Genomic DNA, 117610 nt, shown 5'->3' with positions numbered 1-117610 from the left:
GTGTGGTGTGTGTGTGTGTGTGTGTGTGCGCGCAACGCCTTCCTATCCCAGCCTCTCGGGTTCAGAAGTGACCCCACTCTCACTCGGAGCTGCATTTGCGGGGAGTCCGGCCGCCTTTACCAGGCCGTTCTTCCTGGGGGAAGTTCTCATTAAGCCTTGCTAATTAGCATTATTCCCGGAGAAAGGTTAAGGTTAGACCGTCCTTTTCCATATCGAGAGCCCCCTCCCTGCCAGTCCCTTCTCCCTCCCTTCTCCCTCAGAGCACAAAAGCACAAAAAGAAAGTGTGAAGAGGCGCAGATCAATGGAGAAGCCACAAACCCATTAATTCAAATGGAACCCTTTCCCCTCTAAAACATTGATTTTTCTTTCTGTCTGCTCTGAGGGGAGATGAATAACCTCCTGATTTTACCTGAAATGGTGTTTGGACTCTGTGATTTCCCCCTCTTTCTGAGGATTGTGGCCTGAAATAGATTCTCCCTTGAGATAAAGCCCTACTTATCCCAGAATCAGCTGGAAACCCCCTCCCCCCACCGCACACACCAGCGTTGGGGCCTGGGGAGAGTTGGTGCTGTCTTTACTCCTGTGGGCAGAGAGCCTGTGATGGTGGAGCCAGGTCCCTTGACCTCTGAAATATGCCTGCTTCTGAGCTGTGGGTTGGTGTGGGGGGAAAGGGCCCATTGATGGCCCAGGCCCCAGTGGGTAGCTTAACCCCAGGTTGTAAATTACCCTTTCATTGGAAAGCCATTTGAGCCCAAATGTCTTTGAATGCACTCCAGGCTCCTCTGCTGGGCTGTCCTTTAGAGCAGTCTCAAGGCAGCACCTCCTCCTGCTTGCTCTCTCTGCCTTAACTCAGCACCTTCCTGCCAACCAGTGGCAAGCAGCACCCCAGCCTACCTCTCTGCAAAGGCGAACTTTGAGGAACTTCTTCCCCAAGGTGCCAGCCACCCTGGGGCAATGGGGAGCCGGTTCATCCCCTAGTTGCTCAAGAACTTTTTAGTCTAGCCTGAGTCCTTTTCTTGGAAGGATACTCCTGGAAGGTAAGCGAGTGGTTCCCTCTGGCCATCCTTTTGGCTGGAAGAACCCTGCTTGCTCAAGAAACTCAGATCCCTATTGATGGCAGGAGCTGGTGGTCTCATAGTGAGGAATGCTGGGAAAACAGTCAGTTGCCTTTGCTTTGGAACAAAAGCCCATACACTAGTGGGAAGGTGTGGGAAATGCTCAGTCCAGCATCCAGGCATTCACTGTGGCAAGGACAGTAGAGCATGTACATGGTATGTGAGCAGGCGCAGCGCAGTGTGAGAGTGTGCATGTGAGGGGAGAGTACTCAAGAGTAGTGATTGGCTGGGTGGAAGCAAGCCTCCCTCCATTCCTTTTCCCTAGAAGAGTGTTTGTGTGGTTAGTAATCAGAGGAGGTCTGTTAGTAAGGAGTGGAATTGTGTGGGCTGGGTCTCAGGAGTCCCCCTCTGGTGGCTAGGTGGACATTGATGGGCACAGCATTAAACAGCAACCTTGGAAGCCCCAAGTGCCCAGGAGCTGACTCAGATCACTCTCCTGTTTCTTTCATGTAACACCATCAAAACAGGGACAGGAACCTTGGCTTGCTCTGGGTGCTGAGAGATTTCAGTTTCATTAATAAGTGCCTGATGAGCTGAGGTAGTTAAGTTAGGGTCACATATGCCTCAGCACTTTCTTGGTATAATCAGAGTGATGTGCATAATGCTCACCCCAAGCAGCTCGGGGGCTGAACGTTCCCTGGCCTGGCTGGGCTCACAGTGACCCAGAAGCCACATCCTAGTACATAATGCTAGCTCGAGAACTGGGGTTGGAGCAACTGTCCACACTGGTGTTCCTTCTAGCTGCCCAAAAACCTGGGGGCAGTGCAGAATGGGAGGGGGTGGGCTGTCTGTCTATCTGGGAGGATCTGTTTCCTGTCTGGCCTAAGAGCATCCTTGTACATTCCCACCCCCACCATGGACTGAAACCCACACCCGTGGCTCCAGATCAGGCCTTATGGCCTTCACTGGCACTGGATTCTCGGTAAATCCTCCTCCCTTTCTTTCTCAAGTGAGTGGTAGAGATAGAGTTACAGCTCTTAGGAAAGGCCTGGAAAATATTGTAGGAGGCACGCCCCAGAATTCCAAGTCCTGTAAGATGCAAATGGCTCAGCTTCAGAGGCACTAGGAACCCAGTTCCAGAGAAGTTGACCCCAGTTGTAAAATAATCAGGTTACTGATAGCACCTGCCCATAGTTACAGCCATGGATACAGGCCTGCTTCCACTTCCCTCAGTATGGCTCCCGGATTCCCGTCCTCTGGGCTGCAGAGTGTTTGGTGCTGCAGAGGGCTGGAGAGGAGGAAAGGCCTAGGCTAGCTGGGGGTGGGGATGGGAATGGTGGGGATGGTGGGGGTCGGGGCCAGAAGGGGCTAGAAACTGGCTCCTGAATTTTGGACTGAAGATAAGAAGCTCAAGGGTTTGGTTAACTCCTCTCTGTCTGCCCAGAGTGAAGACTCCCAGGTTGGGGGTGTGTCCTAAAGGCTGCCTGGGTACTACTCACCCTGCCCGGCCTAGACAAGAAGTCCCTTTTTAGGAAGGCTGGCCCTACTGCTCTGTGACCCATGATGGCACACACTCTATGGTGCATGGTCTGATGAACCTTTACTGCCAAGTGGTCAAGGCAACAGGCTTCAGGATGTAAAGGGCAAAGGCAAGGTAGGGGGACCTAGCCATAGCTGCCTGCTCAGTCACGCAGCATCTCAGGAGAGGGATTTTAGAAGCGTGGCTTGCACATTTTCATTTTCAAATGAATATCCCATTGAAGTTATTTAACATAGAAGGAAAAGTTAGTAGTCCAGATTCCCTTGAGATTTAAGAAGGGAGCCAGAAGTGACCCACTGTGACCTTGGAGAAGCAGGGGAGTACCTGGGGTCTTCGGTAGGCCTCAGCCGTTACCATTCCTGACTTGGGTTGGCTGCCTCCCTTTCTTCCTCCCTCCCTCTTCCAGGTCCCTGTGGACTTGGGTGATGGGTCTGAACTGTGTGCTCTGGTAATTGTCTGTGTAATTAGCCTGCCTTGCCAGCCTCAGCTCTGGAGATAGGAGAGAGTTTGAATCTGCCTCTCTGCAGTGGCAGGTTCTGCTGGCAGCATCTTGCAGAAGACTCTCTCTAGGTCAGGCTCTCTCTCCGCAGGTGTGGGTGTTAAAGGTAGTGTGTCAGTCTGGCTACCTCCACAGCTACAGCTTTCTCAGCTCTTTGTTTTCTGAAAAGTTTAGGTTTAATAGGGTTGATTTCCCACTTAAAAAAGACAAAAAAGGGGGGGGGCATAGTAGTCAGGGTCTGGGTTCTCAGAGTTCCCAGAACCACCTTTCACAAAGCAGCAGTAATCCTGGGTCTCTGGACAAGTCTCCAGAGAGAGAGGCATTGGTATTCAGTAACTGTGTGTGTGTGTGTGTGTGTGTGTGTGTGTTTGGGGGAGGGTGTGCTTTCCTATACCTACAAATGGGCCAGAAGTTTTAGCTGAGTCCTCTCCCTAGATAAAGTCTGAAGATAGAAGCCCTCCTTAGCCCTGAGGCAACTCATCACAAGAGGATGTTCAATAACTTACATCAACTCTGCTCATGTGTGTGCGTGTGCACATGCCCTTAAGCACACGTAGCCCCACTGCCTATGCGTTGCCTTTGGGTATTGTCTTAAGGCACTTGGTCATTAAGGAATCAGGTACTTTTGATCAAATGTTGTAAAGTGTAATTTTATGGCTCTGGGTATAGACTGTCTGGATTCAAATCCTGGTTCTGCCCTTGGTTCTGTTGCTCTGGGCAGTTTGGGCAAGCCTTTGTGGGAGCATGTGTGACTAGACTTGGAGAGAGGCCTACCTTGTGGGGGGCCTTATGGGGCCAATGTAAGGAAATCTTATGAAACCCTTGTCTCAGAGCCTGGGAGCCTGTAGATACTGGATGCTTTTTTCCTTTCAGGTAATTTTGTTGTCAGTGTGAAATGTGGTCCATCTATTGGGCAGGGTGAGGTAGAGTCCATCTTCCTGAACAGTTCAGCCATCTGAGCCAAGCAGCTTTAGGCCATTTGCAGGATGGCTAGCAGCTGTAACTAAGGGAAGCATGCAGCCTCTGGCCAGCCAGCCAGGGTCCCAGGTTTCATATGATCCCCCTTCAAAAACTGTACAGTAGAACCAGAACTCTTAATTGTCAAATTAATGCAGCATCCTCATTAAATACCATATCTTGCCAGGGAGTTTAGACAATTCAACAAGTCTTGGTAGTCTCGTGGGGAATTGAGAGGACTGTCAGCCTCATCCTTATAGCTCATGGAAGGACCCAGAGTCCTGGGATGAAACAGGAGAGAGCCCCACAGTAGGTTTGTGCTATGAATCCGCTGATGGCACAGACAGATCGGAAGGTTATTTATTTAAGAAGAGGTGGTGGCACACACCTTTAGTCCCAGCACTTGGGAGGCAGAGGCAGGTGGATTTCTGAGTTTGAGGCCAGCCTGGTCTACAGAGTGAGTTCCAGGACAGCCAGGGCTACACAGGGAAAGCCTGTCTTGAAAAGCTAGGAAAAAGGAAGGAGGGAAGGGAGGAAGGAAGGAAAGATGGAAGAAGGAAGGGAGGGAGGCAGGAAGGAGGAAGGAAAGAGCGAGCTGTGGATCACAAGCAACAACTGATGTGAAGGCACTTCTGCTCCATGGATGATTTCTGCTCCTCCATAGCAGGAGGGCCAGAAATAGGATCTGCTCCACAGCTTGATTCCCAGCACTTAGCAAGACACTTGGCCCATAGTTGGTGTCCAGGGAATTTCCAGGTAAATGAATGAATGGGTTTGAGTAAATGATTGCAACACTCTGGAGGCTGAGACAGGAGGATTATAAAGTGGAGGCCAGCCTAGGCTCCACAGGCAGCCCCTGTTTCTTTCCTTTTCTCTTTGGGTTGTTTGTCTTTGTTCTTGGAGACTAGGTTGCTCTCTGTAGTCCTGGAATTCACTCTGAAGACCAGGGGGCTGCAAACTCAGAGGTCTTCCTGACTGTCTCCTGAGTGCTGGGTCAAAGGTGTGTATCACTGTGGCTTGGCTCAAGGAGCTTCAGTTTCAAAAGTCAAAACAATGCTACTAGGACACAGTCGCTTAATTTGTGGATCCCCATAGTGCTGTGGGTGAGTTCTGCTTCTGCCGGTGCAAGGGGCCCGGGAAGCAACCCTGATTCTGTGTCTCAAGAGCCTACTGAAGGGGCCGGCCAGGGAGGAATACAGAGCCTCCACCCTGTAGCCCTGCTCCAGGCCTCCACGAGACCCTTCCCTAGTGTACTCTTTGTGCAGAGAGAACCTGTTGAGCATGCATGCCCCTGTAGATGTGAGCACACGTGTTGTCATGAAGGCAGGCTGTAGGAAGATGAGCTTGTATGTGTAGTAGGTGTCCCAGCGGACAACTATATATGAGTAGTGCTTGTTTAGGGAGCTCACACTGGGCTCGGGGTCCCTAGGGTTCCAAGGGTGTTCATGCACACTGGCAGTGTTGCGGTTCGGCTTCTGTCCTCTGGACTCAGCACAGAGGGTCGGTCCACACTGCTGCCTAGAAGCTGTGAATTCCAGGAAACTGCCTGCCAGCAGGCTTGGTTGGGGGAGGGAGGGAGGCTCAACCTCCGGCTCCCTAGCACTTGGAACAGATGTGTCTGCCTCAGGGACAACAGCAGAAGAAAGTTCAAACCAAAGTGTGTTTGCTCACCATAAAAGAGATGTCTGTGAGAGGGCCCTGTAGGGGCGGCTCTGAGGGTGCTCTGCCATGGGCCCACAGAGGCTATTGTATCTGGCTTGGGCCAGGAGCACAGGGTCAGGACTCCACATGTGGCGCTACTGGGTCTTCTTCCCTGTGTGTTACAACTGGAGCCCCAACACAGTTGCTTGCTGCTCTTGAAAGGAGGTGGGGTTCCCTCCTGCAGGAAGGCTGGATTAAAAGGTGGGCCCCCCCCCATCCCAGGGGTTCTGAGATGACTGGCCAAGGGCACACTGAAGCTAGCAGTCAGGGGAGAAAGAGCAGGCTCAGTCCTCTCCAGCAGGCTAGCCTGTTTGGAAGGCCTTAGCACCCTCTCTCCTCGTCTCTTCTTGGTTTGATCGGAGCCCTGGCCTGCCCCACCCCCTTCCTTCTCCACACTTATGGGTTTGGCCTGCTCAACTCTGGAAGCCGCCCAAGAGCATATCTTTGAAGCACAGCAAAGGTTAGGAAGGAGGAAGACAGAAATGTCCTCTGGGCTGGGGGAGTGGGAGAAAGGAATTCCATGTATGCTCCGCAGGAGTTGGCTGCAGGCCTGATGGGGACTGCCACCTTGGCCTCCTTGGTGCCCTGGGTCTCACTCTGGAGACTGTGCAGAGTGAGCCTTCTTCCTCGGGCTGCAGTGGGGGTGGGGTGGGGAATGGTGGCTCTTGTTTACCACGCTCACTTCAACCTTGGCTCACAAGGTAAGTAAGAGCCATGCTCTGCTATCTGCCCCACAGGATGTGAGACTGCTTAATTGTCTTCAATTACAGACAGCACCGGCCCTTAGCCCTGGCTTCTGACAGGAACTAGAGCCTGAGCCACTTCAGGAGGTCAAGGAGAATGCCATCCAGCCCTCACTGCACATTCTTAGGGGCTCGGCTCCTTGTGCCCTCTGGGACCCTTCCTTGTCTGCCCAAAAGGCCGCCCAAGCCCAGGCCATTGTATGCCTGCTCCTGTTGAACACTTGCCTTCTTTGTCCCTGCTCAGGATGAAACTTCTGTGAGTAGTGAAGATTTTGATATGAATGACTCCACATGGATGTCAGCTGATCCCCACCTGGCCTCCAGCCTGAGCCCCAACCAAGAGGAAAGGATGCGGAGCCCACAGACCCTCCATAGCCAGGAGGATGGTGAGTGCCCCTCACTCGGCAGCTGGCAGGGCGGGCCCTCATTGTCCTGTGAGTGGGACCCAGGTGACACTTGGGGTGTACTTGAAAGCTGGTGTTGTCAGCATCCCTGCGGTCCCCACTGCCCCAGAGAGAGCAGGCTGTTGTTCTCTCATGTCAAGCCCCCAGGCTGGGAGGGGGTTAGCTCTCTTATCTGTTTGCTCTTATCTATGCTTATGATGAGGCTTTCAGAATTACCAAGGTTCTGGTCTGGGAAGACCAAGAATGTCTGTGACCCAGAGCTGTGTTCTTATGGCCTGGGTGAGCTGGCTTTGGGACAGGGTTACCTGGTCAGTGGCCAGGCAGTTTGTACTTGACCAGGATCTCTGGATTATTTCTTGGGGTTGGAGAGACAAAATCAGATATCAAGAGGTCCACTCCAAGGTTCCATGTAGAACCTGGGTATGGGCTTTCGGCCCTGTGTCAGCTTGGCCTGAGCAGGCTGCAAGAGTAGGATAGTGCCTGTAGGCAGAGCTCCCTGGTAGGGCTCTTGTCTCCAGGAAGGAGGCCACTAGGATTAAGGGATGAGCCCAAAGCTGGGCCTCAGAGAACTGGGGTGTAGGAGCTCTCAATTAGGGGGGTCAAAGGTCAGGGCTTGGAATGTGGGAGGGAGGTACAGGATTGAAAAGGGGTGTAATGTTAACTCTGAAAAAAAAAAGGGTGAGTCTTAAAGAGTAAATAAGGGGTAGGAGCCTTGTGGTTTGGGTCAAAGTTCATCTCCATGGCAGAACCCACACGCTGGTCCTCCCTCCTGGCCTGAGTCTGGCTTTGTCTGGGAGGAGTCTAGCATGCAGGCAGCTGGAAGTGTCTGGGCCTGGGGCTGGGTAGTCTGGGGGTGGCTACGTGAGGAGTGGGCTGTGAGGCTGGCTGCTGGAAAAGAAAAGGCTTTTTGTGCCTTGACATCTCGAGGTCAGCAGGACCCCCTCGTGCTGGGAGCCTCGGACTACTTTTGCCTTCTGGCGTTCCCATAGGGTGGAGCCCAATGGGGGCCACCAGTTGGGGGCTCTGGGGCTGGGACAACCCAGCAGCTGACCTCCAGCCTCATCTGGGCTGACTGAGAGCCACACCCAACAGCCTACTAAGAGCTGTGCTAGCAGTGCTTAGCAGGCACCCTTGGGTATGCCTTTCCAAGAAAGATCTAGAACTTGTTTTTAAGCCTTGAGTAGTAAGGCTGTCTCAGTCTTTCAAAGGTCTGTTCTTGTGCTGTACCCTTTGGAACTGTGGCCACTGCCTGAGAACACTAGCGTGGTATCTTAGGGGACTGAGACCCTTCCTCAGGCTAGTCAGCAAACCCACTGGGGGTTTCTCTAAGGCTCTGTCGTCCTGGTTGTCCCGTGATGTGACCTAGAACTTGGTGATGATGCAGTGCAGATGAAACAGACTGCTGGGGTTAAGTTGTCTGCAGCCACCTGCTGCAGGGTAGGGCCACATATACCTCAGGCTCCTAGCTATGGCCCTGGACATGACGCTCATCTGCTTATGAGGGAGGGCAAGCAGGAGGAGGAGGAACAGGGAGGATGGTGTTGACCATGATCCACCAATGTAATGAATCAGTGGCTGATCTGGAGGCTGATGTGGTAGCCAGAGACCAGCTTAAATCCAATACAGAGCATCAGCCAGCTGGTCTAGTTTCTTGTGACCAAGATGTAAAAGGATTTCCCACGGGGTTTTGGTTGGTCATGAACATAGCCTGAAGTCGTGGTACAGCCTTCCAGCTGTGTCTCAGAATGTGTGGATAGTGTAGATGTGAGCTGAAATCTGGCCCCCATGAGTGAGCCCTGGTGAGACCATGTCTCTTACTGTTCTTGAAGGACGAGGGGTGGGAACAAACCCAGCAGGTGCCTTTGGTAATACCCAGCCATAATTCTGCTTGTGTGTCTATCCCAGAACCCTCCTGTAACCCAGCCTGGTTCTTGGTCCTCTGGAGCACATTGGATGGATAGGCATCTGAATGTCTCCCTTCCTCCCCTAGTTCTTTCAGGTACATTGTTCTTTGTATTAGTGCTGGCCTCTGCTCTGCCCTGTGTTCCTCCAGCTGCATGTCCGCTCCATTACTAGGGCCTGCTCAATGTTTGTGGCCCAAATGAAAAGGCAAGCTGACATTTATAGAGACTGCCCCCGAGCTTGGCAGCCAGGGAAATGGAGGCCTCTCCTTGTTAGGGGCAAGTTGGGTTCTTTGTTCCTGAGACAGCACCCTAGTCTTCCAGGACTGTGGGGCTCCTGGGCACATCCACCCTTGTGGACCTGACCCATGATATAATCAGGAGCGATGGCAAGAAGCCAGGCTGTTTGTATAGGTTATACCTCTGGGGATTAGTTAGGGCCCTTCTTTCTCGAAATTACATTTCTGTTTGTTTTTGAGACAGGGTCTTGCTGTATGGCCCAGACTCTGCTTAAACTAGCATCAGTCCTATCCCTTCAGCCCTGAGTGTTGGGGTCACAGACCTATGCACCACTCCTGGCTTCTCTCTTTAAGTTTTAACAAAGGCAGGAGAAGGCTGGGCCTTGGTAGGGCTGGTCCTGAGAGCAGAGCACACAGCTTTCACCTCTAGACCTGTGTCTATCTATCTCATACTTGCCCGTCCTCCTAGCCCCCATCTCCAGCCCTCTTTATCCGGGCTTTCTTATGGTAGTTGCCCCACTCTCTTTGCTGAGGTCCCGTTCTTGGGTCCCTGTCACCATGGGTGGTGGCAGCAAGCCTCGTTCCATAGGACTTTCTCAGTTGGGGCTGTAGCCCCCAGTGTGAGGATGTTAATCCTGTCCTTTCTCACATGGCAGTCTGGTCAGGACCAGGAGAGGTTCCCTCCTCCTCTGCTTTGGCAGGCATTTTGTATGAGATACAAGAGTCCTCATATACTATACATAACACATGCTTCCTCCTGTCTCCTACCCATGCGTACCACAAGACCTGTTCTTGGCTTTGAACTCTGACTTGGGTCTGCCAAGGTTCTGTGTGTGCTGAAAGCTGAGGGGAAAGGACTGATGCCAGAGACACTTGAGACTGGTATTGCCTTGGAGCTGAAGAGCCCATCATCCTATCAGGACACATTTGTGGCATTCTTTGTGTAATGCCTGTGTCTTCTCTTCATGCTGTTAGCACCGCAGGGACCATAACCCAGGACTGAGCCCAAGGCAGTGTTGGGGAAGCACTGGTAAGCAAATGAGTGGCTGGAGGTGTGAGTGTGTGCACATCAGGAGGTAAAGCTAGCGGGTCCTGAAGGGCAGTGCTACAGGGCCAGGGTCCCAACCCTGTCTGCAGCTCCTCCTTCCTTTCCCCTGTCACGGTTCTACTAGGCCTCTCACAGTGCCCCTTCCTGAATGGAAAATTTGAAGCCTGCCCTCCAGAAGGGATGCATGGGGGCAGGGAACGGACATTACTCATCCCCACCTCCACCGTCAGACAGGAAGCTCATGCCAGGGGACAGTGGAGGGTCCTGCTTCCGCCTTTTTGCACACAGGCTGTTGGGGGTTGCCTGGGAAGAATTATACAGAGCACTGGAGCCTTTCAGGGCTAATGTGTGCCCTTCTCAGATGAGGCCCTCCTACAGCCTGTCCCTGGGGACCTGCTGGACATGGGAACTTCCCTCAGTTAGGTTGGGACTCCCTCTTCCTGCAGGCCAGTGCCACCTCCTGGTGCCCAGCACTGTCCAGGGTGGCGTCAGGAAAGGGTTTTCAGCAGTCTGATTAAGTGACCCATAAGGTTATTAGTCTCTCCCGTGTCTCCAGAGAGTCTTGGCTGTGGCTGGAGAGCATCAAGCACAGGGGAGTGGGGACCCTGTGGGCCTTCACCTTCCCGGTGGCAGCTATGGATGTACAAATAGATCTTTCTGTTTCCCTTACTGCACTAGTTTGTGCATTGCAGAGAATTTGAGGCAGGGACAAAAGAAAGGAAAAATGCCACCAGACTTGGGGGTCTTTCCTCAGGCTTCTCCCGCCACTTGCCATTCACTGCTTTGATGGGAGGGTCATACTGTGCTACCCTTCTTAAATAATGGCTTTCCCCTCTTTCCTGTCACTGATTGGTTCTGCTGTAGTAAAGGTTGTCCAGTCTACCAGGTGATCCAAGCCCACCGTGGCTCCAGCCCCCAGTCCTATGCACCAAATTCCTCCAGAGAGGTCTCGAACATGGAAATAGCTTGTCTAGGTCACAGGAAGCAACCAGCTAGAGTCATTTGTCCCTATGCTTTGTCTCAGCCCCTGCCGTGTGTAGATACTCAGTGAATAACTATTGTGTGGCCATGGACTAATGGGAGTCAGAGAAGGGCTTCCAGAGGAGACAGCAGGCAGCAGCCTGTCAGGAAGCGGAGTGAGCCTGTGATCCCAAGCGGCAGCCAAGAAAGGCAAGGAGGGAGGCCACAGCCAGACTGACGCTTAGGAAGGTTCAGGGCTACTTTTGAGGGCCCAAGAACTTCCCTGGACCTGGCTTCCTGTAGGTGGGTCCTGCCCTCTGCTGTGGCCTTATATCTCTTTGTCTAAAGACCAAGGCTTCAGGCCTTCTAGTTCCTGCTGCTTTGAGTGGGGCCTTCTGCCAGCTGGGCATCAGCTGTAAACAGGTGGGGCCTAGAGGCCCTGGCTCACACTTTACAGTGGTCCAGCCCTCTTCTCCTGGCTAGATCCATCTCTTTAGGATGCTGTCCTCCGAGCTTCTCCTCTCCCCCACTTCTCTCCCTCCCTGGGCTCTGGGAAGATATGGGGAAAGAAGGACTCAGGCACTAGCCTTCGTATCTGATACAGGCTCAGGTCCTGCCTCTGTCCCTTCCTCCTGTGTGATTGTGAGCAAGTGACTTGGATAAGATCCCTGTGCCCACCTTACTGAACTGTGAGGACCACATGATTTGTGGACACTGGGAAGGGTTACAGGCCAGGTTGGAAGTGAGCCTCTTGGCCCACTGGTGCATTCAGGCTAAAACCATGTGGTGTCAGTGATCACTGTGGATCAAAAGGCCCTCCACCTCTCCCAGATTCTCTGAGCCTTTCACCAGGCTCAGTCCTGATTCTTCGGCCTCCTCAGGCCCCATGGCCTCTTCCCACAGCATTCTTCCTAAACGTAGAGTGGTGCCCCCTACCCTTCAGATCTTGGTACTTTAGAAAGGGAGCCAGAGCGAGTCATGGCTGTTCACTCCTGTAACTTCAGTGCTGAGGCAAGAGGATGGTGAGTTGGAGGTAAACTTGGCTACATAGCAAGTTTGAGGATAACTTAAGCTCCATAGCAAAGTTCCTGTCTTGAAACCAAAGCCGGCCAAGCAGCTGGGCCTGGGCTCTCACAGCTTTCCCCATGCCCACCCATAGGTCCAGGGCCTGCTTGGGACTCCTGAGTTCACGAAGACCCTGCCTGTTGACTCACAGCTGCTGTGTGTTTGCAGTGGTTCTCCAGGGAGTTGGTAGTGAATAGGGGAAGCAATGGAATGAAGAAAAGACAGATGGACAACAGACAGAAAGCTGGATGGTCTGAGCTCTGGGATAGAAAACCTTTAGCAAGTTTATAATATATAGAGTTGAACAAAGAGGCGGGCTTACTGCATACAGCGGAACAAGGAGGCAGGGTTTGTGGTACACAGCTTGATCAAGGACAGGGTTAGCTAATGTTGGGAGTATCAGTCTGTGTAGGGGAGCAGTCTTCAGGTGTAAACATCCAGTAGGGGAGAAAGTGGTGGACATTTCCTACATACACTGTCAATATTCACACTCAAACCCGGGAGGAAGGCAGGCAGGCTCTGCTACTTCCCTGAACCATGCCTGGAGAAGGCTTTCCAGCTTTTGCATGCGTCTGAGACTTTGGGAGTCTTTGACATGGCCAGGTCCATATCAACAGTGCACATTCATCCAGGGCTTCCTCTGCTCCCTGCACATGGGCAGAGGAGACAGCTGAGAGGTAGTGTTGCTGTCTGGGGAGGCGCAGCCAGGTGACAGTGTGCCTCCTGTGTGCTGCCGCCCAGAGCACTCCTAGCAAGTGACAACTCAGGCCAGCGGCTGCATGACTAGCAGAGAAGAGGATGAAGGGGTGTGGGGCCAACTTGGGTCTGCCCACTGCTGGGGCAGCACTATCTGGAGTGTGGAGCTCTTGGCCCTTACAGCTTAGTCACTGTGGACTCAGTCCTCATGATTGGACAATGCTCTGGTTACTATCACACGGAGGAAGGAGTGGCACCCACTACAGCCTCCTGGGATGGCCTTAGATACTCTTTGATTGATATAGGGGTCTCAGTTCAAGCAGGTCTTAAACCTTCAGTCCTTCTCGTGGCCTCCTGAGTGCTGGGACTACAGGCCTGCTCCACCATGGAGACCTGGCCTGCAAAGACAAGAGGAACTAGGAGACATCTCTAAGGAACTCCTTTATCACAGGATCAGGCAGAGCTTGGTCTTGCCCTGAGCCTGTCTATGTTACTGGGACCCCTCAATGCTTGGTAAGGACACTAGGACAAAAGAAGTTCTGGGGCCCATCAGGGTGAAGGTTACTGCTAAGCAAAGGAGGACGGAGACCCTGCTCTCCCTCCCTCCCTCCCTCCCTCCCTCCCTCCCTCCCCAACCTGAGAGATTAGCCCTGGCCTTGGGGCCATCTGTCACCTAGGCCTGCTCCCAGCAGACTCCCTTTATCTAGCAATATCTAGATTCCCCTCTCTGCTGGGGTAGCCCTGCTGGGCTGAAGAGGGGCTGGGTAGGGCCATCCAGGCAGGTACCACCCTGGCCTGGGTTGTTTGAGGATGACTCTCCCAGGAACCAGGAAGTAGCTGGGCCACATTGTCATTGTCGTCATCACCCTGACCTAAGGACTAGGATGCACCAACCCTAGACCAGCTTCCGGGAAGACAGGAAGGGTTGCCAGGGGCCTGCCAACTCCACACACAAGCTCCCCGGCAAGGCCCTGCCCGGTGAATCACTCACACACAGTAGCCTGAAGTAGCACTGCTTGCTTGCTCTCAGAACAAATGATTTGTGGGGGTTGGGGATAGCAAGCTGTAGGGAGCCTAGCTTAGAGCTTTGCACTTCAAGTTGGTCTTTCTCATTACTTGTGCTTGGCCTGCAGCAAGAAGAGAAAGTGGTGGGCCCAGGAAGACAGACCAACAAGGGTTCCATACCGGGAGTGTTTCCTCTGGACATAACTTGCCAGTGTGTATTGGGGGAATCCATGGTGGGGTGGGCTGAGGCATTCATTGTGAAGCCATCTGGGTGCTGCTGCTCACTCTGGGAGACTGGAGATTACCACGGAGTCTCTGGCCCTTCACTGAGCAGGCTCCTGTAAAGGGACATTTGTGCTCTCAGAGCCTGACACTCAGATCTGGTGCATCCTTGATGTCCATGCCCATCAGCAAAAGTGGTTTCAGCACCTTGGTCACCTGCCCTAATACCTTGTTATCTGCAGCTTGGAACTTCTCCAGGGGCCTGGACTCTGGGGTCCCTGCAGATCTACAGATCTGGGCTGTGTGAGACTGTTTGCTCACAGCTGCTGAACATTGAGAGGGTTGGTGCAGAGATGTGTGACACTCGTGGAGACACACCTGCTTTACTGGCTTTATCATGAGAACAGAACCATGTTACTACTGACCACCTATTGAAATGTGTTGGGTTTATTAGGTAAAAGAAACTTGGTCTCCTCTTTTGAGACAGGGCCCTGCTCCATAACCCAGGCTAGACTTGAACTTCCTATGTGTCGCCAGAGCTGCTCCTCCTGCCTCAGCCTTGTATAATAGTGGGTTATAGGATTGTACCACTGCAGTTGACTTTACAATACATTGTTAAAATTAATGTTTTTGCCTAGCATACACGAATCTCTGGGTTCCATTTCTTTACAAAAAGCCAACACCAAACTCCAAACAACCACCACCCTTCTTTGAAAATATGAGCACTTGCATGGTTAGAATCACTAAGAGCCTAGGCATGGGTGCCTGAGACAAGGACAGAGGTACTGAGACTGCTGGTGTGCTGTGGAGGCGTGTGCTGTGGGTCCAGCTATCAGTATTATGGGCTGTGTTAAGAAACCCGAGTGGATCAATGATGTAGCTCAGTTGGTGAGTCCTTGCCTCGATTCATAAAAGCCTGGGTCCCTTCATCAGCACTGCATAAGCTGGGCCCTGGGAGTGCACATCTCTAGTCACTCGGAAGGTGAAGGAAAGACGATCAGAAATTCAAGGTCAGCCTCAATACTAGTTTAAGGACAGCCTGGGATTTATGAGACCCTCCCCCAATCCCCCTACCCCCCCAAAAAAAACCAAGTAGAGTCTAAGAAGGGGGACATGGTCTCTCTGATCCTAAGATTTGGCCTACTGGGCTGATTAACCACAAGGAAAGGAACAGGGAGCTTAAGAGAGACAGCTTGGTGACAGCAGGGCCTGATGGTCAGGTGGAGAATATGGGCCTCACGTGCTTGGTCACGTGCCCAGCGTATCCTTACCACCCAGGGCAGTTGGATCCCTTGGCCCCCATTTGACCCCTGGTCCCTCTGTCTGCCTTCAGGGAACACAGATGGGCTCCAGGAGCTTGGTGCTTCTTGGAACTATGCATTGTGTAAACACTACCCAGGCCACTGGCCTGGTCAAAGCAGACAGGGGTGAGGAATGGGGTGGAAAGCCCTAGTGAGGTGTACACCCCAAATTCAGAGGAGCGAGTGTGTCAGCCTGCAGCCCAGAGCTTCCTTCCAGACCTTCAGCAACTCCTGCCTGGCATGAACAGCTCCCTGGGTAGGGAGTGTTGTGTGTGTGTGTGGGGGGGGGGGGTGCTGCCAACACTAGCACTTCACCTTCCCTACCTCCTTCCTGGCTTCCAGCTTTTGTGTGTGAATTATTGATGTTCGTCCTCAGCCCTGCCTGGCTGCTGCTTTGACCAGAGCCTCACCAAGGGGCCCATGCTTCCTCCAGCCCTCCACCGCTGCTACAGCAAGCAGCTTGCCTGTGCACCAAGCATGTAGGCTCTTGTGGCCTTGCCACCTTCTCCAGCTTTGCTTAGGGGCTGGTGTGGGTTGCCCACTGAGGAAGGGTACCCGCTGGCTGTGGCCCCAGAGCCCAGAGTGGTGATTGGCGGTTTGCACAGAGCTGGGCCTGTGCAGGCTGCAGGGCGCTGGCGCCCACATAAGGGCATTGTTTGCTGAGGTAAAAGGAGTTTTTGTCTCCTTCTGGAGACGGGACAGAAGGAGGAACAATTTCCCCCATTCATCACTAATTCTCCCATTTGAATAGCAGCACATCGCCCTGTTACAGTGGATGGGCATGGCAGGCCTCCCTGCCCTTGGGCTCTCCAGGCACAGGTGGTGGGCTCTGGGTCCTCTCAGCCTGGGGAGTCAGTCACCCTTTGCCAAGATGTGGATGCCCATTTTTGAAGAAATGGACAGAAGGGATACATTCCTTGTGCTTCACGAGAGGCTCCAGGGCAGCTCTCTAGGCTATTCACGCAGTCACAGGTGGGGCAGCTGAACCCTGCTAGTGTTGTTTTGGATTCAGATAGGTGCATGCCCTAGAGGAGGACCAGGTAGGGACAAGAGGGTCACTTGAACACCTTGTGTTTCCTCTTCCAGTTCCAGGTCTAAGTAGGTCCTAAAGAATACCCCAGAGGAGAGGCCATAGTCTCAAAAGGGCCAGGGCACCAGGCCTTTAGTGCTGTGGGGCCAGCTGGTTATTTCATGGTGTCATAAAACACTGGAGCCTAAGAGGGCGTCAGCGGCAACTCCCTGGGTTGCAGATAAGAGGAGCCCAGGAGGTGGTTGTGCCCAAGGTCAGGCTGAAAGTGAGGCAAGCTGAAACTATTGGCCTGGCCCAGCCCACCATATGCCATTCAGGCAAAGGGTGTTGGGTGCCTCTTAAGTCATGTTTCTTGAGAGTGAGTAAGAATTTGCAATGGATCAGATCCTAGCTGCTGGATCTCTGTCCCCTCTTTCTGAATCATGTGGGGTAGGAGATGAGACTGGCTCATTCCTGGGGCAGTACCAGCAGCCCCAGGATAGATGGAAAGCATAAAGTCCAGCTCCCAGGGCCTCGCTCCTAGCCCCGTTTACTCAGAGACCAAAGCAGCCCCACATGATAAAAAGTGGCCTTCAGCTAGCTTTGACAATAAGGAAGTTGTTGCTCTCATAACTGAATAGTCCTTTGGTTTAAGGTATAGCTGGATTTTGGAAGTTTGTGTCAGCCTATCTCTAGATTGCCCCAGGATGGTCCCCTGCCTAGCAGGTAGAAAAAGATCAAGTCTGACTTTTGTGGGAACAGCTTAGTTAAATGGCTTTTTACTAGTGACTATAATGGGTCATGTTGACTGGCCAGGCCTGGGGTACATGCTTACCCTGAGGAACCATAGAAAACTCAGGAGCCCTTGCCAGAAGCAGGGGTGTGACTACAGGGAAGCAAGAGTGATCCAGGCCTAACTACCAGAGCTCTGCCAAGGCCCAGGGGCAACTTACTTGCTGGATACAGACACAATCAATGAACAGTGTGAGGAGGACGTAAGTGTGCTGGAAAACTAGGTAAAGAGGTTAGCATGCCAGTGTGGGGGCTGGGGAGGGGAGAGCTTCCTGACACAGTAACCTTTTAGCAAAGACCCGGAAGTAAAGGAACAGGAAGTGAAGGACTAGGTCTGGAGAACCCGGGACAGTGTAGCAGCAAGAGGTGACGGAAGTACGAAAGGCCAAGGCCACAGCTAGATGCCAGGTTGAGCTGCAAGGGAGAGCATGGCGGTAGGCCCTGTGGCCCAATGGGAGAAAGGGGCCACGGCTACACTCCTGTAGCTATAGGGCCAACTTCCTTGGGAGGAGTCATTCAGAAGAGCAGCTAGAGCTTGTGCCAGGATGAGATGGGATAGGCTTGGTCAGAGCCTTCCCCAGGGAGATGATGTTCACAGAAGTTCTGAAGAAGGGCAGAGCAGTGGATGGACCGCTCCCAGCTCGTGATGTGCTCATCTCCCCTTAGGGCTCACTTCTGATGTCATAGTGTGGGGCCCCACATGTCCATGCTGCAGTCTGGGGACACAGCATAGGAAGCAGGTGAGGAAGAAGGAAGGAGGTTTGGGTAAAAGAAGGCAGCCTTCACTTCTGAGTGCCATAATTGCCGTGTTACTGATGTAAGGGTCATTTGAAAGAGAAGTTGAGGCACAAGGAGAGGTGGCCTCCTTTGAGATCACATAGGTGATACCCACCCTGTTCTTAGCTCCTCTGCATTATGCTAAAACTCGCCAGCCTCTCTAGTTGGGAAACTCAGGCCTCCTGTTAGGTGGCACTGGATCAAGCTGTATTAAAAACAGGAGCTTTGGGGAGGACTGCAATGCAGAATGTGGGCTTTTGCAATTGTTTTTCCACCTCAGATGTGGGCTGTGTCCTGCCCCAGGTGCAGCTTGGGTAACATGAGGACCCACTGGCTTGGAGTTTTTTGTAAGATAAATACAAGCCCTCTGGGCTATATACTTCAAACTACAATCAGCACCGTTATTTCCCAAACTTCTCATGGTGCCAGACAGCAGCTCTGCGTCCCCCTCCTCGGGCATGGGGGAGCCCTACTTCACTCTCTGTCTCTGTGAATGCCTCTATTCTAGCCTGTGCAGTTAAGTGGAATCATTCACTATTTATCCTTTCGTGTCTGTCTTATTTCACATAGCATAATGTCCTTACGATTCCTCCATGTCTCAGCAACATGTATCTAAGTTTCATTCATTTTAAGGCCGAGTTTTCTATTGTATGGCTAGATCATACTTTACCTGTTTGCGTCTAGAGGCTTTTAAAAATCCTAATAGTGTTCACTGGTCCCTGAGATTTTTAATTCTGGGTATTTACATAATGGTTTGGGTTTCCAGTTTCTTCTGTATGTTTGCAGTCCATGGTCACAGCAGTTACCAACTCTGGTATCCTGGGGGCCTCATCCACTCACCACTTTCCGTGCCAGATAGGGATGGTATCTGACAATAGACAGATGGGTGTCCCGGTTGCAGCCAGCGCCTATTCTTTCTAGAAAGTCAGGCAGCGTGAACCTGGGCCTGCAGCTGAGGCGGTAGTGTTGGCAGCTTCTCAACCCAGCTGACTTGGACCTTGGTTGGGACCCCAAGATTGCCCTGTGTCCTGGGCAGCTCCATAGCCACGCACATGCTGCTTGCTCCAGGCAGGCAGACAAGGCGGTCCTTCTCTGTCCCCATGCAGGGTATGAATGACACTGTAGCTGGCCTTGGTGCCTGTGGTAAATGCAGTGACTACTGACATGGTGTCTGATGAAGAGCAGCCTATCCTTCCAGAGGAGGCATCTAGTGACCTTCCAGGTTGATCCAGTGGCCTGTGGGTGATGGTACCAGAGTAGAAGGCATATCTTGGAAGTGGCTAAGAACAGACAGAAGCTAATTAGCCAAGGTGGGTTTTCAGCTTTGTTCCCAGACTTCAGGTGCTGGAGCCCTACCAGTGGTTGTGTGCGTGGTCCTCAGGACAGTGGGGAGCACCTCCTTCCGAGGCGAGCCAGCAGGGCAGTCAGGCCAGGAAAGCCCTCTGAAATGGGCCCAACGGGAAGGAGCAGGGCAGACAACGCCCTAACCCACCCGAGAGACCCGGGTGCTAAGGGGTTAGGGTGGGAGCTGGCAGGGCAGGCTGCAAGGTCATGAGGCTAGAGCAAGAAGTCCAGGAAAGGGTTAGCAGTGGCAAAGGGAAGCCCTGAGATGAGAAGGCCTGGGCTGGGAGAGGGGCCGAGGGCAGCAGAAGCGCTGCAGTGGTGGCAGTGGTGGGGATGGGTAGTTGCTGAACCGGTGGCCTCTGTCACAGCTCAGTTTCCCTGTTACTGGCAAACTTCCTTAAGATGTAGCTGGCCCCCATCCTGATTTTAGTCATCACTGCTCCTGCACCACCAGTACACAGTACACAAGTTGTCAGGCAATTTGTTTTTCCCTTTAACCTTTTAGACTAGACTGCCAGAGGAAAATCTCAGCCTGTCTTTGAGGGCAGAGGGCTAAGGCAGGGAGGTCCCAGATACAGGGCTTGGAATCACGCCCACAGGATAAAGGGAAGGTGGAGCAGTGTTGCCTAAAGGTGGCCTGGGTGGTGCAGCCTTGCCCAGGTGACCTGCAGCAGCTGAGGGGGAGGAATGCCACCGCACCACACGTTCCCCATCCCCCTCTACTCAGCCCTGGCTGCTTGATGGACAGACGGGCCCCGCCCTCAGGCAGCTGAAAGGCAAGTGATTGGTTGAAGTACTAGAGGTGCTCAGTCACCATGGGGACGCTCGGCGGCGGTGCGCGCGCGTGCCCAGTGCTCAACACTGGGGACTAAATCTTCATAATCTGTTGGCTACAGGGAGGGGGTGGTGCCAGTGCTACCCCACCCTGGAGAAAATGGTGCCCTTTGCCACCCTTCCCCTCCCCTCCGACCCCTCCCCTCCCCGGGTTTAGCTGCAGAGCCTCCAGGATACCTAAGCACCATTGGTATCCACATGGGTGCTCACCTGACCACGACCCCAGGAGGTCTAGAGTAGCTGCTGTGGCCCCAGCTAATGAAGCAGGAGGCTGGGACCTGTAGAGAGAGAAGTCTGGGATTTATTTAAAAATGTGTATTCCCTTGGAGCTGAAGTTTAGCCCCAGGATCCTGCAATGTTGTGCTTTGCACAGCAGGGGGCTCACGCATCAAGAATGCAGAAAGAAAGACCAGCTGAAAACACAGGAGATACAGCCTCCAGACTCAGCAGTTGGCTTTGGGCTATCTTGAAGCCATTTGACCAGGCACAGAGGGCAGAGTCTACAGATCTGTAGACTGTATATAGGAAGGCAGGTATGATGAATAGGGAGCTTGGCAGTGGGGCTGTCAGGCAGAGGAAGGAGAAATTCAGGGCCCCTGTGCAGAAGGACATGAAGGTGGAAGAGCTGGGAGGCAGTTTTGAGCAGCAAGATAAGGCTAGTTCTGCAGCCCTGGAAGTGTCTGAGGACTGTGGTAGGCTGCCTGAAGTGGAACTTGCCTCTGGCATTTGTAAGGTTGGAGGTGAAGAGAAACCTCTAGCTCTGCAAATGCTGATCACTCCACTTAGCTCCTAGTGGCCTTACTTCCCCACTCTTGCCTCAGCCCAGGTGGTAAGCCTGAGTCTCACTTCAGATCCCAGAGCATCAGGTATGGAGAGCAGAGCACATTTCCGCTTTGCAAGGATAACATAACAGTGCTGGCACTCTGGGGGAGGTGCTGAGGCCACTACATCCATCCGGGCCTCTGGAGGCAGTGGTTGAAGGGACAGGGCCTCACACCCAGGGCTCTTTTTCCAGATGACTCCTCCTCTGAGAGCGGAAGCGGCAATGGCTCTTCTACCCTGAACCCATCCACTTCGAGCAGTACACAGGGGGATCCCGCCTTCCCTGAGATGAATGGCAACGGAGCTGCTGCCCCCATGGACTTCACTGCCACTGCTGAGGATCAGCCCATTAACCTGTGTGAGAAGCTTCCGCCTGGCACAGCTCTGGGCACACCATCCTACCCCTCAGATGGCTGCGGCACTGATGGGCTGCGGAGCCGCGTCAAGTATGGGGTAAAGAGCACCCCTGAGGTGTGTGGGCCTGCAAGCTGTGTGCCTCTGGGTGGTTGGGAGGCTGGAGGTCATACTGTAGTGGAGCTGGAACTGAGCCGGCCGGGGTGTGACATCAAGCCAGGGCAGGAGTGTGGTCCCTTTACCATGATTTCTTAGAGCCGCACTAGAACGCAGATGGCTGAGGGTGCCTGCCCCAAATAGGTGTCACTTCACTGGCAAGTGTTTATCTGTGAAATGGGTTTGATGGTTCCTGCCTTGACGGAGAAGTGGCAGGTAATGTGTGTCTCTGCGGTTTGTTCCCTTCCCCAGAACACAGGCTGCTGTAAGGAACAGCAGTAAGTGGCACATTTGTGACAGTAGTATACGACACTGCTGAGCATGGTGGTCATGCCTGTAACTCCACTACTCAGAATTTGCCTGAAGCAGTAGTGTGGTTAGAAGCCATCCTGGGCTACACAGAGAATTTCAGGTCAGGACAGCCCAAGCTACCATAAGAAGACCTAAGTAATAAAAGCATAAAAGCCTTACAAAGAGTTCAGTTGTTAGAGGTGATCTGAGTGTGACCTCCAAGCTTGCATAGAGGTGGCAGGAGAGAAGCGACGCCATGGGCACCATGGTGTGGATACCCCTTCCCCACCACACACACCACTCCACGGGCACCATGGCGTGGATACCCCTTCCCCACCACACACACCACTCCATGGGCACCATGGCGTGGATACCCCTTCCCCACCACACACACCACTCCATGGGCACCATTGGTGTGGATACCCCACCACCACCACTACCACCACTACCACCACTCCACGGGCACCATGGCACGGATACCCCTTCCCCACCACACACACCACTCCATGGGCACCATGGCGTGGATACCCCCCCACCACCACCACCACTCCAGGGCACCATGGTGTGGATACCCCACCACCACCACCACCACCACCACTCCAGGGCACCATGGTGTGGATACCCCACCACCACCACTACCACCACTACCACCACTCCATGGGCACCATGGCACGGATACCCCTTCCCCACCACACACACCTTGAGAAAAGGCAGCACAGGCCTCAGACCTTGTGGCTAATCTGCCTGCCTGACCCCGTCTTTTCAGATGATGCAGAAAAGGCGTGTGGAATTTCTCTCCTGATCAAGCTGATATATGGGTATAGGGGTGGGCAAGGTGGGTCCCCTGCCATGGCTCATAATTCCACACACTATGCTGGGCCATTAAGGTTTCCTGACAGGTGCCAGCTTTCCTGCCAGCTCTCTTCAACTCTGCCCCTCTGAAGCCACCTGCTTACTCTCCACAAACTCTTCTGCCTGTCTCTTTTTCAGGGGTGGCATGGGACACAGGCTCAGGGCACGATGTAAAGGAACATGCCGGGGTTGGTGCCATGTGTATAGCACAGCCCGTGGGGATCAGCTTGGAAGTAGGTGCAGGGACCAGACGGAGTAGCTGCCCCAGGGTGGAGGCAAATTGGCTCAGTAGAGCCCTCAACCCACTTGCCACCATGGCCATACCATGGCAGAGGGGTAGGCACTGAGGGCTCCTGGCAGTTTTCTTATTCTGCTCTGACCCTGGCAGAGGATTCAGCAAAAGAATCATTTGCAGATTTGACTAGTCCAGAGCCAGCTAGTATCTGGCCCTGTGCCCTGTAGATATTTTGACCCCAGATTGTTACTCTGGAGGGCTGGAATTCTGCCCCTTAAGTCTGTGTGTGGTCGTGGTGAGAGGGGCCCGAGGGCCCGAGGCACCAGGCCACTTGTCTTTGCTGAGTTGTTGCTCCTCAGGAAGCACCAGGTCCTTCTAGGCCAGGCTGTGGCCACACCACTGTGCCTGAACAACTGGGTTTTCTCCTGGGTCCAGCTTACCCACTACATGCCAATGTCCTTGAGAGAAGAGATGCTGAAGTCAGGGCATGCCACAAACTTTAAAAAGCAGATGACAGCAGCTCAGAGCCAGGGTGCTAAGGGTAGGAAGGTATTCTGGAGCTGGGTCACAAGGGGCAAGCTAGTACCTGGGAAGCAGAAGAACGCAGAAGCCATAGTTCAAGGAAAAGCAGGCAGTTGAAGGCTGAGAAAACCCAGAAGCCCAAACAGATCATGGCACACAGAAGGGGCTGGCTCATGGGAATCTTTTTGTGTGTGTGTGTCCTTTCCATAATCTGAACCAGTCCTAGAATGGGAACGGCTGCCACCTTTGCCTGTAGTGTGACGGAGGGAAGGATCTGTGTAGGAGCAGAATGCTGAAGTCCTTCCCCAGTCCAAGCTGGGCTGCGGCAGGCAGGCAGGCTCTGCTCTCTCCTTTCTGGAACACCTGTTTTCCCAGGCTTCAGAGCAGTCTCTTGGGAGATCAGCAGAAACAGCCTGGCCCGGGAGCTGGGGACTGCACCCTGCTTTGTGGCCCTACTGCCTTGGCTGGCTCCCTTTCCCAGCCCATCTGCTCCTCCCCCTGATAGACTGCACATTTACTGCTCTGGTGACAGCTCACTTGTCAACTCTAGGCTGCAGTCCCCTGGGGATCCAGGAGGAACCCTGGAAGCCCAAACAGATGCTGGCACACAGTCCTGGCTGGGGAATTGCAATGTTTTCTGGTGTCCTTCCCTCAACATGGCAGGTCTTGATGTGGGCACTGCCACCAAGAAAGCGGCTCCTACACTTTCCCCCTTGCCTGCTATTTCAGTCGACCTCCCTACAGTAGCCCAGGGACACTGAGGCTCGGAGACCTGTTGCTCTCAGCTCACAGTGGAAGTAGAGTTCACTTGCTGAGGATCTTGCAGCCAGGACTCTATGTGGTGAGGACCTGGGTGAGCTCACCTACCTGGTCCCCAAGCTTACTATGGGAGACCAAGTAGGCAGCCACCTGATTTGTCTCTGCTTTGCCTGGTTTCAGTCGCCCCCCTACAGCTCCGGGAGCTATGATTCCATCAAGACTGAAGTCAGTGGCTGTCCTGAGGACCTGACAGTGGGCCGGGCCCCCGCAGCAGATGATGACGACGATGACCATGATGACCATGAGGACAATGACAAGATGAATGACTCAGAGGGCATGGACCCCGAGCGGCTCAAGGCCTTCAATGTGAGCACCAGGCAAGGCTGGTGGGACATGGATGGGTCTAAGGCAGGGCCAGCCCCTCCCATGGCCTGTCTCTCCCCAGATGTTTGTGCGGCTGTTCGTGGATGAGAACCTGGACCGCATGGTGCCCATTTCCAAGCAGCCCAAGGAGAAGATCCAGGCCATCATTGAGTCATGCAGCCGGCAATTTCCTGAGTTCCAGGAGCGGGCCCGCAAGCGCATTCGCACATACCTCAAGTCCTGCCGCCGCATGAAGAAGAACGGCATGGAGATGGTGAGCGCCTCCTCCCGGCCACCCTGGCTTGTGGTACCATCAGTGCCCTCCAGACGCCTTACCCCAACTTCCCAGTAGGCCTGTTTCACAAATGAGGAAAACAGGCTGTTAGTCAGGTGCTGGAGCCCAGACCCCTGCTTTGCCATCCCCTGAGCAGCACTGTCTCTTCTGCCTCCAGACCAGACCTACTCCTCCACACCTGACCTCAGCCATGGCAGAGAACATCCTAGCAGCTGCCTGTGAGAGTGAGACGCGAAAGGCAGCCAAGAGGATGCGCCTGGAGATCTACCAGTCCTCCCAAGTATGTGCTCATGCTGGCTGCATGCAAAGGGGTCTCACCCCCAGGGAGAGGTCACTGGCTATCCCATCGACACCTGCAGGCAGGGTGGACAGGGAGGTGGGAGGGCAGCCATCATGCAGCCTACAGTTACAGCACTATGGTGGGCAGAGAGGATGGAGAAAGGAGGGTGCCAAGAGGTGGGTGGGGAGTGCTAGAGGACCTTGTCACTAAGGATCGCAGACCTGTTGAAAGGAAGACTGTGGGTATGGAAGTGCTCGCCTATAATCCCAGCACTAAAGAGACCGATGCGAGGAGATCACAGGTTCTAGGCCCATACAGAAAATCTTTTACACTGAGTAGAGACAACCCAGTATGTTCATAGAGAGAGGTAATCAGGGATGATCCCTGAGACAAAGTGCCCAGGGAGAGAGAAACAATAGATAGCCCAGACAAAATCACATCAGTGAGTCCCAGGAAACAGCCTCTTCCTACCTCATGACAGGGACAGTGACCAGGCTTGCTGTCCCCAGGGTTCCCCAGTACTGTCATTCCTCCTTTGCAGGAAGAACCCATAGCCCTAGATAAACAGCACTCTCGGGACTCTACAGCCATCACCCACTCCACCTACTCACTGCCGGCCTCTGCCTACTCCCAGGACCCTGTGTACGTCAATGGTGGCCTCAATTACAGCTACCGTGGCTATGGGTCCTTGAGCAGCAACCTGCAGCCCTCCGCTTCCCTCCAGACAGGAAATCACAGTAATGGTAAGTAGGAGTCGGGCCTGGATTTTTCCAGCGTAGCGTCTAGCTTGTTCTACATACTAGTCCTTGGAGCCGGGCGGTGGTGGCGCACACCTTTAATCCCAGCACTTGGGAGGCAGAGGCAGGAGGATTTCTGAGTTCGAGGCCAGCCTGGTCTACAGAGTGAGTTCCAGGACAGCCAGGGCTATACAGGGAAACCCTGTCTTGGGGGGAAAAAAAAAAAGCATAGAAGGGCTGTGACCTGTGCCTGGCCTCCATCATCCTGTTCTGTCCAACCTTGTGATGAGAATGTTTTCAGGGACAGGGCAGGAGGCAGAGGCAGCATGTCACCTTTGTGTTATTCAGGGGCCAAGGAGTGAAGGAAAGTGAAGACATCAAGCTGCTGCCTTAAGGGGGCAGGTAAAAGAAAAAGCACTTGCTGGCAGGCGAGTTCTGGGATTAGGTGACCCCTGACTGTCCCTGAGTAGCAAAGGAAAAGGCCGGTCCCTAGCCCTCCTAGAAAGGCCAGGCCCACTCCACCCAACCCTTGCTCCATCTTGCATGCTTACTGTGCCCCACAACTGGGAAGGAAGTGCTGGTGTCTGGAAGGTCCCTGCCTGGGCTTAGCCTCTCATCCTTTCTAATGCCTCTTAACCTAAAATAAGAGGCTGTCTGGCCTAATCCCTAGAGCCAGGCCAGCATGGTCCACACCAGGGGTAGAACGGCTGGTCCAGAGCTGCTCACCTTCCAATCCCTTTGCTAGAGTTAAGAGTGTCTGATGTGGGTTTCAGGATCAGGAAGGTTAGAATACTCTGGAACACTAGTACTAAGTGGCTATAGAGGAAGGTATGACCGGGTGCCAGGTCATGCCCGGGGAATGCACATGGTAAGCCTTCACCTGGTACATGCAGCATGGCCTGTGTTAGGACTGCAGCTGTGGTGGCTCCCTGGCCCCGCATGAGTTTATGGGTCCTGAAAGACATAAGCAACAGCCAGAACTGAGATCAGGAGGCAGCTGTCTGCCCCATGAATCCCATCTCTGAGCATGCTGGTTCCTTAGAGACGGGCAGGACTGAGATCTGACCATCTGCCTCCTTGCTAGAGCAGCCTTTTTCCGTGAGCACTAGTGCCTCCAGCAGCTGGGGGAGAATAAGCAGTAGCTCCTGGGTCACAGAGCCATCCCTCCCACTGTCCTGCCCAGTTACAGCCTTTCAGGTGATTGTTTGCTCCAGCTAAAGGCTCATCCTCCCTGCTCTGCTCATATTGTCACTAGGAGATAGAAATGAGCTCAGAGAAAATCAGACCCGGCCTCTCTGGCCTGCGATGCTAGGTAGCTTGTGCCCACACTAGTCCACTAGGGGCCACTAGCAACTCGAGAGTCCAGCTGTAAGTGGAGCCTGCAGAGAGATCAGATCAGGGACTGGAGGGATGGAGAGCTCTCTAAGCAGCAGTGAACAGTGAGCTGAGATTTGGAGATAGAGGGAAAAAAAGAAACTTGGGGCCACCTCTGACAATGGTAAGTGACCTCTGTTACCCCCAGGCATTGCATAGATCAAGAGCAACCAGGGAGAATCAAATCTCTTTTATCCCCTCTGAGGCTTGCAATTGGGATATCCAGAAAGAAGCTAGTGGGAGCTACCACCATGGATGCCACTTAGCTGCTGGGATGTTTTTGTCATAGACATCTCTTCTTCCTCCCACATTAGACTGTAGTAGACTTCACTGTTTTGTATCTTAGTTCCAAGATCATTGTTATATATTTTTGTGGTGCTAGAAATTGAACGCAGGTGGGTACTTTAGCCACTGAACTACACCCCTGGCCCCAAGGAAACTTTTTAGCAAACTATCTACATTCTCTGGTCAGAGGGGAAAAAAATAACTGTGTTTACAAACTGTAAACAGTAGGGGGCTAGAGAGATGGCTCAGCAGTTTTAAGAGCACTGGGATGCTCTTCCAGAGGATCTGGATGAATTCCTAGCACCTACATGGCAGCTCACAACTGTCTGCAACTCCAGTTCCAGGATATCTGACGCCCTCACACAGACACACATGCAGGGAAAACACCAATGCACATAAAAATTTAAAAAATTAAAAACCAACAACAAACTGTACAACTACAGAGGCCAACTGCTTTTCCCAATAAGGAGCTGTGCTGACTTTCTTTAGCAACAGTTGTTCCCACAATTTATCCTTAGATGTTACTTCTAGTGTAGATGTCTCCAAAGACAAGGTTTGTCCATCTCTAATACAGCCGTGTAAATGCAGCAACGAACAAGCCTGGCCATCAAAACCCACAGGGAAGTAGGCCCGGACCAACATATACTCCTGTAAATAGCCTCCAGGTTGAAGGATGCGGGTAGTGGGCTCAGAGGAAAAATGGGCAATAGCCAGGAAAGTGAACTATCTACTGTGGCAAGGGTCACCAAGGACACGGCCTCTCATTCCCCAGCTCTCTTCATTGCTTGTTTCCTTAAGAAATACTTACAAGGCCTTTCAAGCTCCCATCACTTCCGTGTCTAGTGGAAGTCTATTTCAAAAGCCCCAAGCCAGCTGAGCAGTCTCTCCTGGTAGGCCCTGCAGCTAGCTCCCGAAGGCTGAAAGCCTGTCTGCTGGGCTCTGTGCTTCTTCAAGCTTTATGGAAGCTCCTGTTCCCAAAAGGTGGCTCCTTGTTTTTGCTTTGGAATTGGAAGCCCGAAGAGGTTCAGAAATTGCCCATGAGGTGGTAGAGAAAGACTTGAGCATGGACCTGCTGAATCCCAGTGCTGGCAGCCTACTCCATGGAGTTCCTAACGGGGAGGTGGCTTATAGTCCCCTTCTCCCCAGCGGTTTTAAGAGCTTGGGTTTTGTTGTTTTGTTTTTTTTTCTGCCATGGTCAGCCAGTAGAGGACAGAGAGCAGACTGTTCTGTTCCAGGAGCCTGAGCCTCCTCACTTGGGACAGTGAAACTCCTCAGAGGAAGAAGAGCTGAGGTGCTGAGGCAAAGCAAGCCTCGCCTCTCTTCCATCCACCAGCACCTGTAAACCCTCTAGGCAGGGGCAGGGTGTTCACTGCCTCTCCCCTTCTCAGCCATCCTCTGGAGAAAAGGCACATCCACACTACTGCCCCCAAAACATGCCAACAGCTCTCTCTCACAGCGCCTGTAGCACAGGTCCTTCCTGGGACAGTTATTCCTCTTCCAACCTTGGCCTACCTCCTGGAGAGCGGCAGGGCTCAGGAGTTAATGGAAGGCATTACAGTGTCTCAAGCTGCCTCTTCCTTACCTAGAGCCAGAGCTGGGATGTCTGCCTGGTGGGAGTCTTCAGAGAGTAGTGAAAGGCACAGGTAGAGGCAGGAAGCTAGGTTGAAAACCTGCTGTGCCTGATACCAAAGCCTGGGTTCTTGATGCATGCCTCCTTATCCCATTGTTCCTTTGCCATGTGGTTTTTGGTAGAACTCTTCACCGCCCTTTTGCCTGTCATAAACCCTTGTCCAAACCCTTGTCATGTCAAAGCCCCATTCTAAATACTGGGAATATAGCCATTGGGGAAATAGACCAGGGCTTCCAATTCTATGCCCAGATGCAGGCAGGGGCTTCAGCTTCCTCTAAACTTTAGACTCTAAGTCATCTTTCCCTCTCTACAGGGCCCACAGACCTCAGCATGAAAGGCGGGGCCTCTACCCCCACTCCTCCCACGCCTACCCCTTCCAGCAACAGCACCAGCAGGACCATGCCCACAGCCCAGCTTAGCCCCACGGAGATCAGTGCTGTGCGGCAGCTCATCGCAGGCTATCGAGAGTCTGCAGCCTTCCTGCTGCGTTCTGCAGATGAACTGGAAAACCTCATTTTACAGCAGAACTGACCCCGCTGGCCCCCAGAGTGCACGACGCCAGGGAAGGAGGCTGTCCCAGCCTGGCCCCAGCTTCCAGCCTCACCAGTTGGTACACTGTTTTCTGAAAGAGGTGGGATCCAGAAGAGCTGTTTCTAGCTGCACTCCGAGCATCCGAGACTTTGGGCACAAGGACACTTTTTTTTTTTTTTTTTTTTTAAAATTTCACCACATGGGTGCTCTGACCTGCTTGGAAAGAGGCCAGTGGGGCAGCTCTAAAAGGGTTGAGGCTCCCCTGAAAAAGGCACAGGGCTCAGCTCTATTTAGAATCACCTTTGTGGACCCTGATGTTAGAACCTCCCCGCCCCCTCCCCCAATAATTACCTTTCAAGTCTTAGGTGAGCAGAATTGCATATTTATTGAGAAGAGCAAAAGTGGACCCTTTCTCTCCCCTTAGTAATTTATTTTTCTGAAATGGATTCTTTTGTGTTTGTACAGATTGCCAGTTTGTGTCTGTCTAATCAGAAGGATGTATCCCTGTACCTAACATTCCGTATCACTACACTGATGTGAGCTGGGGCCAGCAGAGTTGGGTGCCAGCTCACTGTCCTGAGTGCCCAGCATACCCTTGGGAAGGCCACCACACTCCACTAGGCTGTCTTGTTGCAGATCCCAGTGCTGCCACAGGGACACTGCCAAACAGAGGGACCTCATCCACACTCACTACAAACAAAAGCAGCCACCCATCAGACAGAGTCCCAGTCACATGGTCACCTGTACTCTACCTCACACTCCAGCGTGGGCTTTTCCAGGATGTGCTCCAAGTGTGTTCTAAATGGTCGTCTCCCCAACTCCCACACAATGGATCTTTCTGCTGGGAGGTAAATGAAACCCAGTGTCCAAGAACCAGAGCCCAGAGGGGCTTGGCCCTTAAAACCAGCAGCTTGCCATTGCTTGGGCTCTTGGCGATGCTTGACAGGATAGAGTATCCGGAGCTGATCAAGGACCCAGGTCTTAGGAACACAGGCCCCACCCAGCCCCCAGATAACCTGCTTGAGGGGCCACTTCTGGCCAAGCATCTGTGTGCCCAAGGGTGAATTAGTTTCCACTCCTCCCCTCACGATGGGAGTAAAGGGATCAGATCGTCAGTGGAAATGGAGAACTACTTGCATTCTCCTAGGATCAAACTTCTTCTGGAAAGGCCTATCCTGTAAGAAACCTAGTCCCTGGAGTGTGACAAGGGACAAGAAAAAGCTGACCTGGTTTCCTTCCTCCCTGACAGGCACTTCCTCTTGCTCTGTGCAATACCTACCAGTGCTGCTAAAACCAGGGATTCACCCAGACCTCAGCAGGCCAGGGGGCCTCTCCCTCAACACTCCGTAGCCATGGCAGCAGCACTCTGCTGCCTGCCCCTGCCCAGAGTGGCAGAAGCCCTGTTGCCTTTCTTCCCTCAGAGCAAGGAGGCCTCAAGGGAGCCAGGGCTGAGTGGACACTAAGATAACCACAAAGAGCCACTCTTGGTCCTAAAGCAAGTGCCCCTCCCCAAACTGGTCTATGGCAGGGACTGCTTGTGGCAGCCTGACAGACTACCCTTCAAGCGGGTAGGCAGGCAATGCCGGTGCAGAGACCCTGCCTGTTCAGATTCAGGGCTGTAAGGCAGGGCTCCCCACCCTGCACACTTCCACACTGGGGTTAAATGTGGTCTTTCACATGGCCTACGATGCCTACCCAGCCACACCACCTCTGCCTTCATGTGCCCGCTCACCAGGCCTCTGGACTGGGCCAGGACACCTGAGCCCCTTCGTACAGCACAAACTCCAGTGCCCAGGCCTTCCCACAGCTGGCCAAACATGTGCCCAGTTCCCCACCTGCTCAGTAGGACTCCTGGATGTTTGAATTTGTGTAAATATTTATTTTTGTGTGTGAATACTACAAAGTAATCAGTAAAACTTTTGCAAAATGTTACCCCAGGCAATTTGTGAAAATGTTGAAAATTGGCAGAGACAATCGCCGCCCTAGAATTTCTGTTATCAATTGCTTACCACGTGGTGGCTGCTCCCAGAGGCAGTGCTCAAGCTAGACACAAATGGCTTGCATTTTTGGAAGAAGGAGAGAAGAGACTAGGCAGGGGCTCCACATCTGTAAGAACGAGCATAATCTATATCTAAGTGGTGTTTTCTAGCTGCAAGCAGTTTTGACCAGCCACTAGCAGCCTGCTCCTAGAGTATGGTGTGAGCATAGGTTCCATGTGTTTTACTTTCAAGAGAAACAGAACCAATGCCAGTGCTGATGGTTTCCAGAGGGGCTGCAGGACAGTGAATGCTGGCATGGTAACCTGGGCTGCTTCTCAGAGAAGTGGTCCCCCAGAGCCTCAGAGCAGCCATGCCAGGAGCAAGTCAGTGTGGACACAGGATTCTATTACCTAGTTCAGTCAGGGAACTTGTCCTGTTTTCCTTTTGTTTTAAAAGATGCAGCTTCAAGCCTCCCTCCCTGACTGTGGCCTGCCTTTTGCCCGGTGGAGCTTCCCAAAGCCTTGTCCTGCAACCACTTCAGTGTGACAGAAGCCACAGGCACACAGTAGTCATTGGTGATCTCAAGTCACAATGGACATGCCAGTGCAGGATACTCTGATCCCAGAGTCCTTGCCAGGCAGGTCCCTGAAGGTTATCCAGAGAAGTGGTGGCTGATTTGTTAGACTAGGGACAGTGTACATGGCCCATCTGAAAGGATTTTTTTTTCTCTCACCACTCAACAAATGGACAGTTTATTCCCAAGGATGGTGTTGGAGAGGGGCAGGCAGGGCCAGGAGGGTCTTAGAGGACTTTGAACAGGTGGAACCCATCTGTCCCTCCCTATTTCTCAAGGGCCACAAATGACTCCACAGGTGGTTATAGGATTAACTACCAGTTCATTCTCAAAATGCTGCTTTGAACTCAGAGGGTTGATACTTTTAATTTGTAATTTTTTGTAAAACTTTTTACAAGATAGTAAAGTATTTCACCAGAATACAGTTTCAATCCGTCCGTGGTCTGATTTTTCTATAATTTAGTGGTGCTTTAGAGACTTTGCTTTGTTGTTTCTGAGCGCAACAGCTCAATCCTCTCTTGCCTGTATCTACCTAAGACCAATGTGAACCTTTGTATTTTGCTCCTAATTTTGGACTCAGTGGAAGTGTACTGTTTACATGTACAGACGCCCCCCATCCCTGTGTTTTCTGCAAGACGCGCTCGAGGAGGGAGACTGCACCTCACTAGCTCATCTGCTTAGCAAAGCCACAAACCAAAACCTCTCACTTTGTACCCGTTTCCACCTAAAAACAAAAACCATTACCACCTGGAACTCAGATTGGCCAACACATTCTGCCTGGTAGGTGCCCAGTGCCTCTATCATGTGTTCCCTTAGGAATCAAGGCAGCAACCTCCTGCCAGCTGGGTGGGGGATAGCACACAGAGGAGACATTAATGCAGGACCTTACTGCCCGGCTACGGGAGGAAGTGCTTCTCTGGGCAGGAGGCAATACAAAGGCTAAGAGGACTCAATGGGCCTCCAGGAGCAAGCCAGGTAGGATTTAGGGACAACACGTGAGGGCATCAATCTGCTGGCATGACTGAGACACACTTTGGAAGAGCATGAGTTCCATGTAAGGTGAGACTGTGACTTTGAGTACAGATGACGCAAGCACTTCAGGGGAGGGTCAGGGGCTCCAGACAGTAAGCATAAGGCACTTACCGCAAGCAGTGGATGGCACCAACTTTTAAAGGTGACTTTATTAATCAATAGTTTCACCGCTAAATTATATTTTTACAGATATGCACCTATGCAACTTAATGTGGCTCTTCTAAGCAGGTGAGGACCTCCTCCTCAATGCTCTATAAAGTGTTTGTGTTCTGTATAGCGAGTTTCCCAGTAAATGTGGCTTAATTCTTTAATTCTTAGGATGTGTCTTTCTACGTGATGCAGCTACTAAATTCTGTTTTGTTTGTGGAATGACTAGCACAGGCCGACGCCCTCTTTCCCTCACTTACCAGAAGACCAATGAGCTGTTAATGAGCGGTTATCTCCATGGTATTACTGCTAAATGCACTGATGTCATAAGTATGTGGAATCCTTTTCCTTTTGAGACTGTATATCATATACCAGACTGAATCTACTTAATAAACACTGAACAACAAACCTAACACTGAGCTTCGACTGTGTCCCACCAGCAGTAGCAGCAGCAGCAGCAGCGCTGCCACCCAGTCCTGGTTCTTCTGAATCTAGTTTGGAAACACCTTACAAATAGAGTTCACCTTTCCCTAGCAAATAACTGGTTCACAGACACCCTCAATAGGTTTTCTCAGACAAATCAGCCTGCAGTTTCATTTGGGCACCTAGCATGTTAGAAGGAGAGGAAAAGGTACTCTTCCATGGTGCCCGCCAGGTGCCCAGCACTGGTGGCAGGTCTCTTGTGACACAATCAACCACCTCACAACCCTCTAGAGATTGTGCTGCAGAGGTGTACCAGGTGTCACACCTTGCCTAAATTCAGTCATCGACCAATCAAGATTTAGTCTGCAGCTGTGTGACAATGGAACCTGCGCCCCATCCTGTTGGCCTGGTGCCTGGCCAACTGACCAAACCTAAGCCCCTACAGCAGCTGCTAAGAGCCTGGGACACTCCTAGTTCTAAACATTCAGTAACTCACATCCAAGTCTAGGCAAAACTTGAGTTCTACCTTGAAAGAAAACAAAAGGCCACTTTCCCTAGCACTGATTTGCACCCTACCCGTCATTTGGCCATTTAGGTTAAGCTTTTAGGAAACATCACAGGAAGATGGCTGGGAATAAGTTGATTATCGTGAGTTTGGAAAAAAAAAAATACAAACTGAATTCAAACTATACATGCAGATACTTAAAATACCAGGGGTTTGGTTTTTTTGTTTTTGTTTTTAAAGACAGGGTCTCTACAGAACCCTGACTGTCCTGGAACTTATTATGTAGATGAGGCTGAACTCTAATTTACAGAGATCTGCCTGCCTCTGCCTTCTGAGTGCTGGGATTCAAGCTGATGACCCATCATGCCTGGTTACATTACCAGTTATTATAACCTCAAACAAAAATTCTATAAAGCAGCCAAATGCTCATATCAAAGGCTGCGAATGAACAGTCTGCAGCCCTCACTGTGCACCTGAGCTTTCTCTGAGAGGTAATGGGGGTCAAGGGCCAGCAAGTCCTCAGTTAATGCCAAGTGCCTATCCTGCCAAAACCATTGCTTGAGATTCACCAAGGGACCATAAAAGCCGTCACAGAAGAGTCGTGTGGACCCTAGCAGCCTTTCAAACCATCAGAGAACACTCACCTCTCCAGTGAGGCTGCTACAGAACACTGGAACTCCAGGGAGCCGCTGGAGGACAGAATCATGGGTTGTTCCTCTTGCTTAAGGTGATGCTTTCAGACCATTGCTGTTTAACAGTTGACACAAGACACCATCAACTGGGAAATGTCATCTTAAAGCACTGACAAGTTCACTCAACAAAACTAGCAAACCTCCCCTTTATCCAGAGGCATGAGATGTGACTCACTAAAGGGCTAAAAGCCTTGGGTTGAATCCTCAGTACCACAAAAAAAAAAAAAAAAAAAAAAAAAAAAAAAAAAAAAAACAAACAAACAGGTTCATGCCTAGCATCTGGAAAGTAGAGGCAGTGTACACACACACACACACACACACACACACACACACACACACACACACACACCCCACTAGGCAGGGCATGCCTTTAACTCTAGCACTCAGAAGACAGAGGAATCTCCGAGTTCATGGGTAACCTGATCTACATAGGGAATTCCCCAGTCACACAGAGGGTCTTTATATAAGACCCTATCTTAAAAATAAAAAGCCAGTGCTCCCCAGCCCCCCCCCCCAAAAAAAACCACCACCATACTGGGAGAACCTAGTACCAAATCTAAACCAATTGTAACAATAATCTAAGCCAATCTTTGTGAAGGTCTATCTCCCTCCATCTTTTTTATGAATTCAGATTTCATTAGGCTTACCTTCTAGGAAATATTACACGAAGCACTTGGTTCTGTCAGCAGCTTGTGTGCATCCTGACAGTTACGCAGCAGATGCACCTCTTTGGAGTGCCTTTAGAATCCTATCCACCTATTGAAGCAAGGCAGCACCCCAATAGTACTGTGCCAGGAAATCTTGTGCCAGGCTTTCAAACTGATGTAATGGAGTACAAGTAGCAATCTCTAGGTCACAAAGCCCCACCTTCTCTATAGCTTTACAATAGCACCCTAACCTGAGGGAAACTGATATTACCAATGTGTACACAGGCCCCACCCCTTTCAAACAAGGTCCTATTTCATCAAGAGCATGTTTGATGTCAAACTGACTTTGTGCTTCCCTTGTTCCTTCCTTATTGGTCTTCTCATCTTAGCATTGTAGAGTGAGGCTGAAAACTAAGTGTCACCTCACAGACTGCCTGGCATCCCCACCTCAGCACAGCCCACAGACCTGCATCCTGAGCTCCCTCTGAGGCAAGGGTGACACAAGGCAGCAGCTACTCCCAAGTTAAAGTCTTAAGTCCGTGGAGCTATTAGTCCTGGCCTAGCTGAAGTATGTGCTAGGGGGCAAGTGCAGCAAGCACTCCATGTCAATGCAGCTAGCACCTATGGACAAGACAGTGGCAGGCAGTGCCCAAGCCAAGAGTGGCACAAGATGTGGCCTGTACTCTAGCTACTGCCTCATTCTGACTTAGAAACAATTCAAGTACCAAGATGCCGTCCCCGGCCAAGGCTCTAAGCTTATGAAGACATGATGACAGTTTGATGTGGCACCATGGAGGAAATGAAACTTCCCCAGCAGGAGCCTGTACCATCCAACACAAATACTCAACAGCAGCCCTTCAAAACCTGCGCAAGTGCCCACAAGGCACTCTCCCACTTACGGGTGCTATGCTTAGGTTCACTTTCATCACATCCATTCTGCTTAGTTATGTTCAAATGCAATCATAAAACTGTACACTTAGAACTCCTGAAGTAGTTGTCCCTGAAGTACTAGGCATCCATTCAAGCTTGTTCAAACAGTAGTGACCCTAAATCTGCCTCACACCATTAACAAGGCCAGAACTAGTCATTGCCTGGAGGTCACCACCTCTGTGAATACATGAGTGGTGTGGATGAGTTCCCGCAAAGGAGGAAGCTTGACCATTACAATTCCCATTACTCCCATTAGCTTTGTGGCTCTACTACACCCAGTAAATCCACCAAATCAAGAGTCCAAAGACCAGTGGAGCTGCCAATTCATAGCACACAGGAGCCCCAAAGTCAAGAGGACCTGTTTGGCTCTGCACTTAACTCCACCTCCCCAGACCACAGGCAGCCACAGATGACAAGGAGACAAGTGCAGGGTGTACAGGTTTATTTTTCCAATACCAATGAGACATACAAGAGCAGCGCTTTTCTGAGTAGCCCATGGACCAGACCACTGTCAAGTTTCTCTTCTGAGACCTCAGAGGTCTCAGCAGAGGACTGGACATGCTTGGCTCCTGCTCCTGGTCTTTGGTAAAGAGACTTCTGAGCACACAACATGGACTTGGCCAATACTGAATTCACTACCGGCTCCTCACTCATACCTGATGGAGATTCCCCAACCCCCTCCCCACCAAAAAGACAGCAACCTCAGATGAAATGGTGGGAGAGGCAGCTTACAAAGAAAATGAGACTTGCTCAAGGCACACAAATTTTTATACTTCATACAGAAACACTCACACAAGACAACAGACCTAAATTAAACAAGGACTCCCAACTTTCAAGTAAAGATACAGAAACAGGGCAGGAACTGGGACGAGGTCAGACAAATACAAAGGATGTCTACTTGATGGAACCATGTTAGGAGAGAGGCAGGCAGCAGGCATGGCTTTGTTCCCCTGAAACCTACTGTCAAAAGTAAGTCGAAAGGAGCCTAGCGATCCCCAATATTGCTTTGACAGGTGATGACCCTGGAGCCAGATCCAGAAGCCTGTCTGGGGGTTGTCCAAGGAACTCACCCATGAATCCAGAAGCACTTAATACTGGTGAGGACCATTGTCATATATGGCAGCAGCGCAGCCACTCAAGGCTGGAAGAGAAGAGATACAAGGAACAAGACACGTTTGCTCAACTGTGTGTGAGCAGCTATCTGTGGCGCGCAGACTGTGGTAGATTCCCTGGTGACAGGTGACAAGGCACAGGGCCAACCACAGGTCACAAGTCAGTAACTTCCTTCTCACATCAGGCAGCACAGCACTCAGTGGTTTTGACAATTGGTGCACAGAAGTAAATGACACCATTTTAATCAAGGGTGCTGAAGACGTAAAATAAGAGACGTTCATGTTCTTTGTACAATACATCCATTTACAGAATTGGCCAGTACTGTGTACAACATATAAATACAGGATAAAACGTTAGAGGTGCATAGAGCATAATTACAGAAGCGAAAAAGTTCACTTTATACATCCAAGAATAGAGTTAAAATATAAAAATAAGAAACAGACTGCTTGGAAATGTAAAATGACTTTCACATACACAGGTGCATAGGTGCCCACTCCCACAGAATCAAATGTGATGGGTGGGTGGCAAGTAGGAGTCACCTGCAAACATCTGTACAGTTGACTCTCAAGGTCTACAGATAGCATTTCCATAGCAGACAGCCCTATTTCCAGACCCCATTGTCCAAGAAGGGCTATTCAAGCTTCCAAGAAATCTGTGGATCCATGGGTTACAGATTAAAGTTCCAAACTGGGTGAAGCACCGGAACCAAAGGTCAACTGGCAAATGACAGAAATATGACATCAAGGTCAGCAGGGGTTTGATCCCCTGGTGGGCAAAGACCCAAGTTACTTTAACCCCTTGTGGCTTCTGCAACCATCAACTCCCAAGCTAAGTAGCAGAAGATGGCAGGGAGGGGCAGTGGAAGACTTGACATTCCTGCTCAGTTCAGGCAGGTGAGTTCCATCCATGGAGAACCCAACCGTCCTGCTTCAATTTCAAGTCCATTTGGTGTCAGACAGGTTGCCCTGCCACACTATACTGCCTGACTACAAGAGGGTTTAGGCTGGATGGTCTTGGGCAACCATAGTGCCCCCATCTCCCTGAAAACCCTTCCAGCAAGGCTAGAAAGGTGTCAAGTGACAGAGGGCTTCAGCACTATAAATTTCATGGGGAGGCAAGATTTACCTTGTCTAGAGATAGAGTTCATTATTGTATCAGTGATATTTTGTATACATATTTGAGATCAACCATTATTAAAATACACACACTAAATGTACAATGTTTCCAATGGCCATAATTTATTATCTCACCACAAGGCACAATACACAGAGCTTTGAAGGTCCAATGCAGTCGTCATGGCAGAACGCTCCGCAGCCTTGACACATGATCATGGCTTTCAGGCTGCATGCACACTGGAGAGAAATGCTTTCTACTGCACTGCTGTCAGTGAACATTTGTAGGGACAGTGATGCAGTGTGACCTGTACCAAAGCTGGCTTTGTGGCTCAGCTGCACTACCCCGCCAGCAAGGCCTTTGGGAAAGGCGGCAGAGCTGGAGGAGTAATTAAAGCTGGTGGGACTCAGCTGGAGTTTAGAAAACTTCCCATACAAAGCCTGCTTGATGTTGAGTTGGGAAGGGATGGACGAAGGCTCCAGGGGTTGACTGAATCCTTTTCCTGGCTCTCTGGGTAATTTCCAGAAAGGCAGGTCCACAACAAAAGGCATCCCTTGCAAGTGACCCACTAGTTCCAGAGAACTGTACCCTGCAGCTTTCCTGTTCTCTACATCTGCCTTAATGGGATCCCTCAAAAATGTCTGCTCGGTCTTGATGCTGCCAGCAGAGACAGGCGGTGGTTTGGGCGTCCTGTTTTCCCTTGTAGTCTGCACACCACCAGACACAGAGTTTTTGTTTGGTTCTATCTTCCTACTGGGAAACACTGGAGGGACCTCAGCAGGTAGTGGTGTCTGCTCTTCAGACTTGGGGCACTCAAGGGTGGCAACTGTATTCCTGGGACCAAATAGTTTCTTCTCGTGACCACCAGCAATGTTCTGATCACTCAGGGTCCCATCTGTCTGCTCAGATCCAAAGGAGAGGCTCACATTTGTAGAGGAGAAACATGGCACTTTGGAGGTAGTGTGATCTCCTAGACATGGGCCTGGGGCAGCACCTGGATCACTGCCTTGAGACAGGGAATGGGTTTCTTTCTGCTCTTCACAAAGGAAGGGAGGGAGATGCTCTTTGGAATCTATTTCTTCCAGGTTGCCAGAGGAAGGTGTCAGTTCTGTCACTAGATGCTGGGAGTCTAAACTTGGAACCACCTTGGCAATCTTCTGGGACACTCCAGGAGTCCTGGACGCCTTTGCCCTGACAAGACCAGTGCTTGCTCCATAGCTCTGGGCCAGAACAGCCTCTTTCAATGTCTGTGCAGAACCAGGGTTGCTTCTGGCAATGAGGTGATTGTCTTCCCCTGTACCTTGTCGAGTGCCTCTGTCCTGGCTCTGTTCTCTAAGTGGCAGCTGTGGGGATTCTGGTTGGCTGCTTCTGTGACCTGGAGGGAGAACCTTCTCCAGGGGCAAATTCCCGTGCAGTAGGTGCATCACAAGTGGATTGGTAACCTCCACTGAAGAACCAGGCCTCGGTGGGCACACAGACCTGGGATGGCACTCAGTACTGGACAGCAGAAGGGAGTCTGGGATCTTATGAGGGACTGAACATACTCTAGACACCCAGCTCTGAGAAGCAGTCACCCCTCCTGTTCTTGTAAGCACACTTAGGTCATTGCTCACCTTGGACAGTGAGGCAGATGGGTCCCAGTCTCGCTTTTCACCCCCATCTAATGACCCCTTTACCACTGTGACTTCACTTGCATCAACCTCACTGCTGTCCTCAGAGAGGTGGCCCTCAGAGTCAGAGGCTGTATCTGTGGATTCGCTGTGAGGACTCTGTGCTTCAGAGGTGCCATTCATTTCCAGTCTTTCAAGATCCACTTGCTCACTGTCACTGCCACTGCTGCCCATGGCTCCTGGAGGAGGTGCTGTCCAGTGTGAAACGCAGCTCTCAGGGTGGTACACACCTTCTGCGGCTGCCAACTCTCCAGGCATGGCAGCCATGAGGGGAGCAGCTCTCTCCCACTCTCTTTCATCCTGGGGCTCCAGACATGCTACGTTCTCTCTGGATTCTGGATCAGACTTTTTTATTACCTCATAATTTGACAGAACAGGTACCCAGGAGGTAGGACTGCCAGGTGCAAAAGCCTCAGTCAAAGTTTCTTGTCTATTACTTTCCCTTCTGAGTGTGCCTGTGGCACAAAGCCCTAATTCATCATCAGCAGGCCTATCCTGTAGGTAGTTAGCTAATGACAATTCAGATATAAAAGCAGGTACCATATTTACAGGCTCCTTCATATTATCAAAGGCCTGGTCATTTCCTCCTCCTAATAGATCTCCTAATGGAGACTGTCCAGAACTACTCTCTGAGGGGATGGTGGGCCCCTGATTTTCACTACCCTTCTCCCGGGAAGCAGTACTAGACACACACTCAGTTCTATCATCTAGAAGCAACTTAGGCTGCTCTGCTAACATCTCAGCCACTGGAGTTTGGGAGGACAAAGGGGGCAAAGCCTGACATGGCTGGTCTCCAGTGGGAGCAATAGGGGGTTGAGAGGCATCTTCCATCCCACTTGTAAGCACACCTGGGACCCTCTTCAACAGGCAGCTCTTTTCCTTTCTGACAGAAGCCGAGTCCTCTCTCCTGGCTCTGGGCATGGCGGCTTCAGCCAGAGTGTGCTCTCCATTCAGAGGACAAGGCGGCAGTAGTTGTGTTCGCTGTAGATCTGACGAACTCTCTCCAGGGGTGCTTGGGGCTCCCCTGGGCTCAGAGTGGCCACAGGCCTCACTACCATCACCACTGCTGCTGTCTCTGCCACCTCCCTCATCGATGGCCCCACTGCCACCTCCACCCGGGCCACCCCCCCCTCCGATGGCAGTGGCGGCCGCCTCTCGATTGCAGTGGTAGCCTCTCGCCCCTCGGGCCTGCAAAGCACGGGCTTTAATGTCTGCGAGGGTCCTGGCACCAGTCCAACCCCGGCAGGAGGACTCCGAGATGGGGACAATCCGGGGGCATATCTGGTAAGTGGGCCGACCTTTAGCCACCCAGGGTGGTTTGATACGTGAAAGTTGAATCTGCAAGAAAAGCATTAATAAAAACTTTAACAGGTGACTTGACTTAGGCTGAAATATAAGTCATCTTAGAGGTGATGGCCTAGAAAACTCATTTTCTTAACAATTAATTATAAAGCCGGACAGTGGTGGCACATGCCTTTAATCCTAGCACTTGGGAGGCAGCAGGTGGATTTCTGAGTTCAAGGCCAGCCTGGTCTACAGAGTGAGTTCTAGGACAGCCAGGGCTATAGAGAGAAATCTTGTCTCAAAAAACCAAAAAACAAACAAACAAAACAAAACAAAAATTTATAGTAAAAAAACGGCTGCCTATAACATCAAGACTCATTTTATGCTGCATGAAAACCTCTCCACTTTTTAAGATTGTTTTTAGATTCATTATTGTGTATTTGCATGCACAAGTCACAACACACGTATTGATGGATGTCAGAGACCAACTTATGGGAGTCAGTTCTCTCTGTTCATCAAGGGAGTCCCATCAGACTTGGCAGTAAACTCCTTTATCAACTGATACAAGGTTTTCATTGTTAACCCAAGCTGGCTTTGAACTGATGGCAATCCTCCTCTGACCTTAGGCCCCCAAATGCTGGGGTTGTATAGACAGGCCACCAAACCCACCTTTCAAACTTAATTTCTTTCTTTCTTTTTTCTTTTTTGTTTTTACGAGACAGGGTTTCTCTATGTAGCCTTGGCTGTCCTGGAACTCACTCTGTAGACCAGGCTGGCCTCAAACTCAGAAATCCATCTGCCTCTGCCTCCCAAGTGCTGGGATTAAAGGCTCAAACTTAATCTCTAATTGGATCTCGTGGGTCATGAAACAAATAATGTAACACTTAAAAAGTAAAACCCCAGGATTTTGACCTTGAGATAATTTTAACAAAAACGTGATTGTCTGCTGAGTGGTGGCAGTGCACACCTTTAGTACCAGAGCTCGGGAGGCAGACAGATCTCTTGAGTTCAAGGCCAGCCTGGTCTACAGAGTGAGTTCTAGGACAGTCAGGGATACACAGGAAAACCTGTCTCAGACAAAACAAAACAAAAAGGAGTGTATTTTCCTAAGTTAGTCAAGAAAAGCTTTCTTATAGAAAGTTTTCTACCTCATATAATTCATACCAGGGCCAAAGAGCCTCTGCCTTATGCGTGCCCCTTCCCAAAAGCTCCTCAGAAAGAAATCTGACACCTGAGACAGTAAGTACCAAGTCTCTTACCCGGATGGGCGGGACTTTGGGCTCCTCTTTAGTGGGCTGTGGCTTCTCGGTGTGAACACTTTCAATTGTGTTACGAAAGGACTGACGATCTTCAAGCCGGGGCTTCTTTTCGGGAAAGGATGCGGAGGCTTCCTGCTCAAAGGATTTCCTCTTCTGATCCTTTGTCTCTTGATCCACAGTGTCCTGAGGTAAGGTAGGGACTCTGTCTGAAGATGCAGAGGCACATGCCAAGTTGTCTGTTTCAGTTTGGATCTGAGAAGCCACAGGTTCACTGGGACCCTTGGGACCCTCCTGTCCAGATGCTGCAGAAGACACATCTGGCCCAGGGGGACTGTTCACCCCTGCTGAGTCGGTCTTAGTATCTTTAGAGACATCTGGCACAGCATTTGCGTCTTTAGCAACCCCTGCTTGGTCTGGCTCCTGTTTTTTGTACAGATTCCTTCTGGATCTGGTTCGGAGATCTGGCCGAGAACGTTTCTTAAAATGTCCATCCCGTTGACGGGTGTTGGGCCCACGCTGCGGCCGTACTGACTCTCCAGAGACACACAACCCACTCTTGATTTTGGCCTCCTCCTGGTCCTCTTTCTGCTGTACTGATTCTTCTTTGGTTAAACCCAATCTGCAAATCAAGTTCACATCATCATCTACAGGCCAGAGAGTACATGTCTCTTATTTCTGTGAACAATATACACCCAGATAACTTAGCGAGATGAAACAAATCTACATACTGCATAGCTCTAAGCATGGATATCCACAATAGCTTCACTGTCAAGCTGCAGTCAGTTCTATGCTTTTATGTGTCCCTTGGTATACAGGGCACCCTGCAGATGTCTAGTTCCTTAGACAAAACAGCATGTTTATAATATAACCTGTCTATATGCTCCTGGATACTTCATTATTTTTTGTTTAGTGTCACTAGAATTCCAATCTGTGGCCTCACACATGCCAAACAAATATTCAACACTATCATCTTCTCCCCAGAAGCTTTAAAACAAAAAAACCAAAACCGAAACCAAACTTTCTTTGTATCATCCAGGCTTGTCTCAGACACTTGGGTCTAAGTCCATCCCAGCGCTGGATAGATGGGTCCCTTAGGTCTCTAAAGGCCTAGTCTCACTGAGTGAGACATCCAGCACTTAGTCTATGCTCATCAATGCACACAGAGCTGCAGTTTCCTCCTTAAACAATCCTCAGTTAGTTTGTTCAATGTATGCCTACAGAACTTCAGATATGAATGGACACTATGAACTGTAGATATCTGGACACCAACTGCCTTTGTCCCCACAAAAAGCCAGAGCAGAACTCATAGTACTGAATGCCTTACTTCTGTCCGTAGTAATCTTCAAAGAACCTTTCCTTCCATTGTTCCACCTTCTTCTCCTTTTCCATTTCCTGTCTTAGCCTGACTTGCATCTCATGAGTGAATTCACCTAAAGAGAAAAATGACTTCCAGTTAATAAATTCTGGATACTAAAGTATCTGTCCTACAGGACATTTAAGTCTTCTGGTTCCATAACAAGCATTTAATTGTTTTGTGTGTGCGCATACATGCATGTGTACCTACCACCTATGTGCCCATGCATGCATGTGGAGGGCAGAGGATAACCTTAGGAACAACCAAAGTTGGTTTGTTTTAAAGATTTGTTTTATGCACGTGTCTGTGAGTGTGCCATGTGGGTACGTACATAGATGTCGCTGAGACTGGGAGGGCAGAAACCCCACTGAGGATATTCAACATGGGCGTACCACACCAAGAGCTGGGTGGACTCTTACCTGCTGAGCCCTCTATACCCAAATGTGCATATTTTGTTTGAAATAAGATCTTTCCTGGCCCAGGACTCACTACTTAGCCCAGGCTATCTGGGTAGTGAACCCCACCCCAATAACCTGCCTATTCCTACCTACTCAGTGCTGGACTTATTACTGTGGTTGAGTGTGTGCCTGCATGTGTGTGAGGGTCCCGGGGCCAAAATCTTCATGCTTGCACACTAAGCACCTTACCAATGGGACCATCTCCTCCGGCTCCTACCAGGCAATTTTGAGAAGAGCATGACTCCTACACCTATATCAGTGGACTTCTCAGAGCATGTTCCTAACCCAGGACAGAACTAATGCTTCAGCTACAAGAGAGATTTACTCATCTATAATCAGTCACAAGCAAGCAACACATTGATCAAGACAATGAAAAAGAAGAAGAAAAAAAAGACCATTCTAGCATACCTGAAAGTTTATCTTTGAGGTTGGCCATTTGGTGGCATCTGGGAAACAGGATTTAAAGTACTCCCATCACCCTAAGCCACGAGTGGCTCACTGTGCTGCTCTCAATGAATAATAATATTTTTCATGCTAAAGACACCTGCTTTCTTTTTAGGAACCAATGACTTACATTAATACCTCTTGATAAAGAAGATGGTGAAAACTAAACACTGGGTTTCCTTTTAGGATTAGCAATGGCTTCCAACAGAATCCCAATAAAACCCTAGGTACCAGGGCTCAGTGGTTAAGAGTTTGGTTCCACTGTTCATTGAGACAGTTAATGAATGACTTCATGGATAGTCCATCTTAATACACACATCATTTCTTAAATGAATGTAACCTGTTCCTTGTGAGCTGGGAATGAACACCATCACTCCAAACAAATAGCTTTGACCATAGAAGGAAATCCAAATAACCATGCCTACAATTCATTCCTTAGTGCAGCAAAACTGTCAACTCTTAGCTTAGCTACTATGGAAGTAAAAATCTTTGGTGATGTGAGGGACATTGAAGTACAGCCTTATTATAATGAACTCCAATGTCTAAAAATTGTTCTTATTTTGGGTTTGTACAACAGTAAGAGCCAAGATTTTAAAGCTCTATTAAAAACAAACAAAAAGACTTTACCTATTTATGTTCATTTAATAACATGCCCACCAATTTTATGATTGGAATAAAAATATATGTTGTGGCCAGACGGTGGTGGTATGGTGGTGGCACATGCCTTTAATCCCCACACTTGAGAGGCAGGCGGATTTCTGAGTTCGAGGCCAGCCTGGTCTACAGGGTGAGTTCCAGGACAGCCAGGGCTATACAAAACAAAATCCTGAGTGCTAGTAAGTCTACCAAACTTCTCTGATAGACATTTTAAAAAAATATTTATTTATTATATACATAGCGTTCTGCCTGTATGTATGCCTACGGATCAGAAGAGGCCACCAGACTATATTATAGATGGTTATGAGCCACTGTGCAGTTGCTGGGAATTGAACTCAGGACCTATGGAAGAGAAGCCAGTGCTCTTAACCCCTGAGCCTTCTCTCTAGCCCTCTGGTAGACATTTTTCACACCATTGTAATTTATTTCTGAAGTATTCATTTATGTCCTACTTGAATCCACAGAAAAGACTTGAGAAACCTGTGCCTGATTGTCCCTATATCTTACCTGTGTGCCTTTTTCCATTGCCAATTTACTTTATGTTGTTTTGCTGTAATAAACCCCAACACTGTACATAAACTACCAATATTAACAAAACTCAAGGGTAGTCTTGGATCTCTCCACACATGAAGCTACTACAAAAAACTAAATTCAGACATTAGGATTTACTCTAAGTGATTCTGACAGAAAGAGAGTGTGGTGTTAGTGAATATGTCATCCTGGGGTGCTTTTTTTCACACACGCACACAATACCACTACTGAAAGGTACAGGCACATACAGTCTTAGTGATAAAAGGAGATGTAGAATGGGCATCTCTAATATGTTGTTTTCAGGGCAATGTGTCCTACTAAAAACCACCATGCACTTGCACTATGAGCAAAGGCCTACCTTACATTAATATCCTCTGAGCAAGTGGTAAAAATAAGCCCTTGGATTTTATACTTGACCTTAGCAAAAGTCCGAAGTAGGAAGTGCTTAAGTTACTTTTTTCTTGATGTGCATGGGTGTCTGATGCATGTAGGTCCATGCACCATGTACATGACTGGTGCCCTAGGAGGCCAGAAGAGGGCATTCATCTCCTAGACTTAGAGTAATAAGACAATTCTGAATTTCTACAAAGGTGCCGAGAATCGATCCTGGGTCTGCTGGAAAAGCAGGCAATGTTCTTAACCTCAGAGCTGTAAAGTCACCACACACAACAGGTATCTGCTCTCAAGCCATGTGCGATGAAGGCTACTCACCATCAGCCAGGCGTTCTCGCCAGCTCTGAGCTGCATGGGTGAAAAACTCATTATTGAGTGCACTGCCACTGAGGCGCAGCAGGCCATCTGTCCCCACCTAGGAGGACAAAGATAAATAGACACAATAAGGTGACTTGAGAGAGCAGGAGCCCGCCTAGGCAGAGACCAAGAGGAGCTGTGCACAGGCACCTGTCTATCCACTTCGGGCAGGAGGAGGAGGAGTTGCTGCTGGAAGTGTGGTGGCAGGGCATGGAAGGTCCGAGAGTTTATCAGGGCACGGAGGTTGGTATTAACAAGAATGGACCCAGGCGTCTCAAAATCTACCTCTTCCCCTCTGTTGCGCTTCATTTGCCCTGCAGTTTTTGGAAGCAAGAAGAAGTAAGGATTTTCAGTTTAAAGGGGGAAAAAAGTCCTGAGAAGACATCTTCAGTCCTACAGGGAGCCCCTTTTCAGGAAGGAAAATATATGCCCCTCCTACTTACCTGTGGCTGGCTTCCGGAAGCCTCTCAAGAGGGGGGCAGGGTCCCGAGTGACCTCAGGCTGGCCTCGAATAGCACTGTTGCTCAAGGCCAGTGAACCACTGCTACTGCTGGATGGACTGCCACTCTCACCATCTGCATGGCGGCCTGAGAACCCTGAAGGCACAGCACTTCATTGTCAAAAGCATCATCGGCTGTCCCCCATGGCTCTCAGACAAGCTTAACTCTCCCAGCTCTCCCTGACATGCTGCTATCAACAGAGGGATGCCTCTGGCTCCCAGCCCTGAGTTGGCAGAAACCATTACCTCACAGTCTAGCTTAAAATATCACTAAAGAATGCCAAACCACACCTTTTACAAAGCACTGGCAGAGTCATCCATCATCACATGTTCACGGCCAACCCTGGAGTCAAGAAGAGGGTTCATGGCAGAATCCAACACAAAGCCCTAATCACAATATACTACACTACACTACACTGGGCTTCGAGGCTTTTCTTGGACTCAATAACTCTACTGGCCTCACACTGCTAAGTCAAAAGCTGCTGACAGAGCCAGATCCCCAGGACCCTAGGAAAAGTACCAGAACCACTGAGACTATACATACCTGATGCAGGTTCCACGTGGGCCCCGTTTACCTTCAGAGGAGTCAGGACAACACGAGGCAGCATGACCCCAGTCCTTTTCTTCTGTTTGGTTGCCTGTATTCCCAAAAGGGATTTAAAAGAAGGAGTCATCTGCAGGGCACTACAGCACTCCTTTAGCTCTGCCCTATTTCTATTCACTCATGTCCAGGGCTAGTGATGTGGCCCAATGTCTAGAGGCACTTCCTACACAAACCTGGTGTCCTTTCTTCAATCCCAAAACCCAATAAGGGAAGAAGAGAACTGACTTTCCAAAGCTATCCTTTGATCTCCACAACTGTTTCAAGTGAACACACATATACACACACACAATATTTAACAGTTCATACAGGGTCTGGAAAGATGGTTCAGTCCTTAAGAACACTGCCTACCCTTCCAAAGCATGTGGGTTTGAGTCTCTGAACTCACAACCATCTGTAGCTCTAGTTCCAAGGGATTTGATTCCTTTTCAGGTCCTACTCCAGAATGACTGACTGACTGACTATCACACATAGAGCTCTCAGGCAATGCTAGTATATGGACCAGTATCAACGCACTAACCATTCCCCTCAGCTGGGGGGAAAAAAAAGAATCACACACTGTTGTCCCCATCCTAGAGATAAGGAACTTGTCACAGACGGAGGTGACAGGGGGCTGAGAATATAGCTCAGTGGTAGCGTTCACCTAGCCTGCAAAGTCCTGGATTCAGTTCCTAGCACTGTAAAAGAGGTAACAATGAATTTTACTCTCTCCATTCTTCAAACACATCCCCTCACAATCTGCTGAGGATGAATAAACCCTGTCCCATGTCTGCTTTCATCCACTCAACTCTTCTGTCACTAGTAAGCCTCATTACCTGTGAGGAAGCCCTGTGGCTGTCCCTGGGATTGGAGAGGGGCCGGCTCTGAGACTCTGTAGAGCAGGATGCATTTGAAGATGTTTCATCCAGAGATACTAGAAGACAAGAAAGCCAAAGTTTAGTCCTTCGGAACTGCCTGGTTTCCTCCTGGCTCTGGCTCTTAGCACTTACCATCATTTTCGCCACTCACAGTGCTGGCTTCATTAGACCCACAGCTTTCCACATCAGCGGAGTCCTCTGGCTCTTCTCCATCCATTGTAGCTGCATTTCTAGACCACTGCACAGCATCTTTCTGTGACAGAAAGTTAAAACTCAGGTGAACAAAACCTTTCAAATCAACAAGCATAAGTAAACATTCCTAAATACATGCTTTTTGTTAGTTTGTTTCTTTGGTTTTTGAAAAGCCAAGAGGATTCTCATGCTTATTTCCTTGGATCTTTCTCAGCATTTGCCATCATTATAGGATGCAAAGGGAAAGGGACAGAATGACCAGAAATTTCTCCATAGGCTTAGAGAGATAGGTCCTATTGTCAATCTAATGCTGGAACCTGTTCAGGCTGAGGGCTACCAGTTCTTTTCCATTACTGTTGAACAGTGGATTATACTGCTCCTTGATGCAGCCATCTCTGGGACACTGAGAAAACAAAGTATGGTAAAAGGCTGGTTGGTATAGCTACCCAAAGCTAGCCAGATAACTAGACAGTCTTCACAGTAGGCTCTGCAGATAAAGGTAGCCAGGTGAACCAAGGTGCTGCCACGTGAGAACCTGTCTATCCCCCTGCACAAATCAGCTCAAAGGCCCCTGGAGCTCAGAGAAACACCACCAAAAGTTGGTGTCCAGACTTCCTCCATGACTGTTCCACTGATCCTAAGGTTTAAAATATTATTTTCTTTTTGTTTTGAGAGAGTATAGTTCAAACTTAAATTCCTGATTATCTTGCCTCTGGTTTCACCTCCCAAATGCTGGGATTATAGGCATGCACCATCATCACTCACTCACTCACACAGCCCAAACACCAAAACCAAAGTTTACTAGCTATCCTAAACACTTCAACAGTACTCACTGGATGAGAGCTCTAGTCCCCCCATAGTCACTAATATTTGGTATTGCCATCCTATAGACTGGGCAATGGGACTGACTTCACAGTTTTAATTTTGATCTCCATGTAAACTGAAGATGTACCAACCTCCCAACTGTGCTGCAGATGAAACCTAGGATCTACCACTAGCCAACATCTCAGCCTTGCTGGGCATTAAAAAAAAAAAAAAAAAGTTGTCATTAGTTATTCCAGCTTCCTATTTAGGAGTAAGACCAAATCAGCAGAGAGCCTGTTACAGACACCACGAGCACCCCATGCAGTGTGTTTTTGCTCACATTTATCTATTAGTTATCTGTATCATTTTATAAAAATCCTTTATTTTTTCTACTGGGGGGGGCAAACACAGAAGAGTTAAGGTTACCCCCTTTCAAGGTTAGCCCTTTTCTTCCATTGTGTGGTCCCTGGAATCAAACTCAGGTTCAGGTCTGGCAACAAGTGCCTTTGACCAGGCCCAACATATGCTTAAATATTTAAGTATCAACTAAGTTAGGAGGATTGCAGTTTCACGGCCTGCCTGGGCTACATAACCAACTCCAGGCTAGGCAATGAGATCCTGCTAATTAATAACTATAGCAAAGCAAAGAAAGATAAGGAACCATTGGTAACATCCGTAACTATTCTCTCAGAGGTGGAATGTTTAAAATATAAATGGTGCTGTGAACACATTAGGACTAAACTTTAAGCTCGTGAAGCTTAAACAGCCCATTTTGAGTTATCTAATAAGAAAAGACAAGCAAGGTCCAGGGAAATGGCTCAGCAGTCAAGAGCCTGTGCAGGTTCTTCCAGAGGATCCCCATCCAATCCCCAGCACATGCACTGCCTCGAAGCTGCCTGAGTCTCCATGATACCTGTAGCCTCTGTGGGTATCTGCACATAATTTTAAGAGAATAAAAATCCCAGTTAGGATTTTCCTTCTTTTCATGATCTGATAAAACTTTCCTTGGCAAGGAGCAAATACTTTTCTTAGAAGGCTAATCAAAGGCAGTTCATTACAAATAACTAAACTCTAAGGAGATCCAGACCCTTAAACAGTACACCATAGTTCCTTATCTATGCATGATAAGAAAAAACAAGATTAGAAGACAGGCTCGGCAGTTTCCAGAACAATGTATAATATATCCACAACTAAGATCCTAGAGATTCGGGGCTGGTGAGATGGCTCAGTGGGTAAGAGCACTGACTGCTCTTCCAAAGGTCCTGAGTTCAAATCCCAGCAATCACATGGTGGCTCATAACCACCCGTAATGAGATCTGATGCCTTCTTCTGGTATCTCTGAAGACAACTACAGTGTACTTATTTATAATAAATAAATAAATCTTTGGGCCAGAGCGAGCAGGGACTGAGCAAGCAGGGTCTGCCAGAGTGAGTGGGAGAGAGTGAGGCTGACCAGAGTGCGCAGAGGTCCTAAAAGTCAATTCCCAACAACTAGATGAAGGCTTACAAACATCTGTACAGCTACATACAGTATGTACTCATATACATAAAATAAGTAAGGCTTTAAAAATGTTTAAAAAAAAAAAAGATTCGAGAGATTCAGATGAGACTGTTAAGGGTTCTTGACCCTTAGAAAGGGTCAAAGTCAAGCCACATAACTGGGAATACAGCTCAGTTGGTAAGTGCCTGCCCAACATCCATAAATCCCTGCAACCTGAACAGTTGGAAAGTAGGAGGACCAGGTGTTTAAGGCCATTCTCGATTAAAGTATGAGTCTCAGGATAGCCTAGAGTAGTTGTATGAGATCATTTCTTTTAAATTTGATATAGAAATAGTTCTTTTAAATTTGAAACCTGCCGGGCAGTGGTGGCGCACACCTTTAATCCCAGCACTTGAGAGGCAGAGGCAGGCAGATTTCTGAGTTCGAGGCCAGCCTGGTTTACAGAATGAGGTCCAGGACAGCCAAAGCTATAAAGAGAATCCCTGTCTGGAAGAACAATAAACAAACAAACAAACAAACAAATAAATCTGAAACTTACTTCAACATTGAGCTGTCAAAGAAAAAAGGAAATACTGTTATTTTAAAAATGAGCACACTCTTGTAACAGTTAAAATTAAGAGAAATTTTGTGAATTCTCATTAGTGACAAAAAGGAGTGTCTATCAACCAAGAGTAAAATTCTCCTCTGTGATTTGCAACCAACACCTGCAGGACAAGTCTGTACTTAATGGTAGCTAACCATGGCTCATTATTCCCCCTTTAACCCTGAAGTCTAGATGTGTTTTAGAATTCATAATTTCTTTCTTTCTTTCTTTCTTTTTTTTTTTTTTTTGGTTTTTTTCGAGACAGGGTTTCTCTGTGTAGCCCTAGCTGTCCTGGAACTCGCTCTGTAGATCAGGCTGGCCTCAAACTCAGAAATCCGCCTGCCCCTGCCTCCCAAGTGCTGGGATATTAAAGACATGCGCTACCACCGCCCAGCTCATAATTTCTTGAACTTTAAAATGGGAACAGAGTAACATTATTAGCACTATATTAGCAACACCTGCAACATACCATCAAATACATTTTAATGTTTTTAAAACAAAACCTGTATACATACCAAGTAAAACAACAGGCGAAAAAAACTGGACCAGAGAGATGACTCAGCATTTTCTGCCAATCTTAATGATCAAGTTCAAGTCTCAGGACCTGTCTTAGTCAGGATTTCTATTCTTGCACAAACATCACAACCAAGAAGCAAGTTGGGGAGGAAAGGGTTTATTCGGCTTACATTTATGTCCACATTGCTGTTTATCACCAAAGGAAGTCAGGACTGGAACTCAAGCAGGTCAGGAAGCAGGAGCTGATGCAGAGGCCATGGAGGAATGTTCCTTACTGGCTTGCTTCCCCTGGCTTGCTCAGCTTGCTTTCTTATAGAACCCAAGACTACCAGCCCAGGGATGGCACCACCCACAATGGACAGGACCCTCCCACCCTTAATCACTAAAAAATGTCTTACATTTGGATGTCATGTAGGCATTTCCTCAAGGGAGGCTCCTTTCTCTGTGATAAATCCAGTTTGTCAAGTTGACACACAAAGCCAGTACAGGACCCATCAGAACAATGTTACCTTCTGAGACAGAGAGAGAGACACACAGACAGACAGACAGACAGACACACACACACACACACACTCTCTGTCTCACTCACTCTTCTCAATAAAGAGGATGGGCAAAGCAGCACACACATACAATCCCAGCACTTGGAAGGCTGAGGTAGAATAACTGTGAGCTGTAGGTCATCCTGAGCTACACCAAGAATGCCAAGGCAATCAACAATAACAAAAAATGTTAAAAGACTGAGGTTTTCTCATACATTATAAAATGTAAAGAAAATTTAATGAACTATTTCATCAAAGCTCAGATTCCACATGTTTGAACATGCCACAATGTGGAAAAAATAAGGCAGTATTTCAGTAGAGAAACTCATATATAAAGAATGTACTAAAAAGAATTTCTGTGCAAAAACAATTGTTTTCATAAGAAATATATTTTTAAAAATTTAAAAACCATTTATTTTTACTTCATATATATCAGTGTTTTTGATACCTTGTGTATCTGTGTATCATGTACTTACAATGCCCTCAAAAGACAGAAAAGGGCATCAGATCACCTGAAACTGGAGTTAAAGGGGGTTGCTGCAAAGTGGGTGCTGGGAATCCAACCTGGGTCCCTCTTCAAGAGCAGTCAGTGCTCTTCACTGCTGAGCCTCTCCCCAGCCCCAAACAGGTTTTAGTCATGAAAAACTAGAAGCACCCTGAAAAGCCTTACTATCTGTAAGAAACAAAATGAAGACTGATATAGTACAATATTAAACAACACCTCTAGTACACATTTTTATGGCCATGTACAGAAAGAAACCTTGCTGAGGGGGTGGAAACAGGAAAGAGGTATGGAAGTCAAGGCTACTCCCTACCTTCTCTGCAGGAAGACTTGAACTCCTGTTTAAATATCGCAACCAAACCATACTTCTTTTCATCCCCCGGAGCATCAGCAGAAATAATAAAGATGTAAGTGCACAAAGAGAAGGGGAGGTAAAATACAGCAGAGTGAATATACAAATAGAATCTAGAAGATGCTGGCAGAGGAAAAGAGATTCAGTGGGGGAAGAAAAGTCAAAATCTAATGCAACAGAGGAAAAACCAGTAAGAGTAAGTGCAAAACCCCAAGGGCACAGGGGTCAGGAAATATCATGAACCACTGTAGACAGAAGTAAAACACAAGGCCGCCAAAAATGAGAACTTGCAATTATTTTGGACAAGCAGATTCCTCAGGTCACCTCCCTGTCACTCAAGCAATACTCTTTCAACTCTGGAAGAATTTATTTATTCATGTTCTAGTTAGTATGAATCCAAGAAATTCTGAAAGACAAAACGCATAACCCAAGGGAAGTAAGGTACCACATTCTGAATAGGAACAAAGGCGATGTACACAATGGCTATGCTTCCAGGGTAGCTTCCAGAGACCCCCAAATCACCTCACCTGTTCTTGGCTGAGTGTGGTCTAAGCCTGTATTCCCAGCTACTACAGAGGCTGAGGCAGGAGAGCAGAGAACAGGGTTAAGGGTATGCAAGGTTCTAGGTTCAATCCCCAGTACCAGAAACAGAAATGGAGACGGAGACAAACGGCAGGAAAGTACCAAATTGTTCCTCCTCTTGAAAAAATTAACTTAACAGGCACATCTTTAATCACAAATAATCAAGGAGCCCCCCCAAAGCATGTAGGTTTCTATCTATTCTGGTCACTCAGCGCTCACAGTACAGAACCCATCAGTTTTCTCAGTATGAAGGACTCACCAAGGACTAGCAGACATCCAAGCACAGCTGTTAGAGGAAAGATGTCCAAAATTAAACAAACAGAAGTAGAAACTGAAAGGAAGAAGATAAATCATCACAGTAAACATTCTCTAAGAGCCCCAACAAGCACAGGATGCTTTCAAAAAATCATGAAGCAGCATAAATATACACACTGCTGGGATCTAAAAGCAGGTATCAGAAATAATATATTATCTCTCAGAGAACTGACTATAAAGATGATGCAATGATTAAAAGCACTTGTTCTTGTAGAGGACCCTGGTTCAATCCTAGCATCCACATGGCAGGTCATAACTGTGCTAAACTTCAGATTCAGGATGTATATGATACATAGACATACATGTGAGCAAAGCACATAAAATAAGTAAACCTAAAAACATATAATTAAGAATAAATGACTAAGAAGAAAAACAGACACTGGTTATGGAAGATGTGTGTTAAACAAACAGAAGGCCCAGAAAGAAAAAACAAAAAAACAAAAACCCAACTAAAACAACAACAACAACTACAACAACAACAAAGCCACGAGAAATTGTACTCAAAGGCCAAAGGCAGCTTAGTGGGTAGGACCTACAAGGTAGGAGAGAACTGACTCCCACATAAAACAAAACAACCGAAAACTGTATCCAAACGAAAAGATCCAAGTTTCCAGGTTTTATAATTATGGCAAGAGGCCCACTCTAAAGAATAAAAGATCTGTTTCATATTATATTATGCAATTTCAAAAGACAGAGGACCCATCATACACAGGCACCTTTCAAAAGCAGTTTTGGAGAATGAAATATAAGTAAACTCAAGGCTTGCAGAGATGGCTCATTGGTAAGGGAACAGTGCTTTTAGTAGAGAACCAGCGTTCTGATCCTAGCATTCTAGTCAGGTGCCTCACAACTCCAGCTGCAGGGGATCTGAAGCCTTTAGCTTCTCCTGGAATGCACGTTCATGTGCACAAGCCCATAAGTAAAAATAAAATACACCGTTTAAAAATTAAACAAAGGTAAAATTTCAGGCCTCCATATCAAACTCCTAACACAGTGTAGAACACAGAATAAAAAGGTGTGAAATCACAGCTCACCGCCCACATGTTTTTCTCAAAAAGCAATTCTATTCACATGTGCTCTGCATAAATGAATTACACAGAGAATGTGCACATAAACCACAACAAACTGAATCTTATGAGATCTAGGAAAGAAAAGGAGAAAAGTGAAGAGAATTTCCAAGATGCAGATAAAGGAAGCCCTGTTATATGAAGGCTGGAGAAGGCTCAATGGTGAGAAGCACTGACTACTTCCAGAGAACACAGATTTGATTGCCAGCACCCATATGCTGGTTCACAACCATCTGTAACTCTAGTTCCAGGTGATTTGTTGCCATCTTTCAGCATCTACAGGCAGCAAACATGAAAGCAGTACAGAGATGTGTGTACAGGCAAAAGATTCATAAACATAAAATAATAAAAATTTAATACTTAGAAAACAGCTGACCCCAATTTGCCTAGGTCAGCAATGAAAGTCCTGCCTCAGGGAAACCAAGCCCCTCAGTCTGGGAACACAGGGAGAGCTGGCATCCCTACAAGAGCTTCATGCCAGAAACAAGAGGAATGACAGACAGCCTGAGGCCTAAATCTCAAGAAGAAAAGAGAAGAGAAGAGAACAGAAGAGAAGAGAGAGGAAGGGGAGGGGGGAAAAGGAAAGGCAAGGAAGGGGAAGGAAGGGAAGGAAGAAAATTAAAGGACTGGCAAGATGGCTTAGTAGGTAAGACTGCTCATTCGAAGGTCCTGAGTTCAAATCTCAGCAACAACATGGTGGCTCACAACCATCCATAATGAGATCAGACGCCCTCTTCTGGTGCATCTGAAGACAGCTACAGTGTACTTATTTATAATAAATCTTTGGGGCTAACCAGAGTGAGCAGAGGTCCTAAATTCAATTCCCAACAACCACATGAAGGCTCACAACCATCTGTACAGCTACAGTGTGCTCATATACATAAAATAAATAAATAAATCTTTAAAAAAAAAAAGAAAGAAAGAAAATTAAAGAAGAGAAAAGGAAAAGAAAAAGGAGGAGGAGGAATAGGAAGAAAATCAGTATGATGGCTATACAGCCAAAGAAATCCAGAGGTACTGGGAACACTGGGCTTCAGCTCTTCTCCATGGAACTTATTTTATAGGTTTTTTTATTCCCCATCTTTGATCTTTCTTTCTTGTTTTTTTTTTTTTGTAACAGGGTTTCTCCGTGTAGCCCTGGGTGACCTGGAACTCAGCTGGCCTCAAACTCCTGCCTGCCCCTACCCCCCGATAGTTGGGATTAAAGAAATGCAACGATAGCAACTGGTATTTTATTTTTAAACAGAACACCAGATCATCACAAGAGTCTAAACCATAACCCAGGCTATATTTAGAGTATTTAGAAAAGTGTCACTGGTCCTTTCCCTCCTTGACCATCTCATTCCATGTCTTCATTCGACTCATCCAGGGCCTATTGCATTGCTTTCTTTTCCTTGTACGTTTTTTGTGCATAGATGATAATATACCCATCTATTTTATTCTGTCTCCATTTCTAGTCATACACTCCCTGAAATGCCTACTATAGATAATACTCTGCATTTTTCTTTTAAAAAATATATTCTGGGAAGTCACATTATGATTTCATTGGCAGCTTCGTAATTTTCTTCTCAGTTGCAAAAATATTCCACGATATGAATGGTAATGCAAGTTTATGTAACAGCTACATAGGACAATGGCACTTAGATGATCATTAATCTTCTGCAAAATAGGCCTTGGGTGGGCTGGAGACAGCTCAGTGAGTAAGAGCACTTGGGTAAGCAGGGCAGAGAATAGATTGCTAGAGCTTACTGGCCTCCAGCCCAGCTCCCAGCACAGTGAGAAAGCCTGGGTTAGGCAGAGAGTAAGAGGCCATCTGACTTCTTCCTAAGAACCACAGACAGAACACAATCTCAGTCTGCACAACACAGCACACAGTGTACGAGTGTGTATACATTTCAATTCCACAAACAAAAATCAAAAGGATAAATCAAATTTTAAACTGAGAACCCTTGCAATTTTCTTCCCTAATCTAGTTTTCACTTCTACTAGGTGGCTCAGAGCAAGGGTCTGTGTAAGTGTGACATCATGCAGAAGTCAGAACCAAAAAAGGATGAAACACCTAAACATGTGTCCCAGGGAGGTCATTTATAGAGGACAGAATTTAAATAGATGAAATGACCATCCATGGGAGAAGAGGAGCACCCATCCAGTTTAGGAGGCTAATACAGAGGGATGTTTGATCCAGCAACATGGCTACTCTGGCTGGAATACAGACACACACTTAGCACACACCTTTAATCTTCAATCCCAAACAGTGAAGTTAGTTTGTAGAAGGAAGCACCATGTCCAAAAGTGATCTCTAACTAAGAGTCAGACAAAGTGATGAACCAAAGAAAGACTTGACAGAATAGTATATGCTCAACTCTCATGAGAACAGATAGAAAAGAGAGGCTACTTAAGAGCGAGCATGGACAAGAGAGAAGAAAGAGACAGTTTTACTGGGACAGTTGGACAGAGACAGGTTGCAGAGAGAGAACAAGCTAGACATAGGTGAAGACAGAATGAGCCAGAGAATGAGAAAGAGCCAGAAGATTAGAACAGATTGCCCCGGCCGGTGGTGGCGCACGCCTTTAATCCCAGCACTTGGGAGGCAGAGGCAGGCAGATTTCTAAGTTCGAGGCCAGCCTGGTCTACAAAGTGAGTTCCAGGACAGCCAGAGCTGTACAGAGAAACCCTGTCTCAAAAGAAAAAAAAAAGAGTTTGCTTGGTCTAACTCTACCAAAACAAAACAAAACAAAAGAACAGATTGCTAGTTAGTTTGAGGCCAAGCAGAGCAATTCAGCCAAAAGCTGAGGGAGAAGTCAGACTGAATCAGTCAGCTTGAAGAGGAATATGAGCCAGAATAGCCACCAAGTTGAACCAGGCAATAAGAAATTAGAAGGAGCCGGGCAGTGGTGGCGAACGCCTATAATCCCAGCACTTGGGAGGCAGAGGCAGGCGGATTTCTGATTTCCAGGCCAGCCTGGTCTACAGAGTGAGTTCCAGGACAGCCAGGACCAAACAGAGAATTCCTGTCTCGAAAAACAAAACAAAACAAACACCACCACCACCACTACCACCACCACAAAATCAGAAGGAGCTCAGAAAGGATGAGTGGATTCAGCAGTAAGTCTCAGAGGCTGAAAACACTCTAGACCTAAATTAGATAATATTGAGACTGGAAGCTGCTAGGACTAGGCCTAGGTTAGCAGGTGGAAGCAGTCAGCGTCCAGATGACAATTACTACAGAAGAGTAAAGGTTACACTTACAGTCCAAGAGGGCCAAAAAGAGGGCACTGAAGGAAGTTGGGATAGTGGGAATAATTACAGAAGGTGGAAGGACGGACTAAACAATAAACATACTAATGTGTTTGTCTTTTAGCTTATGTTTATGTGCACAGGAGGATGCCAGAGTTGCTCTTCACTGTTTTAATTTTCCTCTCCTTCCCCTCAGCCAACCCTGCACCTATGCATGTGTGTGTGTGCGAGAGTGTGTACATACCTATGCCATGGCAGACATAGAAGTCAGAGGACATTCGGAAGTTTGTTCTCTCATTCTGCCTTTATGTGGGTTCCAGTGATAAAACTCAAGTCACGGGTTTATGTAGCAAGTACTTTTATACCCCAACCTGACTAAGCCCATCACTGGCTCCTCCACCAAGAATGTCCCTTTCACCAAATCTAGAGCATACCAATTTGGTTAGGCTGGCTAGGTAGTCAGCAAGCTCAGAGGACTCATCAGTCTCAGCCTCCCTAGTACTCGCATTACAAGCAGGCATTGCCACACCCAGTTTTTTATGTAGGTTAAATTCCTTTTTTGTTGTTTGTTTTATTTTTTTTGAGACAGGATTTCTCTGTATAGCCCTGGCTGTCTTTCTTGGAACTCACTTTGTAGACCAGGCTGGCCTTGAACTCAGAAATCCGCCTGCCTCTCTGCCTCCCAAGTGCTGGGATTAAAGGCGTGCACCACCACCACCTGGCCTTAATTTTTTATACCAGGTAACATTACCATAACTTACAGGCAAAGTACCAAATGTAATAACATTATAATAGGTTTTTAAAAGAGGCAGGCGGATCTCTGAGTTCGAGGCCAGCCTGGACTACAGAGTGAGTTCCAGGACAGCCAGGGCTACACAGAGAAACCCTGTCTTGAAAAACCAAAAAAAAAAAAAAAAAAAAATCCTAGCACTTGGGAGGTGGAGGCAGGCAGATTTCTGAGTTCGAGGCCAGCCTGGTCTACAGAGTGAGTTCTAGGACAGCCAGGGATACACAGAGAAACCCTGTCTCAAAAAATCAAAAGGAAGGAAGGAAGGAAGGAAGATAGGTAGGTTGGTTGATTTGGCCACGCGATATAATCAGCATATTTTCCAAAGATGGATCTTAGCTTGGCATGAGTTCATAACTGTCAATTATTGTCTGGAAAGACTTTCAAAGACACTATGCAGAAGGGTGTTGGATGCCTTAACTGGAAGAAAAACAGCTGGGATAGCAGAAAGACTCAGGTAGCCAGTGTTTGCAGGACAGGATACCACAGGAGAGAGCTGCAGAAAGTTACAGAGGAAAACTCTCAAATGTGTTCTACTCACAAGTATAGTGGAACTACCCAAGATTACATTTAAGCCAAAAGAAGTACAGAACAGTGGCTGGCCCTTATACAACACCTCACACAGTGGTCCATTACTCAGACCAGAAATGTCAAAAACAGTTTCAAGATTCACAAAAGGAACTAATCTTGGAAACAAAGAAAATCCTGACCTTAACTGAGCATCAAGCACACTGCTTCTTAGCCAGAGATCTTATAAAATCTGCAGCAGTTTTCATATAACTTAACAAATCTTTTAATTTTTGTTTTTGAAAATTTAGAAGTTTAATGAATGTTTTGCTTGTATGTATATTTTGTATACTGTGTGCATATCTGCTGCCTGTGGAGGCCAGAAGAGGGAATTCAACTCTACAGCAGTGAAATTAAAGGCGGTTGGGAGCCATCATATGGGCTCTGAGAACTGACCCTGAGTACCCTCCAAGACTGAGCAACAAGTGAGCCATCTTTCCAACTTCCCAATAACAAAGATGGGGTTTTTCCTTAAATTTTAGAAATATTAACATATAACACCCAAAAGGTAAATTTGCTCTGACACCCAATAAAAAAATCATCAGGCATACAAAAACATATATGTATATTTAAAAAAATTATTCTTATAGAATAATTGAAACCAACCCAGAAATGACACAAGTGTTAGGAAGAGCAGGAAACAAATTTATATAGTCACACCTGTATTTCCCTATATTCAGAAACAATGTTCCTATAGTGTCCAAGGTAGAGGGCATCAGATCCTTTGGAATTAGGAGTTAAAGAGGATTTACCCTGTGGATGCTGGGATATGAACCCTCCTGCAGAAGTAACAAGTGCGCTTAACTGCTAAAGCCATTTCTCTAACCTTGGTTTTTGTTTTTGAGACAGGGTCTCCCTATATAACCCAAGCTAGTTTTGAACTTACAACCTTCTTTCTGCCTCAGACTCCTTTTCAGTTGGGATTAAGCATGTACTACACAGGCTTTAGACATTATTTTCTAAGGGCCAAATATTCAACATTCTAAGAAAAAGCTGGGCTGGTGGCACATGCCATTGATCCCAGCACTTGGGAGGCAGAGGAAGGGGGATCAATGAGTTTAAAGCAGTCCTGGTCTACAGAGTGAATTCCAGGACAGCCAGGACTAGACAGAGAAACCCTGTCTCAAAAAAATCCACAAAACACCACCACCACCAGGTTATTTTTATTTTCAGTTACATGTGTATGTCTTCCTGTCAGTACGGGTGCCCATGGAAGAGGCAAGAGGAAGGTGTCAGATCCCTTGGAGCTATACTTATAGTCAATGAGTACTGGGGACCTAACTCAGGTCCTCTGCAATAATAGAATGTATTCTTAACTTTCTCTCTAGTCTCAACCTCTACTTACCTTCCTATCTACCTATCACTTACCTAATTTATTTATTTTAAGGAGCAAAAATCATTCATATAACAACATGACTACATTTGTTTCCATGTTAAGTCAGGGTGGATCTCACTATGTATACCAGGCTAGCTTCAGCCTCTGAAGAATTGGGATTACAGGAGTGCACCTTCACTCTCAGCTTACAAGTGAATCAGAATATTATTGTAAGTAAAAAATCAGACACAAAGCCTAACATTAGTAAATTTAAAGGATAGTTTTTTGAGAGATGGTGAGATAACTCAGTAAGTAGAGGCACTTTCCAACCAAACCTAGCAACTTGAGTTTAATTCCCAGGTCCCATACAATAGAGACTCAACTCCTTCAAGTTGTCTCCTGACTCCCACAAACACACCAGGATACTCTGAAGTGCCTCACAATAAAATAATAACCTGAAAGTTTTGATTGTTACAAGGCTTCAAATAAAAGAACATATAACTAATAAATTATGAATATGAATGACTCATAGGCAAGATCTCTTAGATAAGGAAACAAGACAAATGAACGCAGCATTGCATCCAACGCTGTGTTCTTAACAAGAACAAACAGATGGACTGACTCCATAAGCCTCTGCTGGCAGTAGCAGTTCTGTAACAGGGTGAATTTCTTAGTTTTAAATGTACTGCAATTATGTAAGACTGAGGTGTCCAACCCATGACACTGTAAGAAGACACTGTGGTCTACAAATGCCTTAGCCATCATTAATAGCTATCTTGAGATATGTATACTCTTTGGGCCACATTTATATTGGAGAGAGCTATGTAGAGAATACACAGGAATACTGATATCTTTCTGATTCCCCTACAAGAAATAAAGTTTTACTGGAGAGATGGTTCAATAAGTAAACATTTGCTTTTGCAGGTATGAGTACCTAAGGTTGGATCCTCAGCACCTGTATGAAAATAGAACAACAAAATGCAGGTCTGAATCCCATGGCTTGGGAGGCAGAAGAAACAGGTCGATTCCTGGAGCTCATTAACCAACCAGTCTACATAAAGCAGCGAGTTCCAGACTTGGGTAGAAAGCCATAGCTAAAGGAACCTGACACTGACCTCTGGCTGCACACACATATACAGATGCTTATACTTGTTTGCATATGTGCACACAAAGAAACATACAGCCATATACATCGTGTATATACACACACCAAAGTTAGATGTATCCCTACCATAGAACTTGGCCATTTAATACTCTTTGTTCTTGGAAAAACAAAAGGATATTTCCATACAAGACTGGTAAAAAGATAGTCATAGAATCTTACTTGTGATAATCCAAAGGTATAAAACCCAAATGGATATGAGTGAGTGGATCAATACCCCCTATCAAGTCATTATAACAGAATCCTACTAAACAGTAACAGTGAACTATTATATCCAACAGCAATAGATAAATCTCACATTCAGCACACTGAATGACAAAAGCCACATGGTAGGTTATAAGAATGGTTCTGAAATGTTCTATTCTACTATATGACCGCAATTCCTCTCAGTAAGTAAGAGAAATGTCTTGCTGCTCTGCTCACTCTTGCCAGTTTTTGGTTTTGGACCAGATAACTAATTCCTTGCTGCAGAGACACTACACACTAAGGATGCTCTAGTATAGCTGGCCTATCCCTATTCCATGGCAAAGACCTCTCTACTCTCCACCATAGTGAAAACTGTCAGATATGGGGAATCAAAACCATCCTTGGCTGTAAACTACGCTGTTTGACACAGAGGCTTAAGATGTACTTATATCTGGGGGTTTGTTCTCATGCTGATATTAGGAACCTTTTAGTGACTCATGTGGCATCTCCCAGTAGCTCCAGCCAACAGCATACAAGGGAAGAGGGCTATTATATACTGCTACCTGACATGACACATTACCACAGTACCTAAACATACATTTTTATTATCTCAGTTTTCTTTTTTCTTTGGTTTTCGTTTCTCTGTATAGCCCTGGCTGTCCTGGAACTCACTCTGTAGACCAGGCTGGCCTCAAATTCAGAAATCTGCTTGACTCTGCCTCCTGAGTGCTGGGATTAAAGGTGTGCACTCAATTAAAGGCATTATCTCAGTTTTCTAGGGGATGAGAATTTTGGGCACAAGCATGGCTGGGTCTCCTGCTGAGGGGTGCACAAAGTTCAAGTCAGGCATCAGTAGGGCTCACCTCCTTCCTGAAGCTCAGGAACTCTCGAAATGTATGTACACAGTTACTGTAGAGAATTTTCTATGGTAGGACTAAGGTCACTCCCAAGACTGTCGGTGTGGACTTGACTTTCTGCTCCCAGTGTTACAGTCCTTGCCACTTGGCCTCTCACATGCCAACACACATCTTCAAAGCCAGCAGACTTGCTCAAATCTTCCATCTCTGAACATCAGACCCATATCTAACTGATTCAGGCCTACCCAGAAAAACATCTTTGGGTTACAGTCAACCAAATGTGAAGTCTCTTCACCTTTGTTTATCCTACTGCTGAACACAAATTACAACCACCACCCCCCCACTCCCATAGGAAAGAGAATACACAAAGACAAGGGTTATCAGAGATCATTTGAGAGATCTGACTCATCTAGCTTCCAGACCATCTGTGCTGATAGAGAACCAGACCATGCAACCAAAGTTAAATAACAGGTTGTTCTACACATTAAGTTGTGGGATGGCTTGCTGCACAGCTAACACTAGAGTGACGTGTGGAAGCATGTACCTATACTGTACTCCATCACTAGAGAAGTGGAGGCAGGAGGACCTTTAATCCTGTACTAATTTGAACTATATAGCTAAAATTGTCTCAAAACACATACCAAAAAAACAAATAACCCCCCACCCCAAACAAGAGGGTAGAGGGCTAAGAAGCTAATAGCAAACACACAACTTTTAACATATACAGAATCAATGAACTCAAGCGTCAGGCCAGATAACTCTACCAGTGGACCAACAATTCCAACCGCATATTTTAAGTCTAAAGATAAAACACGAAACTTCAATTAGCAAATGCACTTTTTCAATAACTACATCAATCCTACAGCACAGCCAACATTCTGAGGTCATTTTTCCTTGTACAGGATGTTTCACAAAATTAAACTGATGAACAGACTTTATGTAGTTTTAGCCAGACAATGTGGTTTCACTTCAGAGAAGCAAATGCAAAGAGCACCAAGGAATCAGCAGAGCCAACAATTTTAAACTGACTGTGAAATTCCTCATCAAACAAACTGCAAAAAGTATGCAATACAATCTTAGGGCTGGAATGTAGTTCAGCTGGCAAAGTTGCCTAGCACACAAAGCCCGGGTTTACTTATCAGCACCACATAAACTAGCCACATGTTTAAAATTCCAGTACTCTTAAGAGGTAGGGAAATCTGAAGTTCAAGGTCACTCTCAATTACATGACTTAGAGGCCAGCCTGGGAAGTCCCACCCTACCTACCTATACCACCACAGGTGCCGCAGAAAATAAGGTCAGAGAAGAGGAGGAAACAGTGCAGCCATAATTGTATTTCAGGTGTTCATCACTGTCCCATTAAACAGAGATAGGCAAACAAACGGAATTTCTAGGGAAAAAAAATGGTTTTTTTTGTTTTGTTTTTTTAAATTGGGGATTCGTGGACAGTACAGTCAGTAAAGGCCTGAATTCTATTACAGGAACACAAGTTAAAAGAGACAAAACACCCAACCATGCTTCCAGGACACACCTTTAAACTCTGAAGCTAAAAGGTCTCTGTGAGTTAGAATGTCAGCCTGATTTATCTACATGCAGACTTCCAGGCCAGCAAAATATGCATAGTGAGACCTCGTCTCAAAACCGAACAAACATTAAACCCAAGCAAGGTGGCAGGCACTTAAGACTTCAGTTCTGGGGACATGAAAAGAGGTAGACTCCTGGAACTCACTGACAGCCAGGCAAGTTTCACTTGAGGAGCTCCAGGGCCAGGGTGTGGTTTGAGGCAGGGGTAGGGATGGCACCAGAGGAAGGAAACCCAGAATGCTTCTTTGGCCTCTACAGGCATGCAAATGTACTTGAATACCTACCTTTGGGCAAAGTAGCAAAGTATGTGTGGATGGAATTAGCAAATTTAACACTACTAGTAAAAATGTATCTGTAGGAACATCCCACAATAGGAAAAAAAAAGTTTAAAACAAAATTATAGCAGATCAAGAAGTTGTGGGCGGCGGGGGGTGGGGGGGTTGGTGAGATGGCTCAGTGGTTAAGAGCACTGACTGCTCTTCCGAAGGTCCTGAGTTCAAATCCCAGCAACCACATGGTGGCTCACAACCATTCGTAATGAGGTCTGACGCCCTCTTCTGGTGTGTCTGAAAACAGGTACAGTGTACTTACATATAACAATAAATAAATAACTCTTAAAAAAAAAAAAAAAGTTGTGGGCCAATTTCAAACAGCCAACATATATGTCATTAAGTCCCAAATGGAGCAGGAGTGGATACAGAATCTTAAGGATTAACCAATGTCATTCAAGGAGGGAAACAAAATCTAGACCAAGAAATAGGAAGCAGTCTATGGCCATACCACCCTGAACGCACCTGATCTTGCCTGATCTCGGAAGCTAAGCTTTAGGGTCGGGCCTGGTTAGTACTTGGATGGGAGACAGCCTGGGAATAGGAAGCAAACTATGCTAAGCTGCATTACAATCAGATTGTAAAAAAATTAAGGATATCTTGTGGGGTGGAGCAAAATAGCTGAGCCTCCATAAAAAGGTATCTGCCACTGAGCACCACAGCTTGAGTTCCATTCTGGAATTCTTAAGATGGAGAGAACCAAATCCCTCAAGCTGTCTCTAACTTACAATATGTAAAGTGGCATACAGGTACCAGCACCAAGCAATCTGCCCACACAAAAATGTGCACGTACATTTTATGGTTATGAACCACCATGTAGGTACTGGAACTGAACCCGAGTCTTCTACAAAAGCAGCAAGTACTCTTTAATGCTGAGCCAATTTTTTTATCTTAAAATTAATCAGGAAGGCCAAAAAGGTATGTTACGCATTGAGAACGATTAAAACAAGATTTCTCATCAGAGATCCCCGAAACCATGGTGCAAAGTTAAAAAAAAAAAATCCACATAAAAATTCTCTATCAATCAAAGACAGCCTATAGGGGAAAACATGTTTTCAAATATCCAAAGCTTAAAAATATACCATAGATCCCTCTATGCTATAACAAAACAAAAAGTCCTCTGGCAGAAGAAAAGGATAGCAGAAAGCTACATACAGGCAAAAAAAGAACATCATGATGTTCTTCTTGGGCAAACATAAAAGACTTTGCCAGCTGTTAGGAACACTTGCTGTCCTCTAGAGGTTCTTGAGTACAGTTCCAGCGCCAGCACCTGCACACATGTGGCATATACACAGACACACAAACATCAACATAAATTTCTTTTTTTTTTTTTAATAATTTTTTTTTTCAGGATAGGGTTTCTCTGTGTAGTCCAGGCTGTCCTCGAACTCAGAAATCCACCTGCTTCTGCCTCCCAAGTGCTGGGATTAAAGAAGTGCGCCACCACTGCATGGCCAACATAAATTTCTTTTAAAAAAAGAAAAGATTGTCAGTCTCTGTACTTGGGAGGCAGAAGGCCATTCTCAACTACACAGCAAGTTTGAAATCAGCCTGCGTTACATGAGACCTCATCTTGTAAAAAAACAAAACTGTCAAAAAAAAAAAAAGAATAAAACAAATTCTAATACATCATATCTGTAAATCCACTCATTTTAAATACAGAGTAAAAGGATAGAAAAATATATCCTAGGTAAACACTTAAAAAGCAGGAGTGCTGGTTATGTGCTTCTGGGTAGTCAGAGGAGATGGCTCAGTTAGTAAACTGCTGCACAAGCATGAAAACTTGAGCTTGGTTCCCCATCTCCATGAAAAAGCCTGGCATAACCACATGCATCTGCAGTAACTAGAACCCAGTGTGGCTGGCAACAGGCAGATCCTAGGAACTAGCTGGTGAGCCATCTAACCAGTCTGTGAGCAGTAGGTTCAAATGGGAAATACTGTTTCTAAAAGCTAATGTGGACAGTAATCATGTAATTGGGAACTATCGCATAGAAGACAGTTTAGCTTATTTGTCTATGCACACCCTCCTCTTAACAATAATGTACTTGGCAGCCTAGTTCCTTCACCCCCACACACCCTTCAGCCCCCCATCTTCACTGGGCTACCCCTACTTCCACCTCAAGCAATACTGAGTTTCCCTACACACCCCCTAACAATCACATTTGGACAGTTTCTAATTAAGCACATTCCTCCAACACTGGAGGGAGTATGAAGAGTAAAAATGCCAATCTGAGCCAGGCAGTGGTGGCACACGCCTTTAATCCCAGCACTTGGAAGTCAGAGGCAGGTAGATTTCTGAGTTCAAGGCCAGCCTGGTCTACAGAGTTTTTTCTGGTCAACAGAGTTCCAGGACAGCCAGGGCTATACGGAGAAACCCTGTCTCAAAAACAACAACAACAACAACAACAAAAGAAATGCCAATCTGACCTTAACTACTTTTTGGTGTGCGTACAGTAAGGCAAAATCATGTTCTTTAGTAACCTTTCACGGAGAATCTCTAAGTACACTATCTTACAACCATGCATAACTGGGTGTGCATGTGATTAAAGTCGTATGATTACAGGAAGGGGTGTGCAGAGTAAAGAAATGATTATATAATTTCTCATTAAAAAAAAAAATTCTCCATACTTGACTCCTTAGTAATGTCCTCCTTCTTTTCTTGAGCCCCAAACAGTCACCTAAGCCCCTGCTGCTTCTTTCCACTCATGGTCTGCTGCCAATACTGATAACGTCTTTAATCTGTGCTACAATTTTGCTCCCAATAAAACTATCTTACTTCTTTTGCAAATCTGTGTGAGCCTTTCATTTTAATTTCTTGGGTAAGAGGCCAAAAACCTAGAAACACCCATCCTGGAACTCCACCACTACTTACATTTAAGATACCCACAACATCGACCTCTGACAGTGCTCATAAATATGAGTGCACACATATACACTATACACATTTTAGATCAAACACCACTGCCAGATACAAAAGCAGTCATTTCAAAATGGCAAATTTGTCAAAAAGTATTTATGTGTATTATAAGCAAATTTCAAAAGCACCTCCTCCCCCAAAACAAACAAACAAACAAACAAAATGCTACAAACTCATTCACTATGTAGTTCAGGCAGATCTTGAACTCAACACTTTCTGGCTTCAACCTTAGGAGTAGCTAGGCTTGTATTATTATTATTATTATTATTATTATTCCCCACTACATAATTCAAATTATCAATGCCCTCTATAAATTTATACAATCTGTGACAATAAAAACCCAGACAATACTGTTAACCACAAAGTTGTAAACACTTACAATGTTTTATAAGACATAACAGTGGCACATACATACAGGTGCCTATGAGGCACTTATGAGAACACACATATCAGCCATAAACAAGCCTCAAGCCGGGCAGTGGTAGGAGGATTTCTGAGTTTGACGCCAGTCTGGTCTACAGAGTGATTTCTAGGACAGCCAGGGTTATACACAGAAACCCTGTCTTGAAAAAACAAAAAACAAACAAAACCAAACAAACAAACGTCTCAAAAAATTGAGAAGATTCAAAACATACATGACATGCTCTCTCTCTTTTTTTCTTTTTTTGGTTTTGGTTTTTGGGACAGGGTTTCCCTATACAGCCCTGGCTGTCCTGGAACGCCTCTGTAGACCAGGCTGGCCTCGAACTCAGAAATCCACCTGCCTCTGCCTCCCAAGTGCTGGGATTAAAGGCGTGCGCCACCACTGCCGACAAGCTCTACATATCCCCATCAAAAGATCTCTAGATGGTCATCAAATATTAGGAAACTAAATGCCACATTTCTAAGTAACTTAAATGAAATAAAAGAAACTTAGAAAGATGCTGTCTAATAAGTAACCCAACTCCCATCATAAAACACTGGAAAGGGGAACAGGCTAAATTCAAATCAAGCCTAAGAACAAAGAAATAAAAATGATGTAAGTTGGGCTGGAGAGATGGCTCAGCAGGTAAGAGCACCGACTTCTCTTCTAAAAGTCATGAGTTCAAATCCCAGCAAGCACATGGTGACTCATAACCATCCATAATGAGATTTGATGCCCTCTTCTGGAGATAGTGTGGTGATATGTGCCTATAAACTCAGTGCTCAGATGGGCCAGCATTGGTTATTCCCATACTTTGGGCCTATGATGAGACATATCTTTGCATTTTGGCATTAGGATAGCTCTCCACCACCTGAATCCCCTGGCTTTAACAGCTCTTTTAGATATTTGTCTTTGGGTAGCTTCTCTGTTTTTAGCATCATATCTTATATACAAAAGAAATACAATGTGGCTTCCACAGTCTCCAGGGCTTGCATCCAGTGTTCTCAAACCTCTTACTAGAACTTATTTTTGTTTCCTTCCCAATAGCACCAACACAAGGGATCCTTTAACCCTTTAACACCGCTATTAGAGGGAGTCTTAAGTTCTCAACTGTGGTATGTAACAATCCTGACTCTCTAATGTTTCCATGACAATATCAGAGTGATAAATTGCAGATCAAAATCTGTTTATACGCCGGGCGGTGGTGGCGCACGCCTTTAATCCCAGCACTTGGGAGGCAGAGACAGGCGGATTTCTTAGTTCGAGGCCAGCCTGGTCTACAGAGTGAGTTCCAGGACAGCCAAGGCTACACAGAGAAACCCTGTCTCGAAAAACAAAAAACAAACAAACAAACAAAAAATCTGTCTATACTATTTCTCTTACATGTATATGTCAGTTTTGTCTACTTGGTTCAAACTACATCACTTGTCAGTAAGATACAAAGACCTCCTATTTCCCACCCCACTTTCTTTTCAGGGTCTTGCTCAGGTTGGTCTTAACTTGTGGTTCCTCTTTTTCAGCCTTCTAAATGTTGAGATTACTATGCCCACTTTCACCCTAAATTTTTGGTGAAAACTCACAAATTATATTGTTTTTGAGTTTTTAAAGGTTGTATCTACTTACTTACTAGTATTATCACGTGTGGTAATCAGGACAATCTACGGAAATCAGTTTTTTCCTTCTGGAGGCTTGGAGAAGAGTTCTGACAAAGAGGTGTCTGGGAGCGGTTAAACAAATGACTTGACATCAAGTCGTGAGTCCAAAGTGGGCCTGTATACTGCTGGAGGTAGCTCCCAGCCTGCTTTCTCTCTGTTTTGCTCTCTGGAGAGCTCTAGACAGCTCTCTCTGTATTTTCTGCTTGAAAATACAGTTCTCCAAGCAGTCCTCTCTTGCTGTTCTATAAACTTTCCCTCAATAGCTCATCTTCTGCAAATTATAAGATTAATCTTTTATTTTACATATCAATACAGTCATTTACATCAGATTTCTTTTTTATTATCCTACGAATCAACATCCTGTGACTCCAGCCCCTTAATTCTTAGGCGAGAGCAAGCACACATTAACTTTCAACACTGCAAAAGAATTCTGAGATCTGCTTGCCTCAAGCTAGTGAATTGGGACCCTGTCCTGAAATTACCACATCCACCACACCTGGGCCTATCCTTGCTCTGTCTCAGTTTGAGCCTGAAACTCAGGAATCTACCTGCCTTTGTATCTGTCTGTCTTTGTATCTTTCTGACAAGCTGACTCATTAATGTGGCTGCCTTTATTCCTTTATATTTATGAATTCCCTCATAATTCATATTACATAGTTGAGAAATTATATATATTTCTGAACTCATGTATTTAGAGTTCTTTTCCATAGCCTTAAGGGCTATCCTGAGCACCCCACATTTATCATTTTGCTGAGACATCAGTCATACCTCGCCTCCCAGACTCATGCTATCTCAGATTATCAAGGAGTCATTAACAGGGAGGGCATTCCTCAGAGGAATGTGAAAATATGTACATTACACAAATAAGCCTTATGGCCATGGTCGCCATCAACACTCATGGAGGTCCATGTTTGCTGTCAATCTGTCCCCACCAAGGCCTTGCTGGACCCAGTAAGAAACTTTCCTGTCTCAGTGAGTTACACCAGTTTTATGCAACATGAACAAATATGGAACAGACCATCCACTGAATATAGCAGACAGGTCCAACATAAAGTTTCCCATATCCCAAACACAGAAAACAAGGGCAGGCCCAAAAGCAAGGAAGAAAATTCCTAGATGCTAAAAACAAAGAAGCTACCCAAAGACAAATATTTCAAAGAGCTGTTAAAGCCAGAGGATTCAAGTGCTAGAGAGCGATCCTAATGCCAACAGAGAATGAGACAGACTGAAATGTATTAGATGTATATAATAGCAGACAGAAATCACTGGGGCTCAGTAGTTCAAGAGCATTGGCTACACCTCCAGAACCCACATTCAAGTCCCAGCACCCACACAGTGGCTCACAACTGTCTGTAACTCTGGTCTGAAAAAGTCTGAAACTCTTCTGGGTACCAAGCACACATGCAGTATAAACAAACATACTAGTAAATCAATCCCCCCCCCCCACACACACACCAAAAAACTAACAGCCCCATAACTACACAGGAAAAAAGAAGAGAGAATGCTAATCTATAGTTTGCAAAATAGTTGTTAAAAGTCAGGGTTCAAAGAATCACCTCAAAAATTGAACTTCCATTTCAAAAGTATGGATTCTAACTAAGGCCACTCTCCCCAAGTAATTCAGGAAGATGACCTAAGAGCCTAGCTGAAAGACAGCTAGAGGACAAACAAATCAGATAGGCTCAATAGAAAATTAAACCACTATCCTAGTGAAAAACTTTCACTCAGAAAAACAAACCCCAAGGCTACAGATACAATTCAACTGATAAGTGTTTGCTTAAAATGCACAGTACCCTGGGTGTGAACCCCAGCATCATATAAAATGGGAAATGGTAGTATAGACCTGTAATCCCAACACTCTGAAGGTATGGGGAACTCAGAGTTTGAGGGCAGCCAATTAACATAAAACAAACCAGGGGAACAATGAGACACTGTCACAAACATACAAATAAACAAACAATTCTCTCACACACAAAAATCTCACAGACTGTAGTACAAAAAGAACAGGTTGCACATGGAAGTGCCCTGCCTGTAAATCCCAGCACCTGAAAAGTAGAAGCTCAAGGTCATTCTTGGCTACAAAGCAAGTTTAAACCAACTAGAGCTACCTAAAGCTCTGTCGAAAAACACCAAGTCAAAATAAAATGATTAAAAATAATAAAATAAAAAGGCTAATAAGCATAGTGATCTCTGCCAGTAATAACACTCTGGATGAAGATATAGGAAGATCAAGAGTTCAGTACCATCCTGAAGGAGAGAGGAAGACAGAGAACAAGGGTAGGAGACACAGAGAACAAGGGTAAGAAGACACAGTAGGAAAAAGAAGTGTTAGCATGCCTGACATGAAATTTAAAATGTATTCTGGCTCCTGTTTTCAGAGTCTATTCTCATGATGGAGAAGAGCAACAGTGTGGGCTAGAAAACACTTGGGTAGATCAGGGAGCAGAAAGAACATAATGATGATGCTCAACTGATCTTTCTCTTCCTTTCCTACTCAGTCCAGGACCCCAGCCTAAGCATGGTGCCATGCACATCACATGCAGTGCCATCTTCTCTCTACTCAGCATAGCCAGAGGTGTGTCTCCTAGATGACGATAATCCAGTCAAGTTGACAATGAAGATTAACCATCACTAAGTATGGAAGATAGAATGGGAAGGTCTGACATGGTGAAATATGATCCTTAGAATAAGTAGCTACAATTCAAAGGTGTGAGTCTCCCAAGAGTAATTTATTCAAACACACACAACAGACTTCACAGCACTAAAACCAAAAATGTTTAAAGTAAACATTAAAACCACTCTAAGCCAGGCATGATGTGCATGTCTTTACTAGCACTTGGGAGGCAGAATTTGTGAGTTTGAGGACAGCCTGGTCATCTTGATGCACATAATTCCAGGACAGTCAGAGGGCTATATAATAAGACCCTGTCTCAAAAAACAAAAAGCCAAAACAAAATAATTAGACAACTTTTATCGTCAACTATAAATCACTGCACACTCAGATGTTAGAGGGCTTGTTGCTCTTCTAGAGGATCTGAGTTGGCCCCTAGCACCAACATGGTAGCTCAAAACCATCTGAAGTCCATGAGATGTTATACCTCCATGGTGCACAAACAAAATACTTATATCTAAAACACCTAAGAGACAACAACCAAAACCAAATCATTAAGACACTGAAATACCATCAAGGGGAAGAAGCCGCCCATGAGAAATCAATCCAAAACAGGGGCCTTAAGATACACCAAGTAGTTTGTTGTATCTACAAGAGATCTCTAAAGGATGCTCACAAAAACAAAGTCAACAGAGGAGCAAATGGACTATGATCAGCAGTGGGAATCTAATGAGATTGGCAGTGTTTCAACTCAAGTACCAACAATTTGCCCCTCAGTGGTAGAGATTAAAGCAAGGATTTGGTACTTGCTAATACTATCACTGAGTTAAGAGAAATTTCTTATTTTCTTGTGATTCTGGGGACCAAACCTAGGGTTTGGCTGATAAATACACATATAGAATATTATACTACAGAAAATAGCCACAGTATTAAAAAAGTCATGAACACATTCAAAGCATCTGATTCAAAACACAGAAGTTGTCATCTGGCATCCATATGTGTAATGGTACATCCACCCACCCACATACACACACCCTTCCTTTTTCATATACATAGTAGTAATGATTACATTTTTTTAAATGGAAGTATTTTTGAAGATTTATTTATTTATTATATGTAAGTACACTGTAGCTATCTTCAGATACTCCAGAAAAGGGCATCAGATCTCATTACAGATGGCTGTGAGCCACCATGTGGTTGCTGGGAATTGAACTCAGAACCTTCAGAAGAGCAGTCAGATGGCTCTTAACTGCTGAGCCATCTCTTCAGCCCCAAAGTGAAAAAAATTTTAGCAGTGTAATAGAAACTATAATATTCACCACAGATTTCTATCAGAAACCATGTGAATCAGGAGACAAGGAATTAATAGTTTTGAATGCTCAAAGGAAAAAAATATTCAACTTAGAATTTTCTTATTTAGTTAAAATAGTCTTGGCTGGGGAGATGGCTCAGCAGATTAAAGTACTTGCCATCTAGCTTATGAACCTGAGTTCCCTAAGACCTATGTGGTAGAAGAAGAGAATCAAATTCTGCAAGTTGTTCACTAGCCTAAATGTGCATGCTATAGAAGCTTGTATATATGAAAACACACACACACACACACACACACACACACCCCTATAAAGGGGTTAAATGGAAGAATATTACATAGATCTTGCATTTTACATGAAATGACATAAGGTATATTTTTTGTTTGATAACTTCATAGTTATAAAATATCATATAAGCTCTGAGAAATATAGAACTACAATTAATAAGCTAACTATAACAAAAGAACAGATTACCTACGAAACAGATAAATAGGGTAGATTTAAACTAAATCATAACAATTACATTAAAGTCCAGAGGCAATGCTCAATGGGTAAGAGTACCGGTTCTCTTCTAGAGGACCCATGCTCAATTCCAAGAACTTGCATGGCAACTGACAACCCATTTGTAACTTTGGGTTGGCGGTTGGGGGATGGTAGTATTAATTCCAACACCCTCTCTTCTGGCTTCTAAAGTTACTGCATGTAAAATAACACAGGCAAAACAGCCATACTCATGAAATAAATATAAAGGTGAAAAAAGATCAAGCGTTCAAGAGCTAGAGAGATGGCTCAGTGGTTAAACCTGCTTTCTGTTCTCCCAGAGAGCTTGGTTCTATTCCCAGCACCCATGTTGGGGAGCTCATAACCACCTCTATTTCCAACTCCAGGGGGATTCAATGCCTCTATCCTCCAAGTGTATACAAAGACACACATGCATACACATAACTTAAAAGGGAAGGAGTGTCTGGAGAGATGGTAGCATATACCTTTAATCCCAGAACTTGGAAGACAAAGGTGAACTGGCCAGCCTAGTCTATGTAACTAGTTCTAGAACAGCCAAGGATATACAAAAAAAACCTGATTCAAAAAGGGGGAAAATTAAATTTGTTAACCCAGGTTCAGCTCCTTGCAGCTACATGGTGGCTTAAAACCATCTGTAACCAGGGGATCAAAAGATTATAGAACGCATGATTCCATTTATATATTCTAAAAAAGCAGCAATACATGGGCAATCTATGAACTGGTAGTTGCTATAGGATAAGAAACTGCTCTATAAACTTAACTAAGGTAGTAATTACATGGCTGCATTTGCTTGTGACAGCATAAGGTTCTACACTGAATGGGGTAAACTTTACAATAACAACTTTAAAGGGGGAGAGACAAGTATGAAGCAACAATTCTCATTAGAGCAACTCTACTGAGCCCTCTAATAGCATACATTTAAACTGTACTAAAATACAAAGATAATCAAATGAACTTTAAAAACACACCTCAGATCTGAATACCTGCACACTAAGAAGGGTTAATTTCACTGTACACTAATCACATAAATATAAGAATGGAAGGAAAACCAGTGATTTCAAATCCACAGTACTCCAGCTACAGAGCAAGAGGCATTCTTACCCACTGCTAGGGAGAGTGCATTCATACAGCTGCACTACTTAGCTTCCATAGTCAAGAACGACCGTGACCACTCACTTTGGAAACACATACACCATGGAGAAGCCAATTCACACATGTATGAAGAGACATGCATTCAGTGCAACAGTTTGCCAAAACAGCCAAAAAAAAGTGTACAATAGGCCAACCATCAGTCACACAAGACAGCATACACTATAAAGTGTTCCAACTAAACGTGTCAGCACAGATCAAGCTCAGAAATGACAAAAACAAGTCAGAAAAAAAAAACAGTGACAGTATGACAGAAAAAAAAAAATTTTTTTTTTTGGCTTTTTTTTTTTTTTTTTTTTTTTTTTTTTTTTTTTGGAGACAGGGTTTCTCTGTATAACCCTGGCTGCCTGGAACTCACTCTGTTGACCAGGCTGTCCTTGAACTCAGAAATCCTCCTGCCTCTGGCTCCTCCCAAGTGCTGGGATTAAAGCCGTACGTCAACTGCCTGGCCAGAAATAATTTTAAAATCAAGAAACCCAGGCTGGAGAGATGGCTCAGTGCTTAAGAGCACTGACTGCTCTTACGGGTCCTGAGTTCAATTCCTTGCAACCACATGGTGGCTCACAGCCATCTGTAATGGGATCTGATAACCTCTTCTGGTGTGTCTGAAGACAATGACAGTGTACTCTCATTAAAAAAAAAAAAAAAGCAAGGAACCCTCAAGAACATACTTAGGTTTAAGCGTCAGTAATGCACAAATGTGAGTGGACCTATAAATAAAAACAAAGGAAACTTAGTTGGCAGAAAGCTTGCCTACCTGCCTCCAGTACATTAAGTCCTAGGTTCAATTCTTATCCCACATCTATAATCCTACAATCAGGATGGTCTGGAGGACAAGGTCATCCTTAGCCACACAGCAGTATTAAGGCCAGCCTGAGATATATGACAGCAGGTCTTGTTATAAAAGGAATCTGAACAGTAATAATCTCAATCAGGGAGGGGAAGGAGTGGACTCCAAGGACTCAATGCTTGGGCTACCTGTCAGGCATGAGTAGACTCTTAGACTCGAAGGTGCTTCCCCCATCTGCTATTTCTTTTTAAAGAAACAAGTTTTGTATATACTTTAAGTTACATACCTTGCAAGAAAAGTAAAAGTAACATTCCCACAATAAAAGCACACAGTGTACTACTACTGTTCATCATGGTTTCTACCTCAAATCCCAACAGTGGACACTGAGCTAGAAGGATACGTGTTCAAACCAGCCTGGGCTATGATATATTTCAAGACTCCGCTGTAAATAAAACACTAGGTCCAGTAGGTCCTACAAACATTCTATCATAAAGAATATCTTAAAGACACTGGCCAGGCAGTGGTGGTGCACACCTTTAATCACAGCACTTGCGAGGCAGAGGCAGATAGATTTCTGAGTTCAAGTTTCTGAGAACAAGTTCTAGGACAGTCAGGGCTACACAGAGAAATTCTCTCTCAAAAAAGAAAAGAAAAGAAAAAGAGCCGGGCAGTGGTGGTGCACGCCTTTAATCCCAGCACTTGTGAGGCAGAGGCAGGTGGATTTCTGAGTTGAAGGCCAGCCTAGTCTACAGAGTGAGTTCCAGGACAGCCAGGGCTATACAGAGAAACTGTGTCTTGAAAATAAATAAATAAATAAATAAATAAATAAATAAATAACAAAAATACTGCTGCACAAAGTCAAGAAGGGAATACAACCAAAACTGTACAAAGTTTCAAATCAGTATCATATCTATAAGAAATTTATAATTTCAGATATAAAATCATAATAAATTATAAACCTAGCCACAGATTCATGAAAAGAAAACCACATTGAAGTTAGTCTAGGAAAGCAAGGATGCTTCAGCATTCAGTTATTACCAAATTAAAGAAAAATTGTGATTCATTTACTCACAAATAATTCTCAAGTGTCTACTTTTCCCTAGAGTCTAGAAGAATACAATAGACTAAATTACAAATCCTTCCCTGTGCTGGTTTGAGTTATAACAGTCCCCATAAGCTCATCTATTTGAATTCAGTCACCAGGAACAGTTTGAAAAGGATTAGAAGGACTAGGAAGAATGGCCTTGTTGAAGTAGGTGTGTATATAATATACAGTCAGATTGTGATAATGCCTAGGGGGAAAAAATGCAGGCAGGATGTTGGTGGATATCCCTGGGGAGGGGGGACAAGGAGGAGAGGAAACTGAAGTCGGGATATAATATATGAAAGAAAAATAAGTCAAGAGGTAAGACAATGATGTCTTGAGATAAAAGAGCAGAGGAAAAGGCCCTGAAAGGAAGAATGCCAGCATGTTCAAGGATCTCCATGAAGCCCAGGGCATTTAGGGAACAGTGAGTAAGTGAGTGAGCTGATGAAATTAGGGTACTGTGAGCCATATTAGGGAATCTGACCTTTACTATGAGTGAAAACAGAAAATAGGACAGGAAGAGTTTGAATAGAGGAATGGTGTAATCTGACCAACAGTGTTGTAAAATCTCTTTAGATTTTAGGTTTAGATTTGGCTCAAAACAACAAAAATTCCCCCCTATAGAGTTGCACCCATGCAAGAAACAAACAACAACAAAAACCAAAACAGCTCTTATCTGAAAGGGAAGAAGACAGTTCACTTTTGAGATTAAGTATGAATGACTATGCCCTGAAATACAGATTCAAGTTTCCCTGGAGGACATGTTCCACTGTGAAAATGGTTACGTGAGACTGTGTTAGTTATGTAGTTGTATGAGCCAAAGCTACTGGCAGGTACCTCAGATAGATAAATTACAGCAAACGGGGGACTCAGTTAAGGAATTAGATGTTATCTGATGATGTCCTAGTTTTTGGACTGAAAGAATCTAGTAATCTGATAATTTAGCTTCCAAAAGTTTAGAGCAGTGGTTCTCAATCTTCCTAATGCTGTAACCCTTTAATACAGTTCATGTTATGGTGATTTCAACTATAAAATTATTTTTCTTGCTACTTTATAATTTTACACTGTAATGAATCATAATGTAAGTATCTTTGTTTTCCAATGGCCTTTGGGGGGCCCAAAGCCTACAGGTTGAGAACTGCTGATTTAGATAGTCACAAGGACGCTGATCACACAGGAGGTGGTGATCACTGAGTTACAAAGGGACTACTAAGTAGTCCAAGACATTTTTTGCTGTGGTCTGTAGCAACATTTTAATTGTCCATAATCACAGAATTCAACTATCTGGCCTTAAAGAATCTTTAATATAGGTGTCTTAGTGTTCAATGGCTGTGAGGAGACACCATGACCAAGGCAACTCTTGTGAAAGAAAGCGTTTAATTAGGGGCTTATGTTTGAGAGGGTTGTTAGTCCATGACCATCAGTCAGCAGACAGGCTGGAGCAGTAGCTGAGCTTTACTGATCTGCAGGTAGCAGGAAGCAAGAGAGACTGGGCTTTGTGGAGGATTTTTAAACCTCAAAGCTAACTCCCAGTGGTATATCTCCTGCAATGAGATCCTCACCTCCTAATATCCTTCCCAAACAGTTCCACTCTCTGGTGACTAAGCACTCCAGCATATGAGCCTATGCGGGCCATTACCAGGGTCGTGGCAGCCAGAATGCTGAATGCTATGTCTTCTGAAGGTAGATGCAGCAAGAATTGCTGATTACATGGACAAGCGGTGAAAAGTTACTCCAAAGCAAGGTTTCTATCTGAGCAACTTCAAACATGGGGTTCTGGAGTCTCATGCCTTTTGCATGTACTATTCTGTGTGCTCCTATTTAAAAAAAAAAAAAAAGACACCTCTTTGCCTAACCTTTCTCTTTCACTATCTGCCATGAAGTGCACAAAAGGGAACACGCAGACAACTAGAGAATAGAGAGTGCAACTACATGGCTCCTCAGAGGGAGAATCTGTGCATCATTTCAGGCCTCAAATCCTCATGGTTAGTTTCATAACTGGCCACTTAAAAAACAAAATTCTGCTTGGCAGTTGTGGCACACTCCTTTAATCCCAGCATTTGGGAGGCAGAGGCAGGCAGATTTCTGAGTTCAAGGCCAGCTTGGTCTACAGAGGGAGTTCCAGGACAGCCAGGGTGCTACAAAGAGAAACCCTGTCTCAAAAAACCAAACCAAATTCCATTAATGCAGAGCCAAGACAGGGGTGGAAACAGCTGTGGGAAAAATAACCATGACATTAGTTTTGTACATAGCAATTCTGACATGCTATCACATGTACAAATAGACACAGAATATGTACCTGAATATACAGAGAACATACAGAATATACAGAGGAGACATATACTCCCACTCTAGCACCAAGTAGAAAGGTAGGAACCACTTCCCTGCTTCTGCAAGAGACAAGTGAGATTAAAAAACACAAAGCGATGAATTCTCCACCAAAGCCTCAACCAAGAGCCACTGACTGTTGAGTCAGATTGTGATGTCAAAGGAGCAGCGCAAGGGCAGAAGAGGTGCGAGCTAAAGCAGGTTGAGTGAGGAAGACTTCTGCATTATGACATTTTTCTTATGGAAATTTTGTGTGTATCAAACCAAATATCTAGGTACCTACCCACCAGAACACCATAAACTAATTCCCAGACCTGAGAATGCTTAGCCCAACAGCAAAGGAGAGGAAAAACTACATAGCAATGTATATATCACTCACACACACACACACACACACACACACACACACACACACACACACACACAAAAAGAGAGAGACTGTAAAAGCTTTGTTGGAGAATAAAAGATAAGAGAAGAAGGCATAAAAAATTAGGAATGAACATGACAGTTTTCTTTTGAGATTAAAGAGTGCATACATACAGTGGCTATTTCAGTACACCATTTCATGAAGACTCTGCTGGAAATTCCCTCCCTGGAATTTCCCTTTGACACTAAAACTCTCTATCCTGAATCAATTAATCTTGAGAGCTGTTATCGTATTATTATTAATTAGGGATAATGTTGAGTAACTATACTTACTCCTCTTGAGATGTTAAGGCAGAAGGATTAAGAGTCTGGGGTCAGCCTGGTTTACAGTGATTTCCAGGCCATCCTAGGCTGCACATTGGGACCTTGTCTCAAAAAGCAAACACTTATCACAACAGTTCCTTATTTTTCTCCTGTGGTTCTGGACATCATCTCTGGGTTTTGTGTTAGTCAAGTTTTCTACCAATGAGCTACATCCTCAGCCCCGAAAGCAAGGTAAAGACAATCTCCTTCATGCATTTTTCACTACATTTCAATGATTTTCCTTTTGAGAAAGGGTCTCACATAGCCTCAAATTCCCAAGTAACCAAGCACAGTTTTGAACTCCTGATTCTCCTGCTTCCCCATCCTGAGTGTTGTTGGGGTTTCAAGTATCTTTCACCACATCCAGCTCAACAGATAAACTTTTACTGTAACAACTATGAGATAGAGCCAAAAGCAAAATAATATACCATCTTTGCATCTAAGGCATAATCAGGACAGATTTAAGGATAATCAGGAGAGGTACTCAAATTACACACAGACAGAAATTGTGTACTTGTGATAAAAAGTTTAGGCCAGGGGACTGAAGAAATGATTCAGAGGTTAAGGCTACTTGCTGCTCTTGCACAGGACCAGCATTAATTCCTCACACAAACATGGTAGTTCACATCCACCCATAATTCCAGTTCCAGGGAATGTGATGCCCACTTCAGATCTCTGAGGGCACCAAGCATATATGTAGTGCACACACGAACATTCAGATAAAAGGTTTATACATTAAATAAAAAGAGCTTAGACCCTAGAAGAGAAATCCAATTTAGAGGCCAGAGAAAGGACTGAGAAATAACTTGTATTGTCAGATCTTAAACTATATAGTCAGGCAAAATGAAAAGTCTGAAATAGGAAAGCCTAAAACTAGAAGTTTGAGACATCCAGAGATGAAAGAAAGCCAGGAGGTGCCGAGTGGGGTTTGGATCTTTAAATGCTATGGGAACCACTGACAAGTGTCAAACAAAAACAAATCATGATCACAAGGTGTTTTTGGGGAAAAAAAAAAAAAAAAACCACTTTGTCATGTGGATTAAAAAGAAACAAAGCAGTTGTTTCTCAGAGGGTAAAGTGAAAGCAGTAGCCTGGACAGGAGCTACTTTATACTTTAGTCTCCAGTATGTGGTAAGTTTTAGTTTTTGGAGGGCTTTTTTTGTTAGTTGTTGGTTTGTTTTTTGAGACAGAGTTTCACCATGTAGCTTTGGCAGGCCTCGAACTCATTATGTAGACTAGGTTGGTATTGAATGTAGAGATCCTCCTGCCTCTGCATCTGATTATAGGTATACAACAGCATACCTGTTTTTAAAAAAAAAAAAAAAATTTATTTTATATATATGAGTACACTGTAGCTGTACAGATGGTTGTGAGCCATCATGTGGTTGCTGAGAATTAAACTCGGAACCTCTGCTTGCTCTGGCCCCACTCATTCTGGGCACTCGCTCCGGCCCAAAGATTTATTTATTTTATATTTAAGTACACTGTAGCTGTCTTCAGACGACGGCATCCAAACTCATTACAGATGGTTGTGAGCCACCATTTGGTTGCTGGGATTTGAACTCAGGACCTTTGGAGGAGCAGTGAGTGCTCTTAGCCATCTCTCCAGTCTCTGGCTAAGTTTTTAAAACAGCACTTTTTTCAGGTCATACCTTCATGAGAAAAATAGCATATAGATAAAAGAGAAGGTTAAAATAAACAGTCAGCTGATATTAAGGGATACATTTCTAAATTCACAAGACAGTATCTGTCTAAATTTAAGGGATACATTTCTAAAATTCTACAAGACAGTATCTAAGTTCACAAGACAGTATCTGTCTAAACAACATATCCTTTAACATCTTAGCTAAAGCTTCACACTTCACTCTCAGGAGTATGCCCATGTATGCTGATACATTATCGCCCTCCCTCTGAAATCTCACTGGAAGCCTCCATGACTCTATAACTCTTGCATCTGCAAGTCTACAAAGCCAGCATCCTGTGAAAATGTAAAAGTCTATTGCCAGTTCAGTTAGCATCTGGGCCCCTTCAAACTCTGAATGCCTGGATAGCTGATCCTTCCAACGAACTTATAATTTTATACTCTGGAGCACGTCAAAGGTAAGATCTGTTCAAATCCTGAGTTTCCCCTCAGAGGTATCTTCCCTCCTGTCCCAGTATAAACTACTGGTCTTTTCTCTTAAAACAAAACAAAATAAACAACAACAACAAAAAAAATCATGCAACATGTCTGAGCATGCTTGCATGCCACACTGTATGCATGCATGCATGAGGATGAATCGTAGGATGACTTGCTCTCCTTCTACTGTGGTGCTGGGAATCAAGCAGGTTGAGGGGCTTGGCAGCAACCTTGCTAAGCCATTTCCCATCTACTTAGCATCTTTTTAATGCCACTAATTTCTCTAATAATTTCTTTTTGTCTATAGCTTTAAATATGTGCACTTTTCTGTCTACAGTTTCTCAAATCTTTCTACTAATTTTCACTATAAATCTGGCTAAAAACTGCTAACAAGAACCATATCAATTCCTGAACACTTGAAAATTCCTTTACAAATTAACCAGATCATTACTTTTAAGCTAAATGTCAAAGTCTCAGGACACTACAAAACATACAATATATTCTTTACCTGCTTTAAGTAAGAGAGAAGGACCACAAAAGCCCTGAGAATATAAAAGGGGCAGTGGAATTCCTGGAGAAGGAAGGATACAACAGAGTAAAAGGCGGTTGCATTTGCACTGAATGTAGTGGCATTTTCCTTCCTTCTTCCTTCTTTTTTTTTCTTAAGATTTACTCTTATTTTGGCTCACAGTTGATCATGGCAGTGGAATATAAAGCACATGTATAAAGTAGCTGGCCAAATTACATCCAGTCATAAGAAAACAAAGAATGTTAGTACTCAGCTAGCTTTCTCTCTCCCTTTTTCCTTCTCACTCATCTCCTTCAAAAGGATCTGGTTCTCACCTTACCTTCTACCACAAACGTTTCAGGGGAGCAAACAAGGGTCTTTACTCACAGAGCCTCTGTGCTGGCAGACCCAGGAAATGGTAGGATCTACTTTTAAAGTGACACTTCCCACCTCAATTAACCCAATAAATGGAATCTCTCATAAGCATGCTCAGATGCTAAATAACCTTTCACAGATGTGCCTAGAAACTTGTCCCTGAGAAGTTTCAGATCCTATCAAACTAACAACACTAACCACCATACCTTAGTTCTCTGGTACCAATTTTCTATGAGTTAGCTTTTCATCATTGTGACCAGTTTCTGACACAAACAACTTAAGGAAAGATTTTGGTTCAAGTTTCAGAGGGCTCAATGTATGGTTGCATGGCCCACGTATTTGGGCAGAGCAGTAAGTGCTGAAAGCACGTGGTAGAGAAAAGCTGTTCACTTCATGTCAGTAGCTGAGAGAGGAGGCACAGGAAGAGGCCAGGGCAAGACACAACCCCACAAAGGAGACACCCCACTAACTGATTTTCCCCAATTATTTCCCTATGTCTACCACTAACCATATTCTAATAATGTCACCATATTATGAATACATCAAATGATTAATTTGGTTAAGTTCTCATGATCTAACTACCTCCAGAAATTCCGTAACAGAGACCTCCCCAAAGTGTCCTTTACTGAAATCCTTCCTCAACATTTCTCAAAGCTATCAAGTTGGCAACATTAACTATCACTGTTAAAACAAATCCTTTGAATTAACAGAAAAATGTGATTGTGGTCCTCAAAGCTTCTCAGATTGGCTGCTCAATCTGACTACTTGTATGTCAAAGAACCACTCTTAAGAAAATGATACTTGTCGGGCAGTGGTGGCGCACGCCTTTAATCCCAGCACCTGGGAGGCAGAAGCAGGCGAATTTCTGAGTTCCAGGCCAGCCTGGTCTACAGAGTGAGTTCCAAGATAGCCAGGGCTACACAGAGAAACCCTGTCTGGAATATGGTTGACACTCACACACCAGTCACTATCCCTCCTTCCAGATTTAGCTAAGTAAAAAGCAGCAATTTTCTCAGAATAAACAAATCCTCTACCTAATGTCTGATCTGAAGAGACACTGAATCTAGTGTCTATGCTGGCTGACCTCAGCCCAAACACAATCTTACGGAATATACAGAATCTTCTTTCCAGAACCTGGTGCTTTAAAAGATAATAATCACAAGAAAAATATAGTCTTTTATGTTTTACAAATAAACATCACTTTATCAACTTGGACACTACCAATTCATTTCTACCCCAAGCTAACACAAAGCACTCTATGGTCAGCGCTTTCCTCACCACTGTTTTTACTATAACCTTATCATCTCATGTTCCAACAAAACTCAGTTCTTTTCTGGGTTGAGGGTGTAGTTCAGTATACACAGTGCTTGCTTGGCATGAATGGGGTCCTGGGTTCTACCCCGAGGATAGTAGAAACATGATATGGCAGTGTATGTCTATAATCTCAGCATTAGGACTGAAGGAGGTGAAGGCAGGACTACACACTATACGGGACTCAACATAAAAACTTAAGATTAAGGGCTGGAGAGATGGTTCAGTGGTTAAGAGCATTGACTGCTCTTCTGAAGGTCCTGAGTTCAAACCCCAGCAACCATATGGTGGATCACAACCATCCGTAATGATATATGATGCCCTCTTCTAATGTGTCTGAAGACAGCTACAGTGTACTTACATATAATAAATAAGTCTTTAAAAAAAAAAAACAAAACAAATAAAAACCTTACGATTAAAAAAAGAAAAGAAAAAAAAGGAAGAAACGAACCAATTCCCTCTAAGTTATCCTCTGACATCCACACATGTGCCCTGTGCATACACCAGTAAGTAAGTAAATAAATGTTATGCCGATAGGTAGGTAGGTAAGGTAGGTAGACTCAGGGGCTGCAGTGATGGCCCAGTCATTAAAGAGCTCAAACTATTATTGCAGAGGACCCAACTGAGTTCCCAGCACCCACACTGATCAGCTCATAGCTACTTGAAAATCTATTTTCACAGAACCTAACAATTCTGGCCTCATGGGCACCTGAATCCCTAAGGTATATGCATACACACACGCAGAATTAAAATATAACAATAAAATCTTATATTTTAAAAAAGTAGTTCATCTTACTAAAGCATAAAACAGATTCTGAGTAAGGCTCTGAAAACAGTCAACTTCGCTCTTGCTGGATGGAAATCCAGACAACTGTACACACCCCAAATGGTTTACCAACTGAGGAGAGGTCAAGACCTCCATCAAGACTGAGCTGTTACTTCAGCTAACCAGAGCAAATGTACCAATCTAAACAGCATTCTAAACAGACCGCCTACAGCAGAGTATTGTGATCACAAGTGTCAGGAGCGCCAGTGAGATGGCTGAGCAAGGCAAGTGTGTGCTGTACAAGTCTAACTGTGGCAGTCTGAATGAGAATGATCCCACAGGCTCAGATATCTGAATGCTTGGCCCAGAGTTGGTAGATCTATTTGGCAAGGATTAGGAGCTAGCTATGGCCTTGCTCGAGGTGGTGAATCACTGGAGGTAGGCTCTGAGTTTCAAAAGATCAGAATGTCTCTGTCTCCCTTACTTGTGAATAAAGATGTGAGCTGTAGCTACTGTTCCAACACCATGCCTGCCTGCCTACCTGCTGCAATGCTCACTGCCAATGATGGTAATGGACTCTAACCTTCTGAAACTGAAAGCCCCAAGTAGTCTTTCTTTTATAAGTTGTTTTGGTCGTGGTGACTTATCATAACAATAGAAAATTAACTAAGATACCAACTGCCTAGGTTTGATCCCCAGAACGCACATAAAAGTAAAAAGAGAAAAACAACTTCACATAATTTTCTCTTACCTCAAGTGTGTCTGTCTGTCTGTCTGTCTCTCTGTCTCTGTCTCTGTCTCTCTCTCTCTCTCTCAAACAATAATAGTAATAACAAAAACAACTGAAAGAAGTAGTCAGTAGCCAATAAGGGAAACACATCATAAAGAGCAGGAAAGAAAATACCCATAGCTAGCTTACTTTTCATACGCAAAGATGCTTATTGATGTTTAACCCAGAAAGCACTCAAAAGAGATCTAAGGTTCTCAGAAGATGGCTTAGATGCTTAAGCCACTGCTTAAGTGATGATGATGATAACCACAGAGGGGACACACTTGAGCCCTTAGTCAATGTTTCAATTCACAGCAATTGAAATCTCCACTTATATACCCATTTTATGACATAAAAGGGCTTTCCATATTTTTATGCTTTCAATATGAACTTTGCGGTGTTACACCACAAGTAACACACAGAGTGCCTGGCTAAAACCCTGACCTTGATGGACTTCTCATCCAATTCTCTAGCTTTGTTTTTGAGACAGGGTCTTGAGAGCCACAGACCTTCTGTAGCCAAGGATGACCTTGAGCTCTCCATCCTGCCACCTCCACACTCTAGGTCTAAGATTACAAGGCATATACGTCAATCACCATGTCCTGCTTCCAGGGCGGTAGCACTGATACATACTAACCACTCTTCTAACTTAAACAAAAGCAAACAGTAAGAATGTCAGTAAAATTTAAAGACAATCTAAAAATGCAAACCAACCAGGCATAACAAAAGTACTCATCTCAGGATCTGAAAATTGTTAAGATAATGTTACCACACTCGAGTCAGCTGATTTGTGTATTTTCTCTTGCTTATTTCCATTCCTGTTATAAACAGAATGTGCAGCTTTTAGGTTATTTTTTTCTTCCTGTCCAGCAAGTTAATTTTTTTTTCTTGCCCCCCCATTGGAGCAGTTCTACCTAAAGCTATGAAAGAATCTGCTGACATTGGAAACCAATCTTGAAGCTGGAGAGAGATGGCTCAGCAGTTATAAGCACTTACTGATCTTGGAGAGGACTCCAGTTCAATTCCCAGCACCTACATGGCAACTCCTAAGAGACTTTCATTCTAGTTCTCTTCTGGCCTCTGCATCAGGTAGGTATACGCATGATACACAGATATTCATGCACATAAAACACTATACACATAAAGTAAAAGAAAATACAAACTAAGTCTTTCTTGGAGCTAAGGAAATGGCTCAGTAGTTAAGATCACGCTTGCTCTTGCAGAGGACCCAGGCTTGGTTCTCAGGGATTACATGAAAGCTAGCTTACAACCATCTGTAACTCTAGTTCTTGGGGATCCTGTCCTCTTCTAACTCCTGTAAGCTCTAGGTATACAAGTGGTGTCCTTACAAACATATAGGCAAACACTAATACAATAAAACCAAAGCTTAAAAAAAGAAAAGTCAGCAGGGCTATTTTGGCTCCCAGCACTCTGCTGGCAGAAGCAAGCAGATTCTTTGAGTTCCTGGTCTACAGAATAAGTGTCAGAACAGCCAGGGCTATACATAATAAATCCTGTCTATAAATAAATAAATAAGAAAAGAAACAGAATGACCTTTGCATCTTAAATAAAATTGACATTTTGAGTTCAAAAGATATTTTTAAAGACAAAGTGGCTCCAAAACTGAAGAAAAACTTTCTTTTAAACTAGCATAATGAGACCTGGATTCTAGTTTTTAACTCAGCTCTAAGTATTGTCATACAGAGAAATGAATATAGATCCAGCATTATATGTGCTGGAGCTCCATTTTCAATCTGTAAAGTGAAAATAGACTGGATGACCTAACAGTTCCTCCTTCATTAAAAACTTTAGGATTTTCAGCATTAGAAAGAATGGCTTCTTTTCCCCATAAGGGTTACAGAACTAGAAAAGGTATTGTCTAAATATGTCAATGCATTATTTTAAATGAGTTTTTTACACCCCAACAATCAAAATGATAACAGTTCAAACTCTACAAAAGAGCAATATTATTTTTAAAAATACTTAAAATGGGGCTGGAGAGATGGTTCAGCGGTTAAGAGCACTGACTGCTCTTCTGCAGGTACTGAGTTCAAATCCCAGCAACCACATGGTGGCTCACAACCATCTGTAATAAGATATAATGCCCTCTTCTGGAGTGTCTGAAGACAGCTACAGTATACTCACATATAATAAATAAATAAATCTTTAAAAAAAATACTTAAAATGTTTAAGCTCTTTATTACTATACTTTCAGAATATGTATTTCCTGGAGGAGAGGGTGTGCACATGGTGCCACATCTATGGAGCACCACTGTGGAAGTGAGAGTACAACCTGCAGGAGTCAGCTCTCTCCTTCCACCATGGTGGAAAGAGATAAGGACCTTCCACCATGGTGGAAAGAGATAAGGAAAGGTGGCAAGCATCTTTTACTTGCTTAGCTGGCTTAATATTACACCTTTCTTTAGCAATTAAAAGAAACCAGATGTGGCTGTAGCCTGAGAAAGACTGACTTCTAATGTCAGCAGATTCTTAAAACAGATTTTGGTAGAACTGCTCCTAAGAGGGCAAGAAAAATAAAATTAAGATACTAACTTGCTGAACAGAAAAAAAAAAGGCATAAACAAATATGCTGTGTAACGGGGGTGTTGGGTAGGGGGAGTGGTGGGAATATACGAAGTAGCTAAGACTGTGTCAGTTAAGACACCATCAGATTAGACCCCAAGCAGCAAGATGCGACCAGGTTTCCAGGCAGTGGCATTGGCAAGTGTAACGCCAGGTTTGAGGTGGTTAAGAAGCAAACTTGAGACATGACTATCTAAAGGACAGTTAGGAACCAAGCTGAAGTGCTAGGAGAGCCAACTAGGAGCCATGTCATCTAATCTGCATTTTAAAAGAGACCACTGCTTGCCATGTATCTACTAAAATTCAATGGACTCTGATATTGCCTTTCAAATAGCAGTGGTTATGATTTTTTCCTATCCAAAATCTAGACTTATTTTATATTCATTCTTTCCTTTGTATTAATGTTACATCCATAATTCTGAACCACTAATATAGAGCTTGATTATGTAAATTTCTATTGTAGTTATAATATTGTAAGGATGCCACAATTAAGCCAGTACTTAGGCTGAGGCAGGGATCTACATCCCTGAATTCCAGACCAGCCTAATTTAGATAGTTTGAGGGCCACCAGGGATACAAAGAGAAATCCTGTCTAAAAAAAACAAACACAAAAACAAAACAAAAAAACAATAAAAACCCAAATCCAAAAGGAATGCAACAATTATTTCTTTCAATTTATCCTCCTTTGTTTTCCTCTAATAAAAATTGCAAGGGGATTGATATACCACCTCAGACATCTTCTACAATTAACTGCATCTCCACCCTAAATTGCTCATTGTGCTATGCTTGTATACAACTATAAGCACACATGTTCAGGTGTGCCCTTGGAGAGGGCAAAGAAGAGCAACACTGCTCTGCTTCACCACTTTCCATGTCACTCCCTCCCTGAGATCTAGGCTCTCACTGACATTGTAGCAACAGCCCCAACCATCTCCCTGTCTCTAACCCAACAAAATGTTAGGCTTATAGACAGGCATTTTAGTCATGCCTAGGTTTTTGGGTTTTTTTTTTTTTTTAAAGATTTATTTTACATGTATTTGAGTACACTGTCATTCTCTTCAGACACACCAAAAGAGGGCATCAGATCCCATTACAGATGGTTGTGAGCCACCATGTGGTTGCTGGGAATTGAACTCAGGACCTCTGGAAGAATAGTCAGTATTCTTAACCGCTGAGCCATCTCTCTAGTCCCAACCCCCCTTTTAAAAACTTTTTATTGATTCTTTGTGAATTTCACATCCCATTCATCTGTTATCCCTTCATACCCACCCTCTGGCCCTGCAATGCACCCCCCAAAGAAAACAAAAGTTAAAAAAACAAACCAAAAAACATCTCATAGAAGCTATAGTGTATCACACAATATATCCTTATGTCCACACATCCTTACTTGTAAATGTTCATTACAATGAACATTGGTCTGGTTCGAGGCCTCTGGTCCCTCACCAGGACTCCTCTAGGATATCCTGTTATTGCCCTTGCCCTGTGTCATGAAGATCCTGCAGCTTTGGTTCTGTGGGACCAAGTTCCAGCTGTTCATTGATAGGGTAGACATTGGGGTGTGTCAACTCAAAGCCCTGACCTAGGGCTTTGAGTTGACACACCCCAATGTCTACCCTAGGCCTAGGTGGTAGCTGCTTTGGTCAGCCCACCAGCACCCAGGGTCACCAGGGCCAGCTCTTCCCCTTTGCCCATCCACCAGGACCAGCTTTCATACCCTCTGGGTCAGCTCACCCAGAAGAGGGCATCAGATCTCATTATGGATGGTTGTGAGCCACCATGTGGTTGCTGGGATTTGAACTCATGAGCAGTCAGCGCTCTTAACTGCTGAGCCATCTCTCCAGCCTGCAGCCAGGAGGCTGCACTTAACCACTGAAGCCATCCCACCATCCCTCCTTTCTTTCTTTTTCTTTTCTTTTTTTTTGAGACAGGGTTACTCTGTGTAGCCCTGGCTGTCCCTGGACCAGGCTGGCCTTGAACTCAGAAATCCGCCTGCCTCTGTCTCCTAAGTGCTAGGATTAAAGGCATGAGCGTCAGCCACCACTGCCTGGCCCAGCCCTTCTTTCTTACCAAGGTGTTTCCATATTTGCAACATTGTAAAGCCAGGCATGGTGACAACTCCATGTAATCCCAGTACTTGTATGACAAAAGCAGAAGGATCATGTTTCAGGCCAGTTTGAGCAATCAAATCAGTTCAAGGCCAAAATATACTACAAAGAATGTCAGTCTCTAAAACAAGAATATTCTATGAAATTAGAAGACAAAGCAATAAAAACTGGTATACATTAAAACTCTTTTTAGAAAAAGTATGTAAGTGTGTGTGAGTAAGAAAGAGAGAGAAAGGGGGCAGGGGAAGATGGCTGTTTTTCTGATTCCATACATAGTAGAGCTGAGATATTTTGACAGAGTCACTAGGTCGATGAAATCTAAAATTACTTATATCAGCCCTTTATACAAAAGTTTTCAGACTGTCATCTAAATGACACCCAAATATATCAGAAATGACATAAAAATAATTATTCATTTCAGTAAATAAGGTTTATTCTGAACTCCTCCTCCTTTGTAATTAGTAAATGCTGATACTCACATTTCAGTTACTTTGCATAGAGTATGTTCATTAGATTGCACAGTAATTTATCCCTGACAATATTATTACTAACAAAATCCTTATTAAGGCCCATTTGTAACTATCACCACACATACTTATCTTTCAATTGCATATATCTAAGATACAGACAAGCAAAGCTGAGCACAGAAACAACAGTTGCTACAACTTAGTAACTCCTGATAGGCTGTTAGGCATCTCAGAGTACCATTAAGGACCAGAACATCAGTGTTACCTGACTGCATCCATCAGCACCATTCCAAACCCACCAGGTTTTTCTTATGCACAAAGTTTTGGGGACCATTGCACTGAGAAGTCATTTTACCTTCAGTGTGAAAAGACTAATCCGGCCAGGTAATTTATAGAACAGCCCTTCTGCACCTCTTGAGTTGGAATGTAGCATGGCATTGAGGCACGCAAGAGGGGATGTCCCACTAGAAAGGGTAAAAAGACAGAAATGGGTCACAAAAGGTGGTGTCTACTTACCAAATATCCAGCTCCTCTAATTCACTTCCAAACCAAGAAGTAAAGAAAGCAAAGCAGAAGCAGTGATTTCACAAATGCATTATGAACACAGCGGGAGATAAACAATTGAAACTCACAGAAGCCCCACTCAGTCTAGGTTGTGGTGCACATAACATTTCAGAATATACATCAAACACATCTTTAGTGTTTCCTGACAATACAAACCAAGCTCTAAAAAAATGAGAGACCATTCAGCAGTTAAAAATGCGTGGTGCATAGGAGGAGAGGACCTCAGCCCTGAAGGTTCTGTGCTCCAGTGTAGGGGAATGCCAGGTCCAATAAGTGGGAGAGGTGGGGTGGCAGGCATGGGGAGGGGGGAGGCAACAGGGGTTTGTTTCTTTGTTTTTTGGAGGGGAAACTGGGAAAGGAGAAATTTACATGTAAATAAAGAAAATATCTAATAAAAAAAAATTTACTAAAAAAAAAAAAAAAAAAAAAAAGCGTGGTGCAGCTGGGCAGTGGTGGCGCATGCCTTTAATCCCAGCACTTGGGAGGCAGAGGCAGGTGGACTTCTGAGTTCGAGGCCAGCCTGGTCTACAGAGTGAGTTCCAGGACAGCCAGGGCTATACAGAGAAAACCTGTCTCAAAAAAAACAAAAAAACAAAACAAAAAAACCCAAAAAAACAAAAACAAAAATAACCCTTTTACTATTACAAATGAGTTTTCTCAGGTGAGAATAATGGTACATGTCTTTACTTTCAGCACAAGAACAGAGGTAGAGGCAGGCTGATCTCTGTGAATTTGAGTTTAGCCTGGTCTGCATAGTAAGTTCCAGAGCAGCCAGAACTACTCAATTGAAGTCCCCATATCAAAAAAAAATAAAATAAAAAATAAAAATAATAAAAGAGGAAGCTATTTTGGTTCTTGGGGCCAGAGAGATAACCAGCAGTCATCAGGACTGAAGCTCAGTTCCCAGCACCCACATCTGGCTGCTTACAGCAGTCATCAGTAACTCTGGCACCCAATACTTTCTTCTGGCCACCATGAGTTAGCCTCCCCACCCCAAACATTTTACCTGCCACCATACCTGAAGACCTGAACCAACTCCTGGAAGTTGTTCTCTTACCTCCCCAATATTCATAAACAGAAGTGTAATAAACATTTTTAATAAAAAACTAAAACAGGATTTCTAGTATCTACACTGCAACACATATATCATACCCAAACACTGCCATATAGCTTTATGAAAATACCAGACTAAATGGCACTAATCCTGATATATGCCTATATTTTATTTTTACACTTAAATATTTTCTAATAAAACCACCCACAATTTGATTTTTCTCTATTGTGAAAGGGAATGGATGAGTCTCATCTACAGACTTCATTACAAAGAAAAAAGCCATTATAAAAAAGCATAATGTTTAAATATCCAACTAGATAGTAGTTCATGGTCCCTGCCACAATAGTATATTAAAAATGACAACTTCACAAGACAGAACATTTACTAATCTTAACACTGAAAAAGATATCAAAACTAGACAAATGCCTATTATCATTACATTTGTCACTAGAATGTGAGTGTTAGGGTTTACCTGTGTATGTTTTCTTCCCTCTCCTTGCTATGTTAAAAAAAAAATGTATTTTAAGCCCTTATTTTTCAAAACTAGCAGGCTTAATTTACACAATGTTAAAAATAAATTGAGTGGGGGCTGGAGAGATAGCTCAGCGGTTAAGCTGCCAGCTGCTCTTCCAAAGGTCGTGAGTTCAAATCCCAGCAACCACATGGTGGCTCACAACCATCCACAATGAGATCTGATGCCCTCTTCTAGGGTGTCTGAAGACAGCTACAGCGAGGGAGTGGGGCCAGAATGAGAGGAAAAAGTATCTGAAGACAGCCATAGTATACTTAGATATAATAAATAAATAAATCTTTAAAAATAAATAAACAGAGTGTAAAAAAGCCATTAAAAAATAATTATATTTTGAAACACACTGAATGCTAAAAATAACTTTCAACAAAAAGCAGTTACTAAAAGCAAGTGGGTATAAACTCTAGAACATCAACTGGCTGTGCTAGCATCTCCTACAAGGGGATAACACCCTGGCAAGTCCTTCTGTGACTATTACACACTATACCTATCTACAATGACAGAGCTGCTCTCTCATCCAGAGTGCTACAATTCCTAAAAAACAAAAAGCAAAACGGGGGACTAATTTACCTTCTATTGATAGAGTGATCCAGCAGCAGGGAGGACATCAGCATGATGGAGCATAGCCCATGGGGAAAGAAAGCACAGTCGTCACATTGTAAAGCACATAGCTACAAGTCAGACACACAGGCTGTGGCTACCCCAAGCATCCCACCCCATAAAACATTAGCTGAAAGAGATGGGACCCAACAAAGAACTTCTCTCATTTCAATGGCTACAGTTTGATTAGCAATATAATACACTAACTGCTTAGGGCTGGGAGAAAAGCTCCTTCACTAAAGTGCTTCTCAAGCAAGCACTTAGACCAGACTTCACACCCCAAAAAGCAGTGGCGCAAGTCTTTAATCCACTTGTCTCTGCCTCCCAAGTGCTGGGACCTGGGTTCAAATTTCCAGTAGCCACAGCAGCTCGTAACTGAATGTAATTTCAGTTCCAGTTGTTCCAATGCCTCCATGGGCACTAAATGCATGGATAAACACTAGTGTAAAACACATACACACAATAACAAAATATTTTTTTACAGGTGGCACATGACTTTAACTCAAGCATTCGGTAGGCAGAGGCAAGTAGATCTCTGAGTTGAGGGCAGCCTGGTCTACAGAATAAGTTCCAAGACAGCCATGGCCACACAGAAAAATCCTGTCTCAAAATAAATAAATAAATAGATGGATAGATAGATATAGATAAATATGATGATGAGAAAAGAACCAAATTAAAGGCGCCCCTGGTTTTCATGCCTCCAATTATTTGTGTTTTTTTGTTGTTTCTCCAGGAAAACTACATTGTAACAAATTCCATAAATTACTCATTAGTATATTTGTATCACAACTGGCTAAATTAGCTATTTGTGGATGGCAAGTGCCTGTAATCCCAGCAGTTGAGAGGCAGGAACATGAGGATCAGAGTTCAAGGCAAGTCCTCAGTTGAGCAGCAAGTTGGAAGCCACCTATGGCTACAAGAGACTACCTTAGAAACAGGAATGAATGACTAAATCCATGGGTAGCTAGAGGGTTTAATGCCACTGAGACCATTTTTCTTGGATCAGAAAGGAAAGACTTCAGTCCTGTGTATAGAAAGTATAGAAAAAAGAGGAAGTGTAGAGAAAACAGTATTTATATTTGCTCCTTCTCTATTACCAAAACTTGAGTAATGAGAGAAGTAACTATGAGAAGGTAAAGCTGCAGCGATACCTTACCTTAAAAAAAAGTGTACTAGAAAATAAAAACTGAATTCTAGCTGTAAGTCAAGATCTAGGTAAGGTCTTGTGAAAGATACTGTACTTCTGATGTAAATACACAGATGATGTTCACCTACTCCACTCTCCCACCCTCACAATACACACCAGATACACCACCATTACATACACAACCACAGATAGACCAACAGGTGAATTTACAACTGCATATCACAGGCACATGTCATTTAAACAGTAAGAGCAATACCAACCTCATTTCCTTCAGTCCTTCTGCTTCTATGACTTGCAGTATCTGTTTTGGTGTCATTGGAGCATCTGAGTAGTTTTCTAACACCTGAAGAAACACAAATGTCCTGACTTCAGTGTGAAAACTTTCATTAGTCTGTAGCTTGGCCTGCTATGAGGAGCTGTCAATGCCAGATGAGATTTACCACTATCAAAATGACTTTGAACCTATAGATACGGCTCGATGGCAGAAGTGCAAGGCCCCAGCATGGCATTAAAACAATTACTTCAGATTCAAATCACACTCTTATCAGTATATTGAAAGTTAACTGCAATTAGGTAAAAAAAACAAAAACAAAAAAACATAAACAAAAGAACAACCAAAACCCACAATTACGTGAAATACTCTAATTCTCAATTCTAAGGACAGGTACCTTAACATCTATGTGTAACCACATAAGACCTTAGCAGCTCTGGAAGCTGCATAATAGAATGTTGTTAAATATAGAATAAAGCTGAGCAACAGTGGCACATGCTTTTAATCTCAGCACTCAGGAGGTAGAGATAGTTAATCTCTGAGTTTGAGGAGGCCAGCCTGGTCTACATAGTAATAAGGTCAGGGCTATACAGTGAAACCATGTCTGGAAAAGAAAGCAATCTATCTCCTGCATATATATATGCAGAAAAGGCTTCAGTCCTGTGCATCCATGTTATATATGTATATATCAGACATGGGGCACATGCCCTTAATCCTAGCACTCAGGAGGCAGGAAACCTCTTGTGAAGCCTGTCTAAAAACAAACAAACAAACACAAACCCACAACAACAAAAAATACTTCCACAAAATACATGAGAAGATTGAAATTTATTCAAGGAACTTCCAGACCAAGTGTGGTGGCACATGCCTTTAATCACAACAGCAGCAGACAGATTTCTGTGGCTACAAGGCTAGCCCAGTCTATATACTGAGGTCAAGACCAGCTGAGCTACATAATAAAACCTTGTCTCTTAAAAAAACAGTTTTGACTAATTCCCATATACATTTACATACCTATATGGGTATGTGTGTGTTTATATGCAGTTTTTTTTAAAAATACAGACTCACTATGTAGCCCCATCTGACATGGAACTCACTATGTAGACTAGGCCAGTCTCAAATTTATAAAGACCTGCCTGTCTTTGTCTACCAAGTGTTGGGGTTAAGGATTAGCACCACCAAGCCTAGCTATATGTTCAGTTTTGTTCTGAGACAACCTAGACTAGCTCTGAACTTGCCATGTAGTCAAGGATGACCTAGAACTCCTGAGTCCACTGTCTCCACATCCCAAATTCTGGGATTACAAGTGTGTGCCATGCCCAGCTTCAGTTCTTTTCCATTAAACCATGAAATTGTGAGGCTAACTGCCACAGTACATTTTGTCACTCGACAACACTGTAATGCTGTAAGTTTTCTCTGTGACTCACATAACAAACAATGAGGAACCTAATGTCCTGCTTGTGTTAGTTCATCAGTAACTAAGTCTGTAACTAATGAACTTCCTCAGCAATTTTCACTAAGTTGAGCTGTTTCAGAAATGCTCCTCTAATAGGAAAAGAACGTTGTCATTTCATTATCTCGCTTTCGACACCTGTGCAGTTGCTGCAGGCACTCCAAACTAACAAGTCTAACACCCAAGTTCTCTCTGTCATTTATTAAAGGGGGATGGGGGTGGGCAGGCAGGAAGTTCCAAAGGCAGGCTATAAAAGACCTTATCACTAAAGGAAGTCAAAGTTTGGAGAAGTGAATACTAAAACAAACCTCCCATTTTTCCTCCTTAGCCTCTCTGTTAATTTTTACACTGCTCTTGCCAGTTGTTACTAACACGGCCCCTAATCCTGATGACTCTGGTCCAATCTACCTCTATCCCTGACTTCTCCTAATCTTCAGAATCAAGAAGTTCTGTATGACTCACCAGTCTAACTGTCCACTCTTAACTTGTTCAACTCTAATTCATCTGAGCAACTCTCGGTTATCTCCCCTCCATCCCTACCCTTTCTCCCTATATTCCTTACCTTAATTGGCACCTAATTTAGCAACACACATGTGGCACCCTTCACTCTCATCTACCTGGTTCACTACCACAGCCAGTGACCCATCACAACAGCCTTTTCTTTTCTTTCCTTTTTTTATTTTGGTTTTTTGAGGGTTTCTCTGTGTAGTCCTGGAACTCACTCTGTAGAGTGAGGCTGGCCTTGAATACAGAAATCCTCCTGCCTCTGCCTCCGAAGTGCTGGGGATTAAAGGCATGCACCACCACTGCCTAGCTGTGTCAGCCTTTTCAATTATATCCTTGAGTTCAGCTCTGTTCTCAAATCCATTCCTGTTTGTGATTATCCTCATTTAAAATCATAAAGTCAGCAACTGTGACTGTCTCTCCATAAGCAGCAGAACCCACCCAGCCACTGAAGTGCTGGCTTTAGGATCAGATAGGGTAACGATTTAAATTCTATTCTTCCAAACTGAAGCAAGTACCTATGCACCTATCCTACCTGAACCAAAAGGGATCTCTCACTGTAAGTCTTGAGACCTTCCTCTCAGGAAGAACATGAGTAAGCCCCCGCAGTGCCCAGAAGCTGAGCACACAGCCTCTCAGTCACCTGTCTGTCTCCCAGCAAGACTGCCTCACCAACACCACACACTTCCACCCTGCAATTCTTCTTTGTTCCTCCCCATTTGTACACGTTGCAAATATATTCACATCCATGTAGTTTTTCTCTTCTCCTTCAGCCATTCTCTTTTCATCAGCTTCAGCATGTGACAGGCCTACCTACATTCCACTAACTGTTAAAGGCTCAGCTCAGAAACTATCTTCCCTCTGGAAACACTCCCTAATCTATGTCAGCAGAGCCAAATCTCTTTTTCAGTGAGTGATCCCACTGTTCCACAATAAAAGTAAATTATCTGCCAAGCCCAGATACTTCAAAGGGAAGTGAGGAACTAATCATATTTACTCCTAAACAAAAGACAAAAACCAAAATACGTGTTTAACTCTGTGCCCCTCCAGTAAGATGTAAGCCTGTAGTTCTGTTCATGCATCTGAATCATCTGAATGAATCAATCCCCCCCACCCCCCGCCCTCTCTCTCTCTCTCGAGTTCGGGCACACACACACACAATCTTCCAAAGACTAGAAGCTCCTCCTCTTCATTGTCTAGATAGGCAAGGTTAACTTAGCAAACCTAACCTGTGCAGACCCTTGGTATGCTTCTGATGTTCACTGTTACAAGATACCATCTCTGATACCAGCTGAGCTAGCAAATCTCCTAACAAGGGGAAAAAAAGAAGCATGACTGAAAAAATACCTACCAATCATTTAAACAGTAGCCAGAAAGAGCTTGAGAATCTTAAAATAGAAGAAAAAAAATTTCTAAAGAGACGTTACATCTAAAGCTATGAAGTACTCATTTTCGTTTACATTATATATAAACCACTACTTTTCAGAACAATCCAGCAGTGCTCTATTGTCAGTCTTTCTAGATCACACATTTTTGAAGGAAAGAAAAAACTATCTCTCTTCTTGAAAGGAAAAAAAAATGTTTACTGTAAGAATGGTCAGCCATGAATCAGAGCAAAAATAAAGTATGCAATGTAGCATTTCTCAAAAGCTAGAGAAATCTATTTAAGAGTAGTACACAATTTAAAAGAAAATGTCCTTGGCTTTTTCTCCCAAATTGTTCCTAACAAGATGGCATATTTACTCTACATCTCTACTTCAGATAGCTAGAAACACCACACCACACTTTAAGGCATCTGAGAGAAGAATGCCCACTTCTTTTAAAAACTAACAACTGCAAAAATCCAGAGTCTGCTACTCTGCTGGAATTCTCCAGAATCCTGTAAGCTTTTCTACATCAAAATAGCATATATAAGGTTATTATCTACTCCCCAATTTGAACAAGGCCAGGAACGATTAGAAACTCCCACCTGATAAGCACATGGGGTCGCCACTACATGTGATCTAATTTTCAACTGTCCAAAAGCAATTTCGAATAGTGATTGATCCTGTGACAAAACTAATTGCACTGCCAAACTGTAGCTCACTGCTTGCCAGGTGTCCCTTTATGAAGTAAAAGCAAAAACTCCCCAGCACTCAGTGTGGCGGGACGAAGCTTCACCTCCCTCCCCCCAACAAACCCCCACAAAAGCACAGAAAATTCTAAAACACAAACCACATAAAAGATATGCAAAATTGCATGCCATATTCCCACAAGTCCTCCTTCAAATGTACAACTACACCACAAAGAAATTCCTGTTCAGATTACTATTTTTAACTGAAGAGCCACAGTAGAAAAAGAGAAATAACTTAAGATAATTGAGCTTGAAGGTGAGCCAATGATAAAATAGAAATAGCAACCTTAACCTTGGAATTCAAACCACAGTAAATTTAAGAACTTAAAGAGGCTTAAAATAACAGTGGATTCCAAACTGCTAGAGCCTTTCAACGAATAAGAGCCCAAAGAGCTTTGAGACCAGAAGATTTCAGAACTGTCAGGACATAAATAACACAGGATTTGAAGGTACTTTCACCTACCTCTAACAAGTAGGGTTCTGGCAAGCAAATTTTCCTTGGTGCCCAGAGTCATAAACACCTGCACACAGAAACTCAGAACTTCAATGAACAGTCAAGACTCAACAACCTCCACGATAAAATAAAACACCCTACATTTCGGCTTTCTCCTAAGCTCTTTCAGACCTAAATTTGTTAAGAGAACATCATTGAAGAAATCCTGAAATTCCAAAATCATAAATACTAGCCAAATTTCTAGTTTTGATTGAATCACAGAAGGAAAAAATACACCACCTAGGAGTTTCAATTTTCTTATGTCAAGCAAGAAATAAACCGAACTACATCTTTCACACAAACAATCCCTGTTTCTGTTCCCAGGGTAACAGGAGAAGAGAGATGATCAGGAATACCAGTGGAAATTCTCTGGTAGCTCAAACAGCCATGGGTAAATGAATAACCGGCTTTCACAGACTTCAAAAAAAGGGTTCACTCTAGATCTTTATCAACCTCCAACACTTCTGAGGCAAACAGAACTCACTTTCCAGTAAAAGGAACTAGAAAGCTGAGCTTCACTCCATCATTAAAACTAAATTATAACAATTACATATAAAATACAGGGCGTCAACAGAAAAGTAGGATGCACCCATAACCCTGCATTGTGGCAGTCTGAGGAAGTGACATCTCCGAGAAAAGTATAACCTATTAGGATTGTAATCAGCAACAATTCATAAGAACATGCCTCAGGTCTTTTGGCTTTGTATTTTGAGTCCAAAAGAAAACTATCTCATAAGTCCACTGAAGCCAGGGAAACAGAAAATCCACGAATCCTCTGGGCATGTAGCTAGCTCAAGAACCTATTTACTTTTTTTTTTTTCTTTCTTAACTAAAACCTCAGAGGATAAGCCTCAAACAGATACACATTCTTGGCGAAGTGTATTCAGCTCCTCTGCAAAGTACCTACCCCTATTGCAGTCACAGGGGCACAGTGTGATTTGAATGTTCGAGGGTCACCGGCATAGCAGCCGACTAAAGTACTGTTTCTCAGCGGAATCTCGTGTTTAAAATGAGCCCTAGAACCAGTGTTTTGAACAAAGTCGCCAGGTATACTCCCAGTGGGCACTCTAGCTTGAGAAACACTACTCAGGGTTCAGATCGGTCCTTAGCAATTGCTTTCCGACCCACACCTGGTTTAAATTGCCAAAGCTCTCAAGGCTTCTCACGTCCTTGAAACCAGGGGGCACTTTCCCACCCCGGCGGTGTCTACTGAGCCCAACTCCACTGCCCAAGCAGAAGTAAGGGAAGCACTTCCGACTTTTCCCGGAAACCTAACTCCCGCAGAAGAATAACCGGCGCTTCCCGGGACCCCCTGCTGCTGCCCGCGTGGGGGAGGGGAGACTGGAGCCCGGGCGCTCGGAGGGGAGGAGCCGCTTGCCAGCTCGCCCCTCCGCAGGAATTCAGGGGGGTGTGCAGAAAAAGGCGTCCCAGCCTACCCGGGCCGGGGACCTCGGGAGCTCCCGGGCAGGCCGGGCGGCCCCGCCCCCTGCTGCGGTGGGCAGGGCCTCGCCCCTCCCCCGCCCCGGGAGCCGCGCGGGAGCCCACCCCTAGACCCCCGGCTGCGGCCCCCCGGGCAGCTCGCCTCACCAGGCGCGCGGCCTCGGCCCACGTGCGCTCCTTCTTCCTCTTCTGTTTGTCCTTCATCCTCCTCCGCGGCGGCGGTGGTGGCGGCTCCACGCGGGTCCTTCGGGCGGGGCGGGCTGGGGCGGTGGCGGCGCGGGGCTGGGGTGGTGGAGGAGGAGGAGGAGGAGGCGGCGGCGGCGGCGGCGGGGGGCGCGTGGCGGCGGCGCGTGCGAGGACTCGGGTGCGGCCGGAGGAGGGCGGGCACACGGGGACTGGCTGGAGCGAGACCCGGCTCGAGGGTGGCGCTGGGGGAGGGGCGGCGGCTCCACGCGCCCGCGCTGCGTCAGTCGCCCACGGTGGCAGCGGCAGCCCCGCGATGGCTAAGGAATGCGGCGGCTCCGCATAACCACGGGGGTCAGAGGTCACGGCTCGGGCCTCCGCTTTCCCGCGCTGCTGGGAAACCAAGAGCAGACTAGTGGTGGGCCGGGATGGCGAGACGCGGCTTTCCTTCCGACGCTCGGATGCGTGCGTGTCCGCCGTGGGTATGTGTGTGTATGTGTGTGCCCGCGTGTGTGTGAGAGAAGAGTGAGGAGGGGGAGTGTGGGTTTTTTTTTTTTTTTGAACAAAAACAAACCGAAAGGGTGGCTGGGATTTGTAGTCCTTACTGGCTCCCTGGCCTACTCCTCTCCGGAAGAAAATGGCTGCCTGAAGTGCTTGGACCACATTTCCCGGAGTGCCCCGGGGTCCCTGTTTTCCGCCCACTTTCTTCCGTACCCCGCTGCGCTCTAAGCTCGGTAAAGAAGGGGGCGGGAAGTCGGTCAGGAAAAAGATGGGGCGGGGTCTCGCGAGGTTCGGGAACTAGCGGAGGCCTGAGGGTTGCTGGGAAGTGTTGCTGGGAAGGGGCGGTGGCTGGACTCCCCCTGGCCGCAGTTAACCCGTTCGAAGCTTTTTTTTTTTTTTTTTGTAAATTCTAGAGGCCGGTCCAGTGTTGGTTCAGATCCGGAGTTGGTAGTCCGCTATCCTGCTTCCACCCCCACCACAACCCCCACCGCATACACAGTTCTCATCTGCACTTCTGGTGGGTGACAAAAAGCAGGACTTTTCTTTTGGCCCACCCTTAAATGAGTCAACTGGCGCGTAGTAATAAGCAAAGAGACACTCATATCAGTAAAACGGTTATTGCACGATTGACCGACTTAGATGATTAACCCATTTCCTCTTGTACTTCTAATACATCTATGTATTTGCGGAGAATGCACCTGCAGTTTACAGCAGAATTGCCGCCAGGTGAATTCGGTGATCTGATAGTAGGTAAACACTTAAGGTCCATCCTTGTAAATCAAAATGCACCTGAGTGTATATTTAGACGAAGTTCCCTGGAAAGAGGTCAAGTCTTAACGTCAGCCAACCTAGATTTAGAATCCTAGTTGTGACTCCCCGACTCCTCTTAACCGCGCTGAGCCTGTTTGATCTATGTTAACATAGTATCCCACAACATTGACAGGGTACAAGGTAGCATGAAGTATCTAGAAGATTGGAGAGAATGTGGAAGGGCCTGATATTATTAGGCTCGTGTAATTTGGCTTCTGTTGTAGAATAAATGATAGCTGTTATTACAAGTTCACAGTGTGACATGGAGCCTCTGAGCCTTGATTGCAGTGATAGGATGAGGAGGTTTGAAGCACCCAGAACATAAAGTATTTTTCTGTATTTGTTGGCTCAAAGTCCAGAAACAGTCCAACAGTCTTGAACTGGATTAATGGCCAGGCTTTATAGTTTTTGAAAGGTTTGTGTGGTAAGGAAACACCCTATACTCTTCTGGTGTTAGCACACAGGCAGCCAGTGCTGAGACGAAGGAGTCACCTAGCAGTCCAACCCTTCTACCTAAAGGACTCAGCAACCCTTATTACTAGTCACCCAAGACTCAAAATCAGTAAACAAAAACGCCCTTCTAGCTTGGCAATGGTGGCGCATGCCTTTAATCCCAGCACTTGGGAGGCAGAGGCAGGCAGATTTCTGAGTTCAAGGCCAGCCTGGTCTACAGAGTGAGTTCCAGGACAGCCAGGGCTAAACAGAGAAACCCTGTCTCAAAAACAAAACAAAACAAAACAAAAAAAAACCCCACCCTTCTAATTTCATCCCAAGAGGGAGAGGAGAAATACTTCTAAAATTATTTTATTGTTTTTGACATTATAGGTTTTGTTTTCTGAGACAGAGACACCTGGCTAGCCTGGAACTCACTGTGTAGGCCAGGTTAGCCCTGAACTTAGATAGATCCACCTGCCACTGCCTTCTAAGTTCTGGGATTAAAGGTGTATATTAGGATTTTGTTGGGGGGTAGTTGAACTGAAGGCCTCCCACAATCCCCGAGCTATATCCTAATACTATCTCGTTATTTATTTATTTTTTTGAAACAAAAACTTCACAATATAGACAGGCTGGCGTCAAACGGGCTTCTATTGTCTTTCCTCTGCCTCCCATTATTAATACGTGAGGGATTAAAATGCATGTCCTACTACCCCTGGCCTTTGGTAGTTTTGTTTATAATTTTTTCAATCTGCAGCTGAAACAATCACCTCTGAGAGGATAGTGAAACTTGGTTCAGATGTTTTGGATTGATCCATATCTCCAACAAAGCCACACACTTGGAAGGATTAAATGGGGAAGACTGACTGTAAAATGTAGGGTTTGTGTTTTGTTGTGTTGGGGCTTGAGCTCAGAACTGCATGCACAGTAGATGCTTTACCACTATACTACCTTCCAAGCCCTTTTATGTTTGGAGACAGGTTCTTATTAAGTGTTGCAGCATGGCTTGACTAGTCACTCACTCTACCTCAACCTCCCCAACCTGGGATTACAAGCCTGTGCCACCAGATCTGACTAAAATGTTCATGTTTATGTTATGGGCACTGTGGAAAGCAGTTCCTACTCAAAAGTATTCAACCTTTCATCCATGAATACTACCCAACCCAGAACTCCATTGCATTCATTGGGAAAAGGAGCTTTGCAGGTCAATTTTAGACCTTAGGAAGATCATCCTAGACTTCTGAGTGGGCCACTGAAATTACATGGATCCCAGAAAGTATAGGTGTTTTGGAAATATGAAGCAATTCAATTTGCTGTAGCTGGCTTTGAAGTGGCCGAAGGCAAAGGCATATAGGCAGCATCAAGACTAAGCCTGCCAACAGCAGTAAGGAATTAGAGGCCTCAGTCACGCAGCCCAGGGGCACTGAACTCCAACAGTGCGGATGAACTCAGAAACAAGAGTCTCCAGAAAAGAAAATATATGCCTTGACTTCAGCCTCAGACTAAAGCAGGGAACCACTGAAACCACTAAGATTTGGACTCCTGGCCCAGAGAAGCATGAGGCATTTCTCAATGTGCTTTAAGTTCCTATTGCTTTGTTAACTTGTTACAGCCAATAAAGCACAATACAAACACTATGTCAACCCCCTTTAGTTTGTATCAGGAAGCAAAGCCTAGTTTTCCCAGTGGCTCAGGCTGTGGGAAGATCACATGACTATTTCAAGATCTCTACCCTAGGAGAATGAAATTAGAGACAGCATCATCAGTAAGCATGAAGAGAAAATAGTAAGCCCTGCTGGGGATGGCTGAGGCAGCTCGTGTCCAACTTCATTACTTGGGAGGTGAAAGCAGGAAGATTTTGAGTTCAAAGCCAGCCTGGGCTCCAAGTTTGAAGCCAATCTAAGAGACTCTACCAAAGAAAGAGGAGGAAAGTATTTGGAAGTTAGATTCGGTTATTAAGCCTTAAAAGGTTTTGGTGGTGGTATTTTTTTATTTTTCACAGTTAACAAGAATCACAAGTTTGTCAGAAGCAGCAAACTGGTACGTGTTTAGGTTTAGTGTGTTTCTATGTTTTATCACAGTACATTTATTACAGGGGTGCCATGGGCTGAGTAAGATAAACAGAACTGCTGCTGTTCAACTCGCTCAGTTTGGGGATGAGTCACTGTTTTCAAATTTATGATCAAAGCACACAAATTAAGAATAATACAACAGAAGAATACTCTGAGAAACAGCAGAGATAGACAAAAGGACATAGTATCCCTGACCCTCAGTTTAATCTCATAACACTAGTTCTAGGGCTGGAGAGATGCTCATGGCTTAAGAGCAGCAAGTGCTCTTTCAAAGAACATGAGTTCAGTTCCCAGAACCCACATGGTAACTCACAACTGTCTATTTCATACAAGAATTGAAAAAAAAAAAATTGGTTCTGGACTCCAATGGGCCTGAGTTTGAAACTCTGTAGCCATTCTTCTGTTGTGTGGCCTTGAATAAATTATGAAACTTTATCAACCAAGCACTGTCATTGGACAACAGAGTATACGACAAAATTCAAAGGGTGATCCGGACAGGGTGGCACATGCTTGCATACTTGGGAGGATGAGGCAAGAGCAGCACTTGAACCCTGAAGTTTGCAAACAGCCTGGATAACACAGGGAGACCCCGTCTCAGAAGAATAAATGAGATGACAGTTGCTCAAGTTTCAGCACTGCAGATGATTGCTACTGTGGGGCTCCCCCACCCCTTTGCATTTCTTTGCATGGCTTTTGGTTGGTAACTACACATTTGGTGTGTGTTTGGATTTGTTTCCTGGATCCCCCACATGGCAGCCATAGTCTTTGACATATAGTATGCAGTCAAACTGTTGGTGTATGAGCCAAGCTCAGTAATTCTTTTGTTGTAGAAAGTCTCTGAGGAATTATCCCCTATTGAATGGTCTCATAACAGTTTTTGGAATGCACTTATGTGGGGAAAAAACTAAGATAAGATTTTACCCAGAAAGATCTCGACAAGTGCTAAGTAGAGACTTCAGGGCATTCCCAGTCTAATTGTATTGCCAAATCTGCCACACAATGCATGACTTAACTCATAACTCAAGGGCCAGTCACAGTCTTTTAAATTCTAATCTTCAGTCTCCCATGACTCTGGAGAAGGTATTTAAGTTGCCAAAATGTTTACAGTAGTTATCTCTAGATTTTGTAAGACCAGGAAGTTTACTGGTAATTTTTCCATATAAAAAACTGCATTGTTTTAATTTAAAAAGTTTTTACTTCAAAAACAATAAAATACTTAAATTAAGGTAAGGTAAGTTATGGTAATAGTGATATCTAGTAAATATAATTTTTCTGTCACATCTTCCAAATCTAGAATGTGTGCTCCATTCTAGATGTAAAAGTAAATTTTCATTAATATCAACCAACAGTGGAAGAACATCTTCAATTACAGATTCTTCTTCCCACTTTGGTGGACCCCATAGATTGGCCTCAAAGGGAGACTTAAGCTAGTTTTTATCAAGATTGTGGGACATGTCAGCTCCCTGACAGAATAAAGTTTTCTGGTAGAAATTTCTTCATTAAAGACTCATCTCTAATTTTTAATCTCTCTTAATGCTAGAAAAAGACATTCAGAGTTACCATAGATCTTTTTGTTCTTAATTTAGGCCCTTTTCTCTATAATGATGGGGAAACACATTAAAAACACTAAAGTGATATTGGCTACTTATTTTATTGTTTTGCAGTTGTTGTTGTTGCTGCTGCTGCTTTGAGACATGGTCTCTCTGTGTATCCCTGACTATCTAGAACTCACTCTGAAGACCAGACTGGCCTCAGACTTAGATCCACCCAGCTGCCTCCCACGAGTGTGTCCCACCATGTGCGGCTATTATTTTGCTTTTTGAAGCTAGAATCCCACTCAGCATCCCAGGCTAGCCTCAGCAGTCCTCCTGCTTCAGTCTCCCAGTTCTGGGATTCCAGGCATGATCACTGCAGTCCTAGGATTAAACAAAAGGCATCACAGGCTCTGCTTTGTCCTGTGGGATTTCACACTCAGGGAAGCCTGCCACCATATCACAAGAACACTCTAACAGCTTGAGAGCTACAGACAACTACCCAGGACAAGTTTCAAATGACTTCAGCCTTGGCCAACAACGGTAACTGCAGAGCAGAATCATCCAAATGAGCTGGATCCCAAACCCACAGGATCAGAGATAGTGAAGTAAGGTCATCTGGGAGATAGTGGATTGTTCTCACTTAACCACTGAAGTAATTTGTTACATACCATCTGATACCTAAGAATGAAAGCACTTCCAGAGTCTAGGTACTTGTTATTGTGACTGCCCTCTTTGCAAAACTATTTATACACAAGTACTCTGTAATAGAGTCCAGGATGTTCCCAGCTACCTCTGGAGCTCTGGTGGACAAGAGCAGGAGACACTGGGCTGGCGAGATGGCTCAGCGGGTAAAAGCACTGACTGCTCTTCCAAAGGTCCTGAGTTTGGATCCCAGCAACTACATGGTGGCTCACAACCACCCATAATGAAATCTGATGCCCTCTTCTGATGCGTCTGAAGAAAGCGACAGTGTATTACGCCGGAGCGAGCAGGGAGTCCTGAGTTCAATTCCCAGCAGCCACATAATGGCTCACAACCATCTGTACAGCTACAGTGTATTCATACACATAAAATAAATAAATAAATCTTTAAAAAAAAAAAGCAGGAGACACAGCAGTAGTCCTATTTTATCTTGGAGTTCAGGGAAGGAAAAGTGCTGTCCAAGTCTAAGAATGTCTCTCAGAGGCAGAACATTTACTTGCATTTGCCTGTATAGTGCCCTGGCTTTGATCCCTAGTACTGTACCAATAAATAATCCCACTTGTCTCTGTTCCTAGATTCAATCCTGAGCCAGGATTCAAACTAATGGAGTTTGCCCACTTTTCTGCTCTGCTTCCACAGAAATGAGAGGCCCAAACCACCATTCTCAGATGAGTAGTCTGGACCCCTTCATTCCTCCTCTCTGACACGTGGTATTTTTTATTGTTGAAATAGGTCATATTAGGCAGCCCTGGCTGGCCTGGAACTTGCTATTAGAGGTCCTGAACTCAATGAGATCTGTCTGCTTCCAGAGTACTATGATTAATGATGTCCACTCCACTGTACTGTATGGCCCTGCCACTTTAATCATATAGTCTACATTTCTACGGCTCCATTTTGATTGTAATTCCTCACAAAGACAAGAAAATAAGGTCACTACCTCAAGAGCCTTCTGATTTAATAGGATCCTAAGAGATAGCAATTGTTAACTCTACATGATGTGCAATCCCAGCACTTTGGTGGATAAGGTAGGAAGGTTGCTAGAAGTTCGAGGCCATCCTCAGCTACATAGTAAAACCGTCACAAAAAGCCACATGTAGTACCACAAACCTTTAAGCCCAGCACTTCACATAGGCAGGGGATGAATTCGGGATCATTCTTGGGCACATAAGTCTGTGCTACAAGAAACACTGGCTCAAAACAAAACTATGTTTCTTTGGAGAATAACAAATAGGAGGTAGTGAGGAACACAGGAGACCTTCAGGAGGAGTTGATACTTTATCTGGGCCTTGAGAGCTCCAAAAGAGAGTGATGGGAAACTCTAGGAACAAGGACATAAGTATAATGGAGTGGCTTCAGCATACATGTAAAAGTGCAAATGCTGGAGCAGGGCCCACAGTCCAGTGGAAGAAGTGTGGCTAGAATGTGTGTGGTGCTGGGAATAGAACTAAAGGCTAATGCCACGCCTGCAACTCAAGCAATGTGGAGGAAACCACAGACTGTAACAACCAGGTGCCACAGCAGCTCTTCCCAGCCCATAGCACGGGGCCTGACATAGGTGCTTACCAGCCTTTGCTGAGTGATCAGTGAGCCAGACCTGGGTGCCGAACCTGGTCTGTAATGGGGGAAGATTAAGTTGAGGAGTTAACTACGATGACTCTTGGAAGGTTTTTTTTTTTTTTTTTTTTTTTTTTTTTTTTTTTTTTTTTTTTTTTTTTTTCGGTTTTTCGACACAGGGTAGCCCTGGCTGTCCTGGAACTCACTCTGTAGACCAGGCTGACCTCGAACTCAGAAACTGGCCTGCCTCTGCCTCCCAAGTGCTGGGATCAAAGGCGTGCACCACCACTGCCCGGCTTTGCAATGTTTTTTCTAGCTGAATTTCCCCTGTGTTTTGTGTTATCTAGAGCTTCCATTCAAAATATAATTAGGGAAAACCCAATTTACTCTTAACATTGATGATGACTTCATTGTCTGCTGCAAATGACACAGTCTGTCTGATAAAGCCAGAGTCATTCCCTTGTCCTCCCTCCTGTTAGGGGCTTCCCTATCCCAGGAAACAGCCTCAGTACAGTTTCGACTGTCACTGATAACTTCCTACTAGGATAGGAGCAGTTTGCTGAACCCTGGGGACCTGCAGCGCGTGGTCCCTACAATGTGATGACAAGGTGATGTAGCATTTAGTTTATGGACGCCTGCACTGCTGCTGGAGTTGGCTGACGTCTGCAGGCCAAGATGAGCTAGAGAGGAATTCTAACTTAGTTATAGTTATTTTGGGGACAAAATAAACACTTAAAATTAATTTCCAAGCCAGAAGTGGTGCATTCCTATAATCTCAGCTACTTAGGACACACAGAGCAGAGAGGATCTCAAGTTCAAGGCCTGTCTGGGCATTTTAGTGAGACTCCAACCCCAAATAAAAAGTAAGCACTTTCTTATGTTCTGATATGGTTCAGTTGGTAGGTGCCTCGCACAAGTGAAGCCCTGGGTCTGATCACCAGTGATGAATAAATTGGACATGGTGGCACAAGTATGTAATTCCTGTGCCCAGGAGACTGAACGAAGAGGATCAGAAGTTTACAGTCAAAAAGTAGATAAACAAGGTCAAGGTCACCCTAGTGACATAGAAAATTGGAGACCAGCCTAGGCTACATGAGACCCTAATCCAAACAAACAAAAGATAGAAAGAAGGAAAGGAAGGAAGGAAGAAAAAAGAAAGGAAGAAAGAAAGAAAAAGAAAGGAAGGAAGAAAGGGAAAATATAAAAATAACAGTCAGGGGAAGCAGGTGCTTGCTGCCAAAGGAAACTCCTCTAGTATTGATATCCCAAAATTAGCCTGCCAAGTAAATGCAGAAGACCCCAATGTGGTTTTGCTGCCAAAATGACCCTAAAATTCAACTGGGAAAGCAGATGCATCACTTTCATAGCAAAAAGACCTAACTAAGGCCCCATCACCCCCCCCAAAAAAAATTCAAAGCCAACCACCATGGGGCTTAAGGGCCATTGTTACTAACAAGCAGAATGGACTCAGAACAACTCAGCTCAGCCCCAAGGGTCAGGCGCAAGCTCCCTGAGCATTCTGCTCTACTGCCAAGAAAGCCTCAACATTAATAATCTGATGTTTCAACCAGATATTAAAATATATTGGGTAGCTAAAACAACGGGGCAATTTCCACAAAGGACAGACAGAACTGTTGAATTGAGCAGTACAGATCAGTGGGCCAGATGCACAAGGAATTGTAGCACACAATGAAAGTGACATATGAAACTGGAGCTGAAGAAGGGCTCAGTAGTGAAGAGTGCTGGCTGCTTTTGCAGAGAACCCATGTGTGTTCTCAGCCCCTACATCTGGCAGCTCACAGCCACCTGTAACTCCAGCTTCAGGAGACCCAAAGCCCTCTTTCTGGCCTCCATGGGCACCTACATACCATGTGCCACACACATGCATACAAACATAGAAATAAATCTTTAAGAATAAACTGGGCTTGAGAGATGGCTCAGGGATAAGAGCACCAACTGCTCTTCCGAAGGTCCTGAGTTCAAATCCCAGAAACCACATGGTGGCTCACAACCACCCGTGATGAGATCTGACACCCTCTTCTGGTGCGTCTGAAGACAGCTACAGTGTACTTATAAATCTTTGGGCTGGAGCGAGCAGGGTTGACTGGAGCGAGCAGAGGTCCTAAAGTCAATTCCCAACAAGCAGATGAAGGCTCACGACTTTCTGTACAGCTACAGTGTGTACTTATATACATAACTAAGTAAATCTTTTTTTAAAAGAAAAGAATAAACTGGAAAAAAGGTAATGTAGACAAGAGCAAACAAGCTGGAACCCATCTCCCTTATTAAAATCTAAATTACAGTATACATTTTATATTTGTATTTACATATGATAATGAATAGAAGGTAAAAATCCCTATTATCCTGGAGCTGGAATCTTTTGTTTGTTTGGGTTCTTTTGGGTTTTGGTTTTTGGTTTTTCGAGATAGGGTTTCTCTGTGTAGCCCTGGCTGTCCTAGCACTCACTCTGTAGACCAGGCTGGCCTTGAATTCAGAAATCTGCCTGCCTCTACCTCCCACTGCCCAGCTTTGGAATCTTTCTAAATATGAAAGTTCAAAAGAAGTCCATTAAGTCAGTCAGTTGATTTGACTGCCTCAGTTTAACTCCTATGCAGCAACAACATGAGGACCAGGACAATAAAGTGAGGGGATCTCTGCCACCCATACAACCACCCTAAAACCCTTAATAGCCAGGCAGAGTGTCTCATATAGACTCCTAGCACATGGGGAGTGGAGGCAGGAGGATCAGTTCAAGGTGCATTTTGAAGCTATTCTGAACTATACAGGACTTTGGTCTTTTTAATTTTTAAAATCTTTTTTAGAAATCAAGACATTACTATATTTGTATGTGGGAGGAGCATGCTCACCATGGCACATGAATGGGCATTAGAGGCCAACTTACTCCCCTCCCCCTCCACAGAGCGATCTCACCAGCTAACAACAAAAATCTCAATAAGGAGTTGTTTTGTTGAAACTGTGTGTGTGTGTGTGTGTGTGTGTGTGTGTGTGTGTGTGTGCGCGCGCGCGCGCACATGCTTACTATGCAGCCCTGGCTGACCTGGAAATGACTGTGTACATTAGGTTGGCTTCTAATTTACAGAGCTGGCTATGTATCTCTGCCTCTTCTCTCTGCCCATGCCCCTGCCTCCTGAATGCTGGGATTAAAGGTGTACATCACCATGCCTGCCTTAATAGTTCTTAAAGTTCAAATGGTGATAGGTCAGAATGATGAGGCTTAAAATTATAGGCAGAATCCAGTTTTTCCAAGGATATATGAGGATGGCCATAAATTACTTACTACAGGGTTCCTAAGCTTATGTAGTTGTTTTGGGACACAATTTGGCAATTTGTAACAAAATTATGCTTGTTTTAGGCAAGTGGGATTTGGATATAGATACAGCTAACAGATACCTTGTAATATATACCTAGGATTAGCCCTAGGGAATACATAAGTAACTGTAGTCTATGTCCGAGGTTGCTAATTCAGCATTGCATAAAATAGCTTAAAAACTGGTAACCCTGGGGCTGGAGAGATGGCTCAGAGGTTTGTAAGCACTGACTACTCTTCCAGAGGTCCTGAGTTCAATTCCCAGCAACCACATGATAGCTCACAACCATCTGTAATAGGATCTGATGACTTCTTTTGATGTGTCTGAAGATAGTGACAGTGTGCTCATATACATAAATCTTTTTTGGGGGAGGGGGTTGGTTTTGTTTTGTTTGTTTGTTTGTTTGTTTTGAGACAGGGTTTCTCTGTGTCACCTGGGCTGTCCTGGAACTCACTTTGTAGACAAGGCTGGCCTCAAACTCAGAAATCTGCCTGCCCCTGCCTCCCAAGTGCTGGGATTAAAGGCATGCACCACCACCGCTAGGCTCATAAATCTTAAAAACAAAAAACAAACAAAAAAACCCTGATAACTCCTTCAGAGACCAGCAAGACTATTAAATTTTGGACAGAATAATCAGGGGTTAGTTGTCTATTAACTGTTTGTGTGTCCACATTTTACTGAATGGAAGCAATAGTGTACTGTGAACCTGTGTGTATTATTTTGTTTTGGGTGCTCCAAGTAGAGTCTAGAATCTTACATATCCTTAACCACACTCTACTACTGAACTACATGGCCCACAGCCCTGTATGTATGCATGTATGCATGTATGTATGCATGTATGTATGCATGTATGTATGCATATATATGTATATGTGATATATATATATATCATATATATATATATGGCAAACTAAAAGATTGTACACAGATATTCAAAAGATCATTGTTTCTGGTCAGTGGACTATCTGGTGATTCTATTCTTTAGATGTCTCTCTACTGTTTTTTCGCTTTGACAACCTTTCACTGTGTAGCCTCTGCTAGCTCAAACTCATGATCCCCAGCTTCCTGTGTATTAGGACATTAGTGTACCCTACTACACCCAGCCTTTGTGGTTTTTATTATCAAAATAGAAAACTACACACAGTTTTGTGTATGATCACATTTGGACTCTCCCTCAATACTGTAGAGATGAGGAGACAACTCCAAAACTCGGGAAGGTTAAGCAGCTCTGGGCACATCAGGATCTGCACACAGGCCTGGTTGACACAGGAACTTTACATAATGCTTTACTACCACTGCTAGAACTATGTGCTATTTAGCAATATACACCTCCTCTTGCGTGCCTGAAGGATGGCTGCTTAATCCCTTCAGCAACTCTACAGGGTCTGTTCTACCTGAAGAGGCTCAGTGGCTTATTGAGGGCAGTAACACAAATTCAGGATGCTGTGGCTTCAGAACTCTCTCCTTCATGGGCCATTCCTACTGCTCTAGTGACACGCTCCCTTCATTGCATCTTTGCTCTGCAGCATAGCCTGGCATCTTCACCTTACAGCACTAGGTTTGACTACAGTGCTTAAATATAGATTATGCAATTACGTCAACTGCATTTAAGCATACATACCATGGAATATGTAAATGAGACTTTTGTGAAGTCTTATCTGCCAACTTTGTCACACAGCTTTGCCACCTTTCAAGTTGCATCTAGCAGAGAAGAACCATCACTTGGCAGCCGTGCACTTCAGTCTAGCTTTCATGAGCCTGGCTGTGAGGTGCCCTGGGGCCTTCCATCCTGCTCCTGACCACCTGGCACAGTTCTACAACTGATCGTTTCAGAGCCAAATGTGGTGGTGTGAGGCAGATGAATCACATTCTGAACTGACATGAGACAAGCCAGTTTGGTCCACACCATGAGTTCTGGGCCATCCAGGACTACATAACAAGACCGTGTCTCAGAAAACCTAAAAGGGAGGCTGTTTATGAAAATCTCAGACCAGTGCCACTACTCACCTACCAGCTTTGGGAAGGGTGCAGCCCGTGGCTATTGCCCATGAGAGGTATGAATGGCCGCTGGAAATCTTTGCCTGGACAAGTACATTTCAAAGCACATGGCAGGAGTTTAACTGACCTGCTCTCAATCCCAGCAAGGAAGTTGTCTCCCTGGCCCTTCTCTGAGAGTGGCCTGGCTCTATTCCTAGGGGACCAAAACTGTGGTGTCAAGCTGAAGTAGTAGTCCTTGGAATGCCTTGCATGCTGAGCTGTGCCAGAGGAAACTGGTGGAGAGTTTGCCAACCAAGCCCAGAAAACATGTGTGAATGGCAGCCAGGCTTACTGCAGGCATTTAACAAAATTGCTTTCTGTTATCGAAAAGGAAAATAACTTTCACGGCTCATTGGTAGAGCGTGGTGCGTACGAACAGAGCTGTGCTTCTTTCACATGGTGTATATGCACTGACACAGTAGCTACAGAAAGTGTGGTGGAGCTGAGATTCTCCAAAGCTATTCTCCACCTGGTCCTCCATCACTCCAGGCCTTACAGATTCCCCAGTCACCAGGAGTGCTCCAGGCACTTGTTTGTGTCCCTCCTCCATTCCTCCTGGAGCACATCACTCTGCTCTGACAGCAGACCTATCTGTCCCAGCCATCTAAAGGCCAGAAAAGGTCATCAGGTCATCTCTACTAGGAATTTGGCCAAGAAATGCACAAATGCTAAAGTGGAAAAGGGCTAAGAAGGGAGCAAGGGACAAGGGACTCTCTAGCCAGGCAGAAATGGAGGCAGAAATGGAGAAAAACCAAGACGACTGTGGAAGTGACTTAAACATGGTTCCTGAAAGCCAGGCAGGTTGTGCAGATGTGTAATCCCAGCACTTAGAGTCTAAGGCAAGAGGATCTCAAGGTAAGGCCAACTTGGGCTACATATTGACACTTTAAAAATAAAGTAGAGGAGGGGGAGGGGGGAAAGGAGGTAGGGTCAGGTGTGGGAGGAGATGGGGATGATAAACAGAGGGTCAGGAATCTGAACAAAGGTGTGTAGCAATGGGAGATGGGGAAGGGGGGGGTATCCACCAGCAAGTCTCAGATGCCAGGAAAGCAAGAGGTTCCCAGGACCCAAAAGGGATGAGATTAGCTGAAATGCCCAACAAAGGGGAGGGAGAACCTATAGAGACCATATCCAGAGGTTAGGCAAGGCCCCTGGTTGGGGGAGGGGGTCACCCACTCATCTCCAAATTTTTAACCCAGAATGGCTCCTGTCTAAAGGAAATACAAAGGAAATACAAAGGGTAGAGCAGAGACTAAAGGAAAGGCCATCCAGAGACTGCCCCATCTGAGGATCCATCCCATATACAGACATCAAACCCAGACACTACTGCGAATGCTAAGAAGTACTTGCTGACAGGAGCCTGATATAACTGTTTGCTGAGAGGTTCTGACAAATAGAAGTGGGTGCTTGCAGCCAACCATTGGACTGAGCAAGGTGTCCCCAGTGGAGGAGTTAGAGAAAGGACTAAAGGAGCTAAAGGGTTTGCAACCCCATAGGAAGAACAACATCAACCAACCAGACCCCCGAGAGCTCCCAGGGACTAAACCACCAACCAAAGAGCACACATGGAGGGACCCATGGCTCTAGCTGCATATGTAGCAAAGGATGGCATTGTCTGGCATCAATGGGAGGAGAGGCCCTTGATCCTCTGAAGGCACAATTCCCCAGTGTAGGGGAAGGCCAGGGCAGTGAGGTGGGAGTGGGT

General features: G+C 45.4%; 2 protein-coding genes across 20 annotated transcripts in view; one reads left to right on the top strand and one right to left on the bottom strand.

The window, feature by feature from the left end:
* The window catches only part of Nol4l (nucleolar protein 4 like), a 122022-nt gene extending 88298 nt beyond the window's left edge, over nucleotides 1-33724 (top strand). For 10 of the 12 annotated variants that reach the window (XM_031372337.1, XM_031372341.1, XM_031372340.1 and 7 more), the window contains 7 exons: nucleotides 6741-6882; nucleotides 21109-21386; nucleotides 24265-24450; nucleotides 24530-24721; nucleotides 24900-25022; nucleotides 25564-25765; nucleotides 29362-33724. In XM_031372337.1, coding sequence (XP_031228197.1) covers nucleotides 6741-6882; nucleotides 21109-21386; nucleotides 24265-24450; nucleotides 24530-24721; nucleotides 24900-25022; nucleotides 25564-25765; nucleotides 29362-29579 — 1341 coding nt within the window. In that variant the 3' untranslated portion in view covers nucleotides 29580-33724. The remainder of the gene's footprint in view (nucleotides 1-6740; nucleotides 6883-21108; nucleotides 21387-24264; nucleotides 24451-24529; nucleotides 24722-24899; nucleotides 25023-25563; nucleotides 25766-29361) is intronic. The other 2 variants (XM_031372338.1, XM_031372339.1) reach the window with 2 other exon arrangements.
* A 3209-nt stretch (nucleotides 33725-36933) lies between these two features.
* Asxl1 (ASXL transcriptional regulator 1) lies at nucleotides 36934-103474 on the bottom strand. Of its 8 annotated transcripts, none has more exons than XM_031372330.1 (13): nucleotides 102895-103474; nucleotides 96734-96816; nucleotides 95297-95299; nucleotides 92935-93043; nucleotides 49231-49351; nucleotides 49057-49154; nucleotides 48185-48278; nucleotides 47585-47737; nucleotides 47292-47455; nucleotides 47103-47199; nucleotides 44272-44377; nucleotides 42948-43566; nucleotides 36934-41742 (listed from the first exon to the last, which is right to left on the bottom strand). In XM_031372330.1, the coding sequence occupies exons 1-13, from the start codon at nucleotides 102949-102951 to the stop codon at nucleotides 38863-38865; spliced, it is 4584 nt and encodes a 1527-aa protein (XP_031228190.1). In that variant the 5' UTR covers nucleotides 102952-103474; the 3' UTR covers nucleotides 36934-38862. The 8 variants fall into 8 exon arrangements, with proteins under 8 accessions (XP_031228190.1, XP_031228189.1, XP_031228191.1 ...); XM_031372329.1 differs by having other exon boundaries at nucleotides 95297-95353; nucleotides 102895-103079; XM_031372331.1 differs by lacking the exon at nucleotides 102895-103474 and adding an exon at nucleotides 102438-102701 and having other exon boundaries at nucleotides 95297-95353.
* Nucleotides 103475-117610: the final 14136 nt, after the last annotated feature.

The sequence above is a fragment of the Mastomys coucha genome, unplaced genomic scaffold (genome assembly GCF_008632895.1).
Source record: "Mastomys coucha isolate ucsf_1 unplaced genomic scaffold, UCSF_Mcou_1 pScaffold15, whole genome shotgun sequence".
Classification (NCBI taxonomy): domain Eukaryota; kingdom Metazoa; phylum Chordata; class Mammalia; order Rodentia; family Muridae; genus Mastomys; species Mastomys coucha.
This window is presented reverse-complemented; position numbering and strand designations above follow the sequence as displayed.

What these genes read in the sequence shown, in the direction of transcription:
- Asxl1 (XM_031372329.1), bottom strand. Translation starts at nt 102,951, where the DNA reads ATGAAGGACAAACAGAAGAGGAAGAAGGAGCGCACGTGGGCCGAGGCC. An exon ending in CCACGTGGAACCTGCATCAG is followed by an intron (nt 47,738 to 48,184) that starts GTATGTATAGTC and finishes CTGTGCCTTCAG; the next exon opens with GGTTCTCAGGCCGCCATGCA. An exon ending in GCGAGAACGCCTGGCTGATG is followed by an intron (nt 44,378 to 47,102) that starts GTGAGTAGCCTT and finishes TTTTCTCTTTAG; the next exon opens with GTGAATTCACTCATGAGATG.